Source organism: Canis lupus, chromosome 22 (genome assembly GCF_003254725.2).
Source record: "Canis lupus dingo isolate Sandy chromosome 22, ASM325472v2, whole genome shotgun sequence".
Classification (NCBI taxonomy): domain Eukaryota; kingdom Metazoa; phylum Chordata; class Mammalia; order Carnivora; family Canidae; genus Canis; species Canis lupus.
In genome coordinates, this window is record NC_064264.1 from 32,786,217 (window position 1) to 32,930,395 (window position 144,179).

The 144,179-nt window shown below is 37.1% G+C and overlaps 1 protein-coding gene across 1 annotated transcript; it reads left to right on the top strand.

Annotated features, from left to right (window-relative positions):
• The first annotated feature begins 4,382 nt into the window (after window positions 1-4,382).
• Window positions 4,383-72,022, top strand: NDFIP2 (Nedd4 family interacting protein 2). The gene is made up of 9 exons (XM_025441007.3): window positions 4,383-4,454; window positions 4,647-5,030; window positions 36,469-36,634; window positions 41,887-42,020; window positions 48,617-48,710; window positions 58,731-58,855; window positions 63,480-63,546; window positions 66,155-66,260; window positions 68,698-72,022. The coding sequence occupies exons 1-8, from the start codon at window positions 4,383-4,385 to the stop codon at window positions 66,256-66,258; spliced, it is 1,146 nt and encodes a 381-aa protein (XP_025296792.1). The 3' UTR covers window positions 66,259-66,260; window positions 68,698-72,022.
• Window positions 72,023-144,179: the final 72,157 nt, after the last annotated feature.

The window sequence follows — 144,179 nt, forward strand, 5'->3', positions numbered from 1 at the left end:
CCTTCTGTATTCAAGGTAAAGCAAAGAACATTTTAATAACTTATGACTCAGCCCAATTTAAAATAAGTAATCCCTAAGGCAAAATGGCTATTGATTTGCTCACATTTGTTGCTCATGACAACAAAAAATTAAAATGCTAAATAAAACTAGCATTAGGACAGTTTATCAGAGTTCAGATATTTTCAAATCGCTTCCTAGTGATGCCTCCATGGATAATAGTACAAATATAAAATAAAGCTCATAGGAAATACTTAATATGGAAATTTTAATCCCTAAGCTACCTCTCTCATACTTTTTTTTTTTTTTTTTTTTTTGTCTCTTTGGTTTCCTTCTCTCTCTCTTTTTATCCTTTACTGTATGGAGACAATTTCAGCTTGCAATATTTAAATAAATATGTGATAGTCAGTTTTCTGTGTCAACTTGGTTAGGCTATAGCTCCAATTATTCACTCAAACACTAAACTAGGTGTTGCTGTGAAGGTATCTTCTAGATATTATGATTAAAGTCCAATTCCGAAGTCCAGTGATTTTTTTTTAAGATTTTATTTATTTGTTTATTTGAGAGAGTGACGAGAGAAGGGATGAAGGGGAGAAACAGACTCCCCTCTGAGCAGGGAGCCCAACATGACTGGGATTGATCCCAGGACCCTGGGTTGACCTGAGCCAAAGGCAGATGCTTAACTGACTGAGCCACCCAGGTGCCCCCAAATCCAGTTGACTTTCAGTAAAGGAGATTATCTTGTATAATCTTGATTTATCCATTGAAAGGTCAAGAGAAAAGGCTTCCTTGAAGAAGAGGAAACTCTGCCTGAAGACAGTAGTTCTAGAACTCTTTTAGAGTCTGTAGTCTGGATTTTGTACATTTAGCCAGCCTGTAGTCTGTAGTCTGGATTTTGTACACTTAGCCAGCCTTCGCAACAGTGTAAGCCAATTCCTTGCAATCAATCTCTTAATATATATCTTCTATTGGTTCTTTTTCTTAGACCTTGACTGATAAAAAACATTAGCTATATTTTAGATTCTTCCCACACAGTGTATGAGAATAAAGAGAGGAAAAGGGAGTAGATACCTGATTGTCAAATTGCTCAGATTTTTTCTCTAAAATTACAGAGCTAAACAGATGACAGGAATTTCAGAAACCGTTAAATAAGGAACACTATGTGAAGCTAAATTAAGGTCCAAGCCTCGAAACTGCTTAAAAGATCCATAGACATGGTAACAGAAATAAAACTTTAGAGTAATAAATGATGCTTATTTTCAGTTACCAAAATGATAATTTCTTATATTTTCTAAAACCTAGTTTAGAATTTAGTGTACAGAAAATATGACTAGTGAATTTTTATTAGGTAGAGATAGAAATCTTCAGACAGAGGATGTAATTTTATCTCTTTTAATCATTCTCTAGATAAATATGCAAAATCATGCATATTCCAGATACAATTAACTATTGAGATATATGGTCACACTAACCATCAGCAGCTACCTGAGTAGTAGTTCTATGTTCTAAGTTCTGTGTTGTATGTTCTGTGTTGTAGAGGTAGTGATAAAACTAAAAATCATGAAGAAGTAAGGAAAATTTGGAGTATTTGCCTACCTGTGATTTTAGGCCAGAAAGCCATCTGTAGGCAATGACCTGTCTCTCCACTGCTCCTTAATTGGTGAGAATATCAATTAAGACTCCTGGCACATATATATGATAGTTTAGTATACCTGTTTTGAACTAAGAGGAGACTATGGGAGGATGATAAGAAATCAGTTTACCTGTGGAGGGGATGACTCTGCCTCTGGGAAGGTAGGAGGGATTTTGGGGGGAAGTATGTCCTAGGAAAAGGGGTCCCTGTGACCCGATAGCGTTATTCTACAGAGCATTAAAGTCATTCTTTGTGGGAAGATTATCTCCACATGAGAAGATGATAACAATGGAGGGTACTCGGGGGTTGTTCTGGAGGTGAAACATCAATTATGTGACAGGACTGTTGTAGTCACTTCACACAATTTTGATATTAACAATGTTTTATTACTTTACATCTTGGCACTTGTCTAGTTTGGGTTCTGCAGGAAGCAGATGCTGGTATGAAGTTATGAGTGCAAGAGGTTTATTAGGGGGTTAACAACTGTGAAGGGAAAAATGTTTGGGCAGGGAGATTCATTACAACATAGTGCCAAGCTAAAAAGTCTCTGGTAGTTTAGCAGGGAGTTCTGAAGCAAAGATTGCCCCTTAAAAGGGTCAATGTCAAGCAAAAGTGGCTCAACCTGTACCACCACCAGTCAATGGCCAGATGCCACCCTGAAAGGAACACAACCTCAGGGTGAAAACTAAGGAAAACCCTGACAAAGCTAAGAGCTGGAAGCTGTTGATTAATCACGCTCCTTGCAACTGGTCAGAGAGTGTTTTCTGAATGGGGAATCCAGGCAGTTTATCTCCATGTCTGCCCCAATACTGCAGTGTGGCATTAGTGAAATTATGGGTGGCTGTGTGTTTGGAGATGAAAATCAATTAGGCCAGAACAAGAGATGTTAGTGCATTACCATTTTTAAATTCCACTTCTTAGTAGTTTATAGTGGTACACTGCCACCATTCCTTAGTTAACTAGAGTTGTCACCACCAAAAGGTTAGGGATTGAATATATCAGATGTTGTTTAAAGCCTCCAAAATAATAAGAATATTGTAAGAATATTGTTACTCCCATTTCATCCCAAATAAGTTGCTCATAGTGGGTCAACTCAGGGCCTCCATTTGTGTTGGACTATTACAGTTATGAAATGGGCAAAGGAGTTCAGAACAGCTCTTTAGGGGATGATGAGAAAGATTCATTTCCTTCATCTAGATCAAGAAGGTGGGATTTAAAGAAGTCATATTGGCTCTTTGTGATGTATCACTATTTTTTTAAGGGCATATTATAGCATAGTGCTTAATATAAAGGAGACTCTGGAGTCTGTGACCACTTGCTAGTGATGTGGCTTTTGGCAAATCCCTGAACCTCTTGGTGCCTTACTTTCCCCATTTGTTAAAGATTATAGTAGTGCCTACATCATGGGGATGTTGTGAGGATAAAATGATATAACACATGCAGTCCCTGGCTGGGGAAGGATTCAATATCTGTTAGCTGTTATTCTACTTCTTCCCCCACTTTTTCTTCCCTTCTTCACTGAATAAGTGCTTTCCCTTTGAATTTTGTCATCTCTCTAGATGAGCAAAATGTTCACAGAACTTGGGAGGAAGGTAAAATGGAAAGAATCTGTTACTCTAACAGGATTCAGGATGTCTCCTTTTGATCAGGTCTTTTAGTGTTATGTTCTCAGTCTTGTTCTGGGAGTGTTGAGTGTAAAAAAAATGGCCTCTGCCCTGAGCAGTAGCATATTTGAAAAACAACAAATGGACATATAAATGATTAATGAAAACACAAGCATATATAAAATTAAGTTCTAAAAAAATAAAAATAAAATAAAATTAAGTTCTAAAGGAACAGTCTAGGAATCTAATTTCATTTTGCTGACACACTGTTGTTTTGAGCATGAAAGATGATACCATTTGGGGTAAAATTGTGAGGGTGACCTCTTGTATGATAATACAATAAAAGGTCCCATGTTTATTGTCTTCGAATCTAAAATATATGAACTCAGATCAAAAGAAAACAAGTTTAAGGACATTTAAGCAGGATTGTATTGCCTCTTTTTATTGTTAGCCTATTCATGCTCTCTACCGCTGGATGTGTCAGGATGGCAAAAAATAGGAAGAATTGCTCAATACTTTGAATAAAGCTATCAAGAAGGCTTAATTTGTGTGTGTGTGTGTGTGCGTGTGTGTGTGTGATGATTTCTCAATGAGTTTGTCTTTATTGTTTTTTTTTTTTTTTTTTTTTTGCTACTTTAACTAGCTGATTCAGCTCACTCAGTGGCCTTTTTCATTCCAGGAATCTCCTTTGGAAATTCAGGAAGGAAGTAAAGTAAAAGACACAGGGCCAGATTATGGGATCATAGTTTTCAGGGCATAGAAAGCAGGTCTTTGGGTTAAAAGGTGCTTTACTTTGTCCCATCACACTCGCCTGGCTCCCTAGAAAAACATGCTTTGTGGCCTTTGGGAGATGCACATAGTAGGTCACGTGTGGCTAACCAGACACTGAAATCCTCTTACCATACTGCACACAAGGGGATTCCTTACTGTTAAACCCTTCATAATTACTGAAGCGAGCATGAGGACAACACAGTCCCATCTTACTTTCATGTATCCTTTCAGTGACCTCGGGCTCTCTAGAGGCCTCCTTCCTTGGCGAGAGAGGAGTCAGGTTGAAGAGTCCCTGTGAGATTCTTAAATCTCCTACTACCAAGAGAGGGACAAAACAGCATTTAAAAAGATGCCCCTTCCCTCACTAATGATTTTGAATGCGCGTTTTAGGAACGTCCCAGGGGTCCCAGGGACGGCTCTCCCTACATCGTCCTGTGCTGTCGTGTAGGGTAAGCGGGTGACCCGTCCCCAGGTGTTCTAAGACACGCGTGCCCTTTCTCCTGGACTCTGGTCTCTGCCTGGTGCCACCGTGTCCCCGCCTATGCTTGCGCGAGGCCCGTCCAAGAGGAAAGCCCTATCAAGGACAGTGATACTTATATTTTTTCCGTTCCTTTTGCCGCCGCCCACTCCCGACAACCTAGACAGCTCCCCCGACCGGTCTTACTTTTCCATCTACCCAGCCCCACCCCCCGCTCGCGACGCGAAGGGGACGCCAGAGGACTCACGGAGCATGCGCGCCCTTCCCGCGCATGCTCAGTGGTGCGCGCGGCGCTCTGGGGCTTCGCCGCGCGGTGGGCGACGCGGAGGTGTCCGCGGCTGCTGCGGGAGCGACAGGAAGTGAAGCGGCCCGGCCGGGCGACAGCGGCGGCAGAAACAGAGGCGGAAGGCGCGCTGCGGCGGCGACGACGTCGTCGACGGGGGTGGACGAGGGGGCCGAGCGCCGGGAGGACTCGCCCGCTCGGAAGCCGGATCCCGAGCCGGGCAGGATGGATCACCACCAGCCGGGGACTGGCCGCTACCAGGTGGTGAGTTCCCGCGGCCCCGGCCCGGCCTCCCGCGCGGCCCGGGACCTCGGGGCTGCCTTCCCGTCGTCGACCCGGGAGTCCCCTTCTTCGGGCTAAAACCTGCCTCATTTTCTTTTCTTTTTCTTTTTTTCTTTTTTTTCCTTTACACTTCTCGTGGAGCTTGCCTCCGACTCCTTTGAGACCCTTTCCTCTGGATCCAAGGCTTTCCCCACCTCTCTACCCCGCACCCTCCCCCTACCCCCCGAAGGACGCCCTGCGCCCCCCTTCCAACTTGTATTGCTTTTACTTGTGACTTCCTTGATCATTTCTTTATTCCCTGACTGAGTCACTTCCAGTGTGGATTGTCTGCTGGAAATGGTGCTGAGTTCGCGTACCTGCTGGGAAGATGATCGCCGTCACAAATGGAGCGGGTGGGGGGTGGGGGGAGGAGGAGATGTAAGCACGGCGAAGGGTAGGATGTGGATTCGGTGAAAAATGTGGGTTGAACAACTGCGCGACTGGAGAGAACAGAGCTGCTGATCTTGTGTCTCCGCTCTAGTTAACCTTGTCATTTTGTCCTTTAACATTTTCTTAGTATTAAAAATGACTATTCCTTTTTTCCCCTATCCACACCTTTTTATTTTATTTTATTTTATTTTTAGGGAGGGGGGAGGTAGGAGAGGGAACAGAAGTTTTCCTAGAAAAAAAAATGCAAATCTTGTTCGAAGAATTATTTTTCATTAAATACAGGGTTTCCAGTTCACCCACGAAAGCCCTTGTATGTGAAAATGAGTGAAAAGTGTCCCTCTCTGTTTTCAGGGTCAATGTCTCTAACGTCGTTTTTCCTGGAGTATTAAATTATGGTCCTGCCATTGAGGTTTCTACCGTAAACCCTCTTTAAAAAAGTGGACTCAGCAGTAGTTGACTATTTTGCTGTACGTAGGTAGCATGTTACAGTATAAACTTTCGGGTAGTGATTAGGTTAAGGAAAAGGAGGAAGACGTTAATAGGTAGCGTTGATGGTGCAATTATTAGTACTGTTTGTGAAATTTTACAAATGTAGATACAATAGTGCAGATTTCACCTCTCAAATATACATTTGCACATGTGAGCCTTAGTTATGAACTAAGAATCTATTTTAGTTAGCTCATTTTGACAAATATGAAGGCTCCTGAAAGATGAAATCCCAATGTGTGCAATTTCGCATTTTTCCAAGAATAAAAGCTCATGGTGTTTTCATTTTATCCAGTTTATATCCTGTAAATCTTCAAATGATCTATATTGGATTTGTGAAAATTTGTCCGTATTTTCAGAATGGTTTAAACAATAGCGCTGCCAGTAGGGAAGGCATTTTTCAAGTTGTCAGCGTATACACTTTTGGTAGTTTTTTTTTTTTTTTTTTAAGCCCATTCTTATTTTTGCGTATATTAGCTATAATACTATAGCTAGGGATCCCTGGGTGGCGCAGCGGTTTGGCGCCTGCCTTTGGCCCAGGGCGCGATCCTGGAGACCCGGGATCGAATCCCACGTCGGGCTCCCGGTGCATGGAGCCTGCTTCTCCCTCTGCCTGTGTCTCTGCCTCTCTCTCTCTCTCTCTCTGTCTCTCGTGAATAAATAAATAAAAATATATTAAAAAAAATACTATAGCTAATACTGTATAGCTAATACAGTGTAATACTGAATACTATTTCCAGTGTCTTTTCTAATCTCTTTTCTTTCTTGTTCCTATTTGTTCCCTTAATGGCATTAGGTGATTTGAATCCTTTCTCTTTGGGGATTTTGCTTATTAGATTCAACCATGTTCTCATATACAAGTCACTACTCAAAACATTTTTAGCTGGTAAGGCTGTACCTTAAAATAATTTATTATATTGTCACATTTGCTTTCAGTAGTTATGACTAGTTAAAATTGGACTTAATTACTAAAAAAAAAAATTCTTAACACCAACATATTGAAATTTACTCACTCAGTTTTAAGATATTTTCCCCTTTTCTCTACATCTTTTTTTCATAAGTGGACAGTATCATATTTTATTGCAATTTTTTTCCTCAACTGGAGATGTGTCCTACATAGACTTTGAAATGGACTTTGAGTGGACACATTCCTTCAGAGCAGAGGGCAAAAATTTTAAAGTTGGTATTCACTTTAAGTAAGTATGGTATCAGTGTGTTTTCCTTGTAAGGCAAAGTGTTTGAGAATCTTAGAATAGTTTAAATTTGGATTTTAATTCCTGTTGCTTTGTAATCACAATAATTATTTCATTTGTCTAGTATAACTCTTGCATTCGCTGAGAATGGCCTGAGTTATTCCAAAGAAGCAGCTGAATTGGTGTGTAGTAGACTATTTGGCTAGGGAAAAATCTGCAGCTCTGGTTTATATTGATGATCACAACTGCTGTGTGGCTTTCTTAGTTCAGTTTTTTGAAAATTCTGGAATGATAAATCATTGAACAGTCAACAATTCCAGTTGTTGACTGTTAAGAGATGACTAAGTAGGAGACAGGCAGATATGCTTAGGGATGAAATAGTATATGACATTAATTTATCACTCATAGATAGAGTTAAAATTTAGCTTTCCATATTGGAAAATTAGTGATGCACAAGACCATCAGAACGACTCGCTACCATTAACCAGTGCACAGGGTTTTATATGGAAACTGGTTTTTCTGTGGCCTTTTCTTCCATTGTTAGAAGGGATCTGAATTTTGTTAAGTAAAGCAGTGGAAGACGATGTAGAGTTACAAAAAGCCTTCATTATAACCCTTCTAATTTCAGAAGAAGCTAGATGTGCTAGTTTCCTAGTGTTATGGGTAATTAAGTAGTCTTTGGTAGAAAATGAGCAGTGTTGCCAAACTATGTAGTTGTTGATTTGGCTTGAAGCTGTTAGGCCACATTCTACCTTTGATGTTCTCTATTTTAAAGGATTATGTACCCGAACCAAGCCGACTACTAAGGTGTCAAAGATCATCCTGTAGACAAGTAAAGTTGGCACTGTTGATTGTAACAGTGGTTTCCCAAACTGTTTTCCAGAATGATTGTAATAGATGGTCTTAGAAGATTTATGACCTATGTTAGCATCTAAAACCATATATTTGCACATTAAAACGATGAGAAATTCTGCAGTAAAGACAATAGTTTGGATTTGTTTGACCTAGCTTTTCCTAAATTTTGATCACAGATTTTTGAAGAAAATTTTAAGATTATGCTAATATTTCCAAAATGTTAATATTCTGTGAACATAATAAAGTATTCATACTACAGAGGTCTAGGTACTTTGGTCTTATATCTGGAGAATTAGAGTTGTCCTTGATAAATCAGCTGGGAAGGAGATAGACTATTGATGGTTAAAAAACCCCCAAACACCTTTTAAGGGCATCTGGGGCTTATATTTAGGTCGTGCTGTTTACAGTTTGTGAGGCCTTAGCTTTTTTACTTAACATTTTAAAGCCTCGGTTTTTGTCATATTAGTACCTACCTCATAAGGATTATTATGAGAATTATATGTTGTAATATATGTAAAACCTATAATACAGAGGTTGTTACATGGTAGGTATTATGAATAATTTAAGGTATTCAAACTATAAAGTGTTACATATTTTAAAAATTTCAATTTTTGTTTGTGACTACTTTTGTGTCTCTTTTATATAGCAACACGAATATCAACTAGTTCTTTGTTCATGGCAAATACTGTGAAAAGTCTTGATTTGATTTTACCATATTTATAGGCTAATAGTTAGTTTAATTTTAATGATTGCTAGCAGAAAACAGGAGACTCCCAGATCAGAAACAAATAGAATTAATTACTTACAGCACAGCAAGCTGTATGAACGTCAGCATATTTGTGTAGGTTTTCCTTACACCCAGGTTCCATGTAGGTGATGGGTCTAGATGGATGCATCTAGTGGTCACAGTGGAGGAACTCAGGACCAAGGCTCCAACACTTTTATAGCAAGCAGCAAACATTGTAGCGAGCAACAAACAAGGTAGTTCACCTCTCCCAGGGAGTATAGTTATGTGCTGTGGTAACTTTGACCTTCTTGGTTGCCTAGGTGACTTATTACAAGAATCCACTCAATATCAGGAAATAGGTAAGTTTTGCAGACTTTCACACTCAGCAAGAATATGCAGGAACAGCCAGGCCCATGGCAGGCTGCGTTACTCAATAGTACATGTTCTGGATGAGGTAGATAATAGATGGGGATTTTTAGGTGTAGTCATTTACTTTTGCTTTCCATGTTAGAGAAATATTGTAGTTTTTTTACCTTATGTTGCTCTCTAGTTTTTGCCTTCTTTTCTTGGCCCACCTCTATTTCTTTGATCCTCACTTCTTTATTTCCTTTGAATTTATCAGTATTCTTTATCTGGTTTACATTCTTACCACGTCACTTTTACATCTTCAGAGTTGCTTATTGCTTAATCTAATAGATGTTTTTCTGTGTTCATCTTGCTTGATTTATATTACATTGACACTAGGAACTTCCTTTCTCCTTGAAACTCCTTTTTTATTCCTAATAGAAACTTTCTACTCTTTACTTCTCTGACTTTGTGAACTCATTTTGTACTTACTCCTTAAGTGTTAGTACTTTCTATGACATTGACTATTGTTATAGCCTACTTACTACTTTCTTCCTTCATGTGATCATCCTTCAGTGTGTCTTTTGCACTGCATGACTCATATTTGTAGACCATAAATTTGATTTTCATTTCTTTGCTCAAAAATCTTCGGTGGCCTGTTACTGAATTCCCCCTCCTCCACATTTAATATTAAAACTTTCAAGTACCTATATAGAAATGTTGAAAAAATTATACAGCTAACCCCCATATACCAATTGTAGGGTCTGCAGTGGCCAACAGTTTGTTATATTTGTGTTGTATATTGTACACGTATCAATCCATCTTTTTTTTTTTTTTTGATACTTTCAAAGTTGCAGATATCAGTGTACCTCATTGCAAATCACATGCTTATCATTAGCCTAGAGTTCAGTATTTCTTTGTGGTTCTCTTTTTTTGGGGGTAAAATTGACATATAGTGAAATGCACAAATCTTAATGTGGCTTATAAATGAGTCTTGACAAAAACAAAAACCTTTGTAACTCAAATCACTTTCAAAATATAGAGCAGGGATCAGCAAACCATGTTCCAACTACTGTTTTTGTAAATGAAGTTTTATTGTAACACAGCCATGCCCATTCATTTACAATGCCAGAATTGAATTTTTAAAAAATATTTTATTATTTATTTATTCATGAGAGACACATAGAGAGAGGCAGAGACATAGGCAGAGAGTAGCAGGCTCCCTGCCAGGAGCCTAATGTGGGACTTGATTCCAGGACTCTGGGATCATACCCTGGTCTAAAGGCAGACGCTCGACCACTGAGCCACTCAGGCATCCCCAGAATTTAATATTTGATGCGGGGTTCACAAATAACAAAATATTAACTATTCTGCCCTTACCAGATAACATTTATTGACTCCCTCATATAAAATATTGCCCTTACCAGATAACATTTATTGATTCCCTCATATAAAACATTGCTATCACCCTATAAAGTTCCTTTGTGACTCTTTACTGGTGATTCTTCTTCTCTAGTTAATCACTGTTCTGATTTTTTTCACTTCAAATTAGTTTTGCTTATTCTAAAATTATATAGCATATGGTCAGCAAAATTTCTTTCATTCGGCATGAAGTTTTGGAGACAGGTCCATGTTATTGTATATATCAATATATCCTTTTTATTGCTGAATAATATTTCATTGTATAAATTGAATGGATACAGTTTGTTGATGGACATTTGGGTTGCTTCTGGGTTTTGGCTATTACGGATAAAGCTGGTAGGAATATTTTTGTACAAATCTTTTTTATCAACATATATTTTCATTTCTCTTGGGTGGGATTACTGGGTGATAGGGTTGGTGTATGTTTACTTTTATAAGAAACCAGCAGCCTTTTTTTTTTTTTTCCATGTAGTTGTACCATTTTATGCCTATACCAACGATGTATGAAATTTTGGTTGTTCTACCGACTTGCCAGATTTTGGTGTTATCAGCCTTTTTAATTTTAGCCATTCTGGTGGGCTTATTGGAATTTTGAAATATAAATGTCTGGGTTTAATATACAAGTTCCTTGAATGGACCTTTCCATAGCTATACTGTGCAATATGTTAGCAGTTTATGCACTAACTGCTGTTGTCCAGCAGGATATACTTATTATTTATGCACTAACTGCTGTAATGTTTATGCACTAACTGCTGTTGTCCAGCAGGATATACTTATTATTAGTTCTTCAGCCATGATGTCTGTCTTTCTTTCTTTCTTTTCTTTTCTTTCTTTCTTTCTTTCTTTCTTTCTTTCTTTCTTTCTTTCTTCTTTCTTTCATTTTACATGTTTATTTCTCAACTGCAGTTCAGTTTGTCTGTTCTTAAATGTAAAAACTCCTACATAACTATAATTGGAAGAGGGAAGGAGGGCAAATTACTTGCATTTCATCTGTGTCAAGGCATAGAAAAGTTGAAAATCACAGTATTAGACACTTTGTTATAATTATGTTTTTATGTGGCTTTCTACCCTCTAGACTGGTGTATTTCAGAGATGCTTCAGGGTTCCTGTGAATGTCTGATTTTTATTTCATCTTTAAAATAGGTTTTAAACTTATAAAAACTGTAATTGAGGAAATTCACACTCAACTGTATATTATACCAATTTTCCTCAGCTTGAAGACTAGTATTATGTTATTGTGTGTTGCCAGGTTAATTTGGTTTTGAACAGTGCCCATAGTAAAGTTTCTCTGGCTATTTCTGTGCTTATGGTGATATTAACTGTAAGTGTATCACTAATTGGATGGATTGAATGCAGCTCTCTTTTTTTTTAAGTTATGCAAATGAACAAGACACAAAACGTCTTGGTAAGGATGTGGAGAAATAGGAACCCTTGTGCACAGTTGGGAATGCAAACTGGTGTAGCCACTGTGGAAATAGTATGGAGGTTCCTCAGAAAGTTAAAAATAGAACTACCTTAGGATTCAGTAATTGCACTACTGGGTATTTATCCCCAAAATACAAAAACACTAACTTAGAGTGATACATACACCCGTATGCTTATTGCAGCATTATTTATGATAGCCAAATTATGGAAGCAGCTCAAGTGTCCATCCATAGATAAATGGATACAGAAGATGTGTGTGTGTGTGTGTGTGTGTAAAATGGAATATTAATCATAAAAAGAATGAAACATTACTATTTGTAACAGTATGGATGGAACTAGAGAATATAATGTTAAGCCAAATAAGTCAGAGAAAGGCAAATACCACGTGATTTCACACTCGTGTGGAATTTAAGAAACAAACAGAAGAAAAAAAGAGACAAATCAAGAAGCCGATTCTTAACTATAGAGAACAAAGTGATGGTTACCAGATGGGAGGTGAGTGGGAGGTGAAGGGGACTAAGAGTATGCTTATGATAAGCACTGAGTAATGTATAGAAATGTTGAATCAGTATATTGTACACCACCTGAAACTAATGTAATAGTATATTCTTAACTACTGGAATTAAAATAAAAAGCTTAAAAACCTTAATTAAAAAGATAAAGTTTGGATCCCTGGGTGGCGCAGGGGTTTAGCGCCTGCCTTTGGCCCAGGGCTCGATCCTGGAGACCCAAGATCGAATCCCACAGTCGGGCTCCCGGTGCATGGAGCCTGCTTCTCCCTCTGCCTATGTCTCTGCCCCTCTCTCTCTCTCTCTCTGTGTGACTATCATAAATAAATAAAAATTAAAAAAAAAAAAGTTTATAGGAGTATACTATATTAGCATTTCTAACTGATGCTGAATCAAATGCTAGCCATTGCTTAGGCATATTTGAACAGTACATGACCTAGTAATGGTAAAAGATTTGTGCAGTAGCAAGTATATATGTTGGAATTATGTCATGAAAATACCACCTTATAGTTTATATGCTTATTTTATGTTTTGAGTACATAAGATTTATGCTTAAGATAAGGTATGGGAACAGTTTTTTGATATCATTACTAATTGTGAAACAGAGGTCCTGTAATTTTTTATTCAGTTTATAATATTTATGATGTATTTCTGTCTTCCAAATTCTGTTTTAGGTGCTGGTGAACAAGACAATAGCCAATTGTCGTATGGCTCATACTTTGGTGGAGGGGGTGCAGATAAGTAAGCAATTTCAGATAGTACCAGGTAGTTTAAAGAAAATGAAGGTTGTGGAATGACTAATACAGTTTATCAATACTAAAATAGCAATAATAGAACAGTAATGATTTTGTATTTTGTCAGAAATATGCTGAGAACTCTGTCAAGTGCTTTACACATATGAGCACATTTAACCCTAAGACCACTTCTCTGAAACAGATAATGTCCTGATCCTCACTTTGCACATGAGGAAAAAAATGAGACATGAAGAGGTTAAATAATAGGCTTAGCTGTAATGGATCTAGTATTCAGATTTTGTTGTAGTTTTAGTTTTATATTGCTTTGTAACAAACTACTCCATATGCAAGCATTTTATTATGTTTCAAGATTCCATGGGTTAGTTCTGATCAACAAAGGGGTTCTTCTGCTTCATGTATTGATTGCAGTGTGATGATTGCTGGGGCTGCAGCCATTTTGGGGCTAGATTGGGTTGAAACATCCAGGGTAGCTCGCTCACTTGGCTAGCGCTTATGCTATTGATGGGGAGCTCAGCTGGCACTGATGACTGGATAATTTCAGTTGTGTTCTGTGTTAAAGTTTAAAACAGTCATTGGTTCAGTCCTATTCAAAAGGAGAAGAAATAAACTCCATCTCTTAGTGAAAGAGAGGCGTGTATATGTATGGAGGTAAGAAATTGGTGGTGACCATCTTTGGAGATGTCACACCAGTTGGTTTGACCCCTCAGTTGACTGGAGTCAGGATAATCAGAGGGCTTCATTGACTCTAAAGGTATGACAATCAAGCTGAGACTTGATTGAACTGTTCTAGGTGATGAGTATTTCAAGTGTGATAGTGGCCTATGGTGGAAATTAGTTTGTTGGTTTAAGAATATGAAGAAAACTTTGTGGCTAGAATGAGATGAAAGGAGTTGGCTTAGTGAAATGGGACAAGCCATAGAAATTTCATGAATGTGATAGGTACTGGAACTTTCATTTACAACTTTGTTTTATAATTTTTGTTTTGTGAAAGCAATGAAGTCTAGCTACATAATCTCTAGGACCTACTGCCAGATGAAAATAAGGGGTCCTCGCCTAGGGCAGGGAGGCAATCTCCCTTTTCTACAGGTATGCTGTCTCAACCCATAGCAGATGGACAACTCCCAAAGCATTGCATCTTCCGTGCCAGGACTTGTTCCATATCTGAATCAGCAATAGGAGGAGACCTTTCTGGTTTGCCTATGAGTGTGTCATGATGATGGCAGCCTGGGATGCCTAGTTATGGGACGAAGGTCGGGAGGTTAAGCAGAGCCAGAGAGTTCAGGTGACTGAGAAGACTTCCTGGGGAGGAAGATTGCTTTTAAGCTAAGGTTCTTTTTTTTTTTTTTTTTTTTTTAAGCTAAGGTTCTAAGCCCCTGGCACATGCTCTGATGTCCCATTGGGGTTCACTTACAAAATTCAGAGTCAAAGATAAAATTATAAAGAATTTTAAGATGGTGACCATAGAGCATTAAACCCCAAGCATGGGGCCTTCTGGAGGCAGAGTTCTGTGTGACTACACTGGTCATGTGCTCATGAAGATGGCTCTGAAAGTAGTCTTACTGTGGGATGGTAGTGGTGGTGATGGTGATGGTGGTGATGATGATCATCTACACCAAGTGTCATCAAACAACTTCTGTAAAGGGCTGGATAGTAAATATTTTAGGCTTCCAAGGCCATGTTGTCTCTGTCATAACTTCTCAAATCCACTGTTGTAGTGCAAAAGTATCTGTACCAAGTATTTAAAATATATAAACAGATTAATGTGGCTCAAAAACAGTGGGCTAGATTTAGCTTGCTAGCTGTGATTTGCTCACCCCTGATGTAGGTGTTATGGGAGTGTACCTCAAACAGTCATAAAGTTTGGGCCTGTTGCCAGATGCCTCTGACAAATTTTTTATTTCACCCAGTCTAGAAACAAAACCTTAGGAGTGTGGTAAGGTTGTTTTGCATCACTTACTTGTACCTGGTAATCAGGCAACCACCTAGTCTGTCACTAGAATTGGAGTAGAGATGAATGGGTAGTGGAATAGAGTATAAATTTTTTTTTTTGTGAGAATGGCTAAGTTTCTTGTGTCTAGTAAATCTTCATTTTGTTGGAGTGGTCGCCTCATTGAGGGCATTCTGGCCCATCTTAATTAAAATACCTATACCCTCTTCACTGTACACCCTAACCCCACTCTGTTTCAGTTTTTCTAGAATACTGATCACCAACGGATACTGTCAATATTTCACATATTTAATTCCTACTTCCTCCCTTCACCCCAATGTAAACTTCATGAGAACAGAGATTTTGTTGAGTTCACTGCTATATCTTTCTATCCTTCAGTACCTGGCATATGGTAGGCATTTAGGAAGTATTTGGTAAGAAAGAAGAAAGGAAGGAAGGAATATTGCTAGCTCAAGACCAAATTTATACACTCAAAATCTTGCTTATTTTATTATGCTTTTATGTATTTTTTTCCATTGCTGAGAATTGGGCTTTCTGTGGTGGTGGTGGTGGTTTGTGTATTTGCATTATGTTCCAGTTTAATGTGTATTGTTCAGTTAATCTTTCTGTATATGTGTGCATGCATGAGCATGCACATGCGCGTGCACACACCCCCCCCCCCCACACACACACACAATCTATGATTGGCAGCATCTAGAGTTGTTCAGTAAGTAATCTGTGAAGCCATATGCAGTGGCCTTGCTTAGTATCTTCATTAATTGTGGAGTTATGGGAACTCCTTTGATTTTCTCATCTGTTTTATATTGATCAGTTAGTGATTATTTTCTTAATGTTAGACTTACATTCTAAAATGTCTGATTTTTATGTCTATTATTAATGGTTTAGAATTTTAAATCATTTTTGTGTATTTTTTGCCTGACTTAAGTTTAAATAATTATGGAGGGATGCCTGGGTGGCTCAGTGGTTGAGCAACTGCCTTTGACCCAGGGTGTGATCCTGGGGTCCCAGGTTCGAGTCCCACATTGCGCTCCCTGCATGGAGCCTGCTTCTCCCTCTACCTGTGTCTCTGCCTCTCTGTCTCTCATGAATAAACAAATAAAATATTTTTTTAAAAAGTTTAAATAATTATGGGATACATTCTGCTGTTTATTAAATTTAAATTTATTGACAAGATCCTTGTAATAATACTAACCTACCTAGTGTGTGATTATAAATCATCCTGTATCTGTATTTTAGCAACCATATTGTTATGTTTTCTTCCAGAGTTTGGTTACTTAGCTGAAATTAAGGTGTGGATAAAATTCTTGTTAAAGACATGTCAAATGCAAGTTGGGAAATGCTGCAGTGGTCTAAGATTTACTGTGAGATTATTTCAAGCGTTTGACTTGCTTGCTTTTAAGATTTGTTTGAACATGAACAATTTAATATTTTAGAAGTTTAGGAATGTGCTGTGGTTGAGTTGTCTATGATGTTTCTCCAGAATTACCCATTATATTATGTAAAGAAATTGTGCTGTTTGGCATAGGCTTTGAGAATCAGGAAATAAACTAGATGGTTTTACCTCTTTACTAATTATGAAGTACTTACAACTCATAGACTTTAGATAATGGTCTGAAGAAATCCAGTAGTGACAGTTTTTATATAGAACATTTGTGCACACTCAGAGCTTGCATTTATCAGTGTGATTTCCTCCAAAGAGGAAGGGTTTTGAAATAAATCTTGACCCTTTTTAAATTTTTGTTTGTAACCTTTAGAGAACTACATGAGGCTCTGCTTACCACCCCCCACCCCGACCCCCGCTTGGTTTGTTATTGTACTGCACAGGAGCCAAATTTTGAACTATATTACTTTTGTCTCTTTCTCTGCCCTTTTCTAACCACCACTCCAAACCATGCTTTCTTGCCTTTGGGCTTTGGAACATATTATTCCCCTTTTTTCTTTTTTCCCATCTTCCTCCAAGATTAATTTCTGTTTATTCAGAAAATCTTCCTTCACCCTCTGCTTTGTGCCCTTTATTTCCCACCCCTTACTACCAAGTTCTTTGTGTTCTTTAACATTGTGCACTTATCCCTATCATTTTTGAAAATATTTTATTTATGTGAGAAAGAGAGAGAGAAAGAGAGTGCATGCACATGAGCTGGGGGAGGGGTAGAGGGAGGAGCAGACTCCCCGCTGAGTGGGGAGCCTGATGCTGCTGGATGCTGGGACTTGATTTTGGAACTCCAGGATCATGATCTGAGCCGAAAGCAGATCACCAGGTGCCCTGGTGACTGAGCCACCCAGGCTCTTATACTTATCTCTATCATAGATACTTATCTCTATCATAGTTCTTATTTCATGGCATCTACCAGGTGCCCTGGCGACTGAGCCACCCAGGTGCCCTGCACTTACCTCTATCATAGTTCTTATTTCATGGCATCTATTTTGTAAACTCAATGGGAAGTAGAATTTAGATTTTTCTTGTTTTAATAGTAGATAGCATAGTTCTGGGCCAATATGCATAGTACATACTTCTTGAAGAAATAGATGAAAGTCCGAATGACTTCAAGTGTATGCATGAGTTTATTGGTGTATTATCTTTTATTTATAAAGTGAATGGTTTTGCAGAGTTATAGTAAAACAACAACAATGTATTGCCTGGCCTATACTGTGATATTCTTGATGTCCATAGTTATGGTAGATATTTTCTTTTTAGAATAGTGCTAAGGGATCATTTAGATGAATTCTGGTTGTTTTTGTTTGTTTGTTTGTTTATTTTTTATTTATTTATGATAGGCACACAGTGAGAGAGAGAGAGGCAGAGACACAGGCAGAGGGAAAAGCAGGCTCCATGCATCGGGAGCCCGACGTGGGCTTTGATCCCGGGTCTCCAGGATCGAGCCCTGGGCCAAAGGCAGGCGCTAAACTGCTGCGCCACCCAGGGATCCCTTTTTGTTTGTTTTTTACATAATTCCTCATCTGACTGGTGACTTTCATTTGCAAGATAATTAACTATGATTAGGTTATTTGGTCTACTTATGGAAAAAAGGAAAATAAATGAAACTGTTCTAGGTGTGGAAGTTAGCATTCATTTTCTTCAACCTTCTTATTTTACAGAAGATTGAAGGGGAGGGTCTGGTGGACAAATTTTACTTTATTACTTGAAAACATATCAGTTCAGTTAAAATGTTACATAATATATAAAATGTATATTATTCTCTATAGTTTGTTAATATTAATATCAAGTAACGAGAAACACTAGTCTCCTTTTGTTCTCCAAGGTTACTCAAAAAACAATTTCTTTTAGCTGCTTTAACTTTGTATTTTTAACACATATGTATATTCATTTATTTGTTGATTTATTAATTTTACATTGACTCTTGGACAATGTGAAGGTTAGGGATGCTGCCTGCTTCCACCACCCCCTCATCAGTCAAAAATCCCAGTATAACTTTTGACTCCCCCAAAATAGCCTGCTGTTAACTAGAAGCCTTACTGATTACAGTTAACACATATTTTGTGTATTATATACTGTATTCTTTTTTTTAAAGATTTTTTATTTCTTTATTCATAAGACAGAGAGAGAGAGGCAGAGACATAGGCAGAGGGAGAAGCAGGCTCCCTGCAAGGAGCCCAATGTGGAACTCGATCCCAGGACCCCGGGATCACAACTTGAGCTGAAGGCAGACACTCAACCACTGAGCTACCCAGGTGCCCCTGTATACTGTATTCTTACAATGAAGTAAGCTAGAGAAAATAAAATCTTACTAAGAAAATTATACTAAGAAAATACAGTACCGTACAATATATATATAAAATATATATATTGTACCGTACAATATATATTTAAAAAGTGTATATATATTGTACGGTACTGTATTTTCTTAGTACTGTATTTTCTCATGTGTAAGTGGACCACACAGTTCAAACCTATGTTGTTAAAAGGTCAACTCCGCTTGTTTTCTTATATATCCTGCCTTACCTGCCCAGATCATGATCTTTGTAGTCTAACCTTTAGGGTTCAAATCTTGGCTACTCAAAGCACTATAACCTTGGGCCAATTACTTAACCTCTCTAAGCCATTGCTTTCTCATTGTAAAGTAAGGATAGTACGATACAGGACTTAACAGAATTATCGTGAGGATGAAATGTATGGAAGGCACCTAATTCTAGCTAAATCAGTAATTAGTATTTACATTTTATGACATGAATATATTGCTCACTACTGAGTCAGGTGGTGTAATTTCTATAACTTTTAAAATTTTTAATGGTGTTGCCTAATTTTTATTTTTTTATTTTTCTTTGTATCCTTGTTAAGTCTTTGCCTATCCTGTGGTGATTTTTTAAAATTTACTTTTCAGCTATATTCTTTGTATGGTCAGACACATCAGTAATTATTTGTTCTTTTATTTTGTTTCTTGAAGATGTTCTTCTTAGAGCCCTTCTCCTGTTTCCATCTGTAGTGTTTGTTCTCTAGGCCTGATACAGAGCTGCCATACAGAGACTTTTCTTCAACACTTTGCAATGTTAGATCCTTTATTTCTTGAATTTTAAATCTTACTCTGGTTTTTGGTTTACTCTCTTATTTTAGTGGGATGTGTTCTCTTGTAAATTCATAAGAAAAGATGCTTAGTGGTAAAATTCACTCAAATTTTGTTGTTTTTTCTGTATACCTGCTAAGATTCTTTCTCTGTCATTTTCATTGAGTTCAAGGTAATTTTGATTTACTTCCTGGAACATAGTTATAATAGCTGCTTTAAAATCCTTGCATGATAACTATAATCTGAGTCATCTTGGAATTGGCATCTCTTGATTGCCTTTTCCCCAGATAATGTTTTCTATTTTCTATTTTTTATTTCCAGTAATTTTGGATTTTATCTTGGATCTTCAGAGTTTTGCTGTGGTCCTCCGGAGAATATAGATGTTTTGTTATAGCGACAGTCAGCTCAACTTTAGGTTTTTTAAGTGTTGTTTCACACTCTGTGTGCAGTAGTTTAAATAAAATTTTAATTCCTTAGTCCTTTACTAATCTATTTTGGGTCAGTCTTACACATGCGTGGTTTCAGAGTTAGTGATTTCTCCTAACTTTCTGGCTGGTTGGGCTCCATTTCATGTTTCCCTTGGCTAGAAGTAGGAGGATTTCAATTGGGGTTTTTGTAGCTCAAGCTGTGGTGTTTTTCACAACTATGATTTTGCCTCAGAATCAAGTTGCAAAAAGAAAGGTGGGGAGTGGGGGAAATTTCTGTAGGTTGCTTCCTCAAGTTTTAACTTACCTCTACATCCCTAATTTTTTTTTTTTTTTAATAAATGTTCAGATTGCTCAGACATTGGGTTGTTTTGTATGTTTTCTCAAGTTTATAGTTGCTGTCAGTGGGAGGCTTGGCCGAGGGGGCCTGTACAGCCATGCTGGAACTAGATCCCACTGGAGATTTTTGAGATTTTTTGTTTTTATTTCCTACATGAACTTTCTTCCTAATATTTTTGTTTTGTTTTTCTTTCATGTTGGAGGTTTTCTCTAAATTTGGGTGTTCCTTCTTTGCCTGTTTGAATTTTATAAGCTGTGTTTATGTGTTTTTGACTTATTAATTGGTGGGCTTCAGTGTTGTGTTATTTTTTGGTGAACCAGCCAAGAAATAAGAAAGGCAGTGTCTGCAATTTAGTAGGAAGTTGTGGCACTAGTTGAGGTAAGAGATAGTGATGGCTTGGATTACAGCAGTGGCATTGAAGGGAAGTAGATGGGTGGATTGAAAGATGTGTGTACTGTATGTTCGTGTGTGTGTATGTTTGTGTGTGTGTACTCGAATCAGCATTAAAAGTACTATAAAGGACATTTTGTGGCAGAGTAGGTTACTACCTGTGATTTGTTTTGTTTTGTTTTGTGGTTTTTTTTGGAGGCGTTTTGAAATAGGAAGAGCATGAATTGGGATCCCTGGGTGGCGCAGCGGTTTAGCGCCTGCCTTTGGCCCAGGACGCGATCCTGGAGACCCGGGATCGAATCCCATGTCGGGCTCCCGGTGCATGGAGCCTGCTTCTCCCTCTGCCTATGTCTCTGCCTCTCTCTCTCTCTGTGTGACTATCATAAATAAATAAAAAAAAATTAAAAAAAAAAAAAAGGAAGAGCATGAATTTGGAAACAGTACAACCTGTATTTGAATCTTGACTTTGCTTCTGTGTCCCGTACTCAACATACTCAACCATACTCAGAGGGTTATGCTAGAGACTGAAGTTGATGATCTATGTAAAGTGCCTTTGTTTTGTTTTGTTTTTTAAAATATTTTATTTATTTATTCATGAGAGACACAGAGAGAGGCAGAGACACAGGCAAAGAGGCAGAGGGAGAAGCAGGCTCTATGCAGGGAGCCCGATGTGGGACTCGATCTGGGGACTCCAGGATCACACCCTGGGCTGAAGACAGATGCTCAATCACTGAGCCACCCAGGAATCCTGTTTTGTTTTATAAACAAACATTTATTGGGTTTTTACTATGTCTGGCATTATTCTAAGTATTTACAAAGGTTAATTTTTGTAATCTTTACAAAAACTCTCTGAGTAAGTATTTCCTGTTTTAAATGATGGAACTGAAGCTCAGGCTGGTCACAGGTTGTTGGTAAGTGCTGGAGCCTAGACTTGAATCTAGAAAAATTGGTTCAAACCCTCATTATTTAAACCCAGTATGCTTCTTATTCTTAGTCCAATACAGGTAATTGAGGATAGGCTTAGAACTATTTGTGCTAGTATTTTATTTCATTTATCTGTACTTTATTGTCTACACAGTGCTTTTTGTTGACCTTGTTTAGAGCAAAATTAACGTATAATGAAATACTTTCAAGTCTTAATCAGTGTTTTAGTTATGCTAACTAAAGATTTCTCTTTGGGGCACCATGGGTGGCTCAGTTGGTTAAGTTGGACTTTTGATTTCCTCTTCAGTAGTGATCTCAAGGTCATGAGATCAAGCCCCATATCAAACTCGGTGCTCAGCAGGGAGGTCTGCTTAAGATTCTTTCCCTCTTCTCTGCCCCTCCCCCTGTGGTCTCATGTACTCTCTCTTTCAAAAAGAAAGATTTCTCTTTAAAACAAAATGCCCTTTTTCAGAAAGTAAAGCATTTAGATTACCAGCATTTCCCCCCCTCAAAAACTATTTGATGAATTTGTTTTATAATGTGTGCTGAGGTTTGCTGACAATTGGAATTTGAGTATCATAGAGAACCACCTACTCAGTTTCTCTCTGGAAAGTAATTTTGCTCTGTTTTTTTTTCTTTCTGGAAAGTCATTTTTGCTCAAGTTATAACATGTTTTTCTTATGCATCTTTGCTCCTAGTGCAAATCAATAAAGCAGTGGAATTCAAGTGTGTAAATTTTTATTCAAAAATGCCAGTAATGTCAAGTTGCATGGAAAACCTCAATGTAATAGTGTTTCTCTATTGACCAGTATTTAGAAGTGTGACATTATAGTGATCCCTATAATGTGAAGATATTATTATTTACATAGAAATAAATAGGGTGAATCAGCACAGAGGCACACTGATAACTAACTTTTTTTTGAAAGGAACAGAGAGAGATCATGTGTGTGTTTGGCTTCTGATATTATGAAGTTACTGAGATTATGTATTTAGATTTATCAGCCAGTTTTTGAGGGTTTGCTTTGGCATATGACACTGATGGATGAGCCCTTCAACTTTTGTCTGCAATGGCATCTTGTCATTTGCTGTGCTTCCTGGATGAATCATTAACAGTTTATCTCAGTAACTGGTATTACTGTATTTAGTTTTGCTTGAGGATTCTGTTCATAGCTTCTCTGTGTTTACTGAGGGAAAATTGATGTCTCAGTCCTAGATCATTGCTGGTCTTGGCTCTCTGATTTACCTGTGATAAAATATGCAGACCTTTATTTCCTTTATTCCCTGTTGCAGCCCTAGTTTTACTGTATCGTGACCTTGCTTCAGAACTCCTACTTGTTGAAAGCTAGAAGTTCTAGGGATTGATGGGTTGGCATTTATATCCATTACTTACACCTAGTATAGTACCTAGAACCTACGAGGCACTTAGTAAAATATTGGCTGAGCAATTGAATAGAAATGAATGATTCACAGAAAAAAGATGAGGCTTGAAGACCAGTCAGGATTATGCAGCTAGGAGGTGGTAGATATCTTGAATTTAGATCTTCTGGCATCAGATTATCTTCTTTTCTAATTTATTCACTTAGCAGCTACCCAATCATCTAAGGAAATGTAAAATCAGAAAGTACACCATGCTAATTTTGTAATGACAAATGAATGCTTGTAATAGTAACTTTAACACTATTACATGAGGATAGTTGCCTCATGTCCTTGCAAATGAAACTAAATCATACCAATTACACACTATCCAGCTTCAATCCAGTCTCTCTGTTAGAGGCAGTCTCCACAGTTCTTGATTCAGTTTCAGCTAAGACTCTTTCAAGTTGGCAGAGTAAAATAAGGACCCCTACAAGAGAAACAAAATGAATAGTCAGAGGTAGGAGGAAAGCCAGAAGGAAATAGTTCTCCAGAGACTAAAGATAAACCAATTAGAAATACACTCAATTGTGTTGAATGTATTAAAGGTTTTCTTATAATGAGGACTAAGAAAAAAGACTTTTGGGTTCAACAATTAGGAGGTAGGTGTTCTTAGCAAGAACTCTTTGAGTGAAAGCCAGTTGGTAATGGATTGGGAGGAAATGAGAATTAAAAGTGCACAGAATAAGAATAGATCTCTCTCGCGCGCTCTCTCTCTTTTAGGATGTTTGGCACTGAAGGCAAGAAAGGAGAGATGGAAGTAGTTCAAAAAGCACAAGGGGAAGAAAACCCTTTATTTTTAGCTGATGGCAGTTTTTCTCTTTTTTAAGTATGGCATAAATAGAATATACATGTGGGTAGAGAGAAGGAAATTAGTGGAAAAAGGAAAGAGAGACAATTTAAAAACGATCCATTGGGAGGCAGGATCTTCTTTGTACAGTTGTCTGGCATTTAGGAGCAAGGAGTTTAAGTTCGGATAGATGCCATAATGCTAAATTTAGAGATGCAGGGGAGAAAAGTTGAAGGAATTTTTGCTTGAAAACCTGTTTTCCTCTGTGAAGTAGGAAGCAGAGACTTTTGAGAACTCCAAGGTTGGAAGTGGGGAATAGGAGATTGGCAAGTTGAAACACCTGCCCTGGTGAGGACTAGTTCTGATAGCCCAGCAGGAATTAGAATAAATCTGTAGTGGCATAATCTTGTGATTTCTTTTCCTCTCTCTACCAAGAGAATAGCAGTTAGACTCATTCCAAAAGGGTAGATGTAGCAGAGGATATAAGAACTAAGAAATGGAGTGTGAATATTATGCAGATTTTTCACTTTATAATCCTGGCTACGTACAATAGAAAGTGGTTAGTGAATGGAGGACCCAAAGAATACATTTAGTGGAAATTAAGGGAGTGAGAAAGATAAAGGCTAGGAGCTTGTGACCAAGTACTAAGATGTAGAAATCTTTTTTTTTTTTTTTTAAGGTTTATTTATTTATTCAGGAGAGACACAGAGACAGAGAGAGGCAGAGACATAGGCAGAGGGAGTAGCAGGTTCCTTACAGGGAGCTTGATGTGGAACTCGATCCCAGATCCCAGGATCACGCCCTGCGCCGAAGGCAGACGCTCAACCGCTGAGCCACCCGGGCGTCCCTGGAGAAATCGTTTTGTAAAGTGACTGAAGGTCTAGAGGTTTTTCATGGTCTGTAGGATTTTGATACTTTATTGGAAATTGTTAGAAGCTGGATTTGTTGTAGAGTTTAAGTTAATCTGTTGGTTTTTACATAATCATTTTCTTATGTAGCATTTTGTTTTTTAACTTTTATTTTAAAATATGTTAAGCTTACAGAAATGAGTGGAAAAATATTGCAAAGAATTCATGTATATCGTTTATCCAGTTTCCTCAAATATTGAACTTTTTAAATATTTGCTTTGTGATATTTTCTTTAAATGTGTATACGCATACAAATGTATACTATGTTTTTTTTCTGAAACATTTTAAATAGCAACCATGCTGTCCCTTTACATCTAAACGTCTCTGTGTATATTTTCTGAAAACAAAGGCATTCTATTATAAACTACAGTGCAAATTATTGAAATCGATAATACTTATATAATTAACCTGTAAACAAATTTCACCAATTTCCCTAAGATCTTTTATAGCAAAAGAAAATACATTTTTACAATGTCAGGATTCAATCCTTGATTAAATCTTGTGCTTAGTATTGTGTCTGTTAGTCTCTTTTAATCTGGAACTGTTCTCTAATCCTTTTAGTCTTTCATGATAGTGTTTTGGAAAGATTTGCATCTGTAATTTTGTGCTATTCCCCACAGATATATTTATACTTTTCACCCATTGGCTCTAGAATTCATTGATTATGATAGCCTGAAAAATAGTTCTGGTGGTTGTGTTGTCAAATGGTGATTTCCTAATTCTGTCATTTCTTCTACATTTATTTAGGATTCTATAAGGAAACATTTTCCTTTTCTCCAATTTATTCATTTATATCGGTATGAATTAATAGAATTCTTATTTTATTCTACTAGGTTTAATCTGATGCTGTTATCATTTATCATGAGGCTCAGCTCATCCCAGATTTGATCATTGGGCGCATCTTCCATCAGCTTCTATGTCCTTTGATCATGTCTGTACTTTCCTACCATATAGCATCTAGATAATGTGAAGTATCTGATTTCTAGAGTTTGGTTTGGATTGAAGAAGGTTCTGTTTACACTTACACATAGGGCTGTCATGAAAGCAAACTGACCAACACAAGAGTTATTGCCACTGTAGCTTACTACTGCTGTATTGGGTGCTTAATGAACATTTTCTCATGGAGTTGTTTGTGGAAAAATTTTAATAAAACAGTTGGAACATTGGTGGCACTAACATTGGTTAGTGTGCTGTGCCATCCTTACAATTAGAGTATAAGGAGTAGATAGTATTACTGTGAAAACTGAATGCCTTTGTAATTTATTTAGAAGAATCATATAATGTGATTAACAAAGGCAAAAAAGGACACCATGAAGATAACTCTTATAGATGGAGAGGAGACAAAGAAAAAGCTCGTAAGAGTTATTCCGACCTCTAAGATAGGTTTCATTAGAAAATCATCACACTAAAATGGATACGTGTTCATATCTATTTAGCACTATTAATTGGACTGATTGAAAATAACAAACATGATCATGTTGGTTTATGTACCTTTGTTTTCTTATAAAGATAATGGTTATAAAAGATGATTGAATGGATGTACCATCTGTGGTGATTTTTTTCTTTCAGTATAATTGAGAAATTTTACATTGTCAGTTTTATAACTTACAGAAAATTATTCCTTTAGTCAAAGTGGAAATCTCTTTAATGTACCACTTTGTGTCTTACTTTAAGAACATAAAAGAATGTTTCTTACTTTCATCTTCCAGTTCTAAGGAACTTGGGAAAAATAGAAAAGTAAAAAAGAAAAAAAGAAAAGTAAAAATCAAAGAAATAAAAAATTTGGACAACTTGGCAAGCACTCATGCTGCCCATTTTGTCAGCTGTCATTTTGTAACATTTTTTCTTATTTAAAAATAGAATAATTTATGAGTTAGTACACTATTTTGTTACTTCTTTAATACAATGTCATGATCATTTCTTTATGTTATTTTCATGTTAGAAACACCATCCTAAATGGCTGCATAGTGTTTTGTTATATTGATATTATGTGTTTATACATTGTTTCCAGTTTTCCGTTATAAAACTGTGATGACATGGGCAGCCTGGGTCGCTCAGCGGTTTAGTGCCGCTTTCAGCCCAGAGCATGATCCTGGAGACCCGGGATCGAGTCCCTCATTCGGCTCCCTGCATGAAGCTTGCTTCTCCCTCTGCCTGTGTCTCTGCCGCGCGCGCTCTCTCTCTCTCTCTCTCTCTCTCTCTCTCTGTGTATCTCATGAATAAATAAATAAAATCTTAAAAAAACTGTGATGAACAGTTTTATAAAGAAATCCTGTTTTAAGTTTCTGATTAGATTCTTTGGGTGTAGTCAAAGTAAATGTGTTCTTAAAAATACGGCAGTATAAGTACAGAGAAAGAAGCAATCTAGGCATCCATACCTTACCAACCAGAAATAACTTAAGTTAGCATTTGGTGAGCATAATTTCATTTGTACGTATAGAAGGGAACAATGTTACAAAAACAATAATGTTATTTATGTTGTTTTAAAAAATGAAAATGTGAAATATGATTTTGTTTGAATTTAACACCCAGGGAAAAAAATTTAAAGAACTGCTGGATTCTAGATAAAGGTTTCTTTAACACAGAGCTATTAGATTATGTAAGACTTAAAACACTAAAATTAAGAAAAAAATGAAAACCAGTAAGAACTTGGTTGGGGTAATTTAAAAAATGGTATGTTTTAATTTTAGATCTTAGAGAGTAAATCCCTGCGGTGATAGGTGAGTGATAACTAATACTTTCTCTCATCTCATCTTTTCCCCATTTCCTGATTTTAATGTTGCGTATATTTTTACTTTTTCAGAGTGTATGTTTCTTTTCTGTTTGCCAGCAGCTATTTAGTCTCTAGCTCTGTATTCACTGTTAGTTGCATTTTTAAGAGAATTCAGTGCTAACCACCATATCTTTTCTTTTTCTTTGATTCATTTTCTGATTGCCTGGTTTTCATTATGGAGTAATTTTTTTTCAAGAAGTCACGGGTGTTGTAAATACTTTATACATGGAAGACAACTTAGCTCAACTTTTTAAAAGTGTAAACATTAAAATTATAAAACATTTCAAATATAATGAAAAGTACAGAAAATAATGTAAAAGATGGTTTTATATCCACTATGGAGATAATGGCAAATGGGGATAATAGCATTTTTACCATATGTGTTTCAGGCTTTGAGCAGTTTTTTCCTTTTATTTTTTTAAAGAAAGATAATCTTAAAGCCTTATATTTATGCCCTTCCCTTCTTCCTCATACGCTATCTTGAATTTGACTTATGTAATTTCTGTGAATGTTTTTACTACATAAAATAGACACTTTAGTTTTAGATTATGTGAAAATGTATTTATTACAATATTTTGCTGTTTTATACTTTCCTAGCTTGCTTTATTCACCTCGCATGTTTTAAAGATTGGTCTATGATGATCCATGTATATCTATCAATATAAAATATTGAATTGTGTTATAAATCATGGAATAGTATTCATTTTCAACTGGCAGACAGTTTTCAGTAATCTCACTATTACAAATAGTGCTGCCGTAAGCATTCTTTTACTTGTACCTTAATGTCCAAGTGTGAGAGTTTTTTAGTGTTGACATCTGGAAGTAGATTTATTGCACTCTACACACCTTCAGCCCTACTCGAAATTGCCAAATTGGTTTTCAAGGTAGTTGAGTGAATTTATACTCTTTATTAGCTGCTCCAACTCCATCCTTTCTAAGAGACATCTTTGCTCTTTTAATTGTTAGGGATATTTTCTTTTTTTCATTAATTTATATTCTTTATGTGATACTGTTTAATTTCTTTTGTCCAATAAAATGTGTTTTCCTAGAGTTTTCATTTCTACTAACTTTTGTCAAAAGATCACCCCCTTTATGGCCTGTTTTTGGTTTTGTACCTATATTTTTTCACAGTAAACTATTTTTTGAGTAAAAATTATGTTTATGAGCATTTGTTACTGCTCTGTGCTGTAAGTCACTTATGTTTCCTTTGTCAGTGTATACAGTCTCAGGCAGTTTATCTCTGATCCTGTGATCTCAGTGATTTTAACCTTGCCAACTCATTGATTTTGTTGTGGGAGAGGATAGCTACTTGTGACTTTTGTGACTTTCTTTGTTGTTGGCTGTCTTGTCTGCTGTGGTAAGAAGGGCTGTCTCTAGGATTGTTCTAAAGACTTGAATGATGTGGGGATTTGGAATTTATTTTCTTGTTTAGGATGTATAAATCAGTGAATTTTTGTTTTGAAAACATGTTTTAATTTAGTAAGCTTTTGGACCCAACATTTGCTTATTAAGTTATGGTGAGTGCCCATAAAGTTGGATAATTAAATAAATATTTCAGGTTTCCACTATGTATAAAGCACTGAGGAAATCATAGGAATATATGAGGATGTTTCTTGCTCTTGCAGCGTTCAGTGCATCCATTCTTGACTAAGCTCTCTTTCCCCACTTTGGTAAAATAAAAACTCTGGGAGGCTTAGACAACAGTGTATTTTCTGTGAAGCCTACTGGAAGCTCTAAACTGAACTATTTTAGGGGATACTAGGATGAATAAAGCATACTTCTAAATTCAGAAGGTTATGAACTGATTGGGAAGGTAGAAACATTCCTAAATAATTAGAAGTTGCCAGGGTCCCTAAGTACCCAGGGCATCATGAAACGGTACAAACTTGCAAGAGGTAGTTTCCTGAAAGGAAATGGTTACAATTAGAATTTACTAGATCTTGTTTTTCATTCTTGTGCCTAAATAGGTTTGCTTTTAAAACCTCTAGTTGTTCAGATTCTGATTGCTGAAAGGGGCTTATTTCATGTCTGAGGACATCTATTTTGATGTTTTTACTCTATTTTAATGTCTGAGATCTCAGTTCTTTATTATGAAGCAAATTCCTTAGACAATTTTGCTTTTTAAACTTTACCAGATACCACATTTGCTGACTTATTTTGGTGCATGCAAATCAGAAAATCTATCAGCGTGTTCTTATTTAATTTGATTAAGGAAATAGGAATGAAACATTTCATTACAAGTTGCTATTATATTGTCAATGGCAATATGTTACATATTACTAATGCCTATGTTAGATAGAATAACACACTCATATATTTCTCTCCTGTCACTCCCCCTTCCTTTTTTTTTTTTTTTTGAGGACCATGAGATCAAGCAAGTTGTTAGTAAGTCTGTCTTAAGATCATTTTGACCTGTTGGTAAGGAGACAGAATTGTAGGGCACATTTATAATAAATACATATTAGGTAAGATCTATATAAGTTAAACAGAATTTTGAAAAAAATCTTACTATTTGTAACAACTAAAGAATTAGGTTACACGTTTGACATTAATTAGCTATGAATACAACTAATGAGATGCCCTGTAGAACCCTTTGTACTTAAGGAGGGAATCTTAGGGTCTAGTATATTTACATTGGAACTTTAGCATATAAAAAGGAATTTAACCAGAGGTTGAGTGCTTTTGAAAATAGAAATTTATAAAATCTGTTTATAAACATCTGTTTAGTTTCTTTGTTCGTTGCTGGTCTTCGGTATGTAAATATTGCTCCCTCTTTTTATCCTTTCGCTTGCTTAGGTAGTAAGTAGCTCTTACACAGACGTCAGAGTACATAGGTTATTCACTTTCAAGACTTCCATTTTACACTATTTGACTGGTGACCCATTTTGCATTTCTTTTTAATTTTAACCAATGTTGACTCCAAATACTTTGGAGCTTTTATTTTTGTAGTGTTCAAGAAGACAGATACAACCTTTTATAAAGCTCTTACTTCAGCTGGGAAAACAGATTGCAAATGAACAATTACATAAATAATTGTTATGATAGGTACTCTGAAGAATAGTGTGCTTTAAGAGTACAACAGAGAGTCCTCATCTACTTTTGGGAGATGTGAAAGGCTTCTGTGAGAACTTGATTTTGATCTGAGATATGAATGATGTGTAGAAGTTAGCTAGGCACAGAATGTGTGATATGGAAATAATTGAACATATATAGCTCAGAGTTCTTTTCTTTTATGTGATTATGTTTAATGTTTCAAAGAAATGAATTAATAGTAATAAATGATACAGGCCTAAAGCTCAGATAAACAGTCTAGTCTGGCATTATAGATTTTGTCTTCTGTTCTTTAATCATTCTGTTGTCTCATTAAATATCTCTCTTATTTTTTCTTAAAACAGATACATATTGTGTATTACATTCTTCTAATGTATATTATTTTGGCTGCAATTACAGGTTGTGTTATTTTTATTAGAAAATTGCATATACATAAACCTAGGGGGACTGCTGTAATGATATTATGTAATAGTTATGTTGGAGAAAGCTTTTTATCGTAGAATATGGTGCTTACCCGTATTACCTCATTGCTTCTGAGATATACCAAACCAGAAACTAGAGGTTTCATTTTATTGCATTTTGAGTTTATTAAAAATTTCAAAATAACTTATATTTAGGGTGAAAAATTCAAGTAGTAGAAAACAATGAAGTCTCTCTCCTCACCTGCAGTTCTTTCCTGTTTCTTGCTTATCTTTCCAAAAATTTTGATTGCACATGTGTATTACACAAATAATCTCTCATTATTTTAAACATTCAGTTACATATATACTCTTTGCATGTTTTTTTTTCAACTGACATGTGAACAGACAATAGCAATTTTACAATGAAACAATCCTTATTTATTTAAAAGATAGTTTAGTTGTGCCCTCATAAAATATCTGATGATACTTAGTTTTGTTTTATTTTATTTTTTTCTTTTTTTTTTTTGATACTTAGTTTTAAACAGTTGTTTTGCAGACTTGTTCAGGTAATAGAGCATCTGGAGCTCATGGTGCTTTTTGTGGAGCACCATGAATAATGAAATAATGATATCTTTCATACTAAGAAGAAAGTATTAAATATAAAACTACAACCAGGATTCTGTACTTTGAAGAGAAGAGGCTGAAAACTAGGCATATTTGCCAACTCACAGTTTTTTTATTAATACTCATTTCTTATATATTCTTTCCTAATTGTTTATATTTTTACTTTTAACATAAACATTCATTTAATACATTAAAACATTTAGTTTTTATTAATGGAAAAATGTCCAGAGACAATGAAGTTTTAGTGGAAGTAACCCTAAAATTAAGATAATCCTGTTAATTTGCTAAATAAATAGTGTGTTTATATCATTAGGAAGACCTAGAAGTTTTATTGGTAGAAAATCTACCTTCATTTGCCAAGCAGCAGTGCTTTGTGGGAATCTACCTTCTGAGCTATTGGTTTAGATCACTTGGGCTATCTGCAGGGATTGTTTAGCCCCTGCTATATTACCTTATCCCTAGCAGCATAGATAAGATAGCTCACTTTCTCTGTGAATGATTAAAATGGGTAGCTTGATTCTACCAGTTGATTTTATTGCAGCTCTAATCTGTTTTTTCCTCTGATTCAGGTGTTAAAGAAGGCAACATAGAATGATAGAGATGACCATAGATTTTTGCTGGAGTCACATTATATAAGAGTTCAAAGAAGCCTTTGTCATCTATTAATATCATACAAAGGGCAAAAATCCCATTATATGTAGGATGATCATTCAATTTTCTTGAGAATGAAAGGGGTGGAGAAAATGCTAAATTGAGTGGAACCCTGAAATAATAGGTATAAACTAGGACTGTCCTGGGAAAAACAGCTGTATGGCCATCCTAGTTATAGCAGCCCTGCCAGAGATTCATCCAAAATCTGCCTGAAGCTATTTGTTGCCCTACAGAAAAGCTAGTGTTCTCATAATTTAAAAGATCTAATTAAAATTTTAACAGTCTTTTATAGAGTTAAAAGTTATCTCCTTACAACTACAAACTCTTCTTCCCAGTTTTGTCTTCTGGTATTAAATGTAGTCAGAATATGGTAGTATTCAAAATACATTATCTCTTTGCATACCTTTTTTTTCTTTTTGACAACTTTTTTTTTCAGATATTCACTGAACAACACTCTAGTTCATCCATACATTCTCATTTTGATATGTTTAGAAAACATAGCTTCTCAAAAAGCAATGCTCACAGTTATTAATCTTTTATCTTAAGATAGAATGAAGTGCTACAGCAAAGGAGAGCTGCCAATTAAAGGAAAAGAAACAATAGTTTACACATGGGAAGGCTGGACTTTCAGCTAGTGTTAATCATAATGCTTATGGTTGTCTTATTTCAAAAATAATACATATACATCAAATAAGGACTAACTACAAATATGCTTAAGACGGCCCTCTTGTCATTCTTTTATCCTTCAGGCTAAACAACTGGCTTTATATGCAACCTTTCATCATCCTGGTCACTATATTCAAGACATATTTTAGTTTTCATTTGCTGTTGCCCGTGTTTTTTCCAGGAGGCTCAAAAATAGGACAAGCTAGGAGTATCACTTTTGAGGTGATATGTAGACAGTAGACAGAGCCTAGTTCATTATTGTTTTTTTTTTTTTCCCTAGTTCATTATTGTATATATGGAGTTCTCATCCCACTAATCTCTGACCCTCCCCCCCCTTTTTTTTGGCTGCTTATTATAATCCTTAAAGAATATAAAATAGAACCACTGGACAACATGATTAAGGAAAATTTCCATAAATGGCATTAATTTGATGAGCATGTAATTTGATTTGAACTCTTGAATGAATTTCGTTAAAAGGCAAAGTAGGCTAATTTATAGAGGCACCAAACATATCAAAAATAACAAGTTGAATTTTGGAAGTTCTCTGCCACAGTGGGTAGAGATTACTGATTGAGTTATTGGATTTTACTGTTGATACATGGGACATGTTCACCGTATATTATAATTTTGTAAAAATAAAACAAAGTGTGAGATAGGGCAGTTGAAATAATTTAGGGTATGTTTTACAAGTAAGCTTTACTTCTGAGATCATATGTAAAAGTATCTGTAGTTACTTTTTTTTGGTCTGTTTTTAAAGATTTTATTTATTTATTTGAGAGAAAGCATGAGCGGAGGGAGGGGCAGAGGGATAAGTTGACTCCCCGCTGAGCAGGGAGCCCAACTTGGGGTTCAATCCTGGGACTCAGATCGTAAGCTGAAGGCAGATGCTTAACTGACTGAGCCACCCAGGCACCCATGAATACATTTGGATAGGTTTTAAGTTAAGTTGGTCATTCTGGGAAGCACATTTATGTATTTGATATGGTAAGGAGTGTTTCTTGTGAGGAACCAGAGGAGAGCTATTTTGTCATATAGGATCTTTTTCTTTAGTACACTTCATCCACATTTGCAGCATTAAGAATAGAGATAGGACAGTGGTTTTCCTTTTTTTGACACCATCACTGTTAATTGTTTAGTTGATAATGGTAAGTTTATACTATATACTTAATATAAGTATATTTACTTTATTTGCTTTAACTTGCTCATCTAATATTTTTGCTCTTCAAAGTATGATCAAAGATGGAACTCTCCTGGGTACCTTGTAATAGGAAACATAGAAGATGCTTGGTGACGCAAGACAGAGTGTTGCTAGTCAGGAGGATGGTCATGTGATGCCTGCTTAGAAAACTGCTGCAAGTAAATACAAAACTCATAGAAAATTCACTTTATGATTATTTGACCTTAAATTCAGTATCTGTGAGTAAATGTTATTACCTAAACCTTGGTGTTAGGGGAAAAGAAAAAAACAAACTTATTAACTTGAGGAATGATTTTAAGTATGTTTATGGCAGTTCTGTTACAATAGAATTTATGAACTCACAGAAGTATCATGCTAGTGTGATCACTAACCAAGACACATACAAACAGTAGTGAAGTAAATTTTACTTTGCATATATATATATATTTTGAGGCAAGGGAATAACTACTTATTGGACTGATAGCACCAAATTATTTCAGGCCACAAAATAAAGTATATTAAATTAGAGGGGAAGGAGGAAACTAGTATTTATTAAATGCCTTCTGTGTGTTAGGTGTTAATGTTAGATGCTTTTCAAATGTTATTTTACAATTCTATGAGGATTTTGGCTGCATTTTGAACTTAGACTTGGAGACACCGAGGAACTGAAAAGAGGTTTATCAAAGCTCCTAAAAGGGGGAACAGAAATTTGCATGCTCTTTTTTTTTTTTTTTTTCCTCACTACATCACAGAACTCAGATTTGTGTGTGTACAGATTTGCTCTGCGACAAAATTTATTTTGGGGATTATTTTTAACATTGAATTTCTTTAAAGTGCAAGAATAAATTAAGGTATGAAAATTGAATAATGTTGAAGACCTGTAGTTTCTCTTCAAACCAAGATTCTAGCGAATTTAAAAGTATCTTAAAAAATCTAGTAAGAATCTTTTCCGAATATATTTTAGGTGAATTATAGTACCTCTTAAAATTTTTTAGAAAAGATTTTATTTATTTAGTAGAGAGAGAAAAATCCCAAGGGGTGGGGGAGCGGAGGGAGAGGGAGAAGCAGATTTCCCACTGAGCAGGGAGCCCTATGTGATGCAGGGCTGGGCTCATTCCCAAGACCCTGAGATTATGACCTGAGCCAAAGGCAGTTGTCTATTTAACAGACTGTGTACCAAGGCATGCCTTTTCGATGAGTCACTTTTTTAGAGTATTGATGCTTTTGGTTGACCTATAGTTAGTTTGCCTACATGTTATTATCATCTCCTAACAAATGAGCATTTAAAAGAATACTTATAAATGAAGTAATAAGTCCATAGCCCTACTGCTTAGGTTTGATTCCTGGCCTTACCCTTCCTAGCTGCTGTGATGTCTGGCAAGTTACTTTAGATATCTACATTTTCAAGGTTGTATTCACCCCCACCCTTTTAATCTGTCAAATGGGATAACATTCTCTATTTCATAGATTTGTTGTGAGGATTAAATGAGTTAAACGATTGCAGATCCAAAATATTATCTTGCACTTACTGAGCTTTCAATAAATATGTTGTGTTGAAGAACATCTTCCAGGATTTTACATTGGATTGATTGATCTTGCTTTATAAGTAATTCTTTGGGTACTTGAGAAAAACATCAGAGTATTCTACATTTTTGGAATGTTTATTATTTCCTTTTATTAATTCAGGTTACATTTTCAATTATGCTAGATACTAGTGTAATAGAAATGGTATTGTGGTTTTATTATTAGGTGCTTTACTTTTCACCGTAGTACACAGTGATTAACACATGGTAGACAATATTTATGGTAGGATTGAATGAATTTGAATCTATTTGTAGTCATGATTTTTTTCTTTATGCTTTCTTAATTTGAACTTCATTTTTACTGTAAAGAAACAACCAAAATTTAAATTCTTCATGACTACTTAAGTCTCTTACAAATTTTGTTCATCTTTTTAAATGGTTTTACTTTGTTTTTAGCTAAAAAATGATCCTTTCCCTGAAATAATCTTTAAAAATTCTCTTAAAATTAAAAAAAATAGAGACGCCTGGGTGGCTCAGCAGTTGGGCATCTACCTTCAGCTCAAGGTGTGATCCTGGAGTCCCAGGATCGAGTCCTGCATCGGACTCCCTGCATGTAGCCTGCTTCTCCTCCCTCTGCCTATGTCTGCCTCTCTCTCTATCTGTCTCTCATGAATAAGTAAAAATCTTTAAAAAATTTTTTAAAATAATAATCAGAATGACATTAATACTTCTTTTTCTTTGTTCTCTTAGCTTCACAATGAAGAGGATAATTCAGAGTCATCGGCTGTAGAACAATCATCAACTTCAAACCCAACACCACAGATCATTCAGACCACTCCTTCAGCATCGGTACTTGAAACGGAGTCTTCTCCTCCACCTTATAGTAGTATTACTGTGGAAGTACCTACAACTTCAGGTATTGTTTTTAGTACCAAACATTTAGTAATACTTTTAGTAGTTCAGGCTTTTTTTTTTTTTTTAAACTAGTGTGGTTTTGTTTAATTATAGAGTTTGTTAAAGAGGCTTCCTGGTTTTATATATTTTTTTTTAAGAAAGGTTTTCTCGAAGGACAGTTTGTAAAATACTTATTCATAAATTACTTGTCTCTTATTTTTGCTTTCAAAAAAATTACAAGTGTAAACTTTATTATGCTTACTAGAATCTATTTCTAATGGAGTAGCATATTCCTTTTGGAAGAAATAAATTGTATATGCACAAAATTCATTTATGTATATATATATATAGACACATGCACATATAGATACATACATGTATATATACACACATACATATTTGTGTTTGTCTATGTCTACTTATATAGTTATAAAACAAGGTGTTATTGATGCTGAATGTGAGCAGGAATGTGGTATGTATGAACAGAGGTGAAGGGTGCACATAATTTAATCATATACACGGTAATAATTCCTGGACATGAAGCAGTGGTTCCTGTGTCCTACTATTCATTGTATCTCTTCAGGTCATTCTGGAGAACTACCCTCATCTATTTCTCTGGCCACAATTTATATTTTCCCAGTAATGCTAAATTAATTATTTTATATATATATATATATTTTTTTTTCTTTTCTTTTCTTTTTTTTTTTTTTTTACTTTTATTCCAGTAGAATTAACATACAGTGGTATACTAGTTTCAGGTTTACAATATAGTGATTTAACAATTCTGTATTTTACTTAGTGCTCATGATAAGTGTACTCTTCATCCCACTCATATTTCGCTTATCCCTCTACTCACGTCCCCTCTGCTAACCATCTATTCTCTGTGGTTAGTAGTCTTTTTTTTTTGTTATGTCTCTGTGTTTTCTTTCCTTTGTTTTGCTTCTTAAATTCCACATATGAGTGAAATTCTGTGGTATTTGTCTTTCTTTGACAGACTTATATCACTTAGCATTATATAGTCTAGCTCCATCCATGTTGTTGCAAATGGCAAGATTTCATTCTTCTTTAAAAGGCTGAATAATAATCCATTGTGTGCATGTGTATATATCATTATCCATTCATCTATCAGGGGGCACTAGGTCGGCTTCCATAATTTGGCTATTATAAATAGTGCTATAGTAAATACAGGGGTGTATATATGCTTTTGAATTAGTGTTTTCTGTTCTTTGGGTAAATACCCAGTAGTGTGATTACTGGATCATAGGGTAGTTCTATTTTTAATTTTTTAAACCTCTATAATGTTTTCCACCGTTGGCTGCACCATTTTGCATTCCCACCAGCAGTACATGACTGTTCCTTTTTCTCCACATCCTCACCAACACGTTTCTTAATATGTTTTTATGTACTATTATAAATAACCTCTAAATATTTTATACATTCATTATGAAACATTCTTTAAATCTGTTATAAAAATTTTAATACTAAAAATCCCTTCACTAGAATATTTCATCTTTCTTATCTGTTATTCTATAATTAGTATCATCATTTGTCTTAAACTCTTGCCAGCTTTCTCTGATTACCATTTCTGCTTCTATAGATTTTATCTAGACCACATGGATTGTGTAGAACGACCAAACCATTTACTTTTTTCATTTACAATTTTATGCAGTTACTGAAAATCATCTTTATGAAGGTTTTCTCACTGATAAATTAATAAATGATTACTCCTTTTATTTGTATATAATGTTTATTTAGATCAATATGCTTGTTTAGTGCCAAGTTTGATGGACAGTTTTTATATTGATGTATAGCAGTTTTATTTATTTTATAATTTAATTGTTGGATTGGTGCTTGCTAAAATTTATTATGGGCTGAATTTTCTTCTTCTTATTCTTTAAGTTTCCAGAATATAGTTCAGTGAATTTGCTATCCTAAATTAAAAAAACAAAAAAACAAAACCTATTTGATGGTAGTCTTAAAGAAAGAAAATCAGTTGTTTTGCTGATGTTTGTGTATGTTTTTGAATGATGGAGGATGGTAAGATTAAAATTGTAATATTTTTGGTTGTTGGCCACCATTGCCACTGCTGTTTAACAAGCTAAATGGAGTAGAGCTATTTATTGTTATTAGTTCTTGTGGATTTTGGGGTGGGGGAGGCCCAATTATGCAGTATTCTCCCAAGATCTCATGTGATTATTGTCTTGTGGTGACCTGGAGCTCAAGTCACCTTGATTCCTTCCTTATTAACATATTTGGCAGCTGATGTAGGCTTCAGCCAGGGCCTCAGCTGGGACTATTGGCCAGAACACCTGTATGTGGCCTCTCATTTTGGCCTGTGCTTCCTCCCTGAATGGAGGCTGGGTTTCAAGAACAAGCATTCTGAAAGCCAGATAGAAATTCTATCACTGGAATGCCTGGGTGGCTCAACAATTGAGCATTTGCCTTCGACTCAGGGCTGATCCCCAGGGTTCTGGAATCGAATCCTGCTTTGGGCTCCCTGCGAGGACCCTGCTTCTTCTTCTGCCTGTGTCTCTGCCTCTCTGTCTCTCTCATGAATAAATACAATCTTAAAAGAAAAAAAAACAAAAGAAGCTCTGTCACCTGTTATGGCATTGTCTCAAAAGTTACACAGTGTCATATCTGCCACATTTGGTTTGTTAGAAGTGAGTCGCCAGGTTTAGTCTTTATTCAAGAATTAGTCTCTACCTCTTGATGAGAAGAGTTTCAAAGACTAGAGTGAGTTTCAGCACTGTCACAACTGTCTCCTGCCTCTTCCCCTATCACCAGACCTTTTCCTTTGTCACTCTTCTTCATTTCAGTAAATGGCTCCAGTAGGCCAAAAGCCTTGAAGTCATCTTTTTTGGGACCTTATCACAAAATTAAATGTTTTTTCTCCTGTACTTTTCAATGTAATGAAATATGTTATTAATAGATTTATTTTTTAAGCCAATTTCTGTACTCTTAGAATAAATTATCACCATGTTCGCATCTCTTCTGGATATAGATTTGTTAATATTTTTTTAGAAATTTTACAGTTTCATTAGTGGGATCTTTATGTACTATCCTTATGGTTTTAGTATTAATATTATGGAAGCAACATAGAATGAACTGAGAAACTCTCATTTTTCTATGCTCTAGAATAGTTTTGATAATAGAGCATGGCATTTTTAAAGGTAGGTAATTTTCAGTTGTAAGACAAGTGGAGCCTGCTACCTGGCTGTTCAATTATTCTTATAATGTGTGTGACTACTAGTCTCAAAATTTTATTTTTACAACTGTACTAAAAGACCATTCATGATTGTTACTGAGCACAAGAGTTAAGTTCTAGAAGTTTGCATCTCTTTAATGAAAACAATTGATACTATTTTTCTTCAGCCTTTTAGTGTTGTATTTTAAGCATTGACAGTACCGATTTTCTGTGGAGGTTATGTTCTTCAGTCAGTTACTTTCCAACTGGGCTTACAGATCTGAGCGACATCAGTGATAATAGTTGACATTTGTATAATGCTTTTACAGCTTACAGAGTCCTCTTGAATACTTTTAAATTCTGTCATACAGCAAGTAATAGCCTTTCTGGGTCAGTTTTATGGATGAAAATGTAGAGCTTCATAAAGTGCTTAAGTGACTTGCTTGAGGTCACACAACTTAAGGAGCTGGGACTGGAGCTCCTCAAACATTAAATTTTCTGGTTGAGAACTGCTACCTTAAAGGATAGACAGAAAATAAGTAAAATTAACCAGTGAAAATTAAAGCAGTAGCAAAATTGTGCTCTTTCCCAACTTTCATCTGTTACTGGTTAGGATATTTTTGTCTATCGTGGGAGTTTAAACTTTGAAAGCTTACATATCTGTTGTTAATATAAAAGATCTCTCTTCTTGGATAATGTATGTCATTGTTCCAGTTTTTAAATTTCTACTTTTAATGTTAGTGCCTTAAAATTCATTGCTTTCACTTAAATTTTCCTTCTAGTCTTCAGAACTGAAGAAATCTATTTACTTGGCCACGTGTGGTGTTTTTACATCTGAATAAGTATTTTCTTTTCTTTTTTTTGAATAAGTATTTTCTAAGAATTTATGACTCTTGTGCCTTTTTGGTGTTTAACATTCAGTAGTACACTGCCGTTAGCACTTCCTGTCATTGGATTAAAAATTGCCCAGCTTTAGATCTTTAGCTCTTATTGATAGCATTAGCAAAACTTATTTTAAAGTCAATATACATTAAAATATAATAGGAAAAGTATTGCTAGAAAGAAATGTGTTCTCATGTTGGAAATGCAAAAAGTTCTGATGGAGAAAATGTACAAATACTGTAGTTACAATGAGGAAATCACAGAAATTATAGCGTGGACTACTATGAGAACCTACTTGTTTTTCATGGCAGTGATTCTAGCATAAATCTAATCAGTTTATTGACCTATATGTATCATTTTACTTGTACTGCTTTAGATGGTGATAGGTATGCAGGTGTTTTGTTTCTTTTTAATTAGCACTCTGGACTTTTGTGTTATGTTTCTAGAGGTCATATTTTAAAGAGAGTTTAAAAATTGGGGAGGGAGAAATTACTCATTAAAAAAAGTCTAAAAAAACTAGGTTGATGGGGGGGGAAGAGTAAAAAAAAGAGCTAAGAATTGTCAGGTTTTTGTTTGTTTGTTTGTTTTTGTTTTTTTAAGCAATGAGAGATGCTGAGTTTGCCGAAGAGATTCAGGCAGTTGCTAAAACTGCCTGTAGAAAAATGAACCTCACATATTATCAGAGCAGATAGGGGGAATCAGGAAATCCCTGGGTTCTGCTACTTACTGATTGTGCAATACTGTGCAAATTACTTTTCTGAAACTCAGAGTTGCTAGGATTAATGTATATGAAAGTGACGTATTAAATGGTTAAGTGTTATTCCTGATATTTCTATTTCTTTGGCTGTGAGAGTATGAGCATGTAAATTCAATTCTTTGAGCATAGCAATAGGCACAGAAGATTCTTGTTATGCAGTGAATTTCTCACCTCCATTGTGCATAGACTTTAAGAATTTCATCTTGATATTTTTATTTTGTATATCAGTCTTTAGGTAATATTTGTCAGTACTTTCCCTTTATAATAAATATGAGGCTAAACTAATAAATATAGTTGTAGTGATTTATATGTTGCATAGACTTATTAGGACTACAAAAAGCAGTAATAGTCTTTAGTTGTCTTTTGTAAATTATTAAATTATGTTTTTGGCTATAAAAAATTAATTAGTTTGTTTTAATGGTTATCCTTTTTTAATCCCTGTCTTCAGATTCAGAAGTTTACAGTGAGTTTTATCCTGTGCCACCTCCCTACAGTGTTGCTACCTCCCTTCCTACGTACGATGAAGCTGAGAAGGCCAAAGCTGCTGCCATGGCAGCTGCAGCAGCAGAGACAGCTCAGAGGGTAAGGCAGTCTGATTCGTCCCTTTTCAGAATATCACTTTTGGTAATTCTCAGTACATTCAGTAATGTCAAAAATAGTTCTCTGAGTTTGAGTGTGTTTGCGTGAATAGATTGTTTTTTAGTATCTTCTCTATCACTAATTATGTGTGTCGTTTTTGATGAAGTGGCACTCTCCTATCTATTCCTTGACCTCTTCATTTCTGTTTTTGTTTCTTTTTATTTCTATTTTTACTGATCTTCCTGTGCCCCCATCTTAATTTCTGGGCATCCTAGTCCTTACCTTTACCAGTATGTTTCTTGTGCTCACTTTTGCCACCCATCCTCTGACTTTTTCATTTTAGGTACCCCACCCACATCGACCTCTTCTCTGTTGATGTTCTTATATTCTTCCTCATATAATTTAGATTCTGTGATCCATAACTATAATCATAAATTATTATTTTTTTTCGGGATGCCTGGGTGGCTCAGCAGTTGAGTGCCTGCCTTCAGCCCAAGGTGTGATCCTTGAGTCCTGGGATCGAGTTCCACATCGGGCTCCCTGCATGGAGCCTGTCTCCCTCTGCATGTGTCTCTGCCTCTCTCTCTCCATGTGTCTCTCATGAGTAAATAAATAAAATCTTTAAAAAAATTATTTTTTCCCTATTCACTCGTATATATTAGCAGAGCAAGTCTAGTGACTCCATGATTGAACTCAGAATAGGTTAAAAAGCACAGAGAAATAAGTTGGAAGGCCTTCAAATTATGTTTGTCAGTTCACTTTTTGTGTGTATATGCTCTTTTAACACATCCCACTGTAGAATTTTAGAATGATAGTCAAGGGTTCCACCTGTCCTTTCTGTCTTCTCTTTCTGTCTCAGAGTCAGTGATACACATGTATAATACTTCTTGTTCTGGTAAAAGGAGTGACTGTCTCAGGAGTGAAGAATCAACGAGATGCATGTATGCTATTCTGCAATTAGATAAAAGGTGGAAGTTATTTTATTTTGTTATTTTAGAAGATTTTATATATTTACTTGAGAGAGAGTGAGAGTAAGAGAGCACAGAGGGGGAGAGGGAGAAGCCGACTCCTCACTGAGCAAAGAACCTGATGCGGGGCTTGATCCCGGGACTCTGAGATCATGACCTGAGCTGAAGGCAGATGCTTAACGGATGGAGCCACCGAGGCACCCATTATTTACATTTTAGTGTGGCTGCAAGCAGGGCTAGAGTTTGTTGCCTTTTTTTCTTGCTTCAGACTTTAGAGATATCATTTTAGATTCCTAGGTTCACCCCATTTTGTTCCGGAAAAGACATTAAAATCACTTTACACAGAAAGCTAAAATTGGGTGAGGGACAAAGGGAGAGAAAGGTGATTCTATATGCAGCATTCTTCTGCTGCCATCAGGCCAGAGCTCGCTGAGTAGATTATCTGATAGGTGAGTATTTTTTTCCTGGTTGATTTTCTTTCATCAGTACCTCCCTTTCCATGCCTTGCTCCCACTACCATACTCCAACATACACAGAGTTAAGTGTCAACATAAATAGCTTTGGGCACAGAAGTAAAGACAGCCTCAAATGTATTATTTATGCTTTTCCCCTCTAAGGGTGAAAGCAAGTCTTTGTTAAAACAGTGGCATAAAATATAGCTCAGTCATAAGGATTTTTGGTGCTTGGAGGAGAGAATCATACAGAAAAGAAGGAGCATAGGTCTGTAGTGTGGAGTTTCTATCAAAATCGATTCTAGGTTGCTTAGCATGTTATATGGTTATATATGCATTATATACATGCATGCGCTCTCCGTGAACCAGAAGGACAGTAGCTCCTTTTAACAGGGAGTGTCTTCCTAGAGATCTTGGAAATGGCAGAGGTCCTTAAAGGAAGTTACTCAACCTTGGGACCTCCACTGTCCTAACTTCCACGCTATAGAACTCTGAAGAGATAGAAGTAGGCATTGTCTTGCTCTCTGTGCTTTGCGGGAAAGCATAAAGGTAATTTTACCTTTTGGAGAGAAAACTCTGTAGTGTTCCTTTTCCAACATTTCACTGTCATCACTTCCAGTGTCTTGTTTTAGAAAGTAATGTGATCCCAGTCTGAATTGGAACATGTCCATAAGGAAAGGTTTTTTTGCTTTCAACTGCTTCTAATATCTTTGTAACTCCAGCTTGTGAAGATTGTGGAAAATTTCATGGAAAGCAAAAATATAATTGAACAGAAGAGACTTAGGTTCCTATAAAAACTCTTTTAATTCATCAGTTTCTAACCCAGTACTCCAACACCGTTTTCTGCAGAAGAGTATGGGTTTCTATACCTGATTCAGATAGAAAACTGGCCTCATTAGCATTTGAGTATGCATTCAGTTGTAAGTGAATCTTACTTGGGTGAGATAAAAGTTTATTTCTTAAATCCACACTCATTGGGAGAATAATAGGTAGTAGCCAGAAGACTTGGAAACAGTGCTGTTTTCTGGTATTTCCTGTTTCTAATGCATAGGATTACATGTAAATTATGGGTTGATTAAATAGATTTATAGAAATGAACTATTCATTTTTTTAAGATTTATTTATTTGAGAGAGAGAGAGACACTGTGTGCATGCTAGCTAGCACAAGCTTGTGTTAGAGTGGGGAGAGGAGCAGAGGGAGAGAATCTTCAAGCAGACTCCTCACTGAGCACAGAGCCCACCACCTGGGGCTCTGTCCCATGACCCTGAGATCATGTCCCAAGCTGAAACCAAGATGCTTAACCTACTGACCCACCCTGGCGCCCCTGAATGATTCATTTTTAATATTTTTTATGAAAAGTATTTGAATTAAAATAATTTATTTCAACTTTTAGAACATACTTGTACACTAGTCTTATAATCTAACACTGGGTAATATTCTTTATCGTGTACCTTGTTTTGTTTATTTATTTTTTAAAGATTTTAAAATTTATTTTAGATAGAGAGGAAGCTTGACCGGGAGGTGGGGAGGAAGAGAGAGAATCCTTAAGCAGACTCCCTGCTGAGTGCAGAGGTGGTTGCAGGGCTCAGTCCAGGACCCTGAGATAATGACCCAACTAATTGAGCAACCCAGGTGCCCCTGTACCTTGGTTTAAAGTTTGTCAGTAATTTGTCTTTTGACATAAAAACTAGCACTTTATAAATTGTGAGCAACTCCAGGTTAAGGACTTTGTTTGCATTTCTAGCACCTTTCTATTAACCTGGTACATATTTGGTATGTATGAATTTATTTTATCTTTTAAATTTAAATTCAATTAAATTACATATAATGTATTACTATTTTCAGAGGTAGAGGTCAGTGATTCGTCAGTCTTATATAATACTAAGTGCTCATCACATCACATGCCCTCCTTAAAGTCCCGTTACTCAGTTACCCTGGGATTCCCCTACCTCTCCATATTTGGTATTTAATAAATTACAGTTTATTAAGTTGATGAAAACTTTTTAAAACTTAGCAATGTGAAATTAGAGAAAAGAAATACCACACTTGTTTTCTTAATAGCTTTTCATTTTAAAATATTTTGATGTCTTTTACCACTTTTAGAACTTATAAATCAATGTTTAATGTAGTTGAAATTATTACAGAGTACTATGTTTTATCTTTAAGCATTTTATATAAACGTTGCTCTGTTATTTTAATGTTTTAGTGAAATTCCATGGAATCAATATACTATAATTAGGTGGCCATTCCTCTCCAGTGAACAGAGGAATTATTTTCAACTGTGATTATGTGTTTGTTTTCCATTCTTAATGTTGTAAAGGACATCTTTGTGCTAATGTTTTCTATCTTATTAAAAATGATGTCATATTATAAAATCTCTGTACTGATTTTTTAAAAAGAGTATGAATTATTTATATTTTTGCCATCATATTGACAGTGGTTTGGAGGGGCTCACATTGGGCTTTAATATTTATTTCTTGAGTGAACTTGAAATTATACGAGATTTTATTAATGCGTATTTAGTCATTGCCAATCACTGAATTTTCTCTACAAGTGTTGCCTACGATATATGATTGCAGAGTTTTAGGGATGTTTTTGCTCAAATGAGCAATATGGTTTTGAAAGTCATTTAAAAAAAAAAAAGTTATTTATTTATGAGAGACACAGAAAGAGAGGCAGAGACATAGGCAGAGGGAGGAACAGGCTCCCTGCGGGGAGCCCGATGCGGAACTTGTTCCCAGGACCCTTGGATCATGACCTGAGCCAAAGGCGGATGCTCAACCACTGAGCCACCCAGGCGTTCCTGAAAGTCATTTTCTTTTGGCAGCATAGTGAGATTACCGTGAATGTATTAGCATTTTCTTGACCAGTTTCCTGAGCCTCAGTTCCCACTGGGAAACACAAAGAGGGCCAAGTAGTGTTGCCACACATAGTGTGGAATCCTGGTTAGTAAACCCAGTACTTTCTAATGGTCACTAAACATGCACCCATCTCTGATCTAGGGAGAGACACTATCTCTCTCTTCCGAAGCTATCTGCAATATAAACATCCTTGTAAAGACAGTACAAAGGAAAGGCAGCTAGTGCCTCTACCTGGAAGACGTAGAAACATGAAGGACTGATGGAAGAATTATCTCCTGACAAGAGTCCACTATTTATGGGCATTTATTTAGATTGTGTCTAAATTATTAACATTGCTGCAGAGGCGCATGGGTGTCCCAGTTAAGCCTCTGATTCTTGATTTCAGCTCAGGCAATGGTGTTAGGGTCATGATATCAAGCCCTGTGTTGGGCCCTATGCTAGGCGTGGAACCTGCTTAAGATTCTTTCTTTTCCTCTCCCTCCCTCTCTCTGAAAAAGCAAACAAATAATCAAAAAGCCAAAAAAGCACTGCAGCAATGAATTATCTTTAATACATCATTTCTTATAAGTTGGAATAGATTGTATATTTGTACAGTATATTTCAAGAGCTAGAATTGCTGGATCAAGGGGTGTGTATTTTTTTTTTTTTAAGTTTTAAATTCCAGTTAACATACTGTGTAATATTAGTTCCAGGTGTACTGTTTAGTGATTCAGCATTTATTTACAAAACCTGGTGCTTCTTAATCCCCATCACCTTTTTAACCCATCCCCTTGCTCTGGTTATAAGAGTTTGTTTTTTGTTTGCCCCCATTCTCTTTTTTCCCCTATGATCGTTTTGTTTCATAAATTTCACATAAGAATGAAATGATGCAGTATTTGACTTTGACTTAGTCACTTAGCATAATTCTCTCTAGCTCCATCCATGTCATTGTAAATGGCAAGATTTCATTCTTTTCTATGGCTGGGTAATATTTCACCATATATGTAACCACATCTTCTTTATCCATTCATTGATTGTTGGACACTTGGGCTGTTTCTGTAATTTGGCTATTGTATGTAATGCAGCTATAAACATTGAAGTGTGTGTGTATCCCTTTTGAATTAGTATTGTTGTATTCTTTGGGTAAATATCCAGTAGTGCAGTTGCTGGGTTTTAGGGTAGCTTTATTTTTAACATAATGTAAAAAATTAACATTTTTAACATTTTGGGGAACCTTCCTCCATACTGTTTTCCAGAGTAGCTGCACCAGTTTCCAGTCCCGCCAATGGTGCAAGAGGTTTCCTTTTTCTGCACATCCTTGCCAGCACCTGTTGTTTCTTGTGTTGTTGATTTTAGCCATTCTGACAGGTGTGAGGTGGTATCTTATTATAGTTTTCATTTGCATTTCCCTGATGATGAGTGATGCTGGGCATCTTTTCATGTGTCTGTTGGCCATCTGGATGTCTTGTTTGGAAAAAATGTCTATTCATGTCCTCTGCCCATTTTTTAATTGGATTATTCATTTTGGGGATGTTGAGCTTTGTAAGTTCTTTATATATTTTGGATAATAACCCTTTATCAGATATGTCATTTGCAAATGTCTCATTCCATAGACTACTTTTCATTTTGTTGATCATTTCCTTCACTGTGCAGAAGGTTTTTATTTTGATGAAATCCCAGTAGCCCTAGCCTCGAAGACACATCTAGTAATAATTTGCTACGACTGATGTTTAAAAGAGGTTACTTCCTGTGTTCTCCTCTAGGATTTTAGTGGTTTCCTGTCTCACATTTAAGTCTTTAATCCATTTTATTTTGTATATGATGTAAGAAAGTGATCTAGTTTCATTCTTTTGCATGTTGCTGTCCAGTTTTCCATCACCTTGGTTAAAGAGACTTTTTCCCCACTGGATATTCTTTCCTGCTTTGTTGAAGATTAATTGACCATATAGTTGTGAGTTGTACATTTTTATTTTTGGTAAATACTGCCAAATTGCCAGCCATAGAGGTCATACCAATTTAGATTCCACCACTGATTATGAAAATTCCTCTTTCCCATTCAGTGCAAATGTGTCAGTCACATCTTTCTTGATACATTTTCACTGATCCAGTGTTCAGTTTTTATCTTTTTTGTGTGTTTTCTTTTTAAGTTACTCTTTTCAAGAAAAATGAAAAATTAATACTTATGTTTTTGAATACTTATATGCCATTGTATTCATTGTATCATTTTGTCTGAACAACAAATTGAGAATATTTGATTTTATTTAAATTCTTATCTTTATACTTAATAAAGTTGGAATTAGTTTTTTAATGAGCTGTTCTAATGTTATGTGTTTTACAGATTCAGGAGGAAGAGTGCCAACCAAGAGATGACTTTAGTGATGCAGACCAACTCAGAGTGGGTAATGATGGGATTTTCATGCTGGCATTTTTCAGTAAGTGATTTTTCATTTCCAAGTTGTTTTTTGCGTATATTGGCTGTGTGTGTATTTAAATAACGTAGTTAGTGAAGAAAGGCAAATATTGTTAGTGTGTGTCTACTTTATTTAAAATGTAAATTGTTCTTGATATTGAACTCTATGTGATCATATGATACAATAACAATCCTGATATTTATTACTTACTACTGTGTATTGCAGTCATGATGCTAGATGCTGAAATTACACTAGATGCTGGAGTTATATAAACATATTTAAGATAAATACGTTTTTGCATGAGAAATGTTGTATGACCAAGCAACAATGTAGGAGCATGCAGAATGAAACTATAAATTCTGCTTTGGGGGCAAAAGACTTCCATTTCAGTGTATTTAAGCAAGAAGAATTGTTGGAAAAGGAAGTACTTTAGGCAACTGGAACAATGTGATTTGAGATACAGAAGAATGCAAATATGTCTTGTTTGGAGGAAATGGTAAGTAATTAGAAGACCAAAAACCTAAGTAAGATTTTTTAACATGTTGCAGAATTCTTAGTTAAATATCTGAATTTATAAAGTAGACTTTATACTTTGAGGCAAGACTATGTTACAGTCTATTATTTCAATTCCTAACACAGAGATTGGCATTTGGTGTACTCAGTACATAATATTTTGACACTTGAACTGTTTAATTGCTAAAATTAAGTTTTCAAAACTCAATATTCATGTAAGTAAATTTATTAGACTAGATACGGTAAATTTCTGCCCTCAACCTGTTTAAATGATCACCACTCTCATAGAATGCTGATTTAATTCATTTTAAGTATAAAATTTATTTTGATAATAAAACTGAGGAAAGTTTACTTGTTTAAAGTACCATATTCAACTTTTAAACAGAAAATACATGCCTTCAGTTGAGTTACTTTTGAGTCTGGGAAATCACTAATCCTCCATTTTGAAAATTTTGAGAAGGTTTCTTGCTTCTTTTCCTTCCTTCGTTTCATCTGTTGAAGAAAAGAAGTAGATAACCACTCAGAAATGGGTTGGTGAGTGGGAAAGCAGTTACATTTTTCTCTTCAAATTTATAAATTATAAATTATAATTTATAAATAACAATTTATAAATTATGGTCTGCTTGGCAACCAGCTAATAGATATGCAATATTTAAATCTTGTGGCTTTAGTTACAATTCATATTTAGATACGATGGTAGGTACCATGGAAAGAAATGAACACTTTGACTAGAAATAGCTACTGTTTTGTACTCTTAGTCTAGTAAATGTTAGTTTTTTTTCCTTAGTTTTAGCTCAACTGGTAACCCTTTATTATTAATAACAATCTTCCCACATATTTTGTTTATAAAAAGAGTACCATCAGTATATTATATCTTTCAAAAATCTTAATTGGAAAAGAAAATTTAAATTGATTGTACTATATGTAAGTATAAATACCTGTTTCTTAGGCATAAAAATGTGATTTGATACCATCTATTTGACTCAGAGTTTAATGATTATTTCTCCATTTCTGTATTTCACTTAACCTTACTATCTTCTTTTTAACCTTTTTTTTTTAGGTTTGAAAACATTTTGCTGATAAAACAGTTGTTGTAAATGTTTGGTAATCTAGATACTTAGTTGCCTTATTTTTGCCCTGTGGTGGTATATTAATATGAATAAATATATTTCATATATTTAGTGTAAATTACCTGCTTTTGCTACATTTTTACTAAATGATGTCTCTACAACTTATTTTTTATTCTCTATTCTATAAATACTGAACCAATATTGTGAGAATAAAATTATAAATTATTTTCAGGCTTCATTTCCTGATATATATGTATATTTTTTTGGTAGGAGGTAGACCAGTGTTTGAACTTACTGGCTTTGATAAGCATAGATTTATTTGTAATCACTACCATCTAGTGGCTGTTCTTCAGATTGCAACTTAATATATTTTTCATGCCTATTGAGCTACCTAGTAGCTGTTGTCTAGATTTTATTCTAATTTCTGTTTCTATGGTTCAGAAATAGATTTTATTTTTTAAATTTGATTATGTTTTTAAGTTTAATTTCAGTATATTTACTATATGGTGTTATGTTAGTTTCAGGTGTACAACATAGTATAGTGATTCAGCAGTTGTATACATTACTGAATGTTCATCATGATAAGTATACTCTTAATCTCCATTGCCATTTCACCCATTCCCCTCCTACACACACACACCTCCCCTCTGGTAACCATCCGTTTGTTTTCTATAGTCTATTTCTTGGTTTGTCTCTCTCTTTTTTACTTTTGTTTGGTTTCTTAAATTCTACATATAAGTGTGAAATCACATGGTATTTGTCTTTCTCTGACTTACTTGGCTTAGCATTGTATTCTCTAGTTCCATCCATGTTGTTACAAATAGAAATATTTCATTTTTTTTTTATGGCTGAGTAATAGTACTTTGTGTGTGTATCAATCACATCTTTTTTATCCATTCACCTATGGGTGGACACCAGGGCTGGTTCCATAATTTGGTTATTGTAAATAATGCAGTAAACCATAAATGCATATATCCTTTGAACTAGTGTTTTCTTATTCTTTGGAGAAATACCTAGTAGTAGTGTGATTACTGGATTGTAGGGTAGTTCTATTTCTGACTTTTTGAGGAATCTCCATACTGTTTTCCACAGTGGCTGCACCAGTTTGCATTACCACCAACAGTATGTGACGACAGTTCTTTTTTCTTCACATCCTCACCAACATTTGCTGTTTCTTGTCAGAAATAGATTATTCTTTTTTTTTTTTTTTCAAAGACTTTATTTATTTATTCATGAGAGAGACAGAGAGAGAGGCAGAGACACAGGCAGAGGGAGAAGCAGGCTCCATGCAGGAAGCTCGACGCGGTTCTTGATCCCGGGACTCCAGGATCACGCCCTGGGCTGAAGGCAGCGCTAAACCACTGAGCCACCGGGGCTGCCCAGAAATAGATTATTCTTTAACGTGGCTTATAATTTAAACATTTCAGATGATATAAGTTGTGTGAATAAAACTACAGTGAATATCAATAAGAATATTTCAATTAAAACTTTTTGATACGGGATCCCTGGGTGGCGCAGCGGTTTGGCGCCTGCCTTTGGCCCAGGGCGCGATCCTGGAGACCGGGGATCGAATCCCACGTCAGGCTCCCGGTGCATGGAGCCTGCTTCTCCCTCTGCCTGTGTCTCTGCCTCTCTCTCTCTCTCTCTCTCTCTCTCTGTGTGACTATCATAAATAAATAAAATTTAAAAAAAAAACAAAAAAACAAAAAAAAAACTTTTTGATAGTTTGATTCTTGCCTTCTCTCTTATAGCATCCACATTTCAGTCTCTTACCACATGTAATCCTAAAAAAAGTTTACACATAAATTTGGTAAAATAATTGCATGTATATGTTCAGAAAACAAAGAAAGAAATATATGCATCCCTTGATAAATTTTACTTTTCATTATCCCTTGCAGTGTCATAGCAAAATGCATCACATGTGCCTAACCTGCTTGTATCTGATCTTACTTTTATATAACAGAGTTTTTAAGAGAATGGATTGAAAGTCAATTATTTGTTAATTAAAAGCTGGAAATTAAGATTTAGTCCACTGGATAATTGATAGACTGTGGAAATAACCTTGAACTATTATAATCCTTAAAAATGTAATGGACTCTGTTTAGAAAACTTTTCTTTGAAGGTTTAGCTTTTTGTATCCGCTTGAATCTTCACATTTGCCAGCTATAGTAAAAATTAATCACCTGCATTATTCCTATTTTATTTTTATTTTTAAGGTTTATTTATTTGTTTGAGAGAGAGAGCATAAGTGGGGGAAGGACCAGAGGAAGAGGTACAGAGGGAATCTCAGGCAGACGCCCTGCTGAGGCAGAGCCCCATATGGGCCTCCATCCCATAACCCACAAGTCATGACCTGAGCCAAAATCACAAGTCAGTATTTGACTGAGTCCCTCAGGTGCCCCCATTATTCCCATTTTAGACTTGAGGGCAACACAATTAACAACATAACAAATTGTTGTGATTTTAAAAGGAATCAGAATATTGTTTTGAAATATAAATTCTGAATTGTAAGAAATTGCTATACTGTCTTACCAAAATGGCTGCTGCTCTGCTTTCCCGCTAGCAGTGAATGCTTTTCTGTTGCTCTGATCCTTATCAGCATGTGGAATTGACAATTTAAAAAATTTTAGATGTTCAATAGATGTGTGGTAGTATCTCATTGTGCTTTAATTCCATTTCCCCAAGGATTGATGATATTGAGCATTTGTATTCACTAATAAGTGATTTTGAGCAGCTACCATGGACAAGTCATAAAAGTTAACAGTTCTTAAAGAGGTTGCCTGGGCATCACACATGTTGAAAAATAATACGTTGATGATTTGTTCTGTCCAGATAAAGCTGTGTTTATAATTATATAGCTTTTAGGTGAAGTTGTATATGGTAAGTGAATCCAGAAAGAGAACACTTAAGAATGGTTAACTATACCTTAAGAAACTCATGTGATATTTGTGAAGTATTAAACATTTTTGTTTTCAAGAAAAACATTTGTTTTGGTCATCTCATTGCTTATAATTTAGCTGAAATGTATTAAAACTAATGAATTGTTAGCATCTCAGGTCTTAATGGCTAATTTTTTAAATGAGGAGAATTGCCTGAGGATGAGAGAAATTTACCTATATGTGTGTAGTTCAGAACTAAGTTTAGTAAAATTGATTATTCCTTGTCTAGGAACTTAGTGTCTTTGAAACCTAATACATTTATATATATTTTTATGTGATTGAAGAAATTAATAAGTGCTCATTGTTAGTATTGTATGTATTATATTCATTCACTTACGATTTTCATTTGTTGTCAAAAAAGTATCAGATTTTTAAAAATTTAAAACTTAAAACTTTTCATCTTTAAATAATTTAAAACTTAGGAAAAAGTTACAAAAATAATACAGTTGCCATGTAACTTTGATCTAGCTTTCTCAGGTGTTAACTTTTTATGTAACATCAGTGCAGTGATCAACATTAGGAAATTAACATTATGAAATAGTACTAACTAGTTAACAGACTTTATTCAAATTTTACCAGTTGTCCCACTGATGTCCTATTTATGGTCCATGATTTTATATATATTATTTTGTTGCCATTTTGCCTTAGTCTGGCCTTAATCTGTTCTTAATGGGGGGACAGTTTGTCGGTCTTTGTTTCTTATGACTTTGATTCTTTTGAAAAGTATGGTCCAGTTGTTTTGTAGAATATCTCTCAATTTGGATTTATGTAATGTTTCCTTACGATTAGATTTAGGTTATGCATTTCCTCTTTTCCTCCCCCCCCTTTCTTTAAGAATACCATAGAAATGATGTGCCTTTCTCAGTGCATCCTATCAGGAGACAGTGATCTAGTTATGTGTTCTTCCTGGTGATGTCAACTCTTATCTTGGTGGTGTCTGCTAGCTTTCTTCACTATAAAGTTTTTCCTTTGTAATTAATAGGTATCTTGTGGCTTTTGGAAGTTTAAAAACTAAGCATTATTAGTTAACAGATGAGCTGTAGTATACAGTATTGCTTTCTAGGTTATCCTGTTGCCATCTTTATATAGATGCAAGATATATAATAAAAATCACTAATTCTAAGAGGTGAAAGACTAGGATGCTCCTGTCTTACCTATAGCTCTTATTTTGTGAGCTTATATAACACTTTACTGTTCCTTTTTTTTTTTTTGCACTTTACTGTTCTAAGTCTCAGTATACCATTCTGTAAAATGGAATTAATTCTGATCTTGCCCCTACTTAAAAGGCCAATGTGAGTGTCAATTAAGTTAAAATATGTGAAATACCGTAAGTTATAGAGTACTCTTAGGTGAGGATAGTAGTAAGGTTCTCCTTTCCCATCATCCTCATTGGAACATTCACCTTTTACATTATTTAAAGTGATTGGCAGCCTTCTTTCAAATGTCATTAACCTGTCTGACTCCCTTTCTTATAAAGAAGGGGACTGGGAAGATGAATGTGGAGAGTGTAATTGGAGCAACACTGAGCATTCTTTTTACCAACTTTCCTGAGTTAATTGCCCTGCTTCCTGCTGCCTGCTACTCCGTATCTTACTTTTCTAAGGAATATAGGCTATTTAAGCCTTTTTTTGCTTATTTGGATTCCATGTTGGGCCTTGCTGTGCGGGGAATAGGTCTCCTACACCTTTTAAGCTTCCTGTTTTGTCTTTGGTTTCCAGAGAAACATGGCATGAATGAAGTAGAGCTGAGAGAAAAGTGTTCCTGTCTTTTTTTCTCGGCGTGTACCTGTTCATTTGCCTCTGTCATGTGTTGATGTGTTGTTTCTTTTATGCACCTAAGGTTTATTTATTTATTTTAATATTTTATTTATTTATTCATGAGAGACACAGAGAGAGATAGGCAGAGAGAGAAGCAGGTTCCATGCAGGGAGCCCGATGTGGGACTCTATCCTGGCACTCTAGGATCATGCCCTGGGCCGAAGGCAGGTGATCAATCGCTGAGCCACCCAGGTGTCCCCGCACTTAAGGTTTATTAGCATACATTTATTAAATTTTCTTTTTTTTTTTTAAAGATTTTATTTATTTATTTATTAATGAGAAATGCAGAGAGAGAAACGTAAAGACAGGCAGAGGGAGAAGCAGGCTCCCTGAGGGAGGCCCAGTACAGGACTCGATCCAGGACCCTATGATCACACCCTGAGTGGAAGGCAGATGCTCAACTGCTGAGCTCTCCCCAGGCATCCCTATTAAATTTTCTTTTTTGCCAACTCAGACATGTCATAGAGGATTTAGAATTGAATGCTTCTGCCCTTTCTGTATTTTAAAGACCTGTTCAGCTTTATTTCCTATCTTACAGGCCAGTGGGAATAAAAAGTGAATCTATCTATGCTTAAGTAGTCACTAGCTTCACTGTTTTCCTAGTGCTTAAACCGATTACAGATGGATAAAGTTATATATTAGTCCCTCAGAGCTGCCATGAAAAAAAGCACCAACTGGATGGCTTAAACAGTGGAAATTTATTTTCTCACAGTTCTGGAGGCTAGAAGTCCAAGATCAAAGTGCTGGAAAATTCAGCTTCTGGTGAGGGTTCTCTTCCTGGCTTGTGGATAGCTGTCTTCTTGCTGCGTCCTCATCACATGGTCTCTTTTCTACATAATGGAGGATAGAGAGCTCTCTGGTGCCTCTTCTCTTCTTATAAAGACACCAATCCTAGTGGATTAGGGCTCTACCTTTATAACCTTAATTACCTCCCTGTAAAGGCCCTGTCTCTATATACAGTCACACTGGAGGTTAGCGCTTCATTCCGTGAGTTTTGAGGAAACACAGTTCAGTCCATAACATATTATATCTTGCATGAGCACAACTTTGAGATTATATCACCTATTAGTTTTAAGGCCTAGTAATGCATACTGCTGGCAGAGAGCACAAAGAAAACATGATGAGTCATTAAATACTTTTTTGTTATTTTGTATCCCATTTCTAATGTAAGTATAATTATATGTATAGTAGATATCTGTAAATCTGTTTTGAAAGAAACCGTGTTTGAATTAATTTTCCCAAAGCTAAACATACACACACTCATAGGTAAAAATGCACTTCTGAATATTTTGCTGTCTTGTATTTTCTCCATCAGTGTTTCCTATGTTTTAGTTAACTACATGACAGGCTTACAAAATGATAGAAGTTTTTATAGCACACAGGGATAAAGGAGTAAGGTGCTCAGGACTGGTGGCAATCTGTCCTCTGCGCCAGATCTCACCTGCCGACCGAGAGGGAACAGAGTAACTCTCTCAGTCTGTCACTAGCTCATATATGGCATACCTTATATGGGAAGCTCTACTACTATTTGGGAAGCTCTACTACTGTTTGGGAAGCTCTACTACTGTTTATTGATGTAGATTATTTACCTTAAATAGATATAAAATAATTTCTGATCAGCCATTACATGTTTTTCTCCACAGATAATACAAATATTAACCAATTAGATGTAGAACAGCTATATCTAATAGTATATTCTATGATGATGGAAATATTCTCTATCTCCGCTGTCCAGTGTGATAGCTATAAGCTAAATGTGACTATTGAGTGCTTGAAATGTGGCTAGTGTGACTGACGGACTAAATTTTAAATTTCACTTAGTTTTAATTAATGGAAATTAAAATAGCCCTCTTTGTAGAGTAGGGTAGGTTTCTGGAACTAGTGGAGAAAGCAGTGTGGCTGGTGGCATCAGATAGCACAGAGGTAGAAGATAGCAAAATCAGCATCTAGTATAAGAAAAAAGAAAATTGAGTGTAAGCAAGTTTTATTTCCAGTAGCATCTCCTGATTTTTTTGTGTTTTTTTTTTTTTTTTCCGGAAAAGATATAACCTACTGTATAAAAAATATGGGTACTAATAATGGTTAACATTTCTTAGCAATCACTGTGCCAGGTTCTTTACTGTGCTAAGCCCTTTAAATTCATTATCTCACTTAATCCTCTTATCAGCCTTGTGAAGTAGATCGTACAGATCAGAGAACTGGCTCACAGAAGTAAGCAGTGAGTCCCAGGTCATGTATCTAGTGAGTGATACATGTCACATTGTGATTCAAACACAAGTCTCTTAATTTCAAAATGCATTCTCCTATTGTATCATATAATATAGCTTACTATAAATGATCAAGAAAGCTGTGCCTAGAAGGCATTAGGAAGGAAGAAATTATAGGAGTAGGAAAATTGCTTTGAATAAATAGCTATTTTATTTAAATTTATTCTAAAATGTTTCCTCTTTGTCTTCAGAATCCTGAAAAATCAGCATTTCTCTATGTTTTCCCTGAGGGTTAGTTAGAGATATTGAGGATAAGAGGATGGGCACTGAACAGGACCAAAGTCCTGCTCAAATTGATTTTCACTTTTATTATCATTTCTATTATTATCTTAGACACACACAGATAGCGCATTCTGATGATATCTCAAGGACCTGTGTCGGAATGGTTTCTGCTACAAGTTATAGAAAACCCTTACTCAGCTGTTTTAAATAGGTGGTTATCTCACAAAACAGAAAATCCATAGACAAGGGGATAGACAAGCAGACTCAGCCACAGCAAGTATTAGTTCTGTGGCTCTGCTTTTCTTTCTCTTCACACTCTCTAGCCCATGTGGAGTTATACTTTAATCCTCTGGCTGAGGGCAAAATCCCTGCAGCATTTCCAGGTGTTATATTCAAATTAGAAATCCAGTGGATAAGGGGGATTTTTTTTTTCTTTTTAACATTTATTGTAGAAATTCTCAAACTAGGCAGGAGTATAACCTGTATGTATTTATCACTCAACTTCAACAATGATCAATTTAGAGCCACTGTTATTTAACCTATATTCCATCCTCTGTCTCCTTGATGTGTTTTTAAGAACCAAAGAATGCATTTCAAAGTCCTATTAAAAAAAAAAAAAAAAAGTGGCAGGGGCTCCTGTGATTTTCCCAGACTACTCAGGACCCCTCTCTTTTGGGGTTAAGTATATGATCTAGCCTTCCTTAAAATAAAGACTCTGTTGGTGGGTGGGTTCCAGAAAAGGGGTAAAAGTAGGTTTTGTTAGATAGGAAGAGGCAATGAACAGTACCTCCTCTGGAAACATTTTATAATTTGTTTGGCTTATCTTTAATATTGCTTTTTAAAAAATCCAGTTTAGTTAGTTGATTGCTTAGGCTGGAATTCTTGGGTGGGATCACATGGGAGCTGAGCTACATTATGACTTGATTTTTAGCTGGTTTAAAAATGCAGTTTTACCTATTGATAAGTTTTAAGGAATTGATTCCTGTTGACCAGACTAACAAGAAACCAAGCTTATCTGTTTGTTAATGTGTAATTAATAACCAATATATTTGCAAAAGGTAAACTACGGCCTATAAAGAAGATTTAATTGGTACAAAGTCAAAAGAAAGGGAATTCTTACTTCCATTGTGCAATGAAGTATTGTTAATATTATGTCTCTGTTAATTTGTTTCCAAAGTGTGGTCCTTAAAAGAACTATTTCTCTTGCTTTTAGTGGCATTTATTTTCAACTGGCTTGGATTTTGTTTATCCTTCTGTATCACCAATACCATAGCTGGAAGGTATGGTGCCATCTGTGGATTTGGACTTTCATTGATCAAATGGATCCTTATTGTTAGGGTGAGTGTCTTAATAGCCTCTATCACTTTGATCTCTAAAATTAAAATCTATGAAATTTCTTGTGTGGTTCATAAATATTCCTTTTACATATATGAATCAATTATTTTGAGGCTTATCTTTTATACTTATTGTAGTGATCTCTGTGTTAACATTTTGATGCTTTATTATATGAGAGCTTACTATGGAAAGAGCTTTGAAATCAGAAAAAAATTTGAGTTTGAATCTTACTTATATCAGTGTCCTAACTTTAAATTTTTAAATTGTTCTGAGAATTTCTTCCCAATAAGCTGGTATTAGCTGCCTTTCAGGATTTCTGTGAGGCCTAGCAGTAATATAATTAAAGCACTTGCCTAGTTGCTGCACAAATACAGGTGCTTGGTAAGCTGTGGCTGCATCTGCTGTGATACAGTGCACACATGCCTAAAATCAGGTAAAACATAACATTTTCTGTTGGTTAGTAAAATTCTCAAGGACTTAATTTCATCTTCTCACTCTTTCTTTTTTGAGAGCTCAAAAAACTAAGACCTGTGAGGTGTCTATCTGAACTCACCCATTTTCTGTTATGTTCCCTTTCCACCTTTCTTATTTCCCTGTTGTTCCTGGAATTCACCCTTTATCTACTTCTTAGCACTTACCACATGGTGTGTAGGGAGATAATGCTAAGTCTTTATCCCATATCAACAGTTTGTCCCAAAATAATTTTCTGTAACCATTCCAGTGGCAGTAGCCCTGTTTGCATAGTCTTCCCCCACTCTTTACCTTTGCCTCTTGGAGGCCCCTTTTAGATCCTTTGGTTCCTGTTACAAAGCCTTTTCCCTAATTTCTTTATGTTAGACCTAGGAGAATGATCAAGAATGGTTTGGGGGCACTGCATGGCTCAGTAAGTTAAGCATCCAACTCTTGATCTCAGTTCAATTCACATCTTGATCCTCAGGGTCATGAGTTCAAGCCCTGCATTGGGCTTACCTTAAAGAAAAAAAAGAGTGATTTTATTTATTTTTTTAATGAATTTTCTTAAAAGTAACCCACATATTTACATGCTACTATACAATTGATAAAATGCTTAATTTCTACAAACATATTTATTTAAACATTGATTTCTAAATGAGTGAGTCACATCCTCCTAAAATATTCAGTAGAATCACATACTTAATGTCAGCTTCTCTTAAGTGCTTCAGACACTTCAGTTATGTACCTACATCAGCAAATTGATTTAAAAAATTAATATTGGACTTAATGTGTTTCTTCATTATTTTTGAAGTTATGGCTTCCCAGAGTTTCAGTAATTTTATCAGACCTCATTCATCTCTGTTCAGACCAAATTATAGATTTTGGTTATTAATCAGTTGATTCTTGGGTGCGACATGACTTGGCTTCTTCTGAGATGATTAAAACCTGAGCCAGTGTAAGAACAGCCCCCTGGCGGATTCTTTTTCTAATTTCATTTAAAAAAATGTGAAGTGGATTCCCACCATGAGCATAAATGTGTTAAGATGTTAGCATACAAAGATAAAGCACAATCCCTGCCCTGAAAAAAGTTATTACTAGAAAAACCTCAAAATAGTTGAAGTTAATTGTGTCCAATGGTTATTATTATGTTAGTAATATAATTAATTACTATTATGCAAATGGATTTCTCATTTTAGTCACAGAACACTGAAAACGGTTTAAGGACTGTTTTCTCAACTCTCCTAAACTTAGTAAGTTTGTGTATTCTAGATTCATAAAAAAAGTCCAGTCCATTATATGCAACCTGTGCCTTCAGGGTATCAGGGCCTAATTGTCTCATAGTTCCCTAGTTGGGAGGGGGTTGATTATCTAGTAATTAAGTCCAGCTAATGTGGTAAGATGGAGAACTTAAATTCAAAAACTGGAGATCCTCAAAGTTTTCTAAGGTATATATATATATATATTATCATCAAGTTTGATCACTGGGACTGTTTCATTTCCCATTAAGATACCACTACCGAGGGGCACCTGGCTGACTCAGTCAGAAGAGCATGGGGTCCTGAGTTTGAGCCTCACATTTGGTGTAGAGATTACTAAAAATAAATAAATAAACTTAAAAAAAAAAACTTATAAAATATACCTTTAAAAAAAATACTGCTACTGGGTTAAGGTTACTATTATGCTGTTAGTGTATGTTGAGATTTAATATAAGAAAATAATTTTAAAAAATCATTTATATCAAATAATAATGGCTGCTTTTCTTTGAGTACTTACTATGTTTCAAGCATAATTTGCTACAAACACCGAATTCTTGACCGCTACTCTTATCAGCAGTGCTCATGGTAATCCATCTTTATTGATGACAAAGCTAAGAATAAAAAAAAAGAGTCTAATAATTTGCTCAGTGCCCCACAGTTTATATGTGATTAGAATCTAGCTTGGTCTCAATTCAGTGCTTGTTCTCCAAATTCTGTATGGCTTCTGTGACACTGTACTTTGACTTTGATTATAATGCTACAAGCAATAAATGCCCTGTGGAGCTCAGTGCTGAAAGGTTTTCTCCTAAAAGCCCGATGTTTTATTTTATTAGACAATAACTAATTTATAAATCGTACTTCAGATTTTCTTTTTGTTTCTGAGTTTCCATGACACTCAGATTTAATGTAAATATCTGTAGCTGATCCTGGTATTATTTCTGTCTAAGGCTTTTGATGTTTTTATTGTTTAAGAATGAATATGTGTTTTGTTAAAAACTATTTTCAAAGGTAGACAGGATGTAAACAATAAAATACTGGTGTTATATTAATAAAATAAAATTAGATAAATTCTTAGTGTAGATTAATTTATTTTCCAAAATTTGATTTTTGCATCCTATGATTGGCCAATCAACATGATTGGTTTACTCATTAAAAAACCCCAACTTGGCTTAGCCTTGTGACTATTAGTATTTTAAAACCTTTTTTCTAACTCAGTAATGATCCCAAAAGCTTATTAGTTTCTCCTTTTTACATAGTGAGTCTCCTTTAATTGCAAGGTGAAAGTAGTATTTTGCATTTGGGAATAAAGACTAGCTTTGGTAAATATTTTTGGTGAAGAATGATGTTTTTTTCTGGTTGCCTTTTGCCAGGTTATATTATTTTTTTAAATATAGTCTACAATATATTCAAAAATTAGAAAGTTAAAAATGTATTGCTTTGGTTCTTCCTTTTCGTTCTTATAGACTGTAAAACCTGTAGAAGCTTTTATTTCTAATTAATAATCACTTGATTAAAAAGTGTAATGCAGTCCTACTTTACAAATTATATTTCCCCAGTTGTTTAGGTCTCCCTTGTACATATATTAAAGATGTAGGAGTGTGTGGGATCTGCATCTTTAATGGTATTTTAAAAATCATAATCTTTGACATTTTTAAACTCTAAACTGAAAGTTTAGATTATGGCTCATTTATTAATTCTAAATACTTCCTGTGGAAATACTTAAAAGTTTTAAAAAAACAAATTTAGGTAGTCTTTAATACATATGCTTCCTTAATTGTGACTTTTTTTTTAAATAGTGACAGTGTTCACAAGTATTTTAATTATTACCAAACCTATAGGATTTTTAAGCTTTTGTGGAAATTACCAATGAATGGTTGGAAATAATTACCAAAATAAAGTTACTTTTAATTTCAGATTTGAGGGCAAATCTCCATTTGACAAAATGATTTTTAGTTAAATCAGAATCTGTTTGAAGACCAGTGAATTAAAAGAGAGTAGTAATTTTTAGTAGTTTTAGACTAGATTATATTAAACACTTTAAAAAAATAACTACTTGGAACATGGTTTAGGTGCTAAAAGACGTTAGGGAAGAATTATCTGAAGTAACTGAAGAATATTAGGTTTTCTTAGAGAAATTTTAAAATAACAAATCATGACATCCAGAGGCTCATCAAGGAAAAGATACCTATGTTCAGTATCATCAAGCTCTGCCTTCCATCTGCCTGTTTGTATTCTCATTTCACAGAGAATATAAAACCATCTACCATGGTCACTGATAGGAGCTGTTGAAATGCCACTTCAAGGTTCAGTTAGCTGTTCTCAGCTCACTGCTGGGAACTGAATACGGGAGCATCTAGTTTGAAAATAAAAAGACTCTAATGAGTTGGGGGTCTTTATGTGCCTAGTATTCTTGGCAGTGATTAACAGTAGGGGGTGTACAGAAGGTCAAAAGCTCCTCTTTTTAGAGGTCAGCTGAACATCCCCATCTGATAAGATTAAACTAATGTGGCTTTTGGTGTTAATATCTAAAGCAGCAGGTTGCCGTAGTGTGTTTGGGATGGTAGTTGTGGCTTTGAGAGATTATGAAAAAAGAACAGACATGTGAACTCTTTAATGAGAAAATTTGATTCAGATATATAGAATTTACCTTTCTTAAAATTTGGAAATTGATTCTTGTTTGTAAAATATTTTGTATAAGTTTGCTAAGTTTGTATAAGTTTGTATAAGTTATCATGTAAAAGATTTTGAAGGGTTTGTTTCCTCAAATAATTATGTGTGTCATTAAGCATTTTTTTCTCTTTGTGTTGTTTTAAGTGCAGGAAATTATTTGAGGTAAATCATTCTGAAATTCAGAGTAATCTATGATTTTCATATTTAGGTACATAAATATGGTTAATATATTTATGTTCACTCCATAGTTTTCTGATTATTTTACTGGATATTTCAACGGACAATATTGGCTTTGGTGGATATTTCTTGTACTTGGTAAGTTTATTCCTAATGCATTTCAGTTTAATTTGCGTTTAGTTTAACTTTGCTATTTCCCTCAAATTGCAACATGTAAATACATTGTATTGAAACATACATGGCAATAATTTTTCTACTGTAAAATTCTCATATCCACGTACTTAATTTCATCTTAGTTACTTGGATAATTATACACTGATTTCTAGATTTCTGATTGAAAATCCAGAGCTGGTCAATTTAAAAAATCAGTGACTGGATGATAATGGAATATTGCAAAACTTGAAAATCCTAAAATGATTTAAAATATTATCTTTAGCATTTAATTTGGAAAGTATACATGCATAATTTCTTTTAACTATCCTAGGATATGTTGAGAATAGGATAGTTGGAAGTTCTGTGCATTTTCTTATTTTTGGAACATTGAAACATTCTTTATACTTTTGAAATGTACCCTGCATTAATCATTAATCAGCCAGGAATAAGGAAAGGCTTCATGCCTAATGATCACAGTACTTCTGTTGAGTTTTCTTTTTACAAGGCATGTCTTTTTTTTTTTTAATATTGATGGATTTCCAATTTTTGTTCCCTGGTGATTTTCACTTTAGATGTATGATAAATTAATCTCAAAATCACAGATGCCTTTAATCCACATTCCAGATTTATTTACTGACATGAAGAATATCCTCTCTACTTTGATTTAAAGCCTACATTTCTCTAATAACATAATTGTACCAGAAAATAATAGCATTTCAGTAGGTGGCAGTGTTCTCTTTGAGTTTTTGTTCAGTCCTAGTTTTGGATCTTTAGGATCTTTAGGGAAACAAATTCTTAGTGGTCAGTTAAGGTAACTAAAGATCCTGTATTCTTTATCTTAACAATTAAAGTGAAATTATTCTAATGTGATTTTGTTAGGGAGCCAGACCCCAACAACGGTTTAGGCAATTTTTTGTATTGTTAATTGTGTTCTCACTACCTGAATTCTGTGCTCATAGTTGAATTTCTTACTTAAAAGTGAAAAAATATAGAAAGTCTTAGGTATTTAAGCATATTAAATAAGTAGATATGCTTCTAAATATATTAAGGATTGAATGTTAGGAAGACAACTCTAGGGCCTAGTGGAATGCAGAGGACAACCCCGTTTCCACATCAGAACCACAATCTAGCATTTAGGGAATTGTGAAAATTTAATCCATGATGAAAATGTTGCTCTCACATATACTCAGAAGAATGTTGAGTACATTGTAGAACACTGAGGAGCATAGCTGCTAAATGATTGGTTTCTAGTTATGAACTGGCTTATTTTAGAAAATGCCTGAGCATTTTCTAAGACAAAAGTAGGGATTTCACAAATAATTTTTGTTTACATTTTTTTTTTAATACTTTTACATTTGGATCACAATACCATTACCTTTGAATAGCATCTGGAAGGGCAGGAGAGTGGAATTCACAATGGGAGTCACAAATGGAAGTAGTTAGGATATGGGAAACAGATCGGCTCAGATTTAGCTGAAATTTGTATCACTTGCTTAAGTCATTATTTGTATATTTTCTATATTTTCTCTTTATTATAACCATACTTTTTTTTAGTGCTTTGGTTACTGTCTTGGATTTGAGGTACAAGTTTAGTTTGGGACTTTGTATTTTAAATTGACAGTCTTCCTCTCAATGAGGAAAGTTACATGCATGTATTATCTTCTGTTTTTCTGTTTTTGTTTTGCACTGCCTGTAACCTAGTTAAAAATTTACTGAAGTTAATAAATGTTTCCCTTAGAATTCTATGCTTAATAAGTATATCAAAGAACTTACTAATAATGCTAATGCTTTTTATACTTACCTGCCATCTGAAACTTTGAAGCATTTCACAGGCATTGTTTTATTAATTACTAAGGATACCTGTTATATAAATGGTTGTTATTTAAAAATCCTGTTACAGAGAATACCGAGAGAGATGTAAGATTTATCCCAAATCATTTAAGAAATCACTAGTGGTTGCTTCCCAATTCTTTCTTGCTTCTCGTTATGTAAATTTGTATTATAGTCTTCTATTATTACTTGAAAATAGGAACTAATAATTAAAATTATTTACATAACACATATCTTCAAATACAGATTTCACAGATACAGCCACTTGATATTGCTAGACAGGCTTATTGGTTTTAATCCCACAATTGTTAGCAAATTACTTACGTATATTCTCTCTTGAATACTTTACATCAGTAAATATGTCTTAGTTTTCTTAGTAGTTGTGTTAATTGAAAAGTTTCATATAAAGATAGGATTTCTCTGAGTTGAGTCAGCTTAAATGCATTAGATAACTACTATGTAAAGAAATCAGGGAATAAATATATTTTTGTGTAATTCTGGATTTTCATGGCTGGATTTACTTTAATTTTTACTTTAATTTCGATACATCTAGACCTTGAAAGAATTTTGGGAGGCAGTAAACTTTTATTATATTTTTTCATGATGGTATTATTATAATATAAAATATATTATGGAATGAATAGAGTCTTACAGATTAAATTCCTTAAGCCAAGAGGATCTTGTTTATAATTGCGTGTTTTAAATTTATGATGCTCCTTCCATATAAGAATACAATGTATCTGTATTATTTTAATCTTCCCAGGCCTGCTTCTTTTCTTCAGAGGATTTGTTAATTATCTAAAAGTCAGAAACATGTCTGAAAGTATGGCAGCTGCACATAGAACACGGTATTTCTTCTTATTATAGAGGTAAGAAATATTAATACATTAACTCTATTCCCTTCATGTATTCATTTTGACAAGATGCATATTATGTGTACTCATGTTGTTTACTTTTAAACCTAGCATATTTAATGTATGGCTATACTGTTAGCATTCAAGACTTAATAAGTTGTGAACTTTTTAAGATTTTTAAAAATTGGATTTCATAAATTTTAATTTTTAAAATATATGATGAATAAAAAATTTTGAAGTCAGAATTTAACTTTTTTAAAGATTAACCACAGGATGTAAGTAACCATTAGCACACGATTTAAAGGCTTGAAAAACAAAATATGACAAAGCACTTTAGAAGGATGGGCATTTTGTACAAAACTATGTGAAATCCACAGACATGTGTTGAAATAAACAAAACACAAATTTGTGGTTGAAAAGAAATTTTCCATGCACTAATCTTAACAAACTATATCAAAGAATAAAAGTTGTGTGAAGAAAATAGGAGCTCTGATGTTGTTTCCTAAATGACTTAGTTTGTATCAATAATGAAGCCTTCAACTTGAATAAATGGGAATGAAGAAATGAGTAGAGGTCGTCTCACTAGTTATCCAGTGAGTTTCTGGAGGCTGCATGCAGCTAGCTAGCTAGTAGTTTCTTCACATGAGGAGACCTCATGTCTCTATTTTCTATAACAGACTCTTTTTGTTATTGAAATACAGTTACATACAGTATTAGTTTCTTGTGTACAGCATAGTGATTTGACATTTGTATATTTTGTGAATTGGTCACCACCATAAGTCTAGTTACCATCTGTCACCATAAAGTTAATATAATATTGATGGTATTCCCTGTGCTGTAAATTACATCCCTATGGCTTACATGTTTTGTAACTAGAAATTTGTACATCTCGATCCCCTTCACCCATTTTGTGGCCTCCCATCCCCAGACTCCTTCCCCTTTGATAACTACCTTTCTGTTCTTAGTATCTGTGAATCGGGGTATTGTTTTGTATTGTTATTGGGTTTTTTTGTTGTTGTTGCACTTGTAAATGAAATCATGTAATATTTGTCTTTCTATCTGACTTATTTCACTTAGCATAATACCCTCAAGGCCCATCCATATTACCACAGATAGCAAGATCTTTTTTATGGCTGAATAGTATTCTATTATATATACACATATATACACACACACACACAGACACACACAGACACACACACACACATACCCCACATCTTTATCCATTCATCTACTGATGGGCACTAAGATTATTTCCATATCTTGACTATTGTAAATAATGCTGCAGTTAACAGAGGAGGGCATTTATCTTTTTGAATTCATATTTTCGTTTTCTTCAGATAGCTAGCTAGAAGTGGAATTGCCAGATCATAGGGTAATTCTATTTTTAATTTTTTGAGTAACCTCCATACTGTTTTCCAGAGTGTTGCCTCAGTTTACTTTTCCAGCAACAGTTCCACAAGGTTTCCCTTTTCTCCATCTCCTTACTAATACTTATTTCTTATCTTTTGGATTATAGCCATTCTCACAGGTGTGAAGTGATAATCTCACTGTGTTTTTCATAAGCATGTCCCTGATGTTTAGGGATGTCGAGCATCTTTTCATGTGCTTGATGGCCATCTGTATGTCTTTGGAAAAATGTTCAGATCCTCTGTTCATTTTTTAATTGGATTGTTTAGTTTTTTTAGTTTCTGAATTGTATGAGTTCTTAAACTATTTTAGATATTGACTCCTTACTGGATATATGACTTAAAAATATTTTCTCCCTCTATACTCTTTTTAAAGCAAGTACCATATATTTCATGTCTATAAATGATTTGAACTTTTAAAGTATTTGAACTACATAAGCAAAGTGCTAAAACACTTAACTTCTGGATGTATCTACAAGTACAAAATCTTTCAAAGTTACTATAACTATTCTTTTTACAAATAGTATGGTTTGTGATTTGATTGTTTAAACCTTATAACAGGAGTTTTTGTAATCTAATATAATATACTTATTTCTACTGAGGAGTACAATGAATACAGTTGTATTTCTGGAAAATATTAAAGTATCCTTTTAAATGTTCTTTTACCTCTATCTAGAAGGTGTCACATTTTCTCTTTAACCACTAAAATGCTTTGCAAGCAGTAACAGTAAGAGTGTATCAGTATGTAAGATAAAAGGCAAAGTAATTTTATTAATTTAAATGATATTCTGTGAATATTCAGTGTAATTACCTTGTTTGCATTTTCAAGAGTCCAAAATACAATGTAAATATTTTCTAGATGGTTTCCTATATAGAAGCTTAAACTTTGGAATAAATTCTGATACATGCTATTTTATGTTATCTTTACCAAAAGAACATTGTATGCTTGATGTAATACTACTATAAAATGGTTTTTTATTGTACTATCATTTAAATTTTTGCAACTTAATATACTTCAAGACTAATTCTTTCTTTGTCCCTAGACTGCATCGACCAGACATTGTTTTCTTATACCAATGTGACATTTCCAGATCATCTGTAAACCTACAACTTTAATAGGATAGAAGACTACTAAAAGCAGAAGACAAATTAGTGAAGAAAAGATAGATCTTCAGTATTGAATGGCAGGATGGTTTATGCTTAAAAGCCATTTCTGTTAATTTTCTTCAATATTTATATTTCATTTGTTTTGCACATTTGCATATGTGCCCATGTAAAGGATTTGCATATACTTGAAAGAAACCATAAAGTTGTAGCAGTAAAGTCCAGTCATATTTGGTTAATCAGTGTTTGATATAATTGAAAGAGGTGAGTGAGAAACAGTCTTCCAGCATGTAAATGCCATTGACTTCTGACCTGACATTTAGTATAATAAAAATGAAATTATTAACCATGTCAAATGCTTTAGTTTCTGGCTCCTAGATTCATCTAGTAACTCTACACATGAAATATCCTTTATTATATATAGTTTTTTGAAACCTTCAGTGCTGATTATAGAAAAGCTTTGTCAGATTTTTGAACATGATATTTACATTATTCTTTAGCAAACTCTTTCTGTAAATAACCATGCATAAATTACTTTCTGCGTTGTTTTCTTAGAAACTGTGTCTGGATATCTTTTCATTAATTTAAAATTAAGTGAACTTAATATATAGAGAAAATTTGAGTGTTAAAGATAGCTTGTTTTAGGACAGATTTTTAAAAAATGAGTATTCCACATGTCCTTTATAAGAAAATTTTTTTATTTTCTTTTTAAGGGACATGCCAGTTCTAGGGATTCTCAGTTGAGAAGCTTGGTTTTTATAGCATTGCCATCTTAGAGATTCTTGCAGGAAGAGATTGTATTAGATACTATATTTATTTCATTTAAGACACTTTTGAAAATTAATTTTCTGAGTAAGATATTCTCATTTGCATTTGTCTTTTAAAAGCCAATAAAAATATCTTTCAATTATCATTGTAATAATTTTTTCTTTAGATGTTTAGTTAAATGAAGAAAATAAAAAACGTTTACTAATAATAGCTTCTTGCTTTATGATTATAGGATTAACCTATAAAAATCATATCTTGAATTGAGATATGCAAAATAATCTGTTTTCAAGTTAATGGAAATGTGTCTGTGGAATATGGGGGTGTGGTGTGTGTATGTGTGTTGCAGGAGTTTGTGTGTATGTGGCCATTATTGTAACTGGAATCTACATTCATAAGCTACTACATTTTACAAATCATTCTATGTCTCATCTGTTTTCAGTTATATTTTTGCTTTTGAATACCAACATTAAAAATGATGGGAATTATGTCATCTTTTAAACTTAAAAATCATTTAATCTATACAGGACATATAAAATTGGTTGCTTGTTTTATTAGACACTGACTACTTCTCAAAGATACATCTAAAACTATTCAGGGACATTTTTCCATTTCTGAAAAAATAAATTATGCTTTATAACTTCTTTTGTATTTCTCTGTATTTTCTGATTTATTTCATTGTCTTTGATAAATAAAACATGCAGTTTTGTTTTGCTAATTGAGCCTCCTATTTTTTGTTTTCTCTCATTCATTCTCCTTTCCCACATAAAATTTTTATTGTTGATTAAAGTACCTGTGTTACACCCCTTGACATCAAACTAGCATGGGGTAAAGAAAATATTTAATATAGTTGCCTGATTTGGAAATTAAAATTAGAATGTATCTATTAGAAATGTAATCTCCTGCTAGATCTCCTTTATCTCATATGAAGTTTCAGTTTACCTGTACTTTGTTCTTTGTGATAATTTTTAAATGAAATTAAGCTATCATACATAGTAATTTTAGATTACTCGGTGAGCTATTTAATATCAGTTTATTAAAATGTAATATTTTAGTTTTTGTGGTATTTATCCTTGGTTTCTGAATATGGTTGTGTCACTTTTGATCGAACATCAAAAACTTCACTTTTTGCTTTGATTCCCCCTCCCCCTCAAATCTATAAGGTTCAGGTGTGCATGTTACCTGATCCTCTATAATTGGTACAATTCAGTGGTAGCTTTAAATCTCATCATTCAGTCGGACATAGAATATTATTTTTAAAAACTTAACATTCTCTTCTAGATCTATCAAATTCTGCATACTTCCTTTCATTTCCTGTGAGCTTGGGTAGAACAGCTGCTGTTGTGTTTTGGGGGTGCTTAACTGCCTTTGCACTCTGTCTTAAAGTTTGAAATCAGAATCTTTGTTAGGGTGTCTAAATTTTTGAATGAATGTGAACTGAGGCTTGAAAGTTAATGCAAATATTTATTAAATTATTTCTGTTATATTTGAATAACTAGTTATGGCTAGGATAATTCATTTTCATGTATCTGTGTAATCAACTAAATTTAAGGTAAAAATACATTTTTCTGTATAGTTTGTTCAGGATTGAAATTAGAAATTTAAAATTAAAAGACAAATCCCATTATACTCAGTTAAAATAAAAATCTCTTTTTAATAGAAAAAATACTAATCTCTAGCTTTTTATTTTGAGTCTCTGAGATGATCTCCCATGCCTTTGAGGTGGTTCATAAATTTTAACCTGTTAAGACCGTAATCACTAACATTTACAGCAAAACAGTCCACAACAAGAAAAGTGAAATCCAAAAAGTCCAACTGGAGAAAAAAAAAATCAGGTTTTTTTAATTTAACATTTTTTTCAATTCTTCTGTAGCCTGCCAAAGCACAAAAGTAACAATCGTGCTTCTGATACCGTTATTTAACTGGAGTGACATATGTTCTGAGTTTGCTCAGAAACAGTTGTGATTATTTCTGTTTTCTCAGCTTAAATAGTGCCTCCTCTTTCAAAAGTGTCCGAATTTGGAGAATAAATTACATGATCACCCTACATATAACTGTAACTTTACTGAGAATTGACTGCCTAAACCCCCTGCTCTTTGAGAGAAGGAACTGGAGTATTAGGTCAGGAGCTAATTATTGTCACAGCCTTTCCTAGCCAACCCATTTGTCAGGCCTGTAGAATATGCACAGTATCTTTTTATTTTTCTTTTATTTTTTTTAATAGAAGTTGTATTGGAATGATTCCAGCTTATGGTAAATAGTAAACAATGAGCTTTTATATTTTAAAACTGCTGTTAAATGTTATTTTAATTGTTTATTATTCTTCAGATAATCATATGAAATGTTAGTGTATTTTTTTTAAATCTCATTCTTGATAAAGTTCAACTGTTAGATGATAATGTGCCAATTATTATTATAGGAATTTCCTTGCCCATATATAAAAACATGCTGACATGTGTTTTGCTTATTAATAAAGTTCTATAGATATGGAAATGTGAACCTGTGCATCCTTTTGAAAATCAGTTCAAGATTCACAACATATTATTACCATCTTAGCCTCACAAAACGTACGGTAGACCTTATTTGAGATGAAAACAAGCTGGCATGGAATTAAGTTAGAGTGTGGAGCAATATTAAACTTGTCACAGTAATTTGAATGTTAGATGATAATGCAATTTAATTTTAATACATGCAAAAAATCAGCTTTATGAAAATTTATGTTCATTGCTACTTTGCAGAATATCAGTGGTAACCACAGTCCTCTCTTTGGGCTTATATTTGCATTTGGGACATAGGCCTAGAATGCAAAAACTTCCTTCAAGTTATTTAGAAGAAAATCAAAAAGCTCATTCCATACTTGATAAAGGTTTTTAAAATATTTATTTTGACCTCAACATGCATGGTGGTTTTTTCTTTTTTGATGTTTTCAGCTTAGGTTTTCATTCTTTTGAGAGGTTGAGCTACCAGCTTTTAAAAACCCAGTTGATTTTCATGAGAACCATTTTTAAAAATCCAGCAATAAATGGAGTATCACCTTTTTAAAAAAGATTTATTTATTTGAGAGAGAGTGGGGGGAGGGGCAGAAGAGAGGGAGAGAGAATTTCAAGCAGATTCCAACTAAGCACAGAGCCCAGTGCAGGGCTCAGGGTCGTGACCCTGAGATCATGACCTGAGCTGAAACCAAAAGTCAGATTCTCAGCTGACTGAGCCACCCAGGCACCCCTAGAGTATTACTTTTTTTTTTTTTTTTTTTTTTTTAGCAGTTGAGGTTATGGAAAGCCAAAATCACACACTTCTGGTTCCCAGAAACTTAGAGGTAGCTTCTCTCTCACACTTGCAAGAAGAGTCACCTCATTACTTTCCTACTCCTTTTGTGTTTTACTTAGTTCAGCATTTTACCTTCAGTGACACAAGAAGGGATATAGGCTATCCTTACAGCATAATGTCTTCTTTTAGCTTTACCAGAAGCATAGTAAAATGAGCAGGTAAAACCAAAGTTTACCCAAATCTCAGAAGAAATCTGGAGGAGCCACTGTACTCAGAATATGAAAACTAGCAGATAACCTTATTGTAAAGTATGAACTCTTCAGAGATTCAAGAACAGTACTTGTACTACCTAAACCCCTAGTATGGAAATACATTTATCATTCCTTTCCCATCGAACTTAGTTTCTCAAGCACCTGAATTCCTGTGTGGTGATTTGGTTTGGCTGCGCAATCTATGGGATTTGGGCTCTTTTTTTTTTTTTTTTTTTTTTTAATTTTTATTTATTTACGATAGTCACACACAGAGAGAGAGGCAGAGAAACAGGCAGAGGGAGAAGCAGGCTCCACGCACCGGGAGCCCGATGTGGGATTCGATCCCGGGTCTCCAGGATCGTGCCCTGGGCCAAAGGCAGGCGCTAAACCGCTGCGCCACCCAGGGATCCCAGGGGATTTGGGCTCTTAAATTTTAATTTTCATCTTGTTCAGAGATAAGACCTAAAGACTTTTTTTTTTTTTTTTTTTAATCAAGTAGGCTCCACACCCAATGTAGGGCTTGAAATTGTGACCCTGAGATCAAGAGTTGCATGCTCTACCAACAGCCAGCCCGGCACCCCAAGACCTAAAGAATCTTAATTGTTAGTAAGCATTGGTGATAAAGTAAGTGTAAGGTATCACTTCCTAAATCCAGTTTTTAAAATGACGGGCAGACTATGGAAAACAGCGTCAGTTCATTGAGTGTTAGGAACTTTTAAAAGATAATTGAGTCTTAACATTTCCCTAATCCAATGGGATCTCTAGGGATGAATTCTTCCTTTTAAACTTATTTTTATCATTTTAATTTTTTTAGGGAGATGGAGGGGAGGGGCAAAGAGAGAAGGTGGGGAGGGCAAGAGAGAATCCCAAGCAGGCTCCAGACCCAGCATGGAGCCCAATGTGGGTCTTGATCCTACAATCCTGAGATCATAACCTAAGCCAGAATCAAGAGTTGGATGCTTAACTGACTGAGCCACCCAGGGGCCCCAACAGGGATGAATTCTTAGTTGAATGATTCTGGGGGCCTCTCAAGAGCTGGGATTGTTATTCAAAATGGTGCATTAGAATCACTGGAAGTTTGGGGGAAATTAACATTTTAGCCTCAAATACCAGAGGATCCAATGCAGTACACTTGTCCTGTGACAGCATGTTTCTTTCTGTAGTTTGAGGTTACGGGATTTTGGTGTAGTAGGAATCTGCTGATTCCTTTTTCGTCCTTATGTACTCTATAGCTAGCTCCTTGTACAAAGGTGATGGATAGTTACAATGTTAGGATCAGTGTATCAGCCTTCTTGCAGGAAAAGGGAAAGGCACACAAAACATCTTAGAGTTAATGAGCATTTCTTGAGCTCTTTATGACCTCTCTGAATGAGAGCCTTTCTGGTCTTCATGCCTTTATACACACAACGTGGCTCCGCAGGGCTGTATCGCAGGGCTGTATCACAGGGCAGTGTGGGAGCGTTATATAGAATAGAAGTGTTTGTGCTGAGAAGGTGGTTGTTTTCTCCAAAGTCCTGTAAAGTGGGCAGAATTGGATTAATTTTCACATAGCTGATTTTTCCTGCCTCAAGAAATGTAACTTCTTTCCACTAGCACGCACCTTTGTCATTGAGGAGCTTCTGGATTATTAAGAGAAGCAGCTTTATGTAGCAGAAAGACTGGCTTTTGGAGCCCAATTGACTAACCCTGAACTCAAATATCAACTTTCATGTAAGCAGAGGCAATTTGCTTAGCCACAGCCTCAGATTCCTCAACTGTTTGGGAAGCATGCTATGTACCTGAAGATTAGGTGAGATTTATATGAAAGAAAAACATTGTACCTTGCTCAATGTGTTCCCAGACCAGGCTGCCTGTTACTGTCAACAGATACCTCATGCATTTGAAATAAGCCCTTGCCTGATGTGGGCCTTGCACCTGCCAAAAAGGGTGATTTTAAAAGCATTGTGCTGACCTAGTGTTAGTTCCTTATATCTTCTGTGAAGCAAGTGGAATCAAGGCCGAAGATTCTAAGGGACACAACCATGCAAAGGAAGGGAGTTGCCCATTGGACAAGCAATAAAGCACTGCAGCTGGTGGGGAGTGTGGCCAAAGTGTGGAGGCCCCAAAACCAATCCCACAGAGCTTCACTGTTGAATGGGGATGAGTAGGTATTCCCACTTCCTGAAAGTTCACAGTATGCCACTTGCTTTTATGAAAAACCTGCATTAGTTGTTTTCGCTGACTGAAAGAAATCTAAAGAGGATTTTTGCTTTAATGTACAAAAGATGAAAAGCAAAAATAGCATCCAACATTTGTTTTGCAGCAAGTTATTACAAGGGTAGTGTGCACCCCAAGCAGCCAGAGTGGCCCTACCAAGCTTCTTTCTCTGACCTGCCCTTAAGTATCTCAGCATCAAGCCACCAGAGCTCTAAACTGGGTCTGTGAGCATCTGCCTCTTAACCTGATTTGTTTTGTGCATTTGTTAGTAAGATGTGTCATAAGGTATCAGAAAAGCCTAATGATTTTTGGGGTCTAGGAATGTTCAGAAATTAATGGTAATAAATTTAATGGTAATTGCTTTCATATAGATCAATGGTAATTGCTTCTTCACTTTATACATTTCGGCTTACAAAAGGTTTCATAGGAATGCTTTCGGGTAGCAGGAGAAACCTGTCATTGATGCTGCATAGCTGTTGCTCAGGGAGCCAGTGCTCTAAAATCCTGGGTGATCAGAAAATAGTGGCAGATTGTTGTTACCTTCATGCTGTTACCTTCACATGAAATCCAACTACCCTATCCATTTTTCCACCTTCTTCAAAAAGAGCTTAAATACCATCTCCGTTGGGAAGGTCCCTTCTCTCATCCTCTCACACTGACCTGGTCCTCCTGGTTTTCATAGCCCTGTGTATTATTTCTGTCAAGGCACATAAGGCACTGCATTATCATTACTCACTTTTGTGTTACTATCCTCAGTTGTAGATATTAAGTCTTCTTCAACTTTACATGCCTCCCCAAAACTCAGTACAGCTCGGTAAATTGGAAGGGTGGATGAGATGGCTGCTAGTGCCAGGCCGTGTGTACACCAGGATATGTAAAATGCTTTCTGCCCTTTAACTCTAAGCCAAAAGGAGGAAGATTTATAAACAGAAAATGCGAGATAGGGACAAAAATCACAGGCCTGAACAATTGATCTCCAAGAGAACCAGGGCACCCTTCACTAGAGAGGTGACACTAGAACTAGATCTTCTAGAGAAAATAGAAGTGTGTAGATATCTTGAAATGTATCATAAACATTTCTTGTTTTTCCTTCTCTTGCATGATGCTCTTTCTTGATCCTCCTCTGAAGGAAGTAATCATTTTTCCAATTCTCATGGCACTCCATCTGAGCCTCTTTATTATCCAACCACGTTGGTGCCACGTGTGGCACCGCTATTGGCATCCATGTCTCCTCACTGCTGCTTGAGGCAGGATCCATGCCTCCTGTAACTCTCTAGCCTTCAGTGTGCCTGGCACTTGAAAAATCAAGCCTGAAGTTTTCCACATGTCATTGTGAATTACTCACTTTGCTATTGCAGATACTACTAACCTCAGTAGTTAACAATGTACAGGCACCCTCTCTAAATACACAGTACAAGAATATAGAATAAATTATGATACCTCTTTTTCAGATATCTTCCCATTTTTTCTCCCTTTTCAGAAGTAACCACTGTTAACTATTTATTGTATATTCTTACAGATTTTTTTCCACATAAGTTTTTTACTAGTATGACCCTGTCTTCTGTGATGTCAGCAGAACTTCTGATTTCTTATAAAGGTGAGCTGCTGATCCCAGGTATAATGTCTGAGGCAATGTTCCTGTTTCTCTGCATTCCAGGAGGCAGTTCTCAGCTTCTTCCTGAAATTCACTTTGTTTTCCCTGAGAAACCAAGGTTTATTATCTTGGTTCTTTAGTCTTTAGATGAGGGATGACTTGAGGCTTCAAGGCCTTTGGGAGCTGGGTTGTTCCAGGATCTGATATTTGCAGCATTTAGATGTCCTGCTTTCTGATCTTCTGATAGGTCTATTTTGGCGAAAAGTTGTCTGGAACTAGATTATTAGAAGGAAAGGGGTTGGGGCTGACAAAAATACCCAGGCTGGGTAGGTTTAGGGAAGCCCAAAATGATTCTGGGTTTAAAATTTCCCTTGTTTGGGATCCCTGGGTGGCGCAGCGGTTTGGCGCCTGCCTTTGGCCCAGGGCGTGATCCTGGAGACCCGGGATCGAATCCCATATCGGGCTCCCGGTGCATGGAGTCTGCTTCTCCCTCTGCCTGTGTCTCTGCCTCTCTCTCTTTCTCTCTGTGTGACTATCATAAAAAAAAAAAAAAATAAATAAAATAAAATAAAATAAAATAAAATAAAATAAAATTTCCCTTGTTTCAAGACCAAAATTGTGTTCCAGGATGTGAGAGTCACTGTTCTCTGGCTAAACCTACAGACATTTATAACCCCTCCTTTCTTCTCTAATTCTTCCTTCCTTTTTTTTTTTTTTTTTTAAAGATTTTATTTATTTATTTGACAGAGAGAGAGCACATGGAGGGGGAGCTGAAGGCAGAGGGAGAAGGAGAAGCACACTCCCTGGGGAGTAGGGAGCTCAATGCAGGGCTCGATCTCAGACCTCGGGATCATGACGTGAGCCGAAGGCAGACACTTAACTGACTGAGCCACCCAGGTGCTCCCAATTCTTCCTTTTTTGGACTCAACTGTGACATGTGGAGCTGAAGCAACTGTCTTGTGCCATTGAAGCCACAGCTGGTAGACTAACTATGAGATCAGTAAGGAAGGAGAAGCCTTGATTTTGCTGACATCACAGAGCAGTGCCTGAGACTTGGACCTCCCTTACCTTCTAACATTCTGCACAATGAGAAAAATAATTGTTTAGTTATCGTTAGTCAGGTTTTCATTACTGATATTTAAGAAAAATTCAAACTGATACACAGATATAACAATCCATTTCCCCAGAAGAGCTGCTCAGGTCATCAGAAGACAGTAACATGAAAAAGGAGTCACAAGACTTACTGCCCACAGTGGCCATTGACCATCCAGGCTCTTTGTACTTGGCTTGTTGATTGTCAGTCAATTCAATACAGTGGCAGTGTCTAAGCAGTAGGTTTACATCTGCTTTACTCATGCCTTCATTCTCTTTTTTTCTCCAATTGGGAATCCCATAGAATGACTAACTTCCCAACAACTGCTTCCAGAAATGGCCTTTGTGAAAATGTCAGCGGCTACAATTCAACCATTATCTCCAAGATCATTTGATGCTACCCATACTGCCCATCAACAAAACTTTGCCAGGGGAAGCAGGTGCCATTTTTAAATTATAGCTTGGCAAAACAACAAATAAGAATGGTCCAGGCGCAAAAGGGCACTCCCTTTTGCAATGATCTAGCTCCCAAATGTACGGTATTGATTTGCATTTTCAGAAATTAAACTAAGTCTGATTCTTTGGAGTTAAGGAGGTTTCTAGGTAAAGATCCTGCTGCCTAATAGACTCAAAAAATACTCACTGTCTCCACTCTCACCTGCCCTGAGTTCTGCTTCTGGTCTGGTACAGGATAAATGACTCTGAGTTTCATTGGCTATCCACACCAGGAAAGTTTGCACAAACACTTCCCTAATAATGTGTTTGCAATGATTGCTTACAGCTTTGAGCATTGCTGTGCCATCCCCCTTAATGTTAGTTGGAAATACATATTTTCTCACTCCAAATTACTCCCCCCCCAAAATTATTTTCTTAGAGAAGTTAAAGGAAGAATATGCAATGAAGTCTTATAGAAATAAGACTTAAGCTTCCAGATTCTGAAATTGATTTCTTTTTCAACCGTGCGTAGCAGAATGCAAAAGAGGTGTAGAAAAAAAGTCTGAGACTGTTTACACCTACTTATTAACAGTGATTACCTCTTCCCCTCTCTCCTTTTTTCTTATCTCTTTACTTCCTGCTTTTTCTCCCTTTTTCCCCTCCTCCCTCTTTTACTGTTTCTTTGCTAACATAAACCTAGTTTATCATTGTCTGAGGCTAAGAGTAAAGGCCAAATATAAAAAATTCTGAAAGTAATTACTTGTAATGTGAGCTCCATTCTGTGTATTAGCTTCAGCCATTTGTTTACATTTGGCAAATCTCTGGGTCCTCAAATTCTAGAAAAATGTTTTAAATAATGCTAATATTTTACAATTTGAGAACTAGAGGGTTTTTTTTTTTTTTACGATTTTAATGTACTATTGGAAGATGGACATTCCTCCACTGCTTTTGATGTTTCTTCCATGTGGATGAAATGTAATTAGTGTAACTCCTGACCACCCTCTTTATTAGCTTTTCCTCTGGGGAGTAATTTATTTGATGGGTAAATCTGAAATGTAAATACCTAGGTATGTTCTGCTCAGCTTCTCTTCTTCCTCTGGGGAGGTAGCAGCTCACAGGAGTTCCAGTTGTGCTCTGTTCTTCAGGGTTAGCTCTGCTCTGCCCCAGCCCATAGAAGAAAGTGTAACACGACCTGGGTAGGATACATCTGCCTAATTTTGGGGTTCATTTAACTTAACTATGCCCCCCAATCTAGTTTTATCAGCAATAAAGTCAATATTTTAATTCTCCATGTGCCACTTTTTCGTTTTATTGCTTACATCTATATAACCCAGGTGGGAAAGAGAAGTGCTTTACTGGGATCATCAGAAACTCACAATATATATTCCCTTAGACTAGCTGTTGACTAGATGTTCATTAGCCATCTTCAATATACAAGACTCAAATGCACAACTATCTGAATTCTTATATTTGAAGTCATTTATTTGCTGCTTATTTTATTTTTCAAATTTTTATTTAAATTCTAGTTAATATATAGTATAATATTGGTTTCTGGAGTAGAATTTAGTGATTTATCATAACAAGTTATATAACAAGTGCCTTGCTTATGAAGTCTTTTAGAGGAGGATTTTTGGATAGATTGAGGCACAATATTGAAGGAGAAGAATAAAGTTGGAGAACTGACATGACCTTTTTTTCATAGCTTACTACACAGCTACCGGAATCAAGACAGTGTAGTCTTGGTGAAAGAAGAGACAAATAGATCAATGGAAGAGAATAGAGAGCCCAGAAATAGACAACACACACACATACATAATACATACATACATACATTTAACTAAATAAAAGAAGAGATAGTCTATATCCATGGTTACAAAGACTCAATATTGTCAAGACATCAGTTTTTCCCAATACGATCTATAGATTCAATGCAATTCCAATAAAAATCCCAGCAAGTTATTTTGTGGATGTCAACAATCTGACATTATAAAGATTATAAAGTTTATATGGAGAGGTACTGAATAAGCAAGCAGGAGCCAAATCAGAATCACATTCACACATGTCTTCTCTGGGACCAATGGCTTCTTGTCACCTCCCTATGTGTCAGCTTTATTATTTTTTTCTTTCTACAGTTGATTTCTTCAGTTTATCTTTCTTGTGCCTACCTCATAATAATCATCTCCAAATGCCTGCCTCAGTCCTTGACTTGACTTTGAACCTAACAGAAGCCTGCCTATGAAGTCTCTCTGTGTCCCACCCTCAAACTCCCAGGAGATGAAATTTCATGTGCCTCTCTCCCAGGCACTATGTACTCTGTCAGTCTGTGGTATGCACCCATGGCACCATCTGGCGTTGGGGAAAGGCAGGGTCATACCTGCCTTCATCTGAAGTGGTGGCAGGGGCAGACTACTGCATATTCTAGCATCTTTATTTAGTACACTGCACACCCCTAGAAATATGACCAAACTGGAGGATCCCTCAACCTAGGATGAACTTTCACATATTTGGTCAGAACTGACTGATTTGAAAGCTAAAGTTTTGGGCTTAAATGAAGTTTGAGTGAAAGTTGTGGTCCTGTCCTACAGCATTTTCAGATTTTGTTCTAGGTAAAATAAGATTGATGAAAGGATTTTATCTGAGGACCCCTGCTTCTAGGAAGATGGCATAGACAGACTTTGTTCCTCCCATTGACTACAGCTAAAAAACCCCAAACATTATATAAAACAGACCTAAGGAAAAAGGTGGAGAGGCTTTTTTCCAGGGACCTCAGGATCTCAGAAACAACACTGGGGTGATTTCCCTGAGTTTTCTTCTGCCCTGTATATCCCAGACATGGAGCCAGCAACCTGGAAATCCCAAAAGGCACAGACACAAAAGGTCCCCAGCAAAATTCTGATCTCTCTACCCACAGGACCAGGAAAGGGGCAACCTAGTAAAATTCTTGGACAACAGAAAATTCCTAGACAACAGCTACTCTGCTGCCAGCCAACACTGCAGAAAAAACTGTATTCTCATCCAAACTCAATCAACAAAGTGAGAAGTCTAGACTTCAACACTCAGCAGGCTGTAACAAGGCTCTTACCTTCAACGGGGCTGAGGAGGCCATGTAAGGAGCTTGCACTTGGAAGTCAGAGGAAGCCTAGTGGGCGTCAGGACTTTTGTCATCCAGTGGTAACAAGGCCACCTCAGTGTTACTATATGGAGAGATGAACACCCTTCTTTCCTCAGCAGTAATGAGGAGGAGGCCCCCTCCTTGGGTGTCAATGTGGGTTGAGGAGGGAACTGGACTTCTATTCTGCATGGAAGTAACAAAGTCAGCTAAAACAGGTTTCAATGAGACCTAGTGTCTCATGACTTTATATGAACTGTCCAGGTTTCATGTGAAAGAAAATCAATCATAACAAGGATTTCAAATGTATACTTACTAAAATCTAAAGTAGGAATAAAATGTCAAGAAATGCTCATGTGACTATTTAATCTTAAGTATTTAATCTTATGAATAACTTTGGAGAGAAATCCAAGTGATTACAGTGCTCAATTGTTTATTTCCATGTATTTTCAAGAATGCTAATAGACAGAAACAGGTAAAGCCTTCTAACCATTACATCCTGAGCTTGATGCTGGTTGCACATATGAAGATAGAGCCCTTGGGGATGAGAGCTTGAAAAGAGAATGGAATTAAAGGAAGAAGATTATCCAGAGAAACATAAAGTGGTGGTCTTGAGTCATAAGACTAAAGCATCAAGATATACAATGGAATCCATATACTGGGGAGTTTTCTGGAAATGTCTGGAAAATAAAGCTAGTAAGATTCTTGGAGGTAGGTGTGTGGTTTTGCTTTAACTGGAGAAATGTTTTATGTTTTCCTAAGTAAGTAGATCATCTATTTAGTTGCCCAAGTGAGTAAAAATTAAAAATGCTTTAAAAATCTTAAAAATATCCATCTCTTGTGTATATTACTGCTGATCATTCCTCAGATTTCTGTAGTGAATTTTGAACATTTTTCAAAAAAATGGAAAAGATGACATTCTTAAGTGATGAGAAATATGGCTAATTCTTTAAATAATTGATCTGGCACCCCTCCCATCCCCTAGGTTTTACATATCTGTAAAAAGGGTATGAGGAATGATCTCTTTAATTGTATGACCAAGTTTGTCTTCTTTTAATACCTGAGAAAAAGGGGAAAAAAGATCAGAAGTGTTGACTTAAGGGTAAGTAATAACTGAATGCTTACTAAGTGGCTAGATGAGTATCAGAGAAATGGTTCATGTAAACTTTGGGTTCTGCCCACCCAGAATGTTTTCTCTATAAAACCTTCAATCTTGCTCTCCTTAGGTTCAGCCTTCCTGAATTTACCATATAAACTTTTAATGAGTGCTCTATTTGCAAAACTCCCTTCCGGATCAGATGGGCAAACGCAAGTTGATAGTGGACTCCCATGCTTTTTTTTTTTTTTTTTTTTTCCTTTTAACTTCCCTTTCCTTGTATTTGCCCCACTGAGCCTTAGCAAGGCAGGAATCACACACATTGCATAGAGTGCACTTATCGGCCAAAGGGAAAACAAAACAAAAAAAAAAAAAAAACAAAAAAAACCACGGACATTTACAATGGTAGTCTAAAGCATTTTTTTTTTCTAAAGCATTTTTATACTGTGATTTCAGAGTGAAATGATGTCAAACCATCGTGTTGTACAGCTAAAGCTAATACGACATTATTTGTCGATTACATCTCACTAAAGCTGGAAAAGAGAAAAAAGGATTTCAAAAGGGGTGACTTGTGTTAGGCACTTTGATAAAAAAAAAATAGTATCTGCTCTAGCCTATGTGGAAGTTTTTAGACATAAAATAAAAGCTGCTTATTAAATGCTAGAACCTACCTCACTGTTGAGGGGTAAAGTGACATATAATGATGTCTGGAAACAAAAGGAAGAAAGGTTCAGAATCTTCTATATTTTGACTTAAAGTAAGCAACTAGTGGGGTGCCTGGGTGGCTGACCCCTCTAGTGGCCCCTCAGTTGGGTGCCCGGTTGGTTAAGCGTCTGCCTTTGGCTCAGGTCATGATCCTGGGGTAGGGGTGAGGAGGTGGATGCAGTGGCTTCTGGGACTGAGCCCCACTTCAGACTCCTTGCTCAGCGGGGAGTCTGCTCTTCCTTCTTCCTCTGCCCCTCTCCCTGTTCATGCTGTCTCAAATAAATAAATAAAATCTTAAAAAAAAATAAAGTAAGCAACTAGAATGCATCGATGCTATTAGCCATCTTTTAAGAAATTTTACAAATAGAGAAAATATTTTATTTACTTGTCCAAACAAAATTTAACCCTCAGTATTATTTCCTTCTTATTGTTTATTCTGTCTTTCCTCTGGAATGGACATATAAAATGTGAATTAAATTTAAATATCAAAAAAAATTTAGATCTCAATGAAGACTAAAATATGAAAACATTTTTATTCAGTTATGTTTAATTAGTAGATCAGCCATTATTACAACCCCTCAAATGTGCATATTTGTAAGAGCAGCACAATAAAAACAGGGTACTTTGAGACTCTTTTTATAGTTGTTCTTATTTGTTAGATACTTTTTAAACATGGAGACAACAGCAAACAATGCAAAAAATACAAGTTTGATTATGTTATTAAAAAACTATAATGCTCTGATGAAAAGACATTCTTTTTTCATGTACTCTTTAAAGAGCAAAAATAGATACTTTTTCAGTGAAAAACTAATGTGTCCCTATAACCAGAAGACTTCAGTAGTCTTTTAAAAAGAAATTCCAGAGCAGCCCAGGTGGCTCAGCGGTTTAGCACTGCTTTGAACCCAGGGCCTGATCCTGGAGACCCGGGATAGAGTCTCAGGTCAGGCTCCCTGCATGGAGCCTGCTTCTCTCTCTGCCTCTCTCTCTCTCTCTCTCTCTCTCTCTCTCATGAATAAATAAATAAAATCTTTAAAAAAAAAATTCCAGCAAAAGTTAACGTTGTGAATTTTTGAAAAAAAAAAAAAAGAAAAATCATTTCTAATATCATTATCTTGATACAATTTTCATTTTGGCTCATTGTTTTACAGGTCTTGACCCCATGCAGTTACTATTTTTTCAGGCAAATTGTGTTCTCTTTTTTCTTCACTGTATTTCACCCTACAGTCCATTTTTATACAGTTGTCATACTTAGTATTTGTGATAGTTTTAATAATTTCATTTGTGGGAATTTCTCACATAAAAAGACTTCAGCAAAGAAAAAATACCTTATGAAGATGTTTATGATCCCTTTAGATATAATAAAAATAATACATAAAATGATCATATAATAATATTATATTGGTGAATAATATAATAGTAAAATAATGAGTATAACCATTGTCCAGCAATGGTAAATCATGGCCTATATACAGTATAGAGTATGATATCAGTGCTTCTGATAGCAGCCAAGAGGATGAGCACTCTGATCATGGTCAGCTCCAGAGACTCAAATGGCCAAGTTGACTGTCACAGTAGGTTGGGTAATATCTCTGTTCTACCTTCTGTGTTATGTGTCCAACAAAAAGTTTTATTTAACAGACAGAATGTGAGGAGAAGACTAGTGAGTAAAAGAGGCCCGAGGATGGCTCAACCTTCAGTTGGCATTTAGCACAAAAGTGAAATACATCCCCAAACTTGGCAGTGCCATGAGCAGAGATGAGTTAACAAGTTATAGCTGCTCTTCTTTCCTCTCAGGTTTTTATATAAGAAGGAACTAAGGTGCTGAGCTGACTTAGGTCACCTGGTTCAGGAAACCAGCATAAAGGAAAGGAACCTAATAGGCAAAGAAATGGTGTGGAGGGATTGATTAGACTTCTGGGAAGCACTGGAGGCAGGCAGCCTGCATGGGGCTGGTCCCACACAAATCAGAATGTTTACCTCCCAGAACAAATGGCAACTGCTCCTTCAGGGCAAAGAGCCAAGGTCGTGGATGATGCCCATGATATCCTTGATATTCTGACCTACATCCCTACAGGCAGGGCAAATTGGCCAGGTCAAATTGGGACTTTGGGTTTTCCTTGGGTATAGTTATCCCACTGGAAATATATTTAAGAGATGTTTTAATTTAATGTCATTATTTTTAACAAAGGACCCCTCAATATATGTAAAAATTAAACTAAAAATATAAATGGGTCAGGGTTTTCATGAATAAGTTTGCTGCTTATTGATACATCATTCATAAATTTTCTATTTCATTTATTCATGCTAAGTTAAAAGAAAACGTCTTACTTCTCCTTCTTCTTCTTCTTTTTCTTCTTCTTCTTCTTCTTCTTCTTTTTTTTTTTTTTTTTTTAGGGGAGGAGGGGCAGAGGGAGAGAGAGAGAGAGAATTCCAAGCAGGCTCCTCACCAGCATGGAGCCCAATGTTGGGCTCAATCTCACAACCGTAAGATCATGACTTGAGCTGAAACCAAGAATCAGTTTCTTAACCAACTGAGTTACCCAGATGCCCCAAATGTCTTACATTTAGAATGTCATACTTATTTTGAATGAAATGTCAAAAAAATTGCAAAATGTTTTAAGCACAATGAGATAATAGCCTCAAGTATTAAGCTATGCTTCCTTTTTTTAATCTCTCCTGTGACCCCTACCATGTGTTTCTCATGCAGGCAGCAGGGAGGAAAATACTAACACTTGTCAGAGTATAGCTATTAGAACAGCAATGTAAGGACGAACAGGTAAGGGGCTTGACTAAAAAAAAAAGTCAACGTTTAGTTTCATGTTCCCAAATACATTTGATGTTCATGGCAGGAATAGCAGTTGAAAAGAAGAAGTTTTTTGAGTTGTAAGAAAAGTAGTGTCAAAAATCAGAACTCTGAAAAACTAAAGTATAGTGCCATGCTCTAAACAAGAGGCATACGCGGCTATCCCACAGATCCAGGTAGCCCACCTACCCAGACTACACAAAATTATTGCAGTCTAGGGGAAGAAGAGAGTAGACAAGGAGAGCCATGATTAGGCAGTGATGTGACTGAATGGAGGACTCCAGGCACATGCTTGTGGGTTCCGGAGTGCATTGCAACTCTGCTTTGTTTTCTTGGTGGGGACTGGGAGAGGGTGAGGTTCCAGATTTCTCCCATATTGTGGTGTGGGTCATGACATTAAGGCAAAATGGCAAGGAGAGCGTCTAAAACCTTACCCTGTCCCTAAGATGGGCACAGAAGCTGATAGAGAGGGCTATGATATCTATGCAATCCCACAGTTAAGAGAAGAGAGATGCAGACGAAGTGCCAAGGACTGTAGGCTGTGAACCAGATGGAACTATGGCCATGGGACTGTGGGCTATAGACGTCCCACATGAGAGACCAGTGAGAATGAGGACCCGCACTGAATGCCAGCTTGGGCAGATGACAAGTCCCAGGGGCCTCTGACTCCTGCTGCCTATACCTGGACATTATAGATCTTTCTGTACCTTTGATGCAATCTTGAAGAGATAGAAAGGGGATGGAAAAGGCATTCTGAATTAACCAAGGAAATTCTGCTTGACTACCATTCCCTTTATATCATTTATGAAATGAGGGCTTGAGAAAGAAATAAGTTGAGTTATAGAAAAATCAGTATTTTTTGCCGAATTGAACTTGCAGTCTATGAGATTTAATGCATAGTTATTAGTATAAAGACCTAGTCAAAACTTTATATCAGAACCTTACATATCCAAATAAAATGAAGTATCTTAAAATGCTTACATATAAAAGGTTAAATATCAACCCTTAGAGGGAGATTTTCATTTTATAAATTCATTCCATCAAGATTTAGTGCATTTGGAAGGGGATCCCACTCAGTTTCCACAGCCTTCTTATGACATAAATGTCAGTACTGTTACAGTAGTTTCCTTTGTGGAGAAAAAAAAATATTGTAACATAAAACTAAGTTTAACTGAGGACTTTGATTCAGAGGAGCCAATAGGTTAGAACTGTGCTTTTTCTCCCTTTGCGGAAAAATGTGTATCCCAAATACTGGGTCCTTATTAAGCTAATTCTGTATTTGGTTCTTCGAGAAGAGTTTTCCACTTTGATCATCTATCCTGTTTCTTCAGTCCCACGGACACAGCTAATTTGTCCAAAGGTGCACAACTGACCTAAGCTGGGCCAATCAGATTTTCTGTTCCAGAAAATTCAGAACTTAAAAGCAGGGTACATGAGTTTTTGGTAATTGAGAAACTGTAAACTCATGTGGTGAGTTCCCAGGGCAGCCCTGAGTGGGTTCTGAAAGCTTGGTTTTCAGCAAGTCTTGGATCTCAGCAGCTTTTCTAAAATCCATCAGTTTTGCCTAAGTTAACTAGATCGGTTTCTTCTGGTCTATAAAACCAGAAGAAAATTTCTGGGTGAAATCAGAAGGTCTTGCCTGGGATACTGGTCTTTCTTTCCCTTTCCTTCCTTTAAACATGTAAAAACACACATGCACACCATACAAAGTGTTCTTTCTGAAATCAGCTCACAAAGGTGGTTGAGTCACCCCTATAAAACTTAGCCCTGGTCCCTGATGGGCTTTTTAAGAGAAAAAAATAATTTTTAAAATCTAGTATGTTTGGGGATCCCTGGGTGGCTCAGCGGTTTAAGCGCCTGCCTTCGGCCTAGGTTGTGATCCTGGAGTCCTGGGATCGAGTCCCATGTTGGGCTCCCTGCGTGGAGACTGCTTCTCCCTCTGCCTGTGTCTCTGCCTCTCTCTCTGTGTGTGTGTCTCTCATGAATAAATGAATAAAATCTTTAAAAAAAATAAATAAAGAAAATCTAGTATGTTCTTAGATAACCACAATTACTTAACAAATGGCATGTGTGCACCTGTTGGGTACTACAGAACTTCTCGAACCTTGGAATCATATTAGACATCACCATCCTTGTTTCCTATTCCAAATTGATGTTTTCAAGTCATGCTTGCTTATTCTTTTTATCACAGCAATCACTGACAACTCAACTTCCCAAAATATGGTGTTATGGAAACAAACAGAGTGAGATCTCATGTTGAAGTTGTGAGACTGATTTGAATGAGTCACTTGTGCATTGTGTGATAAATGGTGCTGGATTTCTCTCAAAAATTTAAACTAGCCTGTGGCCCCTCTTGTGACTTGGTTGCAGTAATTCTGCCAATTTTTTGTTTGTATACATTTTGAAGCTAGGTCACTGGACATAGAGTATTATAATTGTTACGGCACTTATAGTAGATTGGACACTTTATCATTATGATAAATCTGTCTCTAAAAATGCTTCTTGCCTTAAAGTGTACACTATTTGATAAGAGGATTTCCCAAACCTGTCTTTGTGTTTTAGTGAAACTGTTCTTGACATCATGTTAAACCTGTTCTAGAGAATATTTATATCTGCTAATGTTCTTCCTTATAAGAAAACATTAGGGCTGCTTGAAAGTGAATTTAAGATTCCAAAGTAGTCCTTTATGGCTTATTTCTATCAATTCCATAAAATGCTATCTAAAAAATTAACAGCAGGTACTGAAGAGTACTTACAGCCCAGCAAGCACATCATTTTGCACAGGTCTGCTCTTTGGGTTCCCTGCTCTGTCTCATGGAGTAACCCCTCTGGGACCAGCCCATTGGAAGAAATGTCTCATCCCAGCCAGTCCCATTACCTTTGGAGACTGTAAGTGTACTATTTAGGTAGATGGGAAGAAACTGTAAATGTCTTACTTACAAAGTTTTATTTGTAAAATTTAAAAGGCTACAGAATGAATTGTGTGAGCTGCTCATTTCCTGTCAGACAAATGAAGAGTTTACATATCCCTCTTGTTCTTACAACAAGAAAAGGCTGAACAAATCAAGAACTGCACTTAGATCTCTCAGATGATAGAGGTCACCAGGCAAGATGTTGCCTCAAGTATTGAAAAGACAGGGAAAGACAGAAAATCATGGTTTAATGGGAGCAGAAGGCAGTACTAGGGTAGAAAAGCTTAAACTTATTGGGGAGTTGCTGGCGGCTCAGTGTAGATGAGCTAGGGACCCCAAATCTCCTGGGGGCTCAGTCTTACGGGTCTGCCATGCTTTTGTTAGTTTTATCTCCCATTGCCCCACCACATTCTCAGGGTGGAGGTCAGAGAAAAATCTCATGTTTCTGGCAACAGGGAGTGGTGGGGCCCTTTTGAAATCTGCCCAGAGCAGGCTAGAGAAATTATGTACCAGAGCCCACCTGACTTAGGGGCAGGGAAACACCCAACTGTACCTCCCTCTAGCCTTTCATGTGGGAGAAGAAAAGTACCCAACTACTGCCCCTCTAGTCTTCCTGTGTCATCTAGGCAGGAAAAAAGCTGAGAAGCATTTGTGAAGATTACATCCTAGTGGCACAGGCTCACTAAAAGATTGAGACCTAATCACAGGACAAAAAGAACACTCCCCCTCTCTTTACACCTTACTGCCACATAAAATGCGCTCCTGTATAATAACCAGGTATTACAACAGAGAAGACTGTAAGCCTCAGATGCTATGTAAGAAGGAGTATCTAGGGCAACCCAATGCCAACAGGGAGACGAGGATGGTAGAAGGAGTTCTAGCCTCTGACACCTGCAGCTACAAGAGTAAACATAGTCTGACTTCTATGCAGGCAAACTTTAAACCTCACACTAGAAGCCTATTCACATCACATGTCCAGATATGAACAAAAAAGCTGTGAGATGCCTGGACCCAGGATCTGATCACACAATCTCAGATTAAAGTAGGAGGCCTTGGGATCCCTGGGTGGCGCAGCGGTTTGGCGCCTGCCTTTGGCCCGGGGCGCGATCCTGGAGACCCGGGATCGAATCCCACGTCGGGCTCCCGGTGCATGGAGCCTGCTTCTCCCTCTGCCTTTGTCTCTGCCTATCTCTCTCTCTCTCTGTGACTATCATAAATAAATTAAAAAAAAAATTTAAAGTAGGAGGCCTTACCCTTCTCATAGAGTCAAAGTAACTCTGTTCTCAAAATAAAAATATGCCAGTATTTGCAAGTGTCCTAACTGGCTACTTGACAATACTCTCTTTCTTTGTAAATAGCTTTTTTTTTTTTTTTTTAAATTACACGTTGAATACTTTGCAGGAATATCTATAACCTGCAATGCATAAAGAACAACAGTAACATGAACACATGAACATCCATCTCCCAACTCCCAGCTGGAGAATAGGATAATTCCAGTGCCCTTGGAGGCCTTGTGGACATGACTTGATCCTGTCTTTCTACCTGCGCCACAAGGGAACTTCCCCTAAACTTTGTATTTATCGTCCTCTTGCTTTTCTTTATAGCTTTTCCACATTTTTATAACCAAGAGATGTGTTTTTTAGTTTTGCATGGTTTTGAACATTATGTAAAGGCAACCATCCTAGGTGGATTCTCCTGCAGATAGCTTTACCAGTGCTGAGATTCATCCATAGTAATATATGTGGTTATAGTTCACCTCTTGATATTTTGTTTTTGGCATTCGTTTCTCTTTTGTTAAGATATATTATTGCTTTGTAGTTTTGGTTGAGTCATTAAGGATCTATTTTAGCCTGTTATTATTGTACACTTTTTTTGTATGTTTTATATATTTATTTTACATATACTGCCTGCTTGTCATAAGTATTTTTCCCTTCTGTTTACCCCCTCCTAATCACTCCTATTAATATCTGGGTCTTGGGCCCAACAGCCTCTCATGGGCTCACTTTCGTCCTCTGTGACTACAACATTCAGAGACAGGAAAAGAGAAAAGTTCCCCCCAGGTGTGTTTTAGAGCCTCTCCAGAGGCCCTTCAGAGACTTCCTTTACATCTCTTTAACATTCTTAAACTAATCACTGGCAAGAGCAATATCATTATCACAGTGGAGGCTAACAAGTTGAAGTGGAGGGAGGGCGGCTACCCAGCTTCCTATGAAGCATATGGCCTCCCAAATTGGAGGCTAAGGAAGACTCTCTCAGAAAGAAGTGGAACAAGGGGAAAGGGGCTCTTGTCACACCACCCTACTTACTTCATCAGATTGTGATGGAGATGAAATGTTGTAAGATAAGCAAAAGAGAAACAAAGAATGTGAGAAAAAACAAAAAAGTAGAAGACATTAGATTGAGAATCTTAAAGCATAAACTATGTTATTTCCTAACAAACTACTAGTTAATAGTTTTCAAGAATCACTATGAACAACATTAAAATTAATATTTTTAGAGGCATGTTCTGAAAGAGCAGTATTTGAAATGTGCCTGATTTCAATAACTGCTGTCCAGGATACAGTGACATCTAGGGTCTATGAGAAGAAGACAGACCATATCATTTTGGGGGCTTTAATGTTGTGATAGGAAGTTGCTGGTGTTCTATTAGATTTGCTGAGGGGATAGACTAAATTTCTTATTCTTCTTTGTGACTTAAGAAAACTAATACATAAGAAAGAATTTCATAAGATACTTAAGATGCTTAGGTTTTTATAAAGGAGTATCTTTCTTATAAACATTGTCTAATTATTTTAAAAATCAGCTTTGAGTTTAGATTTTAGCTTTTTTATTTTTGGCAAATACTGTCTTGAACAAGAACTCTGATGACAGGATTCATCCACTTGAAGTCTTCTAAGACAGATTACACTGGCCAAATCATTTGAGCAAATGGAAAGCATTATATGAGATATAGTAATTCTATAATTATTTGTTGATAATCAAAAGATTATTATATTGAGTATAATCAGTCTTCTAAATATATTGTCTTCTATCTCTTGATGAAGTTACAACTTTAGTAGCAAGATATCATTTATTTTATTTTTTGTTTTATTTTAAAGATTTTATTTATTTATTCATGAGAGACACGGAGAGGGAGGCAGAGACATAGGCAGAGGAAGAAGCAGGTTCCCCTCAGGGAGCCTGATATGGGACTTGATCCCAGGACCCCAGGATCATGGCCCTGAGCCGAAGGCAGATGTTCAACCACTGAGCCACCCAGCGTCCTGCAAGATATGATTTAAATATTTAATTTGTCTTACCTATAAGTATATAGGTTAGGTCTACTGAGAATGACTTTATATTGTGGTGAAAGACATTTTTTTCCCACATATTTCTTTTACCTTTTGTTCAGAACTGAGCTTTTGGAGTTAATAGCTTTTGGATTTATTGCCAGTTTTATAAATCCACAAGGCATTTTGGTTCAAGAATGGAAATAACATAAATAAATTTGTAATAGAGTTTTATAAAAGAGCAGTAGCTGCTCTTTTTTCCAGAGCTGGAAAAGAGGGATTGTGGTAAAATTGAGCAAAATTACATATGCTGTGTCCATTTAAAATTGGAGATCAAAAAGAGAAATATCTTTTCTCTGGGTCCATAGGTTCTTTTTCTTTCTTTCTTTCTTTCTTTCTTTCTTTCTTTCTTTCTTTCTTTCTTTCTTTCTTCTTTCTTTTCTTTTTTTTCTTTTTTTAATGGAGAGAGGAGGTAGAGAAGAATTTGAGACAGAGAAAAGATCCTGGGCAATGGTAAGAAGATGAGAGAAAACAATACATGTCAAAGCTCAAGCAGGCTAGTGTTGCTGAGCACAAGTCAGAGGTAGTGTAATGGAAGAAGAGCCTTGAGACTCCAATGGGGCCAATGATGAAGTCCTAGTATAAGACAGAGGAGCCATAAGAGCCAGAAGAGGTCAAGATAGGGGAGAGAGGAGATTCCTGCTGGATCAAGTTTCCTAAGAGGACAATTGGTGATAGAGTTAGGATTCCAGGTGGTGCAATCTCCAGGGTATGGTTGCAGGGGAGATTGGTGAAGTAGAGCAGGTACCTTTAATCTTCTCATTTACAGAGCACAGTTTTCCAGATTATAGTATGCTTCCATATGGTAATCATCTTAGTGGTGTGTGGATGAACATTTTTCATAGTTGTGTTGTAGAAAAAATATCTCATATATAGCACAACTGAGACCTTCTGGATGTTATTGCTCATACATAAATTAAACATTTTAAATGAAAGGGTTTAAAGAAAAACATAAGTGCTAGTTCCAGAGGAAATGATTAGGGTGGAAGTCATGAAGGTGCCACGTGAATGATGGAGATTGGGAAACCCGTATATAAGAGGTAAAGTGAGAGGGGAGAGCTCAGGAAGGTTTGGGGGCCTTAGGGGTGTGGTGAAGTCTTAAAATAGCCACTGAAATGGTGGGTCATGGAGTTCTAGGACAATGGAAAAATTAATAGGCAGTGTTATGAGCCCAGCTGAGGCTGAGATGAATGACATTTGTACACCAGCCAATCTTTGTGGTTGTGAGATTTGTCCCAACAGCCCAGCCACCTGTAGCCAAGACTGACTCTGCAGCATGCATCCCAGGATGGGGTTTTGCTGGGAGACCTTGAGAAAAGGTTGGAGATGTGGGGGAATTGAGGGAACCTCTGAAAACATATAGTGCAATTCCACTTCTGGATTTGCAGATATGTGATACTGATCCAGAACACCAGCCTGTGGCATCTGCTGTCCATAACACTGGACATGCGGGGATCCCTGGATGGCTCAGCAGTTTAGTGCTGCCTTTGGCCCAGGGTGTGATCCTGGAGTCCTGGGATCAAGTCCCACCTCAGGCTCCCTGCATGGAGCCTGCTTCTCCCTCCGCCTGTGTCTCTGCCTCTCTCTCTCTCTCTCTCTCTGTTGTCTCTCATGACTAAATAAACAAAATCTTAAAAAAAATAATACTGGGCATGGGTATCCTTTTTCTGTCAATCAAACTATACAGGCAGCCTACCAAATTGTTGATAGGAAGGGTCTGAAAAATATCACTGTCAGAGCCATGGATGGCTATGCTCAGATTTGGGTTCGTGGGGCTCAAGCCTGACATTTGAGCACCTGGGCACCCCTATGTTGGGAACAGAAAAATCACTCAAAACAGAAGCAACCCAACTGTAGCAGAAATTTGGGATGAATGCCGCTAGAACTGTGTAATCATTCGGCCACATTGGATGATATCGACTGGATCAGCACTGACTGCTTGTGCCGTCCAGGTGTTTATCAGGTAGCCCCAGAGGGGATCCAGTGATTGTAGTGCATACATGCTCCCACCTGGGTGATTGAGCTGCTGCATCCTGGGTTGTCCCTGGGCATAAGGGAGGATCTACTCCGTGATGACAAAAGTCACCAGCCTCCCTCTTCTTAAAGCCAGATGGGCACGGTCGGTTTTCCACTGGTCAGTTCATTTGTCCCTCTGTGGAGGACGTTCTACTACACATAGAAGCCCTTATCAAATCCACCTGGTAAGCCCTAAATGACAGTTGGCAAAACCAGTCTTTACTAAACACTAAAATGTCTCTAAATGAGAAAAACTGTCCTCCAAAATGAGATAGATTTGGACATTATTACATTCTGCTTCGCAAGGAGGAATTTATGCTGTTATCCAAACAGAATATTGTGTGTTCATACATACTAATGTATCATCTTTATTAAATTATGTGAGGACACAAGTAAATGCCCTGAGAGGTCCAATCCCCAGCCCTGGGGACTTCTTAAATCAAAGTTCAGATCATGGGGCTCTTAATGGAAAATATTCTTACTTTGGGCCTCATGATCTTAGTCTCTGTTTTCTCTTGCATGTACTAAGTTGTTACTGAGGTATCTGCCACCAGTGCAACCAGATAGTGATCATGGGAGGGGCTGCTTCCATGCAAAGAAAACCCCCTGCAGACTGCTCAGGGCACACTTCCAGGGTGGGAGGAGAGTGGAAAGTTGGAATTGCTGGTGCAGAGGGCTGCAGGGCTGGAGGGTGGGGTTATGGAGAGGACGTGACCACTGGTTGACTCAGAGCTGGATTGGGCGATCAGGGATTCCCCACACCTCGCCTGTCCTTGGAGTGTACCCCTCGCCCACCAGCTCCACATTGGGGGCGGTCTGGGAGGGCACAACCCTGAGAGCACAATGTGTTGTTTAGCCATCTAGATGGTGTACAAGGATGAACCTGGCTAAGGCCTCTATAAACTTTTCAGATTCTGGCAGGAGGGTGCAGAGCCGGGCTGGTCTTCACGCTGCTGGAGACAAGACTCCTACTTAAGTTCCGTTGCTTGTTTAAAACAGGGACCTAGCAGTCTGGAAGGGTCTGCTTCTTCCTCCCATCTCTCCTTCCCCTCCCTGTACCAGGCCAGTTTCACATTTTACTGGGAAGCTCTGAGGTTGAAAACCAGCACCTAGAACAGCCACATTTTGTAGAGGCAGAAAGTGCAATAGCAGTTACTGGGGGTGAGGGAGTGAGGATGGGCAGTTACTTACTGTTGAGTGGGTGTGCAGTTTTGGTTTGGAGTAATGAAAAAGTTCTGGAGATGAATGATGGTGACCTTAGCACATCATTGTGAATGTACCTTTTTTTTTTTTCCAAGATTATATTTATTTATTCATGAGAGGCAGAGACACAGGCAGAGGGAGAGGCATGCTCCCTGTGGGGAGCCTGATGTGGGACTTGATCCCAGGACCTCGGGATCATGCCCTGAGCCGAAGGCAGAGGCTCAACCACTGAACCACCCAGGTGCCCCTATTCTGAATGTATTTAATGCCACTGAGCTATACACTTAAAAGTGGCTAAAACAGTAATTTTATTATTTTTTTAACATGGAGCTTGAACTTACGACCCTGAGATCAAGACCTGAGCTGAGATCAAGTCAGATGCTTAACCAACTGAGCCATCCAGGTGCCTCTAAAATGGCAAATTTTATGTTACGTCTATTTTATGACAATTAAAAAAAAAAAAACAAAAAACCCCAGACTTTGAATTAATTCAACGACAAATCACCAACATGGAACATGATACTTGAAGTCTTGTAGACCGTGCCTTTACCATTGGGGCTCTGATACAGCTCTGCCTGTGCTGAGGGTCTCGAAAGATCTTTCAGTTGTTTAACTCTGTCCACTTCTCAATTTACTCCTCCCTCAGAGAGAGACTCGGAATCAGGCATGGGCTGTGTAACAGACACCAACCCTCATTCTGTGTCTCTCCCTTTCTCCTCGAGAGCCTCCGTGCAATGAAAATATAACCTTTGCCTTCTCCTTTTCCTGTATTTCCTGTCCCCCCCCCCACCTCATTAGAAAAGCCTGGACCAATCAGTTCAAGTAAGTAGGCACTCGTGGGCACAGGGGGATTGCTCTCTGATTTAGGATACCAATTTCAGCCAGGAAAGACCTACTAGTATAATAAGTAGATCATATTATTCTGAAATGAACTTTTTACCTTGTGTTTCATCCCCTTACAGGAAGCTACTGGAAGGGCGGGGCTATGTCTTAACTGTGTCTGTTCCTAGGGTCTAACACTGTGCCAGGTATATAGGAGTAGGTATTCAGGAAATTTGTGCAGCTGAACTGGGGAGATTCATACTAATTAAGCCAATTAAGCTAACATTTAGTAAGTACTTATATTAATTATCTATTGCTGTCTGGCAAATTATCTCACACTTAGTGGTTTAAAACAATACTAACATATATTACTGTTCACAATTTGCTGGAGCAGAAATCCAGGCTTAGCACAGGAAAGAGGGCTTCATGATGACTGGGACCACAGGCAGATGACTTGAAGGCTGGGGTTGGAAGCATCTGAAGACTCATTCACTCACATGTCTAATGCTTGATGTTGGTGTCACCACATCAGGATTCTCCATGTGGCCTGGGCTTCTTCCCAATATGGTGGCTGGGCTTCCAGGGTAGGCATCCTACAAGAGACAAAGAGAGAGAGGCTGGAGCTATATATTTCCTTGTATGACAGCCTCAGAAGTTGCACAGCATTATTTCTGTGACTTTTGGGACAGTTACAAGGTATGTCTAGATTCAAGAAAAGGAAACAGACCCTAGTGAAGGTGTGTCAATCTTATTTGGTAAGAAGAACATATGGGATGGATCATGTCAAATGTGGCCAAATTGGAAAATACATTTGCCACAGAGCCTCTAATGTGTCAGGCACTGCATTAATGCCTTTCTCTAGGCGTTTATTTAGAATACCTATTTAAATTCTTTCAGATGATTGACTAGAGTCAATGACAGTAATATTCATTTGTTCTTCTTCTTCTATTTCACATTCTCTTAAGTCTAAAAATGCAGAATATAACCAGTCATCTTTTTTTATGATTCAAGTTTGATTTACTTATTAACTTGCTTGGCAAGTATTTATTGAGCACTAGTTGCCAGGCACTAAAGTTAGGTGCTAAGAAGAGAGATAAACAAAACAGATGCGGTTTTTGCCCACATAAAGGTTGTGGTCTGGTTGGTGATAGAAGAAGCATTGTAGCCATCATTTCATTTACGTGCAGAATGAAGACTGAGTCAGTTACTAGCACCATAGATTGACAAGGATATAAAAGACTTTAACGAGGGGCGCCTGGGTGGCTCAGTTGGTTGAGTGTCTGCCTTCGGCTCAGGTCATGATTCCAGGGCCCTGGGACTGAGCCCCACGTCTGGCTGACCCTCATCAGAGGCTGAGCAGTAGGGCTCCCTGCTCAATGAGGAGCCTGCTTCTCCCTCTCCCTCTGCCTGCCACTCTGTCTACTTGTGCACTCTCCCCCCTCCCCTGTCAAATAAATAAAATCTTTTTTAAAAAACCTTTAACGAGGGCCTTGTTTTTCTTTCTTATAGGCCATGTCGACCAGATGGTTGACCATTCAAATTTTAAAATTGGTGCAGGTTATGAGAGGAAATTTCTAGTGATAAAGCCTCATGGTAACTTAAGCTCATTTTTTTTCTTGTCTGGTTTTCTGTCAAGCCACAGAAGTGGTCAGTTCTCTCCTTACAAAACTTCGTTCCATACTAAGTAATTACTATCAAGTCCCTTATTAGTTTTCCCCTTTTCTGGCTAAACTTCCTCAACTTTTAAACTTTTCCTCATAGGGCTATTTTCTATTCTGTAATCATTTTATTGTTTTGTTTTGTTTCTGTAGGGGATCTCAAACTGTACACAGTATTTTGAATAAAGCCAAGAAACCACAGGAGTAAAAAGATAATGTGTAGGCTTCAAACATATTTCTGTGAGTACACACTGCTAACACTGACTTTAATGTGCTACCACATTGTTTATGTGTATCTTAGGATTTATTGACTCTTCTATTCCCCTTTGTAAGGTGAGTTCCAAGTCATACTTGTAACTTTGTTCTAGCTTGTGCTTTGTTCTTAAATGACTGTGCTTAACACCACCATCAGAATCAACACTTTACTAATTGAGATAGGCTCTGGGATCTTATTTTCTTATTTTGATACCTTAAATATTTAGAATCCTTTTTCACCTAGGATTGAATGTTTGAATCTATATATTTAGACAAACCAGTTCTAAACACCCTGGGACCTAGTTTAATTCATTCTGGAAATATTTATTGAAATATTTCAAAAAATATTCAAAAAATATCCATTCTGGAAATATTTATTGATTCTAAGAATTCTGAGCATTAGACCTTCTAGCACCTTACCTACTACCTGGCCCATAGTATGCTCAGCATTCTTAGAATCTAGTTTCTGGTAAAGGAACTAGATGTTAATTGAATTACAGACCAAGAAAATGCATGCAGGTGTGCGCTGTTACAGAAAGATGTGAGAGTTGGAACACAGAACCTGATATTTTACTTGTGAACTTTTCATTTTGAACAGTTTTAGACTGTTTAGACAGAAAAATCAAGAAGATGCTACAGAGCGTTCCCATATACCCAGTGCAGTTCCTCCTATTATTAACATCTGACATTAGTATGGTACATTTGTTACAATTGATGTACCAGTATTGGTATATTTTCAGTGAAGTCCATAATTTATTCAGGCTTCCTTGGTTTTCTCATAATGTCCTTTTTCTGTTTCAGCATTCCATTTAGAATACCACATTACATTTAGTCATCATGTCTCCTTTGGCTTCTCTAGGCTGTGATAATTTTTCAGATTTTCCTGGTGTTTGATGACCTGAAAAATTTTGAGGAGTACCGTTCAGATAGATGTTTGTAGAATATCCCTCAATTGGAATTTGTCTAATGTTTTTCTCGTGATTAGAATGGGGTTCTGGGTTCTGGGGGGGGGAAGACTATGGAGATAAAGTGCCATTATCATCACATCCAATACAGGGTACAGGCTATCAACATAATTTATCACTGTTGGTATTGACCTCGATCGCTTGCCGGAGGTTGTATCTTTAGGTTCTTCATCATGAAAGACACCATTCCATGCCATATTCAGAGTTTCTATGCACAGCCCACACTCAATGAGCAAGGAGTTATGTTCCACCTTCTTGAAGGCAGAGCACCTCAGTAAATTATTTGGAATTTTTTTGCGTGAGAGATTTGTCTTTTGTCCCCCAGGAAGTTTATTTTATTTTATTTTATTTTATTTTATTTTATTTTATTTTATTTTATTTTATTTATTTTATTTTTTTAAAGATTTTATTTACTTATTCATGAGAGACACAGAGAGAGAGGCAGAGACATAGGCAGAGGGAGAAGCAGCTCCATGCAGGAAGCCTGATGTGGGACTTGATCCCAGGTCTCCAGGATCACACCCCGGGCTGAAAGTGGCGCAAAACTGCTGAGCCACTTGGGCTGCCCGGAAGTTTATTTTAATAGCTAGCTTTGCTGTTAGTTAGCCATGGGACCTCTGGCAGGTTGCTTTACCTCGATGAGCTTGTTTCCTTATCTTTAAAATCTGTCTTCTTCACATGAATGTTTGAGACATGGTAGGCCCAAATGCTTTGTGCTTTATGAACTGTGACCATATGAAGGTCTTGATAATTGTTTCTCTTGGTTCAGATTTCTTGTTCCCTGGGACAGCATTTTCTGAAGGTTATCTGTGTGGTGCTTTCCCCCTGGCCATCAGTGGAATGGCCACTGGTGGAGGGGGACCTGAGGCCTCAGGGGACAGTTGCTGGCTTGAGACAGACTCACAGGCCCGAGGAGGGAGTTCTGCATAGCTTTACATTCCTTCCTTCCCTGCCAGGAAAGCTTCTCATCTGGGGTGATTGCTGTGGTTAAGATTACCCAAGAGAGCTGTTTTAAGGCTGTTCACCAGGTCAGAGGTATGAGGAAGAGAGGGCTTTCTCTAATCAGGTAGCACAAAGAGAGTCCAGAGCGTTTTGGTCCAAGGATTTCAGTAGCCTACTTGGTACTCCTTGCCTACTCTTTGGGGCTTTCTCTCTTTCTTTGCTTCTCCCTCAGACTCTCTTAGGAGTATTTTTGGTTTCAGTTTTGTGCAAGTTCCTAACACAGTTGCAGGTTGTGATTAGGTTGATTGTCTTTATAAAAGACACTTGAAAGTCAGGTTCAAACACGGCACACGCACGTTCTTTGCAGAGGATGTCAAGCTTGTTGACTGGAAGCCTGCCTGCCAGAACAAGATCCTTCTGCGAACACCAGAAACAATCTGCTATTGTCTCCTGGGATAAAACGGTGCCAATAAAAAATGAAAACTCTGAGCCAAGAGGAGGAATACTGCATTAACTGCTTCACCACTAAAAGTAATTATGGGAAGGGAGAGAGAGGCAGTAATACCCTCTCCTTTGTGTTTGGCTTGCAAGGACACACAGAGCACATATGTGACCAGAGCACAGCCTGTCCTGTGTCCTGGTACCGTGGAGGGACTTGTGTGTGTGCACTTGTCAGGGTCAGAGCCCTACCTTCCTTCTGAGCATGCTTGATGCTGCCAGTGGAGAGAGCTGGGCGCCCCCTCACTTTCCTTTCCGCTTGATTGTGTTAGTTCCAAAAGCTGTTACCTCAGGTACAGGCCTGTGCCAGGGCTTAGAGGGAAGGTGGGGGGAGTGTGGGTAGCTTTCAGGGCACCTTAGGGGAAGGGGATAAAATGCAGTATGCCCGGAGGGGACTTGGGAAGGAGAAATGAGAAGGAAACACCAAAGAAAAGACACGGAATTAGGTAATGGGGAGGCTTGTCTTAGTTTAGTAATTCCTTAATTTGTGACTGAATGAGCATGAGGGCAGGAAAAGTTAGGAACCAGAGGCTCAAATTCTCCAAGCTCCCTCTTCCATGTTCTCCCCTAGACTCTGATGAATGAAGGTAAAGGGATATTGATTAAATCTCTATGGGAGACTCCATTTTCTTCCTCCCCACAGTCTGTGTCAGTCTCCATCACAACTCATGGGAAGCCCTCTGGTGATGTTCCGAGCCCCCTGTCCTTCAGCTGACCATGGGGCCAGCCTACCTAACTCCTGTCCTCACAGAGTTCAGCTTTACTTAAGAAATTCAGAGGCTGTGCAATAATTCGAGACTGCAGGAGTTTGGGGGGTGGGGGAATGGCTTCATGTGAGTAATCACCAAGGGGTAATGAAGCAGCACGTGGGGCAGCAGCCAGGGTTCGCTCCAATTAATCAAGGTCTTTCCACACAGACAACATCTTCGGGGAAAAGCCCAGTTCTGAGGGACTGAGCCTGCTGGCCAGGTCCCATTCTAGTTCAATGCACTACAAGTTTGTCTGTGATACTTTATGAACTATCTGTGGTAGAGCGGTGTTGGGCGGCGGAGTCATCTGCCCTGTTTTAAAATTGGGGTCTGATCATTTTGATACCTGAATCACAACTATGTCTGATTCCATTAGGCTTTTTATTTTTTTATTTTTATTTATTTTATTTATTTATTTTTAAAGATTTTATTTATTCATGAGACACACACACACACAGAGAGAGAGAGAGAGAGAGAGAAAGGCAGAGACACAGGCAGAGGGAGAAGCAGGCTCCATGCAGGTAGCCTGATGTGGGACTCGATCCCGGGTCTCCAGGATCCCTGGGGTGAAGGTGGCACTAAACCACTGAGCCACCAGGGCTGCCCTCCATTAGGCTTTTTAAATCCTAGTTCTCTCTGTGGGTGTGTCTGATAATCTTCTAGGGAAGGTTTGTGAAAAATGGTAGAGGGTCTAGATGATACTCTTTCTTCAAAGAGGATGTCATTTTGTTTCTGGAAGGCAGTTAGCAGAGGAGCAGATCATCTTAATCCAATGGGAGGGAATCTAATTGGAGCCTGAGTCTCCATCTTTCAGGCTTTGACTCTTCAGAGTTTGCCCTTACTTCTAAGGTGTAGGAAGTTTCCAGTGAAACCCTGTAGTGTTTGCCTGGGCACTTTCACTCTAGAGAACTTGAACTCTATTTTTCCCCCTAGCACAGTGAGGCTGTCAATAGCTCTGCATTAGTGTTTCAGTCTTTTACAAGCACTTTCTGGGTCAGCATCTTGGCCTGCACCACAGACAGATGGGGGACTGTCTCAAGAGGAAACGTGACTCAGACTATCAGGCTTATTTCCCTGCAGATCCCTTCTCTCCGGGATCTTAGCTTCTTGTATCTTGGGTTTCTTGTCCTGAACTCTCACTTTTGACTCTCTTGTTCCATAAGACTGCTAAAAGTTTTGTTCAGTTTCTCTGCATCTCACCAGCCACTTTCTGCCCACCCTCTTAGTTAATTTTTCTTCTTTCAAGGATCTTGACCCCCTCAAGTAGCTACTTTCATAGTTCTTCAATGCCATGAAATTGAGTGTGTGTGTGTGTGTGTGTGTGTGTGTGTGTGATGCTTGTCTGGTTTTTCTAAGTGGAATGATATATAAGCCATATAGAAAATCCTGTCCTTGTTTTAAATGTCACTGATGGAAAGTATTCTAAAGTTTCCTTTTTTTATGCCTTGTTTCGAGCCTTTAGTTTTAACTTAGAAAACCAAAAAGGTACTTGTTTGACTTGACTTCTAGTTTAAATATGATATGTCTCATATTTGGGATTGTGTATATGTTTCTCAAGGACAGGGGTTTATATTTCTTGCTTCTCCCATTGTGACTTACAGAGTAGGTACTCTAGAATAACCGGCAAGTACGCGGATTTTATAGTTACCACCTTACTGGCAAGAAATTCCCCCTCTACCCCTCTGGGAATCCAGCTGAATCATTCAGGGTGTCAGCCAGACAGAGATTTCCTGCCTGAGATAGGACAGACCATCTGTATCTCACTTGAGGCAGAGGATAAAGGAAGCCAAAAGACAGATCACATCAATTTCTTCAACTGTAAATTGGTGGGATGATTCTAGACAATATCAAGGTTTCTTAAGACCCAAATAGTTTGTGAACCTGGTAGCAAACTCACCCTCATTCTTTGGTCTCTTCATTGAAGAGGTTGCTAAAGACAGTGCCTATCTGCACCTTTGTTTCATTAGGCCCCTCACATGCTCGGTGACACTCTGTGATAAGAGAGACTAGTCTGCGTGCTGATTTTTTTCCCATAAACTTTGTCTACCATTGTATTAGTTCCCCAAGGCTGCCCTAACAAATGGCCATGGACCTGGTGGCTTAAAACAAATTTATTCTTAGTTTTGGAGGCCAGGAAGTCAGAAATCAAGGTTTCAGCAGGGTTGGTTCTTTCTGGGGGCTCTGAGGGATACTGTCCCAGGACTCTCTCTTGGCTTCTGGTGGCTGCTGGCAATTGGCATTCCCCGGCTTGTTGCTACATCACTCCAATCTCTGCCACCATCTTCCCATCACAGCCTTCTTTCTGTGTCTCCCTGTGTCTGCTCCGCTTATGAGGACATCAAACATTGGGTTTACGGCTCACCCTAAATCCAGGTTGACTTAATCTCAAAATCCTTAGTTCCATCTCCAAAGACCTTATTTCCACATTCTGAGGTTCTGAGTAGGCTTGAAGTTTTGAGTAACCCTAGTCAACCCACTGTAACCACCAACATCAATCAAACAAGAAACTTTATGAGGGCAGTAATTATGTATGTCTTGTTCACAACAGAATCCTCAATGGCTAATTCAAGGCATTTAATATTTGTTAAGTAAATGAATGAATAAGGTTGAAATAGGGTCTAAGTGGTAGGAATTTACTACATATGGCCAGCTACATTCAAATTAAGAGGACATTCATGGGCTAATCTTCTAGAGTGCTTGCTTTTTATGAGTTTCCAATGTATTTATATAAGTTCTATTCCACATTAGGGGGATGGAAATGCAATCCATCAGTGAAAATTCTAATTTTGCCTTTTCTCTTCTTTTTTCTTTTGTTTTCTTTCTATTCTGTTGGAATTGTTTACTATTATGAGTTACAAGTCCTCTGTTTTCCTCTCAATTCTTTTTTATTGTTTTTTTTTTCTCTTTTTTTCAAATCCTTATATTGCACTTCCAAATAGTATGGGTCTGGAATGTAATATATATATTCTTATATAAATACATATTTCAATATATTCAGTAAATATATATTTCAATAAAACTTAGATGAAAAATATCCCAAGTGTTCAGGTAGCTTAATCTGGAAAAAGAGAGTGATGCTTACTTAGTGATTTTTAAACTGTTTCCCTGAAGAAAGCAGCTTATTTTGTATTTTAAATTAGCCAGAAGAGGAAAAGAATTCCATGTTTTCCAGCATATAGTCTTTTAAGGTATTACCGTCTGCATCTCTTCTAATAAACGAGGACATAATGAGGGAGGCGACATTATACATAATAAGCTTCTAGCCATCCAACTAAGAAATCCTTTCTCACGCCATTTCCTGCAGAGTGAGATTGTACGGATGCCTGCAAATATCTAAACTTGCTGCACTGTTTGAACATCCCTATTACCTTGCTGAGCCTCAGATCTAGTTCTTTGATTTGTTCTCTCAAGCTCCTTAAAGCTTCTTCTATGCCAGTTTGGATAGTATTTAGGAATCTTGATGAATATGCTCATTATCTAATACAAAGTGACATAAAACACTCCTGCCACGAACTCTGCCACATAACCATACCCTGCTGAACTCCCTCGATTCATTCGGTACTAGATTAATAGCATTTATGTTATTCATAGATCTCAGTTGACCTTGATCTGCTAGAAACTCCCTCCTTTTTATCTCTGTTCCATACTGGGGAGGTTTTGTCCGGCACGAACAATGATTCTTTTGTACATCAAAGCACATGCTTCCCTTCCCCAACATCCAAGTTTTAATTTTCCTTGCATACATAATATGTATCTCTCTTCTGTTCAATGTCTGTTACTTCTTACCTATGTTTAATTGATGGATAATAGAATTTTCTATTTATTTTGCAAAAGAAAAGTACTTAAAAATTAACCTTTTAGTAGCTGAACAACAATAAAAAGACTACAGCTCTGTAAATGAAAAAATTCACAAAAATGATTTTTCTTCCGTTTTTCAAATTTATGAAATACAGATTAAGCAAAGATCTAGTCTCATACCTCCATTTGTTCAGCACCTTTCAAATAACAGTATTTGTCTTGGAAAACAAAAGAGGGTTTTTTTTTAAGATTTTATTTATTTTTTCATGAGAGACATACAGAGAGAGGCAGAGACATAGGCAGAGGGAGAAGCAGACTCCCTGCGGGGAACCCGATGTGGGACTCGATCCCCAGACCCTGGGATCAGGACCTGAGCCAAAGGCAGACATTCAACCCCTGAGCCACTCAGGCATCCAAATGAGTTTTAATCACACTGAAATATCCCTATTTGAGTTGAGTATTTAATATAAATCTCTATGTATTTGGTATATGTGTGTGTGTATATATACACACAATCTTTTAGTGACTAATGATACAGATGTCGGATAAAAGCTTGTCAGCAATAATTGAGAGTTTAATTCACTGAGTCACTTCTGACATTCCTTTTAGGAAACTTCTTTGAAAAGCACTTACCAAAAGCTAACAAACAAATGAACAAAACAGAAAACAAAATCTAATAACAAAAACCTCATAACTTAGAAATTACTCCGTACCATGAATCTTCCCTCCTTTCAATATAACACCTTAACTATAAAGTACTCCCTTCAATTAGCTTATTCTTTGGTAATCGATGAATACTTATCGGGTAGTTAGTAATTCTGTGTAAAATATTTATAACTCTGTTCTCCACCAATTACTCCAGGAGGTGGGTAAAATCTTTTGAAACCTTCTTTTGTGGAATCTGATTCAGAGTGTTCAAACGTCTCTTGTTTTTACTTCAGGATTCAAATTTTAACTTATTTATTTGATGTATTTGTTGTTCTGGTGCATTGCTTCGCTCTGAGGAGACACTCCATAACTATTTGAAGTAGCAAAATGTATAATGAAAATTATATACCAAACTTAAAATGTTTTTCCACATTCTCAAACTTTAGTTTGAATAAATAGCACCTTGACAGCTTTTTAAAAATGCAGAGTCCTAAAAAAATAAATAAATAAATAAAATGCAGAGTCCTGGGCCCCATTTTGAGAAATGCTGACTTAGTAGGTGGGGGTGGGGAAGGGGCCAAGCCTACATTTTAAGTAAGCAGCTCTGTTGATCCCAATGTGCTTGGCTACAGATTGTACTTTGAGAGACATTTTTCTAAAGTATTATAAAGCAAAGAGCTTACTTAGTTCCATTTCTGGGGAACCTAGAGTCTGAAGGTTTGAATGGTGCAGTGGAAATAGATTCTGGAATGCTAACAGTATACCTGGACACACAACAAAGATGCACAAAATATATAAACTAGGTAGAAGGAATATATGATAGGTATGGCTCTTAATACCTTGCAACAAGTAGGAAGGGGAAGCCCTTACAGAAATTGATGTTGTAGGTAATATGGAATGAAGAGTGTCGTTGGAGGCGAAAGTGTAGGATGTTTTCTTCTTTCCCTCTGTTGGGCTTATTTAAAATGAACTGCCCCCCCCCACCCCCCGCTGTTACTCATGCAAAACACCAGGACAGGCTAAAACTACACCATGGGAATAAAATTACTCACCAGCCCATCTATACTTGTTATTGTTTTTTAAGTCTTCCCATAATTGTGCCATAGAGATACTTTGGAAATGAGTGATTCAATCATTAGACAGTTTTTAACTCCTTCAGGATAAAAATGCTCATTTCCCCAGACGAATAGGTGTAGGCTATTCAGAGTCCAGATTAACATAATTAGTGTAGAGCCTGCTTCAAAATTAGGTCATATAGTTAATTGTTTTTATCTACATTTGGCTTTGGTTAATTACACGAGCTAATACACGTGAAAGTGCCTGGCCCAGAATCTGGCATATGCTAAGTACTCAGCTCCAATTGCTTATTTAGCATCTCCTCTTGGATAGCTTGCAACCACCTCAAACTCAATAGAAGCCAGATTGAACCATCTACCGTGTCTCTTTTCCAAATGTTTCCCAAACCAACCAATCAGTCAAGTCAGAAAACTTGTTTTATCCTTGATGTCCTTCCCCTCCAAGTCTTATTGATTTGACTTCCTACCTATAAATCACCCACTTCATTCATTGCTCGGTGAACCAGTCATGGCCTGTAGAAAGTTTCTGGGCAGGTTGTGTGTGATGGCTCTCAGGTCCAAAGAGCTTAATACGCATAAGAAACACAGCAGTCAGCATGCAAGGGGAAGGAGGCCAAAACACGAAGTGCCCTTTTAAGCCACTGTAACAGTTTTTGAAATTTTTATTCCATAAGAACAATGGGAAAAGTTTGAAGGGTTTCACACTTGGGAGTGATGTGACCAGATCTGAGTTTTACAAAGATTGCTCTCTTCCATCTCTTGGACTCTGTTTGTCACCATGTAAGACTAGGTCACGGAACTTCCCTCCTCAGGAGTATTACATCTGGTCCCCTTGACCTCTTCCTTCTCCCCTCAAGTGCATGCTCTGCATTGCAACTAAGCAAAACCCACAAACAAAACCCTGGGGATCTGATTATATCATTTTCCTGTTTCAAGTCTTTTAATGGTTTCCCAATGCCCTTAGGATAAAATCCAAATTCCTTGACGGGGCTTCCATGACTTATGAGTAATATTTACCTTCCCAGGCTCTTCTCTCAACCACTTTCCCTCCTACATTCCAGGTACACTGAACATCTTTTCAGTTATTCTAACGAACCATGCTCCCTCTCGCCCAGACCTTCCTGTTCTCCATGCCTGGGCACCAATCCTGCCCAGCTCTGTTTGGATTGGTGAATTCTTTAAGTTTTATTCTTACAGCCTTTGACTATGTGGAATATATCCTGCTAATGATCCCCATCTTTTCCAGTTGTAACGTTTATCACATGTTTCCCTGCTAGACTGAAGGTCCACCAGGTCTGTCCTGGTCATGACTTCAGCCACAGGTCCTCACATAGTGCCAGCCTCTGGCAGGCTCTCAAGACCCCTGGCAGGTTGTCAGTAACAGCTCCGGCAAGAATGAATGAGTGAGCAGTACCTCATTCACTTTCTTCACTTTGCCTTTTATATCATGTCTTCCTTCTAAGGAATGCATAGGAAAAAGGACTTCCTCAGTAATAACATACTTGTTTTGAGTTTAGATTACACGTTTTAGTCCTATTACACTGTTTGGAATTATTTTTATTCCTTAATTCCTTAAGGGTTTAAGGATTAATTCCTTAATTTATCAAGTTAAATTTTAGACAGGGATATGAACTCTGATAGTAGGCCAACAAAGAAAGACCTAAGGGAAATTTTTTTCTATTCTAAATGAGGGACACTAAATAATTGTTAAATATAATTAGTATAATCAGTTGCTTAGGGTTTTCACTTATTCCTTTCAAATCATAATATTTGAAAAATGCTTTATATTTTGTGAAGTGCTTTTCGCACACTTGATCTCTTTATCCTAACAATGCTGTGTTATCATTACCTGCCTTATAAAGTAGAAAACCCAGGTCTGCCTGTGGTGCACAGTGACTCCGCAGTGGTAAGTGGTAGAGCAGGACTTAAACCTATGTCTTGACTTCCAATCCAGTGATCTTCTGCTAATCTACTGAAAGTCAAACCGAAATGGTTACTTCTGGGCATGGTTTTGTGTGCATGATTATTTAATCCAGTAAAAGTTGAAAATAATTGGGAGGAAAAGAAAATAGGGAACAATAGGACTTTTGTCTGGGAATGGAATCCGTTTCTGAAATATATGCTTGTAGAAGGAGCAACAGCCATGTGGCAGGTATGCCACTCCTGATTGCCATTCTCCTTAAGCAAGTTTACCCCCGAGGAGGAAGACCCCGATGGATGGAGGCCTCCAGCTGCTATTAAGACTTTTCAATTTTTAAGAGCCAATCAATCACCAGAGAAGACTGAGAGTCAACTAGAAACTTAGCAAATCTAAAAGGGAAGATAGAAGGCAGAGGTAAAAAAAGAAAAAAGAAAGAAAGAAAGAGATAATTCTTGCCCAGATGAAAGTTCTAATCTGTGGCGGAAATGCATAAACCTTCAAAACCTCTACCAACATGATGAGAATTAATAGCAGGTGATTTAATGAAGAGCCTAGGTCAATGGTTCTCAACCTTGAGCACCTCAAAAATCCATCTAAAGTTCTGCTGCCCAGACTGCAGCCCAAACCAATTATACCAAAATCACTGAAGATGGAACCCAGGCAGCAGTACTTTACAAAACCTGCCAGGTGATTCTAATGTTCTGGCAAAGCTCAAGTATGAGAAACACTGCTAATTGTTCTTTTTCTGCTAGTTTAATAGGAGTTACTTCAATCTTAGTTTTATGACCACTGATGTGGCATTTTTTGATTACTTTGAGAAATGCTGAAAAATTTCTGAAATATAGAAGTTCACTGAAATCTCTAACTCAATGAGTGCACATTACAATGAGCAACAACCACTAAAGCAGTCATGAAAGCTAGGCATAGGGCTCTGGGACTTATCTGGTTTATCTTATTTAAATGAGTTGAATTCTCACAATCCTGAGGTTTCAGTATTAGCCTGTTTGAAGATGAATCAGCTAAGGTTCAGATATTTGCCTAAAGTCGTATAGCTGGTAAGGAGTAATAGAGACAGAATTTGAACTTGCTTGCCTAATTTTGTAGTCACCAGCCTCTAAACCATTCTATATATTCATTGGGGAGTGCAGAGATGCTATTAAAACAAGTAACAGCAAACCTCACTTCCAGAAAGGTTGGGCCTTGCTGTGCTTTAATTTTTAGCTAGAATACAGTAGACTTAGGTTGTATTTCTAGTATTTTCAAAATCTGTGAAAATTTAATTTTTAGGCTCAAGTTTTTTAAATTAAAAAATGGAGGATAATGTTATTTACAAAGTTTATGTTTTTTTTTTTTAAAAACAAAGTTTATGTTTTTCTTTTTTTTTTTCATACATACATGTTTTTGTTGTAGATCCAGAGTTCGAAGGGGCATTTTTCAGAAGAGCAAATTTCCTTTCGGCTCCATCCCTCAGCCACAGGTTTTCTCCAGAGACAGTAGTCTGGAGATTTTATTGTATTCCAAGGAGAATGAAATGACCACAATTGATTTAGGCTCTTCAAGATTAATTTCCTGGGGATGGGGAGTGAAAAGATAGAAAAATATGGCCTAATAGCAAAATAGAAGTTGGGGAATGATCTTTGGATAGATAAGAGTGACTGCTATGGTTTAGGTGACTGGCCACTTAAGCAATGCAAGTTGGTGTCAATTTCTGAACTGCTAATATAAATGATGCTCCAGTGAAGAGCTTTATATGAACATCATTTTGCACATGCCTAAGTATTATTTTTTCTTCTTTTTCAAGGGTTTTATTTATTCATTTGAGAGAGAGAGAGAGAGAAAGAGAGCACAAGTGGGGAGAGGGGCAGAAGGAGAAGCAGACTCCCTGCTGAGCAGGGCATCCAACAAAGGGCTCCATCCAAGGACCCCAAGATCATGACCTAAGCCAAAGGCAGATGCTTAACTGACTGAGCCACCCAGGTGCCCCTCACATGCCTAAATATTTACATTGGATAAATGACCTAGAATTTCTGGGTCATAAGTATGTGCATTTAAATTTTGGTAGATACTGCCAATTGCTCTCCATGAAGGCCGAATTCATTTGCACACTCACAAGCAGCAAGAGACTTCCTGGTTCATAATATATTTGCCATCATTGTACTCCAAACTTTCTCAACTTTGCCAATCTGGTGGGTGAAAAATGGAATTTCAGTATAGTTTTTAAAATATTTCTCATTTGAAGATCTTTTCATATTTTTAAGAAACACTTGTATTTACTCTGTTTTTAGATTTTGCTTACTTTTTATTGGTCTTCTTATTGATATCTGGAAGTTCCAGTGTTAAAGAAATTATACATTTTTAAATATGAATTGCAGACATTATTCCCAGTTTGTTTTTGGCTTTTTTTGTGTGTAAATATTACCTCTGTGATTACTAGGCAGACTACAGATTCTTTACTCCTACTCCTTACAAATATATATAAGGCAATATTTTCAGAATAGCTGTAAATTTTCAGTGAACCACATATATGTTTAACCATCTACATCCATAAAATCTCTAGTTGTGTTTCTATAAGGTAAAGTTTAGTAGTGTTTTTTAAAATATTGTTTTAATTTTAGTAATTTGTATTTATTTTTATAGAACTTAACTTTACTATAATTCTTTTTTCTTTATTATATTTAAATGATGATTAAATCCAAAATGAGTTCTTTACCACCATAGATATGGTGTCTCAAAAAGCAATTTCCACAAACCATTTTATATTACATCACATAATAAATACATATATCTAGTGCTTTTTTAAAAAAATTTTTCCTACATGTTATGAGTATGTAGTCTATCCCAAGAATGTCACTTTTCTTTTATTTTTTAAAAATATTTAATATCCTATTTACCTATTTCTCACACCGCCCCTGGCAACCAACAATCTGTTCTCTGTATCTATGAGCTTGTTTGTATTTTTGTTTTGATTTGTTTGTTTTGGATTCTACTTATAGGAGAGATCATGCTGAAGGCAGACGGTCAACCACTGAGCCACCCAGGTGTCCTGGTGTAGTTCTTGTTTTTAAACTCAAGATGTTTGATTCTCTTTTTGGGGACAAATTTGTCTTTAGACAATAGGAAAGAGTATAATTTGGATTTTTTTCTCTTTTTGGTTTTTGGTCTTTAGATTTAGTCAAAATGATCCCTGAAGTTGCTCACCAATTTTGGGACTGCCAGTGTACAGGGGCAAAAAGGAAGTTTGCTCTCATACAGTCTCTTGAATACTTGATCCTGAAAGTTTGAGCAGGTAAACGAATCCTAGCAACACCAAGTCTTTTTTTTTGTTCTAAGAGTCTGGGCCAAGAAATGTAAACTGAGAGACTCCTGGGTTGCTCACCGGTTGAGCGCCTGCCTTTGGCTCAGGGCATGATCCCAGTGTCCTGGGATCGAGTCCCCCATCGGGCTTCCTGCATGGGGCCTGCTTCTCCCTCTGCCCATGTCTTCTGCCTCTCTCTCTGTGTCTCTAATGAATACATAAATAAAATTCTTAAAAAAAAAAAAAAAAAAAAAAAGGAAAGAAACGTAAATGCAAACGTAAAAGAAGTAGTCCCAGCCATTTCCCAGCACTGTTTTGAAAGTCCTGCTAATGAATCCTGGGGCTGTATTTCCAAGGGTTAGTCCGCTCTGTTGTGGCCTTGGGACTCCAGTAGCAATGCCAGGTCACTTAGTTCAGGTAACACTGTGGCAATCAGTATATTAATATTTCCTAACTAGTCTCACTCTCATGCCAACATTCAAAAAGGACAAGCTAAACAAATATTTATTTGCTGGTTTAAATCTTGTCTTAAATTCTGCAAATGAAACCTGAAGCTTTTTGAAGTCAAGTCCCTGAGTAATAAAAACATCATTATCAATGCTGGGCATGTGCTGAAATCACTTGTGTCATTGTTTTGGGAAGTACATAGATTATGGCCAAATAGTCCTTTCAGTTCATAAGGAGTCACAGTGCAGATCTTACAAAATTGTTCTGACTTTTCTGCCTGCTCTGACTTGCCGTGAAGAACTTCTCACAGTTAGGCAAAGTTTCTGGATTCCTCACTGCTTTAAGTTTTAAAAGTGCCTATTTCTCAGAAATGTACTCGTGTTACTTGCAATTGTTCTCATTGGCAACACATATGCCAACACCTGTATTCTAGGGTTCAAACATCTTTTTCTTTCTTTCTAAAAAAATATATGTTTAATTGATTGTACATTGGGGATGAATGAAAAATTCGAGTATGGTGGTTGATTATTAATTTGTGCAGATATTTAGTTTGGGGAAAACATCCTGAAATGTATTTGCTACATTCTTATTTCTTGCTGTATGAGTCCAATCTATTCCCATGGTAGCATCAGAAGTCAACATGAATTTCATGACCAGATAAAAGGGGGGCTCTGGAGTGTTCTTAATTCATTTGATGCTTTATAATTTTGGGAACTTCCTCCACTATCTGCCCACTAATTTGGCCAGCTATAGTGTTTTTGTTGTTTTATTTGATTTGATTGGTGTTGTTTCTAGTCTTCTAGACAGAATCAAAAAGGAGTGCTTTTTGGTGACTTGGTTCCAAGCCCAAAATGAAACAAGATTATAGGATAGAGAGGGACTAGAGGCTAGTTATACATTTAGCTAGGCTTTTGGCCTCTAATGAGTAAAAAACTGAAGTCCTCAGACCAACAGGGGATGGTAAACGGAATCCTGCCAACAACCATGTGAATGAGCTTGGAAGAGGATCCTCTGTAATTGAGCATTGAGAGGACCTGCAGCCCTTTCTAGTACCTTGGATGCAGCTTGGAAGAGCCCTGAAACAGAGACTTAGCTGAGCTCTACTTGGATTCTTTCCCTACAGAAACTGCGAGGTAGTAAATGTTTTTTCAAGCCATTGAGTTTTGGGGTAATAGATACATAATACAGGTGAGTAGGGCCAGATCACATAGGCCATGGTAAGGAGTTTGGATTCTCTTTCATTGCAGGAAGGATATGATCCCTTTTAAAAAGACTACTCTGACTCCTATGTGGGGAATGGATGACACAGGGACAAGAGCATTAACAGGAAAATCAACTAGGAAGTTCTCAGGGAAGTATAGATGTGGAACATGTGTATTTATGGTACATTTTGTGCATATGTCTTGCTGGGGACTGTATATAGGAAATAAGAAAAACAGGAATTACAGATGACTGACACATCTTTGGCTTAATCAACTGGATAGATGAAGGTACCAGTTGCTGAGATGAGGAAGATTGGGGGAAGAGTAAGTTTGGGGTGGAGATGGAAATACTTATGAAGATAGTAAGTCCATGTGGAGATGTAAATGGAGAAATGTCAGGGGTTCAGCTGTGTCTATGTATGTTTGGAGGATAGGTGGGGAAGTTCTTTTTTTTTTTAATTTATTTATGATAGTCACAGAGAGAGAGAGAGAGGCAGAGACACAGGCAGAGGGAGAAGCAGGCTCCATACACTGGGAGCCCGATGTGGGATTCGATCCCGGGTCTCCAGGATCACGCCCTGGGCCAAAGGCAGGCGCCACACCGCTGCGCCACCCAGGGATCCCTAGGTGGGGAAGTTCTTTGGGGGAATCTATTTACATGAGTGCTCTGAATCCTCTTGTGCAAGAAATATCTTAAGAGAAGTCAAGATGCTCTCATTTGGTTGAAAGAAAACAGGCTAGAGTTAGAGAGGGCTGGTGATCCTGTATATAGTATCTTATCCTCTGCCTTAGTCCACATGTTCTAGGGTAAAGGGAATACAATAATGGCTTCAATAAACATTAAAATAAACACTTTCCATAAATCCCCATTGATCCATTCATCACCTCTGGAGCCAACAGTTCTGTAGAATGAGAGATGTTAGACTCAGCACAGACTTTGACACTGATAATATGAGGAAGCCTTAACTTGTCTTAGCAGTATAGCAGTGTCCTTGTCAACCATTGGTGATGGCCGCTTCCTGTGAACTATAATATGTAGCTGCCATTTTTGGCTTTAGCAGTGATAGGTGCTATCACTAAAGCATAGAAGAGAAAGAAAAATGGTAAATATCAAATTATAGCCAAGAAGACCCTCCTTGGGGGACTTTCCCTTGTTGAGAAATATGAAATGGATTGAATTCTCTCAAGTGGGTTGGATTTGGAGAATACTGTTCTCGTAACTGTGTTTTTTATCTCCAGGATATGTTCTCTGGAAAACAGGAGTTACAAGAGTGATTTAAAAAGGGCTTCCGTATTTGTTGGAAAACTGTTGTCAAGAACGTTAGCTAGTGAGCCATACAATGTACCTATATAAAATCCTAATGTTAATAATATTTACTATTTTAGTCAAGAAATTGATGTGCTTCCACTTTTATGTTCAGAAGACTGACATATGGGTGCCTGGGTGGCTCCGTCAGTTAAGCAACTGCCTTCAGCTCAGGTCATGATCCTGCATTGGGCTTCCTGCTCCACAGAGAGCCTGCTTCTCCCTCTCCCTCTGCCTGCCACTCCCCCTGCTTGTGCTCTCTTTTTCTCTCTGTCAATTAAATAAATAAAATCTTTAAAAAAAAGGGGGGGGCTGACATAATTGGTTGTGTTTCCTATGTCCCTATCTCTTAGGAAGATCACGTTAAATTTTACTTTCAAATTGTTTTTGGAATATTTACTTTCTTCTCAACTAGAGTTTGTATTTTGTAAATTCATTTCTTAATCTTGTTAAGATATTATGAAGTCTTTTCCTGTGAGTTTTTTCCACTTTTTTGTCTTTTGAGAAAAATGAGGGACTTAAATAAAACATTTTAAGGTAGCACAATATTGGATTATAAATGTCTTAAGTGTTTTCTATATTGTGCAATATGGCTCAGGGATTTTTCCATATGGCACTAACCCTTTAATTTTAAATTTTTAAAATACTTCTCATTCTTAAATAGGAAAAATAAATTCAGATGGTTAGATTAAGCTCTTCTTTGTCTTTTGCTATTTTTTTCAAACATGAACATTTGGGACACTGGGCTTTTTGAGAGCTGAATGTTCTTAGACAAATTATACAGCCTAAGCAAGTTTACAGACTTTTTTGGAATGAGAAAGTTATTGACTGAGTAGAATGAGTTGAAAGGAAGTTCTGAACTAAAAATATTATCACGTGAATTCCAAATATTTGCTTTTAAGATATCTAGAATAAAAAAAATTAATGGGAAATTGAGATCTATTTTTTCCCAAACCATTCTTTTATAAAAAAATTTTTCTGGCATAGTATATGCCATTGTTTTCTCCAATACAGTATTTATTACTTCTGATATGATTCGGGAATTAATAGCCAGCAAACTTGTTGGCACAGAAAAAAATTACTATTTCTTGAAATTTCAGAGATAAGGTGAAATTGCTAAATAAGTAACAGGGAGGATACACACTATCTTATGTCATTATTTTAAAAAAAATTTCCACACACTTACCTATTATGTTGAAAATTAATTAATATTATATATAATTAAAAATATTATATATAATTTATTTAAGACAACTGTTGGGAATGAAAGAACTTAGAAAGAGCTACTCTTGTTAAAATTAAATGATGCTTAGGGATCTCTTCCTGCTTGGTACCCCAGACCCAACCCTATAGCTTACCCAGGGTGAGTCAGCTTAACCTAAAATGCTCCAGTGAGTTAGGTACTGCCTGAAAATCAAGAGTTGGTCATATATTCAAATGACCTTCGGAATCGTTCCAGCCTAAAAGATTTTTTTAAATCTCTTTCACACATGGGATAATCTATTCTTTGTTGATTTTGTATTTGTTGCACTTGTTGGTTTTGACTTTAGACTCAGAGGGCAATTTATTTTCCTTATTTAGAAAATCTCAGAGGACAACCTCACTACAGTTCCTAAATAATTGTTTCAATAATTTCTATAGTATGAATAATTAGCTGAGAATGTCTTTTTTCTCTAAGTCAGTTTTCAGAGTAAACTAATAATTTTTCTTTTTCCAGCTTAGTAAATATTAGACAGACAAGACTACATTATACTAACTTGTTAGCTTACTATCAGAAAGTTCCCAATCTAAGTTTCTAGTTTGTATTTGTAATGAATGTGCTTAATATAGGATTCTTGAATAAATGAATTAATGAGTAAAGAAAATAATCTCCCTTCAAACTGATCCTTTCAGATATGGTTCTATCTCTTAGTCTATTACAAATGAGAAGTTCACTGACTTGTTCACAAATATTTCCCCCACAGTCTGAAGCACAGATGACCGATGACATATGCTACCTAAATGTGACTTTCAGGTTTTATAACCAAACCACAATCCTACAGACTGAGTAGAAGATCTGTTGTGAGCCTTCTGTCTCTGGCCAGCTTCAGATGTATTCTAAAAATGTCCAGAGTGATCTGGGATATGTTTCATACTGAATCTTGCCTTGCACAAATTTAGTCTAAACTTGACAGGTTTCTTTGGAGTGTTGCTATATAAAATAGTGACATACTATAAGCCAAATAAGATCACAAACGTCTTCAACTAGACAGGCACTAAACACTTTTTTTCCTTGGTTGGACTTGAACTGATAGCCCTGATTTCAACACTTGAGCCAGACCAAGAGGTGAACACTTAACTGAACACCCAATAGACAGATATTAAGCATTTAAAGATAACTTTTAAAGACTAGTTATCATTTTGTGGTGTCTTTATTCCTGATGTTATAAAAACTGGCACTGAACTGAACCAATCTATGTATGTCTATAAAAAATGTTATATCAGCTTCACTTGAGACAGAATTCTCTTGAAAACCAATAACTAGTATTCTTTTTGAACACTACATTTGTTATGATTAGAAAGTTACATATTCTGCTTAGAGTCACTAACCAAATTTCAAAGCCTTGAATGTTTCCTGAAAGTAAACCAGAGCCACAAACCTACATCATGATACACTCTATTTTAGAATATGCTCCATCGTAGAGCAAAACCACAATAATCTATCAAGATTTTTCAACCTGATTTCTAGAATTCATCTTTGTTTTTCAAATGAGAGATTTTATAAACAATCAGGTAGGCCATTTCAGCAGATGGAAAGTTATGGTTGCCAACTGAGAGGTTGTTTTTTTATATATGTATTTTTTAATTTTTAAGTAACCTCTACACCCAACTTGGGGCTTGAACTTAACAACCCGAAATCAAGAGTTACATGCTCCACTGACTGAGCCAGCCAGGCGCCCCTGTCAACTGAGAGGTTTTTAAAGGTGAAATCTGCTCCTTATTTATTGACTCACTGGTGTGATGGACTCCAGGGATCAGTTTCAGTATTTTTGAAAGGCTTTAGTGATTTGGGAGATTGCTGTGCTCACCAAAGCAAAATTTGAAAAATTTACAGTAAAATATACATTTCAGAGTTCATTTGCCATCTGAATGAAATCCATTAATATATTCACATCAATAGCTCTAACTTCTCTTCTGTAAAATGAAAAAGTCGGACCAAATGAGTTTCTGAGCTTATGTGAGTTCTAAAATTCAATGATTTTAAATATCATGTGGCTGCCAGAGTAATCTTAAACAAAATTTATAAGATACAGTAGACTCCTGATATTCAGGAGGGTTGTTTTCTAAGATCTTTATGAATTCCTCAATTCGGATATGGAAATATGTCATATTTCCCAAGTATATCTTAATGATATGAGTTAACTATCTCTTCGATATTAGCTGAAGTTTTACTCAATTAAGTTTACTTAATTAAGTTTCACTTAATGGACATTTTAAAAAGTTGAGTGTGCATGACGAGAAAGAGAGTGAAAAAGAAAGATTCATTCAGATGGGAGTGCTGAGGTGTTTTCTGCAATCTGGCTTTGCATCGTGATGAACTTGGATACTGTAAAAAAGATAGTTGCTCAGGCTTTATCTCTGATCCACGGATTCAGAATCTGCCTGAAGAGTAGGTCAGTACCCAATATATGCTATATTTTTAAAAAAGCTATGATTCTAATGCATAGCTAGATTTAGGAACTACATATAGGTCTAACTAAGTGATTCACTTGAAACTACCAGCTGCATCGTTTGGTCCTTTCAGAAACGTTCATGTGACTGTTCTGGTATTCTACAAGAGTTTATACCTCAAGTATTTAATCCTTGAATGACAAAGTTCTACATTCAGCATTTACAGTGGGGGTGATAGTAACCCTGTATTCTGTTTGGGCTACCTCACATCTTTAGGGATACTAAGTTTGGGGGTGCATCTTTACAAGAGAAATATTGACCACATGAATTTGCAGTCTAGCACGTTGATTCCATGCTGATCTATCTTAGGGAAAACTTGTCTATGAGCTTGGGTGACAGAGTAGAAGAGAGCCTTAAAAAGCAATATAGTTCTTATATTATCACTCTTGGTTTATCAAAAATTAAATCAATCTCAAGTTTTATGGGTAAATGTATACAGTATACATTTTTATTTCTGACCTAATTTTATATAGTTTTATATACTGGTTAGCTGATTTCTACATTACTGATCCAATATCTATGTCATTCTTTTTTGGTATTTCTGCTTTCACATTAGGGTAGAAATTACCCCAATAACCAAGAATATAAATACAATAAAAGAGGATTGGGGGCACCTGGGTGGTTCAATTGGTTAAGCATCTGACTCTTGATTTATGCCCAGGTCATGATCTTAGGGTTGTGAGATCTAGACACGTGAGGCTCTGCTCTTAGCAGGGAGTCTGCTAGAGATTCTCTCCTCTCCCTTTGCACCCTCCACCTGTTCATGCATGCTCTTTCTCTAAAATAAATAAGTAATTATTTTTTTTAAAAAGAGGGTTGGGTTTATCACTCTAAAAAACAAATATTTTGGATCCTGGGTGGCTCAGTGGTTTAGCACCTGCCTTTGGGCCAGGGCGTGACCCTGGAGTCCCAGGATCGAGTCCTGTGTCAGGCTCCTGGCATGGAGCCTGCTTCTCCCTCTGCCTGTGTCTCTGCCCCACCCCTCTCTCTTTGCATCTATCATGAATATATAAATAAAAAATCTTTAAAAAAAAAGATAAAAAACAAATATTTAGTAAGATTCTAAGAGTTCATTTACTTTCTTTTGAGACAAGTACTAATTTCAAATAGCATTGTAAGATGGAATTATATTACGAAAAGAGTAAGGTGTTTGTGCCAGCCTAGCATCTAAAAGAATGCCCAGCACATAGAAGCTAAATAATAATTTATGGGGTAATTTAATATGTTTAAACTGAATTTTAATAATGAACTCTATTTTGAAAGTTTTTTTAAAAAAATTTCATTTGTGTTCATTCAATTTTTTTTTTTGATGATTTACCTGAATGAGTAGGGGTATGTCTGGCCTCAGGGATTTCAGAGACTAAAATATTGTTAGGTCTGCTGTCCCCATTCTGCTTCTCTTTCCTGGTTGGCCACATTTTTCCTATTTCAGATGCATTTCCTCTATGTAGTGAGGAGAGGAGGTCACAGCCACAGCCTACTTTCAGCTAGTGATCCCAGAGGGAAGAAGGGTTTCCTCCCTTCACAGGGTCCATATATAATGTCCCCAGAGAAGGACTCATTGATCTAGCTTGAGTCACATGCCCATCCTTGGACTGAGCACAATGTCCAAAGAGATGCACTGCTAGCCAAAGCTCTGTGACTAAGGTATGTGTGACATCTGTGATTAATCAATTGTGATTACCAGTTGGAACCACATAGAGTGGGAGGGGGGAACAGTCATTCCCCAAAAGAAGTAGGGCTATTGCTATAAGAATCCTGAAAATGAGACTAGGTAGACAAAATCAATAGGTATCTGTGACACACCTTCCCATTTGCCAGGGGCTGAGATAGTCGGTGGTCTCTCTGCTCTGAATGCAGGTGCACTTAGTGAGGTAGAAAGACCTGTAAGCTGACAAACAGCAATCCAGAGGGGAGAGTTCTAGTGGTGGAGGTCCAGAGTGCCATAGCCCAGAGAACACCACTTAGCTTAGGGGAGACTAGAATGCCATCTCAGAGAGGATGGCATAAAGAATTGGCAGCGAGTGTGTGCGTAGCATGCGACAAATATTCATGGGGTGAATGAATAAAAGAATGTTGAGCTAGTATTTGAGGCAAAGTGATCAGCTTATACAAAGGCAGAGGCTGTGAAGGGCTGTTGTATTTGGCAGTGGTGAGAAAGCCACTGTATCTGTCCTTTTAAATGAGAGGCATTTGGAAGAGAAGACGGTGAGAAGAGTTGAGTCTTGAGAGCTTAGAAGACCACTCATTTATTCACTTTTTGAGTACCAGTATATGCCAGGAACACGTAATAAAAAAATAATAAATATGTAATAAATCAAAAACAATTGAGTTGAATTTTCTTTGGAATGTGATAATGAGGAATGACGTGGTCAGATTTGAGGTTTAGAAGGATGACTCTGGCAGCCATGTGTAAATGTATCAAGGAAAGATAAACTATTTGTTTATTTATTCACTTATTCTTATCATTTACTTATTCCACTCTAGCACGCTCACTTCCTAAGTCTTTTGATTCCTTTATTATTAACCATGATAGCTCTGGCATTTCTATTCACTTACTAAGAGTCATCCTAGGAATGTATTAGTGCTGTGTCCCTGGATCCTTGCTGGTGTGTTCGATTCTGTACTACAGAAGTGTGCTGCTGTAGCAGACACTTGCTCTAATCCAATGTGTGTTTTGCTCCTGTTGATGTAGTTATTTTCAGGATTCAGTCCCATATTCTTCTAGTTTCTTCTGGTATATCTTGGGATCCTGTAGCAATTTTAAGGTATAATCTCTTTGCTTTGTTAGAAGACCTGATAATTCTTCAGGGGGATTATCTTTTGACTTAGTGTTATGGGTCTGGTGGCCAGGAGGTGGGTTTAGATTTAGAGTGGTATGTGATTGTGTTAGGCACAAGTCCCTTAATTTTTAAGAGAGGTCTGTCAGGAGCCTTTAACAGGGAGGAGTGGGTGACTTCTGCAGGCCCAGAGGGCTTAGGAAAATATGAGGATTCAAGATTTTTTAGTGTATCAACTCAGCTATTCCTACCCCCTATCTTAGGTTCCCACTACTTCTGAATCAGGGCCCTGACCTCGGAGTAGTCAATGGGTCAGGGTAAAATATATCACCTCTCCTGGAGCTTTGTTACTCTAGAATTAAGTCCTGGGTCTAATCCTAAATTTTCTTACCTTCTGGTTTTAAAAAGTGAGAGGATTTGTTTGTTTGTTTGTTTTAAAGAGGGAGGGAGGGAGAGAGAGAGAGCACGACCCAGCAAGGGCAGAGGGAGAGGGAGAGAGAGAATCATTAGCAGGCTCTATGCCCAGCCTGAACTCAGGGCTTGATTTTAGGACCCTGAGATCAGATCTGAACCAAAATTAAGAGTCAGACCCTTAACTGACTGAGCCACCAAGGTGCCCAAGAGTCTTTTTATATACTACTTAAGGAGCCCTCTGGCTTGAACACTTATATTTTAATTGATGGTTAATCACTCTCAGATGCTTATTGTCTTTCCCTAAAGCATCAGTTGATCCTAGGAACATGTGTCCAGCTGTCTGATATATTGTATCAGTCAAATGTTCCCTTCCACAGGTACACAGGCCCAGATCCTCACCAGTAAGAGTTTTAATAAGGGTTTTAACAATCACACACGGCTACCCATGTAAGCAGCTTTCTGTGCTCTCCCCTGCTACCCGTGAGGGGGATCCTTATAGCCAGCAGACCAGCTGGTCATCCTTAATTAAAATTCCACTTAGAGTCGGCTTCCTTGGACCACCCTGGGCTCTTGGAAAGCAGAATCAGAGACTGATTAAGGTGCAGGCAGTTTATTGCAGAGTGCAACATCTAGGGGGAATGAAAGAAGCGGGAGTGGGCCCTGGGAGGAGCTGAACTACAGGGCACCTGCAACAAAGGCCTCAGACAGTTTCAAGGCCTTCAGGGTCTTTAACTGACCAGTCATTGAATAAGTGAGTGGGGTGGTGACCTTTGGGTAAGAGGGTAATCTTCAGGTCAAGGCAATTACTGCAGATAGACACAGGTGAGAACTGTTGGCCATCAACACCCCCAGTAAATGAGAAATGAAGGCTTCAGTTCCAGGTCACAGACTGGAATCTGGGTGAGTGCCCCTCACATCCAAGAGCTCCGTGGGAGTGGAGTGGTAAGTAGGTCCTTCTTTACTGTAAATTTGATCTTTATCTTGTGGAAGGCTATGCAGGAACTGCAAGTAGGAATTGCAAGTAGGTTGGTAATCCCAACAACGAGAGTTTTAAAGGTGGTGGAGAATGTGTCAGAAAAGATGTGGGAAAAACTGCTATTAGGTTTGAACAAAAACTAAGTGTTCAAAACTGGGTATGTTCTGTAAAATGGTTTGACTTTTTTTATATGCTAGCTGTAGCAAACACCTTTATTTAAAAATCTGTAGAAAAAAAAGCCCCCCCCCCCCTTTTGTTAAAGGAGTCTTATAATCTGTACATTTCTTTCCCTTTAGGTCCTGACTGAAAGGTGATTTTGGAATGTGGTTTTTGAAAACATGAGGTTTCATAGTACACAAAGCCTTCTTAGTAATGGAAGAGACAACACACAGAGTAAGGAATGTGTTGATTCCTCTTTCCTTCTAGAACTAATTCAGTAAATATCTAAACAACCAATCCTTCATGATTTTGAAGACTTTTGAGGGAGGAAGCATGAAGTCTGGATGACCAGTAGCATTTCTTCATTATGCAATGTTTGCTTTTTACTAAGGCATTTGTTACCTAATTATTTTTTTTAACATACCCTGACTTATAACAAAAGAACAGTCTTGCTTTATGTAATTCCTTAGGTGCTAAAAACGTATACTTTTTCTTATATTTATATACATATTCTTATTGCTCACTTTTAAAGATGAAGACACTGAGATTTTAGAAATAAATTGCCAGATGCCATGCTTCTGCCTTCTAGAGCTTGTAAACTTTCCAAATACTACAAGACCTTGGATTTATTTACAGTCTCTTGCAGTCTGATAATTTAGCAGAACATCTATGATTCAGAAACAAAAGTGGGGGAAGGGTGGAGGAAAGCATGTAAACCTTTCTGAAATGAATTTAATTACGTGGTCTAGAAGGAAAGAAGTCTCCTTTTGCCTTGGGCAGGGAAATACCTTGGACCCACCCTGGATGTAGGAACAGGGGAAAAGACCAAAGGGATGTGAGGAATTCAAGAGATTTACCTCAGGGTAGGGAAGTGAATCTGATGAAATGGCACCTGAAAACCACATTTGTTCTGGGAGTCTGAGACCAGGAAAGATGTGGACATTTTCTTGGAAAATGATCAGAAAAGAAATCAGGAAGGTGACTGAGGAGGGTGGAGGGACAGGTTAAAGGAATTAAGTAGGTTCACCTGGGCTTAGAGACCGCAAGGGTAGGCCTTGTTAACTGTCGGCAATGATTTGGATATATAAATACCACGGAAGGTAAAGTGCTACCAGGAGTGAAACAAATAAGTATATATAATTATTAGAAAATTAAGGCAATGAAAATAAGCCTGCATATGAAATCATTCACAGTTATAAGAATATTCAGGGTAGTTCTTTTACAAAACTTCTTGGTGTTCAAGGACCACGTTACCTTAGATAAAAACTGTAGAATGTAGTTTAATACCTCAAAAAATAACCTTGTTTTAATGCTGTAAATTGTATCAAACCTGAATTCAAGTATTCTAGGCCCCTCCCGTGCCCCCTCCTCACCCACTCAACAAACAAAATGTCACAGGGATTGCACTACACAGATCACACTGTCCTTCATTTGGGTGTGAGGGACACCACAAATGCCATTATTTCTGACCCACGAAGTGCCCAAGATGACAGGGGCACTTGATATTCTCTCTAGGAGAGAGGTTTAGTGACCTAAGGGAGTGGCTGGTCACCAGAAGACACCTGGAGTAGTCCGCGCTGGAGCTGTGGTTTTGTCAGTGTGCCTAAAAGAGAGAACTATGCCTTTGTCAAACTCTTGCCTCCTTGATGGTCACATTTAACCTTGACTTTCAGGATCTGTCCTTGGCCCTTCAGCTATTTTAAAGTACAATCTTTGCCTCTTTGTGTATTATATGCCACTCTTAGGGGAAGGTTAGAAGATTCTCACAATTTTTGCTTTCCTTTAAGAACTTCGAGATGGTATATGGAATTCCTAGTATATACTTATTTTTGTCCATACCCACATAAGAGTTAATTTGATTTGGGGAGACATTTGAGAGTCCAACAGTGATTCTCATACTTCCTGTGGTGAAGGATAAGTTTCTTTTTCTTTTTCAAGATCTTGTGGAGCAATACTTTCTAGAATACAGTAAAATTACTCATGAGGAAAAGGAAATAAAAACGCTGAAGAACTACAAAACACAAACCCTAGTTTATTTTTAGATTTTTGTGGACAAGATTTACTCTGTCAATTGTTACAGAAGTCTCTAAATACTTACAGTCAGTTCTGTGCTCCACAGAAAATTCTAGGGTTCTACTCTTCTGCTGTTTCCTGATCATGTTGCCTCTGGCAGCACATCTACTCAGCCAGAGCATGAGTTTTCTTATTCCTGAAATGGGTATAATAATTCCTGTTCTTTCTTTCTGGGCATGGTGAAGATCCTGGCAGGAAGGCAGGAAGCTTGGTTTGTAACTAGTGAGGTGCTAATTACATATTTTAGACCATATGGGTTGAAATGGTTCCTATGTGATGTGCTTGAGAAAATTTTCATTTGTTCTAGCAAAGAAGTGAGTTTTTCATCTAGTTAAATGTTTTGCATTTAACGATTGTCTTAAATTCCAAACTACTTTAATTTTGAATGTTTTTCTTCTAGGAATATTTTGTACCTTTTCCTGGTCAGCAAAATCTAAGAGCCAGGGAGCCACTGGTATAGGTTTCAAGAAGTTATGTGTATCAAGAGAACTTTGGAGCTTTTTCAAGCTATGCACTTTGGTCCCTTGCCCCAAATTCCAACCTATCCCTGTTCTCCCAGGGTGTGATAAAATTTTTCAAAGTTCATATGTTCTGTCTCTTTCATAAGACTTTTCCAACTGTCTTATAGGGGCACATCAAAACAGGAAGAAAGGGGCAGCCTGGGTGGCTCAGTGGTTTAGCGCTGCCTTCGGCCCAGGGCATGATCCTGGAGACCTGGGATCAAGTCCCACATCAGGCTCCTTGGATAGAGCCTGCTTCTCCCTCTGCCTGTGTCTCTACCTCTCTCTCTCTCTCTCTCTATCCTGTGTCTCTCATGAATAAATAAATAAAATCTTAAAAAAAAAAAAAACAGGAAGAAAGATGTGGATGAGATTGCATAGGTTAAAAAAAAAAAATCTCACAGGACATTCTGATATTTCAACCATTCAACCCTAGTTTGAGAGCAATCACTTTCTACATAGTGTTAGGTTTTGAGTTTTACAAGTAGATTTCAGGGACTAGGAGATTAAGAATTTAAGAAACAGAGGTGCTAACAGTATAAGTACCTTAAGATTAACTGGATACAAGTCCCATAATCTGGAGACCAAATGCTTGGCCTGAAATATGGTAGATTATGATAATAGACATTTGCCATCATTAAGATTTAGGCAAGGGGAAAGGTATATTAGCTTTCAGTGGACAGGAACCTGCTAAACTAAACTTTTATGAAGATACAATCTGATTTTTGCTTGGCTGTTTCTTGGATTTTTCTATGCTTCAAATATCTAATGAATCTATATAGTATCTTCTGTTTTCTGGATCCTAGACACGTATTCTGAAATGGGACTCCCGACTTTTCTGAAATCCCCATAGCAGAGTGTGTGCTATTATATTATTTTTAAAGAATTTGTTTATATTTATGCATTCATTCAATTACTTATTCAACATATCCTTATTAGTCACTAAATGTAGATGATGGCAACACAATGAAATGATTAACACATCTTTGCATTCAACACTATTCATGATTCTATAAAACAAGTGGTACACATGCCAAAGAATCTCAAACTACATTCTGAATAGTTAATAACTTAGAATTATGAAGCTGCCCAGAAAAGAGTACATAGTTTAATCTCACATTTGTTCTTTAGCAGATAATTATGATTCTCCTGATTATATTGTTTCAAACTTTAAAGTATTTGGAAAAAAGATATTACTAAGAATATAGCTACTTGAAATGTAACCATCTACCACAGTAACATTAGAGGAAACATTTCTAAAACTTTAGAATCCTGTTAAGAGAGGAATGTGGGTTTGAGATTCAGATAGAAGTAAGGGCAGCTGAGTGGCTCAGTAGTTGAGCCTTTGGCTCAGGTCATGATCCTGGGGTTCTGGGATGAGTCTGGCATCAGGCTCCCCACAGGGAGACTGCTTTTGCCTCTGCCTATGTCTCTGCCTCTCTTTCTGTTTCTCATAAATGAATAAAATCTTTAAAAAAACTCAACACCAAAACCAAAAGACTAGTTCATAACAGCACTATTCATAACCAGAAGGTGGAAGCAACCCAAGTGTCCCTTTACAGATGAATGGAAAAACAAAATGTAGTGTGTGTGTGTGTGTGTGTGTGTGTGTGTATCAATCACAGAATATTCAGCTGTAGGAAGGAAATTGACACATGTTTAACATGGATGAACCCTGGGGACATCATGCTAGGTGAAATAAGTCACTCACAAAAAGACCTGTATGATTCTACTTATATGAAGTACCTAGAGTGGTCAAATTAATAGAGATAGCATGGTTGGTGTCAGGGGCTAGGGGAAAGGAGGGATGAGGAGTTGTTTAATGGGAATAGCAAAAGAATTTCAGTTTTGCAAGATGAAAAGAGTTCTGGATTGGTTATACATTGGTGTGAATGCACTAAATACTACAACATACATTTAAAGATGGTTAAAATGGCAAATCTTAAGCATATTTTACCACAATTATAGGATAGAGTGAAAAGCTCTAGAAAATAAAATAATTTTATTATAGTCTTTTTTTCTCTAACTTATGACCTTACATAGTCCGCCGTACAATTTTGAACTGTAATAACCTTGATATTAGGACATCGGGAATGTAATTTGTACAACTTGAAACATCTTTCCAGATGACCCTCGTTGCCCTTCATCAAGATTGTGTAAACAGTTCAGAGAGGTTAAAAACCTTGCTGGAACATAGCTGTTTGCGGAAATATGTAGATCAGTTTTCTCTGATCTTGGCCATGGTGGAGCACAGACCTTATTAACTTTTTCACTATGTTTTCAGTGTTTTCTTAGATTTCCATTGCTGCCAGTCAGGGGCCCAGGCACGTCCAGTTTTATCCCTGCCTGACAAGGTTAAGCCAGTTGATGATCTGCATTTCTGGTCAGCTTTATTTTCCATAGATTTCTCCTGATAACACATACTCTAGAGTTCACACTATGGTTAGCAGCTGAAAAGAAGTCCAAAGAATTTTAATATTCAATAATTTTCTAAGAGTAATTTTCTATGTGCCTGTGTCCTCTATGGAAAAAATATAGTTAGCATAAAAGACTTTTTTTTTTGGATTCTACATTAAGCAAAATTCAAAATCTAAACTTACTGATGATCCCTGCCTTTTATGCTGTCTCCAAATCAACCTATTTAGTGTTTCCTTCAGTTCTATTCTAAAAAGCGAACAAAGTATTCTGCTGTGTGCTCTGACATTCTGAACTAATATGGGGAATTATGATTAAGTTGATCATTAAGCTTCAGTAAATATTTTAGGAGTACTTGCATTCTGAAAACAGGTGTTAAAATGAAGATAAGGCTTGCTTTTACTCCTGTGTTGGATGGATACAAATATGACTAGTAGATATTTTGATTAAGTTCAGATTGTAACAAAAATAAATATAAATCCTCTGTACTAAACCTAGTTCTTTTCCTATTGCACTGACTGCTGGTTAATTGTTCTTTCTTTCAGAACACTGTTAACCAACTCATTTGTCTACCTCAGCTGATTCATTATTTTTTCAGTATTTGGTGATAGTAAATATACTTGTTTTTAATAACTAGAATAGATGATGAGTAATTTCCATAAATCAAAGCCCAAAGCTTTCTAATGGTTTGTAGGACTCCTCTCTCATCCTGAATTAAGAGATTTGGAAGTAAAGCAAAATTCCAGAGCTCATACTTGGAAAGAGGTCTTTATCTTGCTGACTATCACCTGCCTCTCATGAGCAGTCAGTTCTGGCGATGAAACAAGATGGTACCTCCTGCAAGGCTCTAGGGATGGGACAAGGAGAGTGAAATCCATGACATGGAGGGAATTGGGGGTAGGGGAGAAGAAAGTGAAAATTGAAGATGGGACCGTGTGAGGCAAAGTTCTTCCTCATAAGTTCACAGATCAAGGAAGATATTTAGGTCCAATCCCAGCAAGAAGCTCTTATCTGCCAAGGAGAGATAATAATGCTTCTTGATATCTCCTTTTCAGTGATGGAAATCCCTTGTATGAAAAGATACAAAACCCAAATTCATAACCTGATTCTCAACTAAAGGGGAACCAGAAACCAGCCCCTAGGAACACTGATTTGAGTTCCAGGTAGTCGACTGGATTTAAGAACTAGGGTCCTGCTTCTAAAGTGACCTGAGGGAGAACTAGGATCTGGGAACCTAAAGAAAAGAGTGTTTTCAGAGCCCATTTGTGAACATACCAGATGCCCAACACTCACTCATTTGGGACTGAAGTGGCAGGTAAAGTGTTACAGGCAGCTGGAATGGGGTTAGGACAGGTGGGCGCATTTATGAAGTAATGTAAGATAAAAACTGACAGAAGGTATTGGCATGAGGTTATCCACTCGCCCCCTCCCATCTTAGTTCTTTCTCCCTCGTAGTGAGGTCGACTGCCACCTGCAGGTCAAACCTTACTAGAATTCCAAGGTCATTTTCAACCATCAATAAGAGATTCCCTTTAGGATAATATCAATGGACTCTGCAAGAAGTCCTTACAGTTAGGTGGAAGTGACCATTTAGTTCTGATAACTGAGTTTCACTATCTCAGGAACTTTCTAGAACTGTCTTCTTGGATTCCCACATTTATTCAGTAATTATTTGTTGAAGATCTACTGACAGGCCTAGGGAATGCAGAAGTGTGCAGAATGGATAAAACTGTTTCCTGCCCTGTGACTTCTGACCCAAGGCAGAGGTCCCACTATCTGCTGCTGGTTTCCTAATGCACATTTATCTGCTTTGGAAGCAGGCCTCCTCACCTCTGGGTCACTTATGGTTGACATTCCATCCAAATATTTTATTCTTTCCCTTTAGATTTCCTACATTTATCTGTCTGATTGCACTACTGACACCCACCTAGCTCTGGCTCCCGGATGATCCTCCCACACTGGCTTTTCTCTATTTGCTCCCCATTCAGTGAGCACATCTGCTTCCAGGTCTGGCTCTGAGTCTGCATGATTCAATTAACATAATCTGGGACATAATGCCAAAAGGTGATAGGTTTTGATCCCAGGACCCTGGGATCAGAACCTGAGCTGATGGCAGATGCTCAATCACTGAGCCACCCTGGCACCCCAAGATTGATAGTTTTCTAAGTACAATGTCACAAGAATGTGGACTGGAGGCACATCTAAATTCAAAACTAGCTTTACCATTTCTAGCAAGTAACCCAAGACAAGTTACGTATACTTTTTCAGTCTATTTCATTATATGTAAGCTACTCAAAATACCTCTCAGGGTTTTTGAGAGGTCCAAATGGGATAATGTATGTCAGGCAAGTGGGATACAGTAGGTACTCTAGGATGGTTCTCTACCTCTTTAAGCAGCTTCATTATCTCATTTGATAATGACAGTAATCATGAAGAAAGCCAAACAGGGAGATAATTCCTATCCTGCAGATACAGACACTGAGCCTTAGGAGAGTTAAGTTACATCAAGTAGGTCAGAGGAGGAGCTAGTATGAAAAGCCAAGAGCTAACTTCTGTTCGGTGTTGTTGTTTTTTCCCATTAAATTGTGCCTCTTCTAACAACAACAACAACAACAACAAAAAAAACAAATTAAATTCTACCACTACTTATTTTAGAAATGTTGGTCAAGGGGCTCCCTGGTAGCTCAGTTCATTAAGATTCCAACTCTTGATTTCCTCTCAAGTCTCAGTTCATGATATCTGTTCTCACTGGGTGTGGAGCCTACTTAGGACTCTAGTTCTCCAGGCACCTGGGTGGCTCAGTTGGTTAAGTGTCTGCCTTTGGCTCAGGTTGTGATCCCAGGGTCCTGGGACTGAGTCCTGCCTTGAGCTCCCTGCTTTTCCCTCTCCCTCTGCCTGTCACTCCCCCTGCTTGTGTTCTTTCTCTCTCTCTCTCGATTTGTCACATATATGTATTTTAAAGATTCTAGTTCTCCTTCTCCCTCTGCCCCCTCCTCCCTTCTCACAAGCATGTTTTTTTTTCTCTCTCTGTCTTAAAAAAAAAAAAAAAGTATTTGTCGATAGCTTATAGTTTTTTTTTCTCTGCTCATTTCTTCCTGTCAATCTTCTGTTAATTTGTCCATGCTGAATATAAATGCGATGTGGAAAAGGATAATAACTGTCTGACAATAGACAAAGTATATTTAGTTCTTACTGTGTAGCAGGTCCTGAAAATATTGTAAATGTTTATCATTTACAACCCTTGTCTACATTTTAGAATGATAGAACTGAGAATGTTCATGAGCCCACCTTAGCAAAGCCAGCAAGGGACAGATTATGCATTTCACGGAAATCTGACATCGGAGTCTAAAATTACTTCATTCTTAGTTACCTCTTTATGTAAGTGATGAATGTACTTGTTATTTATTGCTATCTGTCTTAGCATTTTATATTGGTGGCTAAATATCTGCTTATACCAGTGTAGACTGAAGGGGGCACAGCCAGCACAAAGTGAAGAGAAGACTTTTAATTTCCAATTTACTGCCAACAGGAACAAGCTTAGAAATCTGTGCTGTGACCTCAGGCTATTTTTATGGAAGAGGAAGGATGACTCAGAGGGCAGAACCAACAGCACAGAGCCAGGAGTTACAGAAAATTATTCGGGGAGAGTGAGACTGGCCTATCATCAAGAAAGTGGTGCTAGCTTGTGCTGGAACCAGAGTGGCAAATGGGCGGGTGGAAGAAAGGAAAGAAGGAAGATGTTGAAAAGGAAGCAAGAAAAATATCATTTATTTTAGATGATGTGATAAGTTATTTTAGGTTTTACATATAAATTGAATTCTTAGATTTCAAAGATTAATATAAATTTGTTAAGCCTTTCAGGTAAAACCTTCAACTTTCAAAGGCAAACTATTAGATTGACATCAGGCTTTTGAAAACTCTTATGCAAAGAGAACAAGAGAGCACATTAAAAAAAAAATGAATGGGGGATCCCTGGGTGGCTCAGCGGTTTGGTGCCTGCCATTGGCTCAGGGCAGGAGTTCCCGGATGGGATCGAGTTCCACATCGGGGTCCCTGCATGGAGCCTGCTTCTCCCTCTGCCTGTGTCTCTGCTTCTCTCTCTCTCTCTCTCTCTCTCTCTCTCTCTCTCGAATAAATAAATAAATAAAATCTTTTAAAAAAATTTAAAAAAATGAACGATAAGAACATGAGGGCATGATAATAGGATATAGGAATTAAAGTGAAAGAGACTTCAGTATCCAAAACTGGACCAATTTGAAGAACAAAACAGTCAATAGTGTTGAATTATAACTTATAGATTGGTATGAGTCCACACTGCTATAAATGGGATAAGGAATAGCTCTTTCCTATGGAAGAACTCAAATGAGTAAATGTAGAAGGAATGGCAGAAATATAAGCACAACATTATATAGGCAAAGACCTTAGTAATAATTATTGCAAGCCAATAATGCTAAAATCAGTGGGCAGAGGTTTGAAGAGAAATAGGATATTAACATAGATTGAAGTATCTCCCAAGATACCAGAGGGAAAACTTAAGTGGACACACTTGGAAAAGGCTTTTTGCCAAAGTGATCATGGTTAAGCTATTGACTTTATAAATCCCTAGACATGTAAAGCATGAGAAGGGTACAACATCACATCTATGATATTCCTTTTTTAAAGAGCCTTCTTTATTTCAGAGTACAAGCATGAGCAGGGGAGGGGCAGAGGGAGAAGCAGCCTCCCTCTTGAGCAGGGACTTCTCAGATATGGGGCTCCATCCCAGGACCCTGCGATCAAGACCTGAACTGAAGGCAGAGGCTTAATGGACTGAGCCACCCAGATGCCCTACATCTATGACATTCTTAACAAAAATTTATAATTTCATTATCATGAGAATACCAGAAAGGCCAAAATGGAGATGTATTTTACAAAACAACTAACCAGTACTCATCAAATTATCAAGGTGTGGGAAGACTGAGAAACCGTCACAGATTAGGGGAGAGTAAGGACACACAGTTAAATGAGATGTGTGACTGTGGATTGGATGCTTGAACATAAAAAGGATCCTAGTGTGGGAAAAGCTGATGTAATTTTAATAAGGTTTGTAGCTGATAGTATTGTTTCAATGTTTTCTGTTCTTGATAACTATACTGATTATGTAAAATATGAGGGGAAACTGGGTGTATTCATTCCAGTTGATTAAAACTTTCAATGTTAAAGGCAAAACTATAAAACTTCTGGAAGACAATTTTGAAGCAGTATGGCCTTTGAGTAAGAAAGCATTTTGTAAGACACCCAAAACTTAAACCGTAAATAGAATGACTAATGAATTATCACATTAAAATGAACAACTATTGATACTACAAAGTAAACAAAAAAGGAACAAAAACCTAGATGCTACAAACCTAAAGCTAAGAAAGAATTGGCATTATAAATATATAAAACCTATATAAAGAGTTCCTACTAATCAAGAAGTAAAACACAAATTTACTAAATAGTAAAGTAGGTAAAAGCATGAATATCCTTTCATTGAAACATACATGACTGGCTCATAAACATATGAAGATGTTTAATTTCATTAGTCATCAGTAAAATGAAATAAAATTCAAATGCCATTTAACATTTCTGAAACTTGCAAAAACAAAAAAGTTAGATACTAAAGTGTGGGAGAGGATATGGATCAATGGAAAGCTTGTTCACTGCTGGTGGGACTATTAATTGTTAGAACCTCTTTGCAAAAAGTGTAGCTCTATCCAGTAAAAGTAGAATTTGTGAATTTGTGTTTAGGAGTCCTTGATCTAAGTCCTGGAAGAATTTCTGCACAGAAACATCTTGAGATCTATATAAAAATGTTCATAGTCACAGGATTCTGAGGAGTCAAAAATCAGAAAAATTCCCAATGGTCATCAACTATAGAATATAAAAATAAGCGTATTTGTAATAAATGGCAGTATATACAAAGAAATGAAAGCTACAAAGTCAATCTAAGTGAATCTTAAGTATGTGAAAGAAGCAATGCATACTTTGTGATTTTATTCACACAGTGCTGTAAAAGATAGCAAAACTAAACTGTTTAGGAATTCACACATAAAAAAGCAAAACTATAAAAAGAAAGGAATGATAAATTCAGATGGAGATTGCCCTTGGAAGGAAGGGAGAGGTGATCAAAAGGAGACACACCCAGGAGTCCTGTAATATATTGGTAATGTCTATTTCTCTATATACATTCTATGTAAAATCTATATAAAAGAATGTTACGTCTCATATACCAAATAGTATTATAAAATGAAAACATTTTTCAAGAAAAGAAAAATATTGCCTGAAAAAATACCTATTTATCAAAAGCCTCTGCTCTTATAGAATGTTTTTTTGCAGCTTGAACATTGAACACATAGAAAATTCTCTCCCTAATTTGTTACTTCAAATGACCCCAGAATTCTTTTTTAAAAGAAGTTTCACTGTTTAAGAATGGGGTCATGAGTTTCCAGGCTGTTTTTCTGATCAAGAAAAAAAAAAGTGAAGATAAGTTAGCTTCAGTTCCATCCCACACTTAAGTCACTGAAGCACGTTAGTCCACACTCGGCCATCTGCCATGCGATGTGCAGCCAGGGCAGGGAAAGCAGCCCGTGTGAATTCAGAGACTTATCTCTCTGACATTCTGGTCCAGAAAAGAGAAACAGAAATCTAGTACTATCTATTGAGCTGACATTTTCCCACAGTCTGTCTCAAATTTCATAGTCCTTGTTAAGTAAGTTGATAATATCAGTCCTATCCCCAGTGGGCAGATGTTAATGTCATTTAAATAGAATATGAGGAGGGGATTCAATGAACCAAAAACCTCACTGAGAGTACTGAGACATCAAAGATGGAGAATGTAGGAGAAAAGCAAAAATTCTTTGCCTCACCATTTTTTTTTTTCAAATTATTTAACCCTTGATGGAGGAGAGGCAAAGAGAGTCCACCTTTATTTATTTATTTATTTTCTTTAAGCAGATGCAGTTGTCTCTGGAATACCTGTTTTACTTTCTTCCCCTTTTTCCTTCTCTGCCTTTGCTTTATTCCTTCCAACTTTTAAAATACCCTTAATATTCTTACAGATCGGTTGAGTAGGGACAAAGCCAAGGTTAAAGATTAAGTGGGGGTGATTATGGATTTGTTTTTTCCTTTTTCTTCAAATACCAATCAATGCAGGCTGAGTGGGAGAATAATTGGTTTTCACTGCCACTTGCATTAAGACTTAGTGTGAGCAAAATATGTAACCTAAATTGTTCTCCACTGATGGAAAACTTTTCTATCGATTATCTTTTCAAATTTTAAGAAAATGTTAAAATGAGTGGCAGACTTTGGGGAAACAGCAAGATGGGAATATAATATGGTCAGTTTTGATGTGTGAGGTCCTGGTCCCACAAACAGATGTGGCTGTCGTCTTCCTATTCACAACTGTGTGTATTTCTATGCAGCATTAAGCAAAGGGGATATGTAACAAGTATTTAGGATTATTTATGTACTGAATTAAATGACTGGGATCATGACTTTGTTTAGCCATATAAGGGGATTAAAAACATTCACCTTCTAAATTCTAGAACAACACTTTCTGATTCGAAAATAAGATTTTTTTGTTGTTGTTTTGGTTGTAGGTGGTAAAATGAAGAATTCTGTATGGCTACTAAAAGGAATAGCAAATGAATTGCATCAATTACATTTCGAAGGACGTCTACTTATGCTAAATAAAATCAGTAATTCCACTTGTAGAAAAAGATTGGTATAGATGAAAATTTCTTAGGAATTTTTGGCCTATAAAACAAGTTTCCATATAAAACCTCTTCGGTTCTCCAAAACCATATGCTAATCTGCAAAAGTGTAATTTGAGGGATTGAAAAAGAGTGATTATCAGAGTGGGAAGACCTATCTGCAAAATTTTCTATTGGCTTGAAAATTTACGAATCAGAATAAATTTCCAGATGACTACTGATAAAATACAAATTACCTTGGGTGAGTAAGACCTTACATACAAACACCTATATTAACATTCTAGCATGGAGTTGTTTTTTAAACGAAGGAGCAAAAGTAAAAACATGATTAAGTGAGCATTCTACAACCAGATAAGAGAGAATTAGTATAAGTTGCAGTAAAGTGATCCAGCTAGGTTCTTTGCTTTTAGAGCCTTTGTTCTTGCAGTGTTTCCCGTTTTAACACAGGATCAAATTTTTAAATTAAAGGGATTAAAGCTCTTATTGGGGGAATTTCATGCTTCACCCAGTGGGTGAGACCGAGTGTTGTCTGGGAGGATGTGGAGGCGTTTTCATACCCCTGAATTCACATGGAGGAAGCAGCTGCTCACTCCCGTTGTGAGGGGTGATTATAAGCTTGAGACTCATTATCTTTTTCAGCTTGTAAACAGGCTCTGAGGACAGTTTTCAAATACAATTGTATAGCAAAATATTTACTTTCCCAAAAAACTCTAAGTATTTTGAAATATACCTATTTTTGTAAATGCTCTGGTAGATCTGATAAGAGTCCTATTAGAATATTTTCCTCCTAAGGAAGATTGCCACATGAAAATAGTAGAAGAGTTTTGAAGGGAAAGACAAAAGTGCTCTCACATTTAATAGCTGGGTGACTTTGATTTAATCTCCATGCTCCTCTAAGCCTCAGTTTCCATATTGGTAAAATGGGAATAATATCCTCTGTTGTATGGGGTTGTTCTAACATATATTAGAAAACAGTACATGAGGTAACACAATGTTTGTAACAAGTGGATTTCTAAATTCTTAGGAAGAATGACAGTGCTTTGCTCGGAATAGGCAAACAGTGAATACAGTATTGATGTATGTGAATTCAACACAGAACAATTATGTGTCTCTTCAAATAATTTCTTTGTGATACATTACTTTTCATTGATGTTGTCTTCAACTAAAGTATATTAAGGAGGAGTAGACTCTTTCTCAAGAAAATCCTCAGTCCTGTCTGCATTATCTGTACATTTGATGCCTATTGGCACTTCTCATAAATGTCATATTGATGCCGTTTTTATCCTGAATTTGGATTTTTGTAACTTTTCCTACAATGAAGTATGTATCTGCTACTTTAATTAGGAGCCATGGTATGTCCAACAATACTGCATGTGAGGCTATCATTGATATTACAAATTCAAACCTAGTCCAATTTGCTAATTTTTTTTAGTGATAAACAACTCTTAATGACGTTTATATATATCCTAGGTGATGATGAATGTAAACTTGATAGAAGAGATGGTATTTCATAGGGGTTTTGTTCTACCAAAAATCCTGGTTGCTTTGCTGAATTAAATTCTCTGCACACTCTGCTGGCCCCTAGTTCAGCTCAGATCCATATTTAATTGCATTCCTTTTCTAGGCTTTCTTAGAACTTCTGAAATAAATTCTTACTCTGTATTTATCTGGCTAAGTCCTACAGCAAGTGGCTTCTACCCTCACAGCAGTCCCATACATTGTGCTAAAGTAACTGGGCTGCTTAGAAGCCCCTGTTCTTTTTTTTTTTTTTTTTTTTTAATTTTTATTTATTTATGATAGAGAGAGAGAGAGAAGCGCAGAGACAGAGGCAGAGGGAGAAGCAGGCTCCATGCACCGGGAGCCCGACGTGGGACTTGATCCCGGGTCTCCAGGATCACGCCCTGGGCCAAAGGCAGGCGCCAAACCGCTGCGCCACCCAGGGATCCCTAGAAGCCCCTGTTCTTAATGCTAAATGGTGCTGCTGCCAAGCATGGCCCTCCTCTCTTTGCATGAGATCCCACTGATCCTCACTGGGGGCAAGATCTCCAGAATCCTGAGAAACTGAAATATACAAATGGATAGTAGCTAAGACCATACAAAAAGTCGAACTCTGATCTACCATCTGTAGCAACCAGCCAGGAAACCCAAGTTCTCTCCACTAACCAGTTGAGAAGCCAGCCTACTATCTATAAGTCAGACTTATAGGAAGTCAGACTACTATCTCTAATAACCAGCCTCAACCCACACCCCGTAAAATAACCTCTGTAACAATCAACCCCATATGGCTAGGACTTGATTTGTAACTGACAGCTTTCTTAATTTTATTTCTGCTTCCAACTTAGAACCAACCAGAGGGTGCTAAGTATGAATCCCTAGACAATGGCATATGATGCCCTGCTTCTAGTTAGCCTACCTCCAGCTCCCCTATGCCAACAGCCCCCAATCAGGGCATATTTGGAGCCTTCCTTTTTTTCCACTATGAAGCTTTCCTACCCCTCAGCCTGCCTTTGAGTTTTGACTAAAGTGCAAGTGACAGAGGGTGACTCACTTGCTGTAGCAAGCAAGCTCTGGATATGTAGCCTTTGCCTGTTCTCATTTGGTTGGTCTTTGTATATTTCCCCACCTGGTTTTTGGCATGGTCACTATGGTTTGTTGAGGTTGGCCCTTATACCAGTGCTATGCCTGACCAAAGATTCCAGTTCTCCATGCCAAGTTTTACCTCCTCAGCCCAGAATTATGGTATATAGGTTGGCTGCTCCTTACCAGCTCTGTTCACCCACCCAGAGTTCAGGCTGAATTAGTCCTCTGGACACAAGGAGTGGTTCTTTCTTTCATTGTCATGCTCAATGGTTCATTGGGCAGGCTTATGTTTTAGACCGCCCATGTCTATTCCACTAGGTTTTCTTTGGGGGTGTACCTCTTCTGCAACAAGATAGTCAAGATCCTTTTTTTTTCTTTTGCTAGGACAGTGAAAAATAAAAATCTGAGTGAAATATCTGGTTTATCTTACTACAGTTAACTGAATTTCATCTCACTAGAATTTAAACAGCTTTTCTGAAAGTAGGCTTCGGCTGAACATTTTAGTTAGATAGATGTTCAGTATCTGAATGGCTAGATTTGAAAATTCTATGCTGAAATCCTTAGGATTGAGCAATTTATACTGCCTTTATACTGTCTACCTGCTATGCGGCAGACGATACATTTATATATATCTCAGTGACTGTTCTTCCAGCCACTTCTCCTATGTCCTTCATCCCAGTTTATCTTCTTGTGGCTCTTTAGATTTTAGGGCCTGGAAAGTGCTCTTTTGTTGTTTTATGTTAAAAACAATCAATTTTTCATGATCAAGCATGTGGTTTACTTATTTCTTCTGAAGATACAATATCTTACTGTTTCAAGACTGCTTTATGGGGTAATCTCTATGCATGCACTAGATAAAACATGTTAAAATGTACCATTTGTGGTACACTTGGTGCAAATAACCTAGATGACTTGGCATCTGATGAGCAGATGTCTTGTATACTAGGCTAAGGTCATATATTGACAAGGGATGACAATGTTGTTACAGTTTACTTCTCTGGAGCTCTCCTTTGACAGGGATGTTAAGATACATCCTGACTTCAGAAATATTAAAATATCTGAAAAATTCATCTTCGAATTCAGAAGCAGTCACTACAAAATGAGTCAAGTCCCATCCCTCCCCACTTCAAAAGCTTAGCCAGGTTGTGCCATCAAGTTAGGTGAGCACCTGAAAAAGACACCACCTTTAGAGGCTTGTTGCAGGAGTCAAAGGCCTAAAAAGAAACTGAATTCCTCCCTTTCTCTTCTCAAAGCAAATTCTATTTTTCTACCTTCAAAATACATTTCTGCTCTGTGCACTGGTGTGACATCTCTCTGCTGCAACCACATTTCAAGACCCTGCATTTTTGTTCCTGGACCACTGCAGGGGCTCTGCCTTCATCTGTTCCCTCCTCCTCTCTGTCCTCCACAGCACAGGGAAAATATCTTAACACATGTAATAACATCTCTTTCCTGTTCACAACACTTCAGTGGATGCCAGGTGCAAAGTGAGTGAAATCCCAACTCCTCCCTGATGGGGCTTGCCACCTTTTCCAACTCCATTTTGTGCCTTTCCCCCATCCCACTCCGGTTCTGCCCCTCATTCCCATTCCTTGTATCTGTCAAGCTCTTCTGTGGCAGGGGAACACCTACCCACCCTAATACCACAATCACCTTCTCACTGCTAACTCACCATTTTTCAGGTCTTGACTTGAATGACAACTCCTCAGAGAGGCTTTCCTGCCAGCCCTAGTTGACATAAGGCTTCCTCCCACCATTTCCTCCCCTCTGCCATCTGCAGTTCTTCTACTACGCCATTTATTCCTTCTGTAGCCCTCCTCATCATGTGAAATTGCATATTGATTTGTTGGTAAATAGACTAATCTCTATGAGGGGAAGCAGACTGTTTGCTTGGTCACTTAAGTGCTCAGCACATAGTAGTGATACATAATTAATGGTTTGTGGGATAGGAGCTTCAAATGACAGGACTCCAGACATGGGACTGGAGAACTGTGCCAGCAGCCAAGACCCCCTCCCCCAAGCCTAGAGGAAGAAGCATATCTAGTAGAGCAGTATTTCCTAGTGGAAAGAATATTGGATAGGAATGAGAGGCCTGGTTTTGCCACGTCATAGCTGTATTAACTGGAAGTGAGTACTTAACCTGACTATAATTCTGTTTATTTTTATAAAGGAGATAATCATGCCTACTCATTAATTATTGCGAGAGTATATGAGACTGATGTGCATGAAATTGCCAGGCAAAGTGAAGTCATTATTCAGATAGGGAGGCAAGGAGCAAGTTGTAGGAATTGTTTAAGGCAGAGACTTTGTCACAGCAGCTGATAAATGGCCAGGCACTGTCCCAGGTATAGGACCAGAGCCTGACTGGGAAAGGTGTGACAGATTGTAAGTTTCCAGAGCTACTGAGTTCAGGATCCGTAGTTTTCCACTGCCAGGGTCAGAATTTGTCCCATTGTTTTTTGGAGATGAAGGTGCCTGGGCAGGTACCAGGACTCTGGTGATAGGTTTGAGAAGGCCTCTGAGTAAGGGATGTGATAGCCTTGCTCCTGGTTTTTCTGTTTCCCTCCATACCTGTAGGCTCCCATTTTGTCCTATTTCTTTCACCCTATCAATTTCTTCTATAAAGAGCAGAAAGGCACTCACAACTGACACTCAGAAGAATGTTTGTCTTATAACAGGTAGTCACGGTCTTAACCTAAATAAATGAAACTTTGTAAAATCTTAGGCCTTACCTGACGAATTGGGCATTTGGGAATGATTTGCTTTGTATACCTCCTCTGTAAATGTCTGTGCTTGTGGCAGAGGTGGCTGTCTCTTAGAATTCACGCCCTTCTGTCCTGTGTATAGACTGTGGGAAGTGGCTGCCTAGCCAGGACTGCACATGTGAGTCCCCTTCCAAGTCGAGCACCGTGTGTGATGTGTGTCGCTTCTAGGCCAAGGCATCTGGTCAGTGCTGTGCCTTCTTCATGCTCCCTGTCCCCTCCCACCACTGAATGCAGATGACAGGGCTCTGAAGAATGGGAGAGCCAGAGCTTGGAGCCTGTGTCCTTACCCCCCATATGGTGGAAAGCACTCTGCCCTCCCACCTTACGCTGTTAGATGAGAGAGAAATAAACTTCTGTTGGGTCAAACCATTGAATTTTTGCTTGGTTCGTTACAACCACTAGTGTTGTTACAAACATGGGAGGTATTTTCTGGGATTAAAATTGAAGACTGGAAGTAATTCTGCTTGATATTCAAATCGGAAGATCCCAAAGTATAACTAAACATATTAGGACGTAAATGATCTAATGCCCAAGCAGAAGTTAGCACCAGTTATATAATCTAAATACCAGTGACCAGGGAAACAACCATCAAAGATCAAAATACTGAGCAGCATTAGCAGAGTACAATTTCCTAATCTGTAAATCAGTTTGGAGACTCTTCTTTTTGTGCATCTTCTAAGATGATCAAACTGCTGGAGTTGAATCATGAAAACCTGTAAAGCACGTTAAAGGCTGTAATCTCTGTATCTATCAGATGATGATTTATTTTTATTTTTGACACTGCATCTTCCTATCTTTTTTTTTTTTTTTTAAATCTTTGTCTGCCTTATTGTTTCTCACATTACTTTGAGAGTAAGCCAGAAGGTGGTAAAAGCTTGTGTTTCTCCAGCTCACGGAAACAGCTGACATCCTGTCTCTCTCTATTAATGAGTAATAGACAGGTGGATACTTACCAGTGGCTCCAGCTGAATTATGACAAGACCCATCATGAGCCAGGCTGGGAGGCTTGTCTACTGTGTGAGTCAGGGTGGTTCAATAGAACAGCTCCTGGGTTTCTCAGCAAGTGGGGACAAGTCTGCACATCACTGGCACTCTCTAAATAGTCCTAACAGTTGTTTTTGTAAAGGCCCTTACAATTATTCTCTCTGCTGATGTTTGTTTTGTAGAAAATCTGTTGGGTCTTTTATAGGTGAAGCTAAAGCATGCAGAGTTTCAAAACCTTGCTGCATGTTAACAACGGCACCAGAATTCAGTGTTCATGAGAATGGGACACGTGAAAGAGGCCCCTGGCAAGTTATGGCCCTTGTCGCTGGGAAGCTATAATAATATATAATATATAATGTCAGGGTGAAAGAGTCTTCTTGGTTGCCCACAGAAATAATGCAGCTTGTTGCTGTTACCTTGGTGAAGCCTGTATGTGGTAACCTTCCTTCAGAAAGCTTCCAGGGTTTACGGGTATTATTCTTTCATCAAGCCATTCATGGAGCAGGTGTGAAGTATTAGCATCCCTTCATAAGGGCGGTGGAGACAAAGTCGTTTGCTGAAGATGTTATTCACCTCCAATGTTTTGCTGAAGGTGTTATTCACCTCCAATGTTTTCTTTCACCTTCTTGGAGCTGTGTCTCCTCTACCCAAGTGAACTGTGTAAATCAGAGTCAGGCATTACACTTGTAAGTGAGTCCATTTCTAGTGTTATCAAGCCTGGAGTGAATCTCATCAAACTTTGCAAATAACTGACTGAATGTATGAATCAAAGAGGTGAGGTGAGGTTTGAAATGACTGGGTGAATATGAGAGCATGCGGTCTTATTGTCAAGACTTTTCTTTTGTTAGCATTAAGAAAGCAGAGTGTGCAACTCCTACATAATTCTTATTGCAGGCAGTTTCTTTTTCTTTTTCTTTTTTTTTCCTCTTTTGTCTGTCTTTCAGATTTTAGCTATTCATTTGACAGCACAAGCAAGGGGAGTGACAGGCAGAGGGAGAGGGAGAAACGGACTCCCCTCTGAGCAGGGAGCCTGATGAGGGGCTTGATCCCAGGACCCTGGGATCATGACCTGAAACGGAAGCAGATGCTTAACCAACTGAGCCCCCCAGTTACCCCTACTTGTCATAGGCAATTTCTTAAGTAGGGCCAACCTTGCTTTCAAATGTGGATATTTTGTACACCATCAGTCTAGCTTATCTGATACATGATGGCAAAACTCCCTTGTGTTGGAAGAAGGGAACTCAATAAGTAAAGCCCCACAACTATGCCAATGGCAAAAAAGGTGAATGCAGTTGTTTGCCAGCTCAAATGATACGGCAAGAAGAATGATTGTGATTCCTGAGATAAATATAAGCAAAAACGAGTTTCACAGGGAAACTGAGAGACAAGAGCATAACCTAGGCTATATCCGTGTCTTCTAACTTGATGGTATAACTGTCAGAACACCAGGGTTGGCCCACTGGGCTGGATGCTGGAGAAGATAGGGAGCTGACTATAATTAAATGGTATGACTTAGATTTTTCAATTTGAGCCCTGTACAGGATATTTCAGAAGAAAGGCATCTGATAGAATTGAAAACCATGAGCTTTGACTTCGTTCAGACTTGTGTTTATGTATTTGGCTTCGTCACTCACCAGTTCTGTGAGTTTGGATTTGGATTTAACCTCTCATTGCTGCAGTTTTCCTATTTATGAAATGGATTACTTCTACCATTATTGTGAGGTACTCTTCTAATTATTTTATTGCATTTAATTAGGTAGTTTGACTAGTTTTTTGAGAGCAAAGTATCTTAGAAAATGAATGTGGGAATGGTTTTTGTTTTAGGATCCTTTCTAGATATTTTAACATATCAGGTACCATTATCTTGACATTGATCCGCCTTTAACAAGAAAATTCCCTATTATCCATTATGTAGTAAAATATGTGAAATATGAGTTGGGGATACTGTGGTGAATATTGAATTATAGATACCCACC

Coding starts and splice junctions, on each gene's coding strand:
- NDFIP2 (XM_025441007.3), top strand. CDS start 4,383: ATGCGCGTTTTAGGAACGTCCCAGGGGTCCCAGGGACGGCTCTCCCTA. Junction 5,031..36,468: donor GGACTGGCCGCTACCAGGTG/GTGAGTTCCCGC, acceptor TTGTTCTCTTAG/CTTCACAATGAAGAGGATAA. Junction 42,021..48,616: donor CAGCAGAGACAGCTCAGAGG/GTAAGGCAGTCT, acceptor TGTGTTTTACAG/ATTCAGGAGGAAGAGTGCCA.